Here is a 144,179-nt window from a genome sequence, read left to right as displayed (position 1 = left end):
GACAGGCTCTTACCTGGTTAGGTAGCCAATCCTCCTCTGGGGGCTATTTAGGGTCTCTCCTGTGGGTTCCTCTTCAGATAACGAATGCAAAAGCTCACCAGAGTTCCTCTGCATCTCCCTCTTCGCCTTCTGCCAAGGATCGACCGCTGACTGCTCCAGGACGCCTGCAAAACCGCAACAAAGTAGCAAGAAGACTACCAGCAACATTGTAGCGTCTCATCCTGCCGGCTTTCTCGACTGTTTCCTGGTGGTGCATGCCCTGAGGGCTGTCTGCCTTCACCCTGCACTGGAAGCCAAGAAGAAATCTTCTGTGGGTCAACTGAATCTTCCCCCTGCTAACGCAGGCACCAAACTTCTGCATCACCGGTCCTCTGGGTCCCCTCTCATCTTGACGAGCGTGGTCCCTGGAACACAGGAGCTGGATCCAAATGACCCCGACAGTCCAGTGGTCCTTCTGTCCAAATTTGGTGAAGGTAAGTCCTTGCCAACCCACGCCAGACAGTAATCCTGTGTACTGCGTGATCTGCAGCTGCTAGGGCTTCTGTGCACTATTGCAAGGATTCCTTCATGCACAGCACAGCCCAGGACCCCAGCACTCCATCCTGCATTGCTCAGCTCCCTGAGTTGACCACCGACTTCGTGGGACCCTCTTTTGTTGTGCTGAGACGACCGCTGTGCTCAGATTTCTTGAACGCCTGTTCAAGTGCTTCTGCCGGTGCTGGCTGCTTCTGTGTGGGCTCTCTACGTTGCTGATGGCCCCCTCTGTCTCCTCTTCCAAGTGGTGACATCCTGGTCCTTCCTGGGCCCGGGCAGCACCCTTTTTATTCAACCGTGACTCTTGCAGCTAGCAAGGCTTGTTTGCAGTATTTTGCCAAGGAAACAACTCTGCACGAAGGAGAAGTTCCTAGCATCTTTCGTTGTTGCAGAATCTTCAGCTTCTTCCATCCAGTGGCAGCATTTTTCACCTTCATCTGGGGTTTAGTGGGCTCCTACCCCCCTTGGACACTTTAGCGACTCTTGGACTTGGTCCCCTTCCTTTGCAGGTCCTCAGGTCCAGGAATCCTTCTTCAGTTCTTTGCAGTCTGTTGTGGTCTTTGCAAAATCCTCTAACACGACTTGAGTGTGTTTCTGGGGAAATAGTAGTACTTTATTCCTACTTTCCAGGGTCTTGGGGTGGGGTATCTTGGACACCTTAGTGTTTTCTTACACTCCCAGCGACCCTCTACACACTACACTAGCCTAGGGGTCCATTTGTGGTTCGCATTGCACTTTCTTAGTATATGGTTTGTGTTGCCCCTAGGCCTAATGCATCCTATTGTATTCTAAAGTGTTTGCACTACCTTCTGACTGTTTTACTTACCTGATTTTGGTTTGTGTGTATATTTTGTATATTTTACTTACCTCCTAAAGGAGTATTTCCTCTGAGATACTTTTGCCATATTGTCACTAAAATAAAGTACCTTTATTTTTAGTAACTCTGAGTATTGTGTTTCTTATGATATAGTACCTATATGATATAAGTGGTATAGTAGGAGCTTTGCATGTCTCCTAGTTCAGCCTAAGCTGCTCTGCTATAGCTACCTCTATCAGCCTAAGCTGCTAGAGCACTACAAATCTACTAATAAGGGATAACAGGACCTGGCACAAGGTGTAAGTATCATCAGTTACCCACTATAAGCCAGGCCAGTCTCCTACAAATAGGCAGCAGGCACAGGAGTTCCAGTGAGGCCCACTCAGCACACCTGAAGAGGAGTCACACGTTGCTGGAGCAGCAGGCAGGAGACTGTGCTTTGCAGGAAGGGTTGCTGGGAGCTGGGGCGACAAGCAGCCTAAAGATCCCTTGGAGGAGGAACAAATAAGCCTTGGTAGCTGCAAGAATCACAATACACAGGGGTACTGTCCTGCAAGGAGAGGCAAGGGCTTACCTTCTCCCTAGTTGGACAGCTAGTAGAGAGGACCAAAGGGACCACTCCAGATCACTACCTGTGATGCAGGATCGATCCACACAGCTCTGGAGGAGAGAAGATCCACGCAGCCGGTCGTCGTTGCAGTTAGTACCTGCGAATGCAGGGGAGTAACTCCTTTACTCCAAGGGATATTCCTTCTTGTGCAGGCTGAAGACTCGTCGCCCTCAGAGGATGCACAGCAATGGAAATGTTGCAGTTGCTGGAAGGAGCCGGAGAAACTATGTTGCAATGCAGAGTCGTGGCTGAAGTTGCAGGTTGTCAGTTCCTGGATGGTCCGGTTGCAGTCCAGGTGGCCAGAAGATGATGTAAACGATGAATAGGAGTCATGCTGGTATCATGCATGTCGAATCTGAGGACCCACCCGAGGGGAAGACCCAAATTACCCAGGAAGGGGGATTGGCCACCTAGCAGGGTGATCGCCCACCAGGAGGACGCTGTGACGTCACCTGCCTGACCTGGCCATTCAGATGCTACCAGGGGCCTCTGCCCACCTTGGATTCAAGATGGCAGAAACAAGTGGCCACCTGGAAGAGCTCTGAACATCACCCTTGGGGTGGTGATGGACAGAGGAGTGGTCACTCCCGTTTCCATCGTCCGGATTCATGCCAGAGCAGGGACTTGGGGTCCCTGGACTGCTGCAAACTGTTTTATGCAAGAAGAGCACCAAATGTGCCCTTCAAAGCATACCAGTGGCTTGGGAAGGCTACCCCTGCCAAGCCATTGAACACCTATTTCCAAGAGAGAGGGTGTTACCTCCTTCACTCACAGGAAATCCTTTGTTTTCCCCAGGAAAGCAGAACAAAGAGGAGGACACCATCTCCCTTTGGAAAAAGGTGTTACAGGCTTGGGAAGGGTAGCTTCCCCAAGCCTCTGTAAATGCTTTGAAGGGCACAGATAGTGCCCTCCTTGCATAATCCAGTCTACACCGGTTTAGGGACCCCCAGTCCCTGCTCTGGCGCACAACTGGACAAAGGAAAGGGGAGTGACTACTCCCCTGTCCATCACCACCCCAGTAGTGGTGCTCAGAGTTTCTCCAGAGGGTCCCTAGATTTTGCCATCTTGGATTCCAAGTTGGCAGGGAGCTCTGGGAGCATCTGAATGGCCAGTGCCAGCAGGTGACGTCAGAGCCCTCCCCTGATATGTTCTTACCTGTTTAGCTGACCAATCCCTCTTTCAGGGCTATTTAGGGTCTCTCTCCTGGGTGGGTCTTCAGATTCAGATTGCAAGACTCCAGCAGGAATCTTCTGCATCCTTTACTTCACCTTCTTACCGAACAAACTACATCTGGACTCTCCAGGAACTGTACAAACTGCAACAAAGAATCGTCCGCTCTTGCCAGCAACTGCAACTGTTTCCCAGTTGTGCATCCTCAGAGGGCAGCCTGCACCAGAAGAACAAAGGGATCTCTCTTGAAGTGAATGAGTCACTCCCCTGCCTCAGCAGGCACCTCTCTGCAACTACGGCCGGTTGTGTGGGACCCCTCGCCTGACGAGCTGCGTGGATCCTGCATCACTGGTAGTGTACTGAAGTGGTCCTTACGTCCAACTGTCCAACTTTGGTGGAGATAAGAGTTTACCTCACCACTCAAGATAGTACCCCTGTGCGCAGCGTGGTCTGCATTTGCCAAGGCTTGTTGGCATCCTTCCATGAAGTTCTTTGTGCACCGTGCAGCTCCGGCCCCCAGCACTCCTTCCTGCGACGCACAGCTTCCTGCATGGTTCTCCAGCAGCGTGGGACTCTATGTTGTAGTGCTCCGTGGACCTCCTTTTGCACCTTCTTTGTCCCCATGCTGTGGGACTCCTGTGTGCACTGCCTGGTCTTCTCAGGGCTCCCTGAGTTGCTGAGAACCCCCTCGAACCGCCCCTCCATGGTAGAATCCACCAGGTCCCTCCTGGTCAGCGACATTTTCCACTAACCACAAGATTTGCGCATGCAAAGGCTTGTTGGCTGAATCCAGCAATGCAAACCAGACTGCAATCATCCATCCAGCGTGGGACATCATCTGCACCAACTAGGAACCCGCATCCGTCTTCTTGGGTGCAGTACTGACTGTTGTTCTTCACCTATGATTCTTCTTTTGCACCTTCATCCGGGTTAGCAGGGGCTCCTGTTCTCCCTGGACTCTTCTGTGCTTCTTGGACTTGGTCCCCTTCTTCCACAAGTCTTCGGGTCCTGAAATCCATCTTTGGTGTCTTGCAGTCTCTTCTGGTTCTTACATAATCTTCTTTCTCGTGTTCTTGTGTGTTCTAGGAAAGTTACTGTGATTTACTCCTGCTTCCTGGGCTCTGGGGTGAGTTCTATTACTTACCTTTGGGGTTTTCTAGTACTCCCAGCGCCCCTTTACACACTACACATGCGTAGGTGGGAAACCAACATTCACATTCCACTTTCTTAGTACATGGTTTGTGTTCCCCCAGGCCCATTTCTAACTATTGTGATTTTCACTATTTTCACTATTTTCTAACTGTGTTTACAACTATTTCTGCATACTAGTGTACATAATTAGTGTATTACTTACCTCCTAATGGAATAATAGTCTCTATGGTATTTTTGGCATTTGTGTCACCAAAATAAAGTACCGCTTTTATGTTACACTGAGTATTTTCTTTCATGTGTGTGGGTACTGTGTGACTACAGTGGTATTGCATGAACTTTGCATGTCTCCTAGATAAGCATTGGCTGCTCAGTTACAGCTACCTCTAGAGAGCCTGGCTTCTAGACACTGCCTACATTTTACTATTAAGGGATACCTGGATCTGGTATAAGATGTAAGTACCTTAGGTACCCACTACAAACCAGGCCAGGCTCCTACAAGAGCCTAGTGGGTGTACCCTGCTGCCTGGCCTGATTTAAGGGATTAGCCAAACCTCACACCTGGATACTGTGTCATGATTCGGCCTGTGGTGTAGAGGGCCATTTTCTCAAAAGGCTAGTAGATCAGAGCCTGCCAAGCTGTATGTCACACATCATGCGTCCCAGGATAGTTGTGGCAGGAATGCCCTCTGCACCCTCTGAGTCAGTGCACCGCTTATATAATACAACATAATGTGTTGGAAGTACAGTTCTGATGCACTGGTGTGTCTAGGTGGCACAAGCTGTCTCCTGAATTGGCAACACAACCTAGAATATCATGTACAGTGTTTGTTAGCCTTGGGCAGAAAGTACTGATTGCATGTTGTGCAAAGGCTCACTAAACAAGCAACCTGTTCTCCGTATTCCTAGAATAAAAGCAAGCTGATAAGAATATGTAAAAATCATTGCTAAAAGCAGCCTTACAAAATGAATAAAATATGTCCCGGAAAGCCCATGTTACCTCCTCATCATTAAAATTTAGTCACCTACTGGGCGTCCTTCCAAGGGTCCCGATTCTAAATGTCATATAAAGTGTCTTAGCCACTTTGCTTGAAAACAGAGGCTGAATTTAAAATTCATCGGAAGCCACCATTATGTCATCCAACACAACAGTGGAAAGGGAGTCAAAGGAGGATCCCCCATCTGCAGACGACAGAACCCTTAAAGCCTTGGTGGGGAAATCGAAGAAATAGACATGATCCAGATCCTGAGCGTCTGCCGAGGAAGTAGCATCCTTTGCACTGCCCGTAGTTGTTGAGCTAGAGGGAAACATAATTGGAGTAGTAGAATCCATATCCATGTACGATGGCTCATTAAAAGGCATCTTGAGGCAACCATAGTCTCACAGGACACCTCTAGAAATTAACCCTCAACGGAAACATCACAAAATTCATGTCCGTAGATGGTACCAATTGCTGTGCAAGACACATGTTAGAAATTGGTCTCCACTGTGCAGAGCTATGCAGCCTGTTCAAGTAGGGACCACAATCCTAGTCTAGGTAAGTCAGGTACACAACCTAAATTAACCTATGGGCACCCTCTGGGAGCTTGGCACAGAGCAGGCAGGTTAACTTAGAAGGCACTGCGTAAAGAGTTTGTGCAATACTAATTACAGTAACACAGTGAAAGACTCAACACCAGTTTAGAAAAATAGATAATATTTATGTGAGTAAAACAAGACCAAAACAACCCAAATTCAATAAGTAGATGCTGAGATTTGCAATTTTAAGGATTTAGGTGAAAATAGTGCTTAGAAGCACCAAGCGCCAACTGTAGTTATCTGATCACAGTGGACCGGGCAAAGAGGCAAAGTCACAAGTTCAGACCGACCGCGATGGAGCAAGGGCTGGCTACAGGGTCCCACTTAGGCCCGCTGAACACAGTACCTTAAATTCTGGTTCGCTGTCTGCGCAACTTTGCTTCTCAAGGCTTCACATTGCCTGATGTCAATTCTGAGAAGCTGAGCGCGAGGTTTTGCAGAACTTTGCGTTCCTTCGCAGCCATTCTGATGAAAACCACAGAAGGCAGAGCACTGTAGTCCCACTTCCAAACGTCTGGGATTAGGGTGGCACCGCTTCGCAGGGTAGAGTCAAAGATGACAGATTCCAGGTGCTGTAAAGGTGAGTTACGGCAGTCTTTGTTGTCCTTGAGACTATAATAGAACAGGGCACAAACCAACAAGCCCTTGGAGAGTCTTGTTTGCAAGTATGTAGAGAACAAGCTTAGCCCTTCTGACTGCAGCACAGAATCAGCAGGGAACAGGCCAACACAGCAGAGCGAACAGCAAAGTGGCAGTCTATAACACCAGCAGTAGGTCAACACATCAATGCAGTTCAGAGTGGCAGTCCATCCTGGCAGCACAGCAGTCCTTCCTGGCAGAGTGTCCTTGGTTCCAATAGAATCTGATTTGATGGGGTTTGAGGTCCAGTACTTATAGTTTGGAGCCCTAATTCTAGAAGGTGGGAGAAGCTTCCAGAGGTAGGCCCTTCAAATGTACAGGTGCCCTGACTCCCCTGTTCTGGCTCCAAGCTGACTGAAGTGACAAAACAGGGTTGTTAAGCCCTATTGTCGGTGGACGGGACAAATATATTCAGGTGTAAATGAGGCAGTGCTAATGTCCACCCCCCCCATCGAGCCAGTTAATGCCCTGTTAAGACCCATAAAGTCACACCTGATTTTCCATTGTGTGTGGTTGTCTAGAGGGAATGCACAAAAGCTGTCAGTCAACCGAGGCATGTATTCAGAGGCAGACAGAAGCACAGACTGTGACAACCTTCTAAAAGTGCCAATTTCAGAATTAGAACTTAATATCCAACTTCACCTTAAGTTGTGATTTTAAATAGTGAGTCCAGAAACACCAAACTCCACATTTTTATCTTTTCCCTATTGGGAGTTACACTTAAAAGATGTTTTAAGGGAACCCCAATGGGAGAGCTAGGCATTTCAATAGTGAAAAACAAATTTAGCAGTTTTTCACTGCCTGGAGATGTCAAACTTAAAAGTGTATGTTGTAGGAAAGTAGTCTCTTTTTAGCATGGTTACCCCCACTTTCGGCCTGGTTGTGAGTGTGTGTCAGTGTGTTTTTACTGTGTTTTTACTGTGTCACTGGGATCCTGCTAGCCAGGAACCCAGTGCTCATACATAAATACCTATATTTCAGTGTGTTTTGCCTGTCTCACTGGGATCCTGCTAGCCAGGACCCTAGTGCTCATAGTTTGTGACCTAATGTGTATGCCTGTGTAGTGCCTCTACTGTGCCACTGAGGCTCTGCTAACCAGAACCTCAGTGCTTATGCTCTCTCTGCTTTTACATTTGTCACTCTAGGCCAGTAACTTCATTTACCAATTTCAATTGGCACACTGGACCCCCCTTATAAGTCCCTCGTATATCCCCTTCTGTGCCCAGGACGTAATGGTTACGTCCTGGGCACAGAGCCCAGAGGGAGTGCTAGCGCTCCCTCTGTGGGGTTCTCCCCCCCCCCCCAAGGCACGGATGGAAGGGGAACCCCCGACCCCCCCGTGATGTCAGCGCGCGATCGTGCATGATTATCAGAGGACTCCTCCCATTTCTTTGCATTTCTCTTCCGATCACGTGGAGGAGGCCGGAGAGGCTTCAAAGGGAAGGAAATTAATGTCCTTCCCTTTGAAGTCTCTCTGAGCGTCCGGCTGCTAAACGCCCACTAGACACCAGGGATTTATTTTTTTAACAGGAATTTGGCATGAGGGAGCGACCCCTTGGGCTTAGGCAAGGGTCGTTCCCCTGGGGGGCAAACTTATTTTAGCCCATTTCTGCCCCCCTGGGGGGCAGATCAGCCTATTTTAATTAGGCCGATCTGCCCCCAAGGGGGGCAGAAACCACTAGGCACCAGGGATTTTTTGTTGTTGTTGTTGTTTTACAGATGGGGAGCGACCCCTTAGACAAGGGTCACACCCCCGGAGGGGCAAATTTCATTTAGGTCATTTCTGCCCCTTTTTGGGGCAGATCGGCCGATTTTAGGTCAATCTGCCCCCAAGGGGGGGCAAAAACCACTAGGCACCAGGGATAATTTTTCTTGCGCCAATGTCACGCAAGGGGAGCGACCCCTTAGGAGGTGGGGGGGAATTTGTTTTAGGCCATTTCTGCCCCCCCGGGGGCAGATCGGCCTATTATTATTAGGCCGATCTGCCCCCGGGGGGGCAGAAACTTCTAGGCGCCAGGGCTAATTTTTTTTGTTTGTGCTTTTTTTTTTGTTTGATTGTTTTTTTAGAGATGGGGAGCGACCCATTAGGCAAGGGTCGCTCCCCTGGGGGCAAATTGTATTTAGACCATTTCCGCCCCCCTTGGGGGCAGAAACAACTGGGCACTGGGGATTATTTTTTTTGCGCCAATGTCACGCAAGGGGAGCGACCCCGTAGGCAAGGGTCGCTCCCCGGGGGGGTTGGGGGGTCAAATTTATTTTAGGCCATTTCTGCCCCCCACACAAGTGAGGTACAATTTTTATCAGGAGACTTGGGGGAACGCTGGGTGGAACTTTCCAGAACTTTCTGTCACCGAAATGAGAGGAAAAAGTGTTTTTTTGGTCAAATTTTGAGGTTTGCACAGGATTCTGGGTAACAGAACCTGGTCAGAGCCCCACAAGTCACCCCATCTTGGATTCCCCTAGATGTCTAGTTCTCAAAAATGCATTGGTTTGCTAGGTTTCCTCAGTTGCCGGCTGAGCTAGAGGCCAAAATCCACAGGTAGGCACTTTTTAAAAAACACCTCTGTTTTCTGTGAAAAAATGTGATGTGTCCACGTTGTGTTTTGGGCCATTTCCTTTCGTGGGCGCTAGGCCTACCCACACAAGTGAGGTACCATTTTTATCGGGAGACTTAGGGAAACGCTGGTTGGGAGGAAATTTGTGGCTCCTCTCAGATTCCAGAACTTTCCGTCACCGAAATGAAAGGAAAAAGTGTTTTTTTTTTAGTCAAATTTTGAGGTTTGCAAGGATTCTGGGTAACAGAACCTGTTCAGATCCCCACAAGTCACCCCATCTTGGATTCCCCTAGGTGTCTAGTTTTCAAACATGTGCTGGTTTGCTAGGTTTCACCAGGTGCCGACTGAGCTAGAGGCCAAAATCCACAGGTAGGCACTTTGCAAAAAACACCTCTGTTTTCTGTGAAAAAATGTGATGTGTCCACGTTGTGTTTTGAGCCATTTCCTTTCGTGGGCGCTAGGTCTACCCACACAAGTGAGGTACCATTTTTATTGGGAGACTTGGGGGAATACAGAATAGCAAAACAAGTGTTATTGCCCCTTGTCTTTCTCTACATTTTTTCCTTCCAAATGTAAGGCAGTGTGTGAAAAAGACGTCTATTTGAGAAATGCCCTGTAATTCACATGCTAGTATGGGGACCCCGGAATTCAGAGATATGCAAATAACCACTGATTTTAAACACGTTATCTTGTGCCCATTTTAGAAATATAAAGGTTTCCTTGATACCTATTTTTCAGTCTTTATATTTCAGCAAATGAATTGCTTTATACCCGGTATAGAATAAAAACCCATTGCAAGGTGCAGCTCATTTATTGGCTCTGGGTACCTAGAGTTCTTGATGAACCTACAAGCCCTATATATCCCCACAACCAGAAGAATCAATCTGACGTAACGGTATATTGCTTTCAAAAATCTGACATCGCAGGAAAAAGTTACAGAGTAAAACGTGGAGAAAAATGGCTGTTTTTTTCACCTCAATATCAATGTTGTTTTATATCAGCTGTTATTTTCTGTAGGAAACACTTGTAGGATGTACACAAATGACCCCTAGCTGAATTCAGAATTTTGTCTACTTTTCAGAAATGTTTAGCTTTTGGAGATCCAGAATTGGTTTCTCACCCATTTTGGTCACTAACTGGAAGGAGGCTGAAAGCACAAAAAAATGTAAAAATGGGGTATGTCCCAGTAAAATGTCAAAATTGTATTGAAAAATTGGGTTTTCCAATTCAAGTCTGCCTGTTCCTGAAAGCTGGGAAGATGGTGATCTTGCCACCGCAAACCCTTTGTTGATGCCATTTTCAGGGAAAAAACACGAGCTGCCTTCTGCAGACCTTTTTTCCAATTTTTTTAAAAACAAACAAAATTTTCACTGTATTTTGGCTATTTTCTTGGTCTACTTCAGGGGAACCCACAACGTCTGGGTACGTCTAGAATCCCTAGGATGTTGGAAAAAAAGGACGCAAATCTGGCGTGGGTAGCTTAGCTGAACAAAAGGTTATGAGGGCCTAAGCGCGAACTGCCCCAAATAGCCAAAAAAAGGCTCGGCACAGGAGGGGGAAAAGGCCTGGCAGCGAAGGGGATATGGTACCGAGGTACCCAGGGCATTGGGGTTCCAGGAGATCCCTATGGGCTGCAGCATTTCTCCTGCCAGGCAGGGCCCCAGTGCTCATAAGTATGTGCCCTGTATGTGTTCCCTGTGTGATGACTAACTGTCTCACTGAGGCTCTGCTAACCAGAACCTCAGTGGTTATGCTCTCTCTGCTTTCCAAATTGTCACTAACAGGCTAGTGACCAATTTCACCAATTCACATTGGCATACTGGAACACCCATATAATTCCCTAGTATATGGTACTGAGGTACCCAGGGTATTAGGGTTCCAGGAGATCCCTATGGGCTGCAGCATTTCTTTTGCCACCCATAGGGAGATCTGACAATTCTTACACAGGCCTGCCAGTGCAGCCTGAGTGAAATAACGTCCATGTTATTTCACAGACATTTACCACTGCACTCAAGTAACTTATAAGTCACCTATATGTCTAACCTTCACCTGGTGAAGGTTGGGTGCAAAGTTACTTAGTGTGTGGGCACCCTGGCACTAGCCAAGGTGCCCCCACATCGTTCAGGGCAAATTCCCCGGACTTTGTGAGTGCGGGGACACCATTACACGCATGCTCTATACATAGGTCACTACCCATGTATAGCGTCACAATGGTAACTCCGAACATGGCCATGTAACATGTCTAAGACCATTCTGGCATTGGGGAGGCAATTCCATGATCCCCCGGGTCTCTAGCACAGAACCCGGGTACTTCCAAACTGCCTTTCGGGGGTCTCCACTGCAGCTGCTGCTGCTGCCAACCCCTCAGACAGGTTTCTGCCCTCCTGGGGTCCAGGCAGCCCTGGCCCAGGAAGGCAGAACAAAGGATTTCCTCTGAGAGAGGGTGTTACACCCCCTCCCTTTGGAAATAGGTGGGATGGCTGAGGAGGAGTAGCCTCCCCCAGCCTCTGGAAATGCTTTGATGGGCACAGATGCTGCCCATCTCTGCATAAGCCAGTCTACACCGGTTTAGGGATCCCCCAGCCCTGCTCTGGCGCGAAACTGGACAAAGGAAAGGGGAGTGACCACTCCCCTGACCTGCACCTCTCAGGGGATGTGCCCAGAGCTCCTCCAGTGTGTCCCAGACATCTGCCATCTTGGAAACAGATGTGTCTGTGGCACACTAGACTGCTCTGAGTGGCCAGTGCCAGCAGGTGAAGTCAAAGGCTCCTTCTGATAGGCTGTTACCTCTCTAGGTAGCCAATCCTCCTTCCTTGGTAGCCAAACCTCCTTTTCTGGCTATTTAGGGTCTCTGCTTTGGGGAATTCTTCAGATACCGAATGCAAGAGCTCACCAGAGTTCTTCTGCATCTCCCTCTTCACCTTCTGCCAAAGGATCGACCGCTGACTGCTCAGGACGCCTGCAAAACCGCAACAAAGTAGCCAGATGACTACTAGCAGCCTTGTATCACTTCATCCTGCCGGCTTTCTCAATGGTTTCCTGGTGGTGCATGCTCTGGGGGTAGCCTGCTTCCTTCTTGCACCAGGAGCTCTGAAGAAATCTCCGTGGGTCGATGGAATCTTCCCCCTGCAGCCGCAGGCAACAAAAGACTGCATCACCGGTCCACTGGGTCCCCTCTCAGCACGACGAGCGTGGTCCCTGGCACTCAGCAACTCTGTCCAAGGGACTCCCACAGTCCAGTGACTCTTCAGTCCAAGTTTGGTGGGGGTAAGTCCTTGCCTCCCCACGCTAGACTGCATTGCTGGGTACCGCATGATTTGCAGCTGCTCCGGCTCCTGTGCACTCTTCCAGGATTTCCTTTGTGCTCAGCCAAGCCTGGGTCCCCGACACTCTAACCTGCAGTGCACAACCTTCTCCATCCGGCGTCGTGGGACTCCCTTTTCTGACTTCGGGTGGACTCCGGTTCACTCCTCTTCTAAGTGCCTGGTCCGGTACTTTTGGGGGTGCTGCCTGCTTCTGTGAGGGCTCCCTGACTTGCTGGGCGTCCCCTCTGTCTCCTCACCCAAGTGGCGACATCCTGGTCCCTCCTGGGCCACAGCAGCATCCAAAAACCTTAACCGCGACCCATGCAGCTAGCAAGGCTTGTTTGCGGTCTTTCTGCGTGGGAACACCTCTGCAAGCTTCTTCACGACGTGGGACATCCATCCTCCAAAGGGGAAGTTCCTAGTCCTCTTCGCTCTTGCAAAACACCAAGCTTCTTCCATCCGGTGGCAGTTTCCTTGCACCCTCAGCTGGCATTTCCTGGGCTCCTGCCCACTCTCGACACTGTCGCGACTCTTGGACTTGGTCTCCTTGTCTTACAGGTACTCAGGTCTGGAAATCCACTGTTGTTGCATTGCTGGTGTTGGTTTTCCTTGCAGAATCCCCCTATCACGACTTCTGTGCTCTCTGGGGGTTGTAGGTGTACTTTACACCTACCTTTCAGGGTGGTCTATTTTTCTAACCCTCATTGTTTTCTTACAGTCCCAGCGACCCTCTACAAGCTCACATAGGTTTGGGGTCCATTCGTGGTTCGCATTCCACTTTTGGAGTATATGGTTTGTGTCGCCCCTATACCTATGTGCTCCTATTGCAATCTATTGTAACTTTACACTGCTTGCATTACTTCCTTTTGCTATTACTGCATAATTTTGGTATTGTGTACATATATCTTGTGTATATTTCTCATCCTCATACTGAGGGTACTCACTGAGATACTTTTGGCATATTGTGATAAAAATAAAGTACCTTTATTTTTAGTATATCTGTGTATTGTGTTTTCTTATGATATTGTGCATATGACACCAGTGATATAGTAGAAGCTTTACATGTCTCCTAGTTCAGCCTAAGCTGCTTTGCCATAGCTACCTTCTATCAGCCTTAGCTGCTAGAAACACCTCTTTTACACTAATAAGGGATAACTGGACCTGGCACAAGGTGTAAGTACCTCTGGTACCCACTACAAGCCAGGCCAGCCTCCTACACCTTGTATATGGTAATTAGGTACCCAGGGTATTGGGGTTCCAGGAGATCCCTATGGGCTGCAGCATTTCTTTTGCCACCCATAGGGAGCTCTGACAATTCTTACACAGGCCTGCCACTGCAGCCTGAGTGAAATAACATCCACGTTATTTCAGAGCCATTTTTCACTGCAGATAGGTAACTTATAAGTCACCTATATGTCTAACCATCACTTGGTGAAGGTTGGGTGCCAAGTTACTTAGTGTGTGGGCACCCTGGCACTATCCAAGGTGCCCCCACATCGTTCAGGGCAAATTCCCCGGACTTTGCGAGTGCGGGGACACCATTACACACGTGCACTACACATAGGTCACTACCTATGTGTAGCATTACAATGGTAACTCCGAACATGGCCATGTAACATGTCTAAGATCATGGAATTGTCCCCCAATACCATTCTGGTATCGGGGGGACAATTCCATGATCCCCTGAGTCTTTAGCACAGATCCTGGGTACTGCCAAACTGCCTTTCCGGGGTTTCCACTGCAGCTGCTGCTGCTGCCAACCCCTCAGGCAGGATTCTGCCCTCCTGGAGTCTGGGCAGCCCCGGCCCAGGAAGGCAGAACAAAGGATTTCCTCTGAGAGAGGGTGTTACACCCTCTCCCTTTGGAAATAGGTGTGAAGGGCTGGGGAGGAGTAGCCTCCCCCAGCCTCTGGAAATGCTTTGATGGGCACAGATGGTGCCCATCTCTGCATAAGCCAGTCTACACCAGTTCAGGGATCCCCCAGCCCTGCTCTGGCGTGAAACTGGACAAAGGAAAGGGGAGTGACCACAATGCCATGATCCCCCAGGTCTCTAGCACAGAACCCGGGTACTGCCAAACTGCCTTTCCGGGGTCTCCACTGCAGCTGCTGCCAACCCCTCAGACAGGTTTCTGCCCTCCTGGGGTACAGGCAGCCCTGGCCCAGGAAGGCAGAACAAAGGATTTCCTCTGAGAGAGGGTGTTACACCCTCTCCCTTTGGAAATAGGTGTGAAGGGCTGGGGAGGAGTAGCCTCCCCCAGCCTCTGGAAATGCTTTGATGGGCACAGATGGTGCCAGTCTACACCGGTTCAGGGATCCCCCAGCCCTGCTCTGACGCGAAACTGGACAAAGGAAAGAGGAGTGACCACTCCCCTGACCAGTACCTCCTAGGGGAGGTGCCCAGAGCTCCTCCAGTGTGTCCCAGACCTCTGCCATCTTGGATTCAGAGGTGTTGGGGGCACACTGGACTGCTCTGAGTGGCCAGTGCCAGCAGGTGACGTCAGAGACCCCCTCTGATAGGCTTTTACCTCTCTTGGTAGCCAAACCTCCTTTCTTGGTAGCCAAACCTCCTTTTCTGGCTATTTAGGGTCTCCCCTCTGGGGTATTCTTCAGATAACGAATACAAGAGCTCACCAGAGTTCCTCTGCACTTCCCTCTTCGACTTCTGCCAAGGATCGACCACTGACTGCTCCAGGACGCCTGCAAAACCGCAACAAAGTAGCAAGACGACTACCAGCAACATTGTAGCGCCTAATCCTGATGGCTTTCTCGACTGTTTCCTGGTGGTGCATGCTCTGAGGGCTGTCTGCCTTCACCCTGCACTGGAAGCCAAGAAGAAATCTCCCGTGGGTCGACGGAATCTTCCCCCTGCTAACGCAGGCACCAAAAGTGTCAGGATACTTCAATTCGATTTCCTCAGAAGCAGAAGATAACTCCTCAGTCCCGACCCGAGCTACTCACAACAAATTTTAATCCTTCGTGCTGAGTACCCCGGAGGAGGAAAGGGGAATGGATTGTAGAGAGACTGCCACAGAGATGATGAACGCCAGTACTCAGTCTGCCTCTTCGCATCTAAGATTGGATACAGCACCTGCAAGAGTCACAGTCGCAATTACTAGGGACATACAACATCAGTTTTTCACTTTCTACTCTCAACACTTAATTCTCTTTAATTCTATTATTTCTTCACTCACCCTGAGTTCTCTGTAGCCTTGCTTCTCTCTATGAATGATAAGCTCTTCTTAAAAATGATTATTAATGATTCTGGGAGAACTTCTCAACCTTTGTTAGAGATTGGTTTTATGTTGCTATATATATATATATAGTTGGTGATAATGCGTTCTCCAAATCAGCTGATGATAGTTGGTTTCTACTTTGCATTAGAGAGTTCAATTACGTTTATTGCATTGGTAATTCTTGCTTGTGAAAGTTTGTTTCTCCTGTCTTATTTTTACTTCTGTCAATACTTGTATTTGTAAATGCTTGTTTATTAAAGTTTGTTTCTTCTTTCTTACTTCGACATCTGTTGATAACTTGTATTTGTAAATGCTTGTTTATTAAAGTTTGTTTCTCTTTTAAACTCTACTTTGATTTATTACCGTTGCATTTGCAAATGCTTTCTTGTTAACATTCATTTCTCCATTAAACTCGGCCTTCGTTTATAACCTTGGAATTTGTAAATACTTGTTGTTAAAGTTCGTTTTTCTTTTGACTTTGGTATCTTAAACAGGAACCTTGTAAACGGTCTACTATCAAACTCTTCAATAAACCTTGACAATATTTATCCGTTTTCTGTAATATAATCTTCAAATGTAATTTTACCTCACAGGAGTTTCTGTTCTGAAGCGCGCTCTCTTTCCACACAGCTGATTCCTGTCAGACCTCAGTTGAAGTGCAAGGCTTCCAGCTGGAGAGCTCGTAACCTAGCAACCAACCGATTGCAAGACTAGAACTGTAACTAACCTTCAGGACTCACAGCGGCCATCTTGGATCTTCTCTTCTTGATTCTTCCTTTGAAATAAGCGCAAGATTACTCTGCAAACCTTCTTCCAGTTTGGGCTTTGCTGTCTCCACAGAGGACATCTCTTTGCTTTTCTCATGCACTTCTTTGATTTGATTTGGCAAGTTTGTGTGGTCATGACAAAAACACTGCATCACCGGTCCTCTGGGTCCCCTCTCATCCTGACAAGCGTGGTCCCTGGAACACAGGAGCTAGATCCAAGTGACTCCCACAGTCCAGTGATCCTTCAGTCCAAGTTTGGTGGAGGTTAAGTCCTTGCCTCCCCACACCAGACAGCAAACCTGTGTACTGTGTGATTTGCAGCTGCTCCGGCTTCTGTGTACTTCTCCAAGGATTCCTTTGTGCACAGCCTAGCCTGGGTCCCAGCACTCCATCCTGCAGTGCTCAACCCTCTGAGTTGGACTCCGACGTCGTGGGACCCTCCTTTTGTGACTCCGGTTTCACAAATCTTCTAAGTGCCTGCTCTGGTACTTCTGCAGGTGCTGCCTGCTTCTGTGGGGGCTATCTTAGTTGCTGAGCGCCCCCTCTGTCTCCTCCTCCAAGGGGCGACATCCTGGTCCTTCCTGGTCCCCAGCAGCACCCAAAAACCTCTACCGCGACCCTTGCAGCTAGCAAGGCTTGTTGCGGTATTTCTGTGTGGAAACACTTCTGCAACATCCAGCACGCCGTGGGACATCTTCCATCCAAAGGAAAAGTTCCTAGCCTTTTTCGTTGTTTCAGAATCTTTGGCTTCTTCCACCGGGAGGCCGCCCTTTTGCACCTTCATCCGGGGTTTTCTGGGCTCCTGCCACATATCCCCTCCACCCCCCCCACCCCCACGGACACTATTGAGACTCTTGGACTTGGTCCCCTTGCCTTGCAGGTCCTCACGTCCAGGAATCCGTCTTCAGTGTTTTGCTGGTGCTTGTGGTTCTTGCAGAATCCCCCTATCATGACTATTGTGTCTTTCTGGGGTAGTAGGGTAGTAGGGTAACTACAGTATGGGTGTCCAAAATACCCCACCCAAGACACTGAAAAGTAGAAGTAAAGTTACACTGCTACCCCAGAAAGACAGTAAAGTCGAGATAGGGGATTCTGCAAGGACAACAACTGAGGTTCTGGTTAGCAGAGCCTCAGTGATACAATTGGGCACCACACAGGGAACACATACAGGGCACATACTATGAGCACTGGGGTCCTGCCTAACAGGATCCCAGTGACACAGGCAAAAATAAACATACTTACAGTGAAAATGGGGGTAACATGCCAGGCAAGATGGTACTTTCCTACAGAATCTACCACTCAAACAGTATATGAGGGTAGCCCTAATGTTAGCCTATGAAAGGAGTAGGCCTTACAGTAGTGGAAAAGGAATTTGGGAGTTTTCCACTACCAGGACACATAAAACACATGTCCTGCCTTTAACCTACACCGCACCCTGCCTTATGGGTTACCTAGGGCCTACCTTAGGGGTGCCTTATATGTAGAAAGAGGGGAGTTTAAGGCTTGGCAGGTAATTTTAAATGCCAAGTCGGAAGTGGCAGTGACACCGCACACACAGGCCTTGCAATGGCAGGTACCTGAGACAAGGTTAAGGGGCTACTTATGTGGGTGTCACAACCAGTGCTGCAGGCCCACTAGTAGCATCTAATCCAACAGCCCTGGGCACATGTAGTGCACTTTACTAGGGACTTACAAGTAGATCAAGTATGCTAATCGGGTATGAACTAAGGTTACCATGTTTTAAGGGAAAGATCATATGCGCTTTAGCACTGGGAAAGTTAGCCGAGTCATAAAACCAGCAAAAACAGTGTCAGAAGAGTGGAGGGAGGCAGGCAAAAAGTTGGGGAATGACCACCCTAAGGCTGTCAGGTCTAACATGTGTCCCCCCCAGCTGAAAGTGGGGAGAGTTTCCAACCCCCTGGGAGCCCTCATCGCTAAGGAGGAAGTATCTGGAGAGACCATCAACATTGGCGTGGTCAGCCTCCGGACGATGCTCCACTGTAAAGTCCATCCCCTGTAGCTAAATGGACCAACCCAAGAGTTAAGGATTTTCACCCCTCATCAGCATGAGCCATTTGAGGGTCCTGTGGTCTGTCTGAACCCGGATGTGAGTCACAAACAGGTATGGTCTCAGCTTCTTCAGTGCCCAGACCACAGCAAATGCTTCTCTTTCAATAGCACTCCACCTCTGTTCCCGTGGTAATAGTCCTCTGTTAATAAAGTCTACCAGCTGGCCTAGGCCCCCCCTCATTCAGCTGTGCTAGAACAGCCCCTATGCCATGCTTTGAAGCATCTATCTGCACGATTAATTCTTTAGAGAGGTCAGGGGCCTTGAGCACAGGTGCTGTGCACATGGATTCCTTCAAGGAGTCAAAGGCTTTCTGACAAGCCTCTGTCCAATTCACCAACCTAGGTTGCTTTTTGGATGTGAGTTCTGTTAAGGGGGCCACTAGGGTGTCTTAGCCCTTAACAAATCTGTGGTAATATCCGGTGAGATCCAAGAAGGCCCACACCTCTGTCTGGGTTTTAGGTGGTTACCAGACCTTCATGGTTTCAATCTCGGACTGAAGGGGCTGCACCTTGCCACCACCTTCTAGGAGTCCCAAGTACACCATGGCACCCTGCCCAATCTGGCCCTTTACTGGCTTTGATGGTCAAGCCTGCCTGTTGCAGGGCCTGAAGCACCTCCTTGAGGTGGAGCAGGTGTTCCTCCCAGCTGGAACTATAGATGTCAATGTTGTCTAGATCGGCTGTGCAGAACGCATCCTTGCTAGCTAGGACCCCGTTAACCAATCTTTGGAAGGTAGTGGGGGCATTTTTCAGTTCAAAGGCCATTACTCTGCACTGGTAATGACCCTCTGGAGTAGAAAAATCAGATCTCTCTTTAGCTCCTTCAGTCAAGGCGATCTGCCAGTACCTGGAAGTGAGATGAAAGGTACTGAGGAATTAGGCAGCGCCTAGCATGTCTACGAGCTCATCAGCTCGGGGGATGGGGAGAGCATCTGTCTTTGTGACAGAGTTGAGACCCCGGTAGTCCACGCAGAACCTAAGTTCTGACTTCGCACCGGGAGCAGCATCCTTGGGTGTAGGAGGCTGGCCTGGTTTACAGTGGGCACCTTGGGTACTTACACTGTATACCAGGTCCAGGTATCTCTTATTCGTGAAATAGTAGTGTTCTAGCAGCTTAGGCTGATAGAGGTGGCTATATCAGAGCAGCTTAGGCTGAACTAGGAGACATGCAAAGCTCATGCAATACCTCTTATAGTGACACAGTACTTATACACAAGTAAAGACAATAATCATTGTTACCAAAAATAAAGGTATTTATTTGGGTGAGACAGTACCAAAAATATATTAGAGACAATACTCCTTCTGGCGGTACGTATTATACACAATATATACACTAGACACCAAAATTAGACAAGTAAATAGTCATAGATCAAAACAAATAGTAGGAAATCCTATAGAATGCAATGGGAGAAAATAGGTCTAGGGGCAACACAAACATATACTAAAAAAGTGGAATGTGAGTCACAAATTCCCCCCTAGACAAGTTCAGTATATGCAGAATCGCTGGGAGAGTAAGAATACAGTAAAGGGAAGTAAATTACCCCGCCCCAGAGCCCAGAAAAGCAGGAGTAAAGTACTGCAAGTTTCCTTAGGATACACTACACCTCGTTTTGGGGATTTTTCAGCAGCCAACCAAGTCTGCAAAGAACAACTGCTGGATTCCTGGACCTGAAGACCTGCAAAGGAGGGGACCAAGTCCAGAAGTCAAAAGAAGTTCCAGGAAGGACAGGAGCCCCTGCCAACCCAGAAGAGGGTGCAAAAGAAGAGTCTCCGGTTAGTCGAAGACTGCAGAAATGCACCCTATGAAGATGTCAGCGGGTTCCTACATGATGCATAAGACTTACCACGGCGTGAAGATCATTGCAGATTAGATTTCGTGATGGAAGGCACCAACAAGCCTTGGCTACGGCAAAAGTGCATTGTGCATCAAAATGGCACTGGGTGGACCCAGGAGGGACCTGGGGACCTCAGCTCTGTGTGAGGAGGAAGAGGGGGCTCTCAGCACTTTAGAGAGCCCTCAGGATGCCAGACAGCAACCCAGAAGCCGCAGGATCTGGGTTCAAAGGAGGTGCAGAATGCGATTGATGCAGCACAACAACGGAAGGTCCCACGCCGCTGGAGAACAACTCAGCGAGTTGAGCATCGCAGGATGGAGTGCTGGGGACCTGGCCAGGCTGTGCACAAAAGATTTTTACAAATATTGCATCGACGCCTCAGGAGGCCAAGAAGACACGGTACACAGGGGTACCTTTGTTCTCGGGGAAGGCAAGGTCTTACCTCTTCCAAATTGCATCAGCAGGACCTCAGGACAGTCTATGTCGATGATGTCCACCCTCTGTGTCCTTAGGAGCACGCTTGTCGCTGTGAGAGGAGTCCCAGGATACCCGTTGTAGGAGGCTGGACTGGCTTGTAGTGAGTACCAAGGGGTACTTGCACCGTGCACCAGGCCCAGTTATCCCTTATTAGTGTATAGGGTGTCTAGCAGCTTAGGCTGATAGATAATGGTAGCTTAGCAGAGCAGCTTAGGCTGAACTAGGAGACGTGTGAAGCTACTACAGTACCACTTAGTGTCATATGCACAATATCATAAGAAAACACAATACACAGTTATACTAAAAATAAAGGTACTTTATTTTTATGACAATATGCCAAAGTATCTCAGAGTGTACCCTCAGTGAGAGGATAGGAAATATACACAAGATATATATACCCAATAGCAAAAATATGCAGTATAGTCTTAGAAAACAGTGCAAACAATGTATAGTTACAATAGGATGCAATGGGGAAACATAGGGATAGGGGCAACACAAACCATATACTCCAAAAGTGGAATGCGAACCACGAATGGACCCCAAACCTATGTGACCTTGTAGAGGGTCGCTGGGACTATTAGAAAATAGTGAGAGTTAGCAAAATAACCCTCCCCAAGACCCTGAAAAGTGAGTGCAAAGTGCACTAAAGTTCCCCTAAGGACAAAAGAGTCGTGTTAGAGGAATAATGCAGGAAAGACACAAACCAGCAATGCAACAACTGTGGATTTCCAATCTAGGGTACCTGTGGAACAAGGGGACCAAGTCCAAAAGTCACAAGCAAGTCGGAGATGGGCAGATGCCCAGGAAATGCCAGCTGCGGGTGCAAAGAAGCTTCGACTGGACAGAAGAAGCTGAGGTTTCTGCAGGAACGAAAAGGGCTAGAGACTTCCCCTTTGGTGGACGGATCCCTCTCGCCTTGGACAGTCGTGCAGAAGTGTTTTCCCGCCGGAAGGACGCCAACAAGCCTTGCTACACGCAAATCGTGCGTTTGGCGTTTTTGGACGCTGCTGGGGCCCAGGAGGGACCAGGAGGTCGCAAATTGGACCTGAAGAGAGAGGGGACGTCGAGCAAGACAAAGAGCCCTCACTGAAGCAGGTAGCACCCGGAGAAGTGCCAGAAACAGGCACTACGAGGATGCGTGAAACGGTGCTCGCCGAAGTTGCACAAAGGAGTCCCACGTTGTAGGAGGCTGGACTGGCTTGTAGTGAGTACCAAGGGGTACTTGCACCTTGCACCAGGCCCAGTTATCCCTTATTAGTGTATAGGGTGTCTAGCAGCTTAGGCTGATAGATAATGGTAGCTTAGCAAAGCAGCTCAGGCTGAACTAGGAGACGTGTGAAGCTACTACAGTACCACTTAGTGTCATATGCACAATATCATAAGAAAACACAATACACAGTTATACTAAAAATAAAGGTACTTTATTTTTATGACAATATGCCAAAGTATCTTAGAGTGTACCCTCAGTACGAGGATAGGAAATATACACAAGATATATATACACAATAGCAAAAATATGCAGTATAGTCTTAGAAAACAGTGCAAACAATGTATAATTACAATAGGATGCAATGGGGAAACATAGGGATAGGGGCAACACAAACCATATACTCCAAAAGTGGAATGTGAACCACGAATGGACCCCAAACCTATGTGACCTTGTAGAGGGTCGCTGGGACTATTAGAAAATAGTGAGAGTTAGAAAAATAACCCTCCCCAAGACCCTGAAAAGTGAGTGCAAAGTGCACCAAAGTTCCCCTAAGGACAAAATAGTCGGGTTAGAGGGAGAATGCAAGGAAAACACAAATCAGCAATGCAACAACGATGGATTCCTGTCTGAAGGTACCTGTGGAACAAGGGGACCAAGTCCAAAAGTCACAAGCAGCTCGGAGATGGGCAGATGCCCAAGAAATGCCAGCGGTTGGTGCAAAGAAGCTCTTACTAGGCTGAAGAACTGTGAATACTGCAGGAACGACAAGGGCTAGAGACTTCCCCTTTGGAGGATGGATCCCCCACGCCTTGGAGAGTCGTGCAGAAGTGTTTTCCCGCCGGATGGACGCCAACAAGCCTTGCTACACGCAAATCGTGCGTTTGGCGTTTTTGGACGCTGCTGGGGCCCAGGAGGGACCAGGAGGTCGCAAATTGGACCTGCAGAGAGAGGGGACGTCGAGCAAGACAAGGAGCCCTCACTGAAGCAGGTAGCACCCGGAGAAGTGCCAGAAACAGGCACTACGAGGATGCGTGAAACGGTGCTCGCCGAAGTTGCACAAAGGAGTCCCACGTCGCCGGAGACCAACTTAGAAAGTCGTGCAATGCAGGTTAGAGTGCCGTGGACCCAGGCTTGGCTGTGCACGAAGGATTTCCGCCGGAAGTGCACAGGGGCCGGAGAAGCTTGCAAAGTCGCGGTTCCCAGCAATGCAGCCCAGCGAGGTGAGGCAAGGACTTACCTCCACCAAACTTGGGCTGAAGAGTCACTGGACTGTGGGGGTCACTTGGACGGTGTCGCTGGATTCGAGGGACCTCGCTCGTCGTGCTGAGAGGAGACCCAAGGGACCGGAGATGCAGCTTTTTGGTGCCTGCGGTTGCAGGGGGAAGATTCCGTCGACCCACGGGAGATTTCTTCGGATCTTCTGGTGCAGAGAGGAGGCAGACTACCCCCACAGCATGCACAAGCAGGAAAACAGTCGAGAAGGCGGCAGGATCAGCGTTACAGAGTTGCAGTAGTCGTCTTTGCTACTATGTTGCAGGTTTGCAGGCTTCCAGCGCGGTCAGCGGTCGATTCCTTATCAGAAGGTGAAGAGGGAGATGCAGAGGAACTCGGCTGAGCTCATGCATTCGTTATCTAAAGTTTCCCCAGAGACAGAGACCCTAAATAGCCAGAAAAGAGGGTTTGGCTACCTAGGAGAGAGGAAAGGCTACTAACACCTGAAGGAGCCTATCACAAGGAGTCTCTGACGTCACCTGGTGGCACTGGCCACTCAGAGCAGTCCAGTGTGCCAGCAGCACCTCTGTTTCCAAGATGGCAGAGGTCTGGAGCACACTGGAGGAGCTCTGGACACCTCCCAGGGGAGGTGCAGGTCAGGGGAGTGGTCACTCCCCTTTCCTTTGTCCAGTTTCGCGCCAGAGCAGGGGCTAAGGGGTCCCTGAACCGGTGTAGACTGGCTTATGCAGAATTGGGCACCTCTGTGCCCAACAAAGCATTTCCAGAGGCTGGGGGAGGCTACTCCTCCCCTGCCTTCACACCATTTTCCAAAGGGAGAGGGTGTTACACCCTCTCTCAGAGGAAGTTCTTTGTTCTGCCATCCTGGGCCAGGCCTGGCTGGACCCCAGGAGGGCAGATGCCTGTCTGAGGGGTTGGCAGCAGCAGCAGCTGCAGAGAAACCCCAGGAAGGGCAGTTTGGCAGTACCAGGGTCTGTGCTACAGACCACTGGGATCATGGAATTGTACCAACAATGCCAGGATGGCATAGAGGGGGCAATTCCATGATCATAGACATGTTACATGGCCATATTCGGAGTTACCATGGTGAAGCTACATATAGGTAGTGACCTATATGTAGTGCACGCGTGTAATGGTGTCCCCGCACTCACAAAGTTCAGTGAATTGGCTCTGAACAATGTGGGGGCACCTTGGCTAGTGTCAGGGTGCCCTCACACTAAGTAACTTTGCACCTAACCTTTACCAGGTAAAGGTTAGACATATAGGTGACTTATAAGTTACTTAAGTGCAGTGTAAAATGGCTGTGAAATAACGTGGACGTTATTTCACTCAGGCTGCAGTGGCAGGCCTGTGTAAGAATTGTCAGAGCTCCCTATGGGTGGCAAAAGAAATGCTGCAGCCCATAGGGATCTCCTGGAACCCCAATACCCTGGGTACCTCAGTACCATATACTAGGGGATTATAAGGGTGTTCCAGTAAGCCAATGTAAATTGGTAAAAATGGTCACTAGCCTGTCAGTGACAATTTGGAAAGAAATGAGAGAGCATAACCACTGAGGTTCTGATTAGCAGAGCCTCAGTGAGACAGTTAGTCACTACACAGGTAACACATACAGGCACACTTATGAGCACTGGGGCCCTGGGTTACCAGGGTCCCAGTGACACATACAACTAAAACAACATATATACAGTGAAAAATGGGGGTAACATGCCAGGCAAGATGGTACTTTCCTACACAACCCCCCCCCAAACGAAGGACAATAAGACTAGCCATTACCTGATGAGTCTTCATTGTCTAAGTGGAAATATCTGGAGAGTCCATCTGCATTGGAGTGGCTACTCCCAGGTCTATGTTCCACTGTATAGTCCATTCCCTGTAGGGATATGGACCACCTCAACAATTTAGGATTTTCACCTTTCATTTGTTTTAGCCAAAGTAGAGGTTTGTGGTCTGTCTGAACAATGAAGTGAGTGCCAAACAGGTATGGCCTCAACTTCTTCAGAGCCCAGACCACAGCAAAGGCCTCCCTCTCAATGGCAGACCAACGCTTTTCTCTAGGGGTCAACCTTCTACTAATAAAAGCAACAGGTTGATCCTGGCCCTCAGAATTAAGTTGTGATAGGACTGCCCCTACTCCTAATTCAGATGCATCAGTTTGGACATAGAATTTTTTAGAGTAACAAGGGCTTTTCAGGACAGGTGCAGAGCACATGGCCTGCTTCAGCTCCTCAAAAGCTTTCTGACAGTTTGCTGTCCATAATACCTTTTTAGGCATTTTCTTGGATGTGAGGTCATTAAGAGGGGCTGCAATGGAGCCATAGTTCTTAATGAACCTCCTGTAATACCCAGTGAGGCCTAGGAAGGCTCTCACCTGAGTCTGAGTGGTAGGGGGAATCCAATCAATAATAGTTTGGATTTTCCCCTGAAGTGGTGCAATCTGTTCCCCACCAACAAGGTGTCCCAGATAAACCACTTTACCCTGCCCTATCTGGCACTTTGAAGCCTTGATAGTGAGGCCTGCCTTTTGCAGGGCCTCCAAAACTTTCCAAAGGTGGACCAGGTGATCATCCCAGCTGGAGCTAAAGACAGCTATATCATCCAAATATGCTGCACTGAAAGCTTCCAGCCCTTGCAGGACTGTGTTCACCAACCTCTGAAAAGTGGCAGGTGCATTTTTCAAACCAAAAGGCATTACAGTAAACTGGTAATGTCCTCCAATGGTAGAAAATGCAGTCTTAGGTTTAGCATCTTCTGACATTTTGATCTGCCAATACCCTGCAGTCAAATCAAAAGTGCTTAGATACTTGGCAGATGCCAGTGTATCTATTAGCTCATCTGCCCTGGGTATAGGGTGAGCATCTGTTTTGGTTACCAAGTTGAGACCTCTATAGTCTACACAAAACCTCATTTCCTTCTTTCCATCTTTAGAATTGGGTTTTGGTACCAGTACCACAGGAGAAGCCCATGGACTGTCAGAGTGCTCAACCACTCCTAGTTCCAACATCTTCTGAACTTCTTGCTTTATGCAGTCCCTGACATGGTCAGGCTGCCTATAGATCTTACTTTTGACAGGTAAACTGTCTCCAGTATCTATAGTGTGCTCACACCAAGAAGTGGTGCCTGGCACAATGGAGAAGAGTTCTGAAAATTGTCCTAGGAGATTTATGCAATTATCTTTCTGCTCAGCAGTAAGACAATCAGCCAAAACTACCCCTTCCACAAGAGCATCTTGTTCTGTGGAAGAGAAGAGATCAGGTAGAGGATCACTGTCTTCTTCCTGTCCCTCATCTGTTGCCATGAGCAGGGTGAGATCAGCCCTGTCATAGTAGGGTTTCAGGCGGTTGACATGGAGCACCCTAAGGGGACTCCTGGCAGTGCCTAAGTCAACCAAGTAGGTGACTTCACCCTTCTTTTCAACAATTGTGTGTGGACCACTCCATTTATCTTGGAGTGCTCTTGGGGCCACAGGCTCCAAGACCCACACTTTCTGCCCTGGTTGGTACTGAACCAAAACAGCCTTCTGATCATGCCATTGCTTCTGGAGCTCTTGGCTGGCCTGAAGGTTTTTACTGGCCTTTTTCATGTACTCAGCCATCCTTGATCTGAGGCCAAGTACATAGTCCACAATATCCTGCTTAGGAGCTTTTAAAGGTTGTTCCCAACCCTCCTTTACAAGTGTGAGTGGACCCCTAACAGGGTGTCCAAAAAGAAGTTCAAAGGGGCTGAAGCCCACTCCTTTCTGGGGTACCTCCCTGTAGGCAAAAAGGAGGCATGGTAGAAGGATATCCCATCTCCTGCGGAGTTTTTCAGGGAGTCCCATAATCATGCCTTTGAGAGTTTTATTAAACCTCTCCACCAGTCCATTTGTTTGTGGATGATAGGGTGTTGTGAACTTGTAAGTTACACCACACTCCTTCCACATGGCCTTTAAGTATGCAGACATGAAATTGCTTCCTCTGTCTGATACTACTTCCTTTGGGAAGCCCACCCTGGAAAATATTCCCAGGAGGGCCTTTGCCACTGCAGGAGCTGTAGTGGTCCTTAAAGGAATAGCTTCAGGATATCTTGTGGCATGGTCCACTACCACCAAGATAAACCTATTGCCTGAAGCAGTAGGAGGGTCAAGGGGGCCAACTATGTCAACCCCTACCCTTTCAAAGGGAACCCCAACCACAGGCAGTGGGATAAGGGGTGCCTTTGGAGTGCCACCTGTTTTGCCACTGGCTTGACAGGTTTCACAGGACTTACAAAAATCTTTTGTGTCCTCAGACATCCTAGGCCAATGAAACAGTGGTACCAATCTGTCCCAAGTTTTCATTTGACCCAGGTGCCCAGCTAAGGGAATGTCATGTGCCAGTGTTAGGAGGAACTTTCTGTACTCCTGAGGAATCACTAATCTCCTGGCAGCTCCAGGTTTAGGATCCCTTTGCTCAGTGTACAAGAGGTTGTCCTCCCAGTAAACTCTGTGTGAGTCACTGACATCCCCATTAGCCTGTTTGACAGCTTGCTGTCTGAGACCCTCTAATGTGGGACAGGTTTGCTGTGCCACACTCAGCTCCTCTCTGGCAGGCCCCCCTTCACCCAAAAGCTCAGCAGTGTCTGCTTCCAGCTCCTCTGGTGTAGGTTCTGCACAGGGAGGGAATTCTTCTTCCTCAGAAGTAGAATCCACTGTAGAGGGAGGGATAGTAGGAAGTGGTTTGCTTCTACTAGCCCTAGCTTTAGGGAGCACTTGGTCCATTGTTCCAGGATCCAAGCTTCCCTGTCCTTTTTGCTTTTTGGCCTGAGCCCTTGTCAAAGCAAAAATATGCCCTGGGATGCCCAGCATTGCTGCATGGGCCTCCAACTCCACATCTGACCAAGCTGATGTCTCCAAATCGTTCCCTAATAGACAGTCTACAGGTAAATCTGAAGCTACCACAACTTTCTTTGGACCAGATACCCCCCCCCAGTTGAGATTTACAACAGCCATGGGGTGGCTTTGTGTTATGTTGTGAGCATCGGTTACTTGGTACTGGTGTCCAAGTATGTGTTGTTCAGGGTGCACCAGTTTCTCAATCACCATTGTGATACTGGCACCTGTGTCCCTGTAGGCCTGGACCTCAACACCATTTATTAGGGTTAGTTGCTTGTACTTCTCCAAGTTATGGGGGCAAGCAACCAAAGTGGCTAAGTCAATAGCCCCTTCAGAGACTAAAGTAGCCTCTGTGGTCTCCCTAATCAGACCAACCCCAACTAAATTACCAAAAGTGAGCCCAGCTACTCCCTTGGATTGGCTATTAGTAGGTTTGCTCCCACCACCACTGCTATTAGTAGGGACACTAGGTGTAGCAGTAGGGGTTGTAGTGGTAGGAGCTGTGGTGCCTTTCTTTGGACAACTGGGATCTGTTGTCCAATGGCCTTTTATCTTACATAAATAGCACCATGGTTTCCTTTCCTTGTTCTGATTAGAGGAAGGTTTGGGCCCACCACCCCCACCAGAGTGTTTTTGTGGGCCTGATGAAGACTCATTTTTAGATTTGTCCCCACCCTTGTCAGAAGACTTACCATCCTTCTTTTTGTTGCCATCTTTGTCACCCCCTGTATGAACTTTTCTGTTCACTCTTGTTCTGACCCATTTGTCTGCCTTCTTTCCCAATTCTTGGGGAGAGGTCAGATCAGAGTCCACCAAGTACTGGTGCAACAAATCAGACACACAATTATTAAGAATATGCTCTCTCAGGATTAAGTTATACAGGCTGTCATAATCAGTAACTTTACTGCCATGTAACCACCCCTCCAAGGCCTTCACTGCCTGGTCAATGAAATCAACCCAGTCTTGTGAAGACTCCTTTTTGGTATCTCTGAACTTGATCCTGTACTGTTCAGTGGTTAAGCCATAACCATCCAGGAGTGCATTCTTAAGAACTTGGAAATTGTTAGCATCATTTTCTTTTACAGTAAGGAGCCTATCCCTACCTTTTCCAGTAAATGATAGCCATAGGATAGCAGCCCACTGCCTTTGAGGGACATCCTGTACAGCACAGGCCCTCTCAAGTGCAGCAAACCACTTGTTAATGTCATCCCCCTCCTTGTAAGGGGGAACTATCTTATGCAGATTCCTGGAATCATGCTCTTTTGCAGGATGACTATGGGGAATACTGCTGCTGCCACCATGGGTATCTAAACCCATCTTCTGTCTTTCCCTCTCTATTTCTAAAGACTGTCTATCCAAATCCAGCTGTTGCTTCTTGAGCTTCAGTCTGGTTTGCTCCACTCTCAATCTATTGAGCTCCCTTTCTAACAATCTGTCATCAGGGTGGGTGGGAGGGACATTTCTAGATACAGAGGTATGATGGGAATGAACAGAAGGAGACCTGTCCCTTACAGAGGGCACCCTAACAGCTTGGCTACCAGTATAATGTGAGAGCACATCATCAGTATGATGTGATTCAACCTCTGTACCAACTATGCTAGACTGTCTAGTAATGGGCAGGCTGAGAAGTTTCTTTCCTGAACCTTTTCCTGGGGGAGTCCCTGGATCAGATTGAGAACCATTAGCTACTTTTTCTACAGATTGGGCACTTATGGCCTTATCCTGTACTCTAAGCATATTAATTAACAGTTCTAAGGAAGGATTCTTCCCTACACTCAAACCTCTCTCTATGCAGAGACTCCTTGCTCCTTTCCAGCTAAGGTGATCATATGCAAGTTTGGACAGTTCAACTTTTTGGCCTGTGCCAGACATTTTTTAGAGAGAGTTAAAGTGATAGACAAAGAGAAAAAAGTTTTCAGAACTTTTTGGAAAGACAGAAAAAAACTTTTTAAACTTTTAAGAACTTTTTGAAAGTTTAGAAGTACTTTTCAGCACTTAGAAAAGAGTGAAAAGAGGAAATGCAAAACTTTTTGGCTATGTGTATATACACTGACCTTGTTTTGTATATTTTTCTCTTATGAAAAGTACAATGACAAGAGTGGTAAGTAGTCTCAAAGCACTTATCCCACCACTGCACAACCAATGTAGGAGGCTGGACTGGCTTGTAGTGAGTACCAAGGGGTACTTGCACCTTGCACCAGGCCCAGTTATCCCTTATTAGTGTATAGGGTGTCTAGCAGCTTAGGCTGATAGATAATGGTAGCTTAGCAAAGCAGCTCAGGCTGAACTAGGAGACGTGTGAAGCTACTACAGTACCACTTAGTGTCATATGCACAATATCATAAGAAAACACAATACACAGTTATACTAAAAATAAAGGTACTTTATTTTTATGACAATATGCCAAAGTATCTTAGAGTGTACCCTCAGTACGAGGATAGGAAATATACACAAGATATATATACACAATAGCAAAAATATGCAGTATAGTCTTAGAAAACAGTGCAAACAATGTATAATTACAATAGGATGCAATGGGGAAACATAGGGATAGGGGCAACACAAACCATATACTCCAAAAGTGGAATGTGAACCACGAATGGACCCCAAACCTATGTGACCTTGTAGAGGGTCGCTGGGACTATTAGAAAATAGTGAGAGTTAGAAAAATAACCCTCCCCAAGACCCTGAAAAGTGAGTGCAAAGTGCACCAAAGTTCCCCTAAGGACAAAATAGTCGGGTTAGAGGGAGAATGCAAGGAAAACACAAATCAGCAATGCAACAACGATGGATTCCTGTCTGAAGGTACCTGTGGAACAAGGGGACCAAGTCCAAAAGTCACAAGCAGCTCGGAGATGGGCAGATGCCCAAGAAATGCCAGCGGTTGGTGCAAAGAAGCTCTTACTAGGCTGAAGAACTGTGAATACTGCAGGAACGACAAGGGCTAGAGACTTCCCCTTTGGAGGATGGATCCCCCACGCCTTGGAGAGTCGTGCAGAAGTGTTTTCCCGCCGGATGGACGCCAACAAGCCTTGCTACACGCAAATCGTGCGTTTGGCGTTTTTGGACGCTGCTGGGGCCCAGGAGGGACCAGGAGGTCGCAAATTGGACCTGCAGAGAGAGGGGACGTCGAGCAAGACAAGGAGCCCTCACTGAAGCAGGTAGCACCCGGAGAAGTGCCAGAAACAGGCACTACGAGGATGCGTGAAACGGTGCTCGCCGAAGTTGCACAAAGGAGTCCCACGTCGCCGGAGACCAACTTAGAAAGTCGTGCAATGCAGGTTAGAGTGCCGTGGACCCAGGCTTGGCTGTGCACGAAGGATTTCCGCCGGAAGTGCACAGGGGCCGGAGAAGCTTGCAAAGTCGCGGTTCCCAGCAATGCAGCCCAGCGAGGTGAGGCAAGGACTTACCTCCACCAAACTTGGGCTGAAGAGTCACTGGACTGTGGGGGTCACTTGGACGGTGTCGCTGGATTCGAGGGACCTCGCTCGTCGTGCTGAGAGGAGACCCAAGGGACCGGAGATGCAGCTTTTTGGTGCCTGCGGTTGCAGGGGGAAGATTCCGTCGACCCACGGGAGATTTCTTCGGATCTTCTGGTGCAGAGAGGAGGCAGACTACCCCCACAGCATGCACAAGCAGGAAAACAGTCGAGAAGGCGGCAGGATCAGCGTTACAGAGTTGCAGTAGTCGTCTTTGCTACTATGTTGCAGGTTTGCAGGCTTCCAGCGCGGTCAGCGGTCGATTCCTTATCAGAAGGTGAAGAGGGAGATGCAGAGGAACTCGGCTGAGCTCATGCATTCGTTATCTAAAGTTTCCCCAGAGACAGAGACCCTAAATAGCCAGAAAAGAGGGTTTGGCTACCTAGGAGAGAGGAAAGGCTACTAACACCTGAAGGAGCCTATCACAAGGAGTCTCTGACGTCACCTGGTGGCACTGGCCACTCAGAGCAGTCCAGTGTGCCAGCAGCACCTCTGTTTCCAAGATGGCAGAGGTCTGGAGCACACTGGAGGAGCTCTGGACACCTCCCAGGGGAGGTGCAGGTCAGGGGAGTGGTCACTCCCCTTTCCTTTGTCCAGTTTCGCGCCAGAGCAGGGGCTAAGGGGTCCCTGAACCGGTGTAGACTGGCTTATGCAGAATTGGGCACCTCTGTGCCCAACAAAGCATTTCCAGAGGCTGGGGGAGGCTACTCCTCCCCTGCCTTCACACCATTTTCCAAAGGGAGAGGGTGTTACACCCTCTCTCAGAGGAAGTTCTTTGTTCTGCCATCCTGGGCCAGGCCTGGCTGGACCCCAGGAGGGCAGATGCCTGTCTGAGGGGTTGGCAGCAGCAGCAGCTGCAGAGAAACCCCAGGAAGGGCAGTTTGGCAGTACCAGGGTCTGTGCTACAGACCACTGGGATCATGGAATTGTACCAACAATGCCAGGATGGCATAGAGGGGGCAATTCCATGATCATAGACATGTTACATGGCCATATTCGGAGTTACCATGGTGAAGCTACATATAGGTAGTGACCTATATGTAGTGCACGCGTGTAATGGTGTCCCCGCACTCACAAAGTTCAGTGAATTGGCTCTGAACAATGTGGGGGCACCTTGGCTAGTGTCAGGGTGCCCTCACACTAAGTAACTTTGCACCTAACCTTTACCAGGTAAAGGTTAGACATATAGGTGACTTATAAGTTACTTAAGTGCAGTGTAAAATGGCTGTGAAATAACGTGGACGTTATTTCACTCAGGCTGCAGTGGCAGGCCTGTGTAAGAATTGTCAGAGCTCCCTATGGGTGGCAAAAGAAATGCTGCAGCCCATAGGGATCTCCTGGAACCCCAATACCCTGGGTACCTCAGTACCATATACTAGGGGATTATAAGGGTGTTCCAGTAAGCCAATGTAAATTGGTAAAAATGGTCACTAGCCTGTCAGTGACAATTTGGAAAGAAATGAGAGAGCATAACCACTGAGGTTCTGATTAGCAGAGCCTCAGTGAGACAGTTAGTCACTACACAGGTAACACATACAGGCACACTTATGAGCACTGGGGCCCTGGGTTACCAGGGTCCCAGTGACACATACAACTAAAACAACATATATACAGTGAAAAATGGGGGTAACATGCCAGGCAAGATGGTACTTTCCTACACACGTCGCCGGAGACCAACTTAGAAAGTCGTGCAATGCAGGTTAGAGTGCCGTGGACCCAGGCTTGGCTGTGCACAAAGGATTTCCACCGGAAGTGCACAGGGGCCGGAGTAGCTGCAAAGTCGCGGTTCCCAGCAATGCAGCCCAGCGAGGTGAGGCAAGGACTTACCTCCACCAAACTTGGGCTGAAGAGTCACTGGACTGTGGGGGTCACTTGGACAGCGTCGCTGGATTCGAGGGACCTCGCTCGTCGTGCTGAGAGGAGACCCAAGGGACCGGTAATGCAGCTTTTTGGTGCCTGCGGTTGCAGGGGGAAGATTCCGTCGACCCACTGGAGATTTCTTCGGAGCTTCTGGTGCAGAGAGGAGGCAGGCTACCCCCACAGCATGCACAAGCAGGAAAACAGTCGAGAAGGCGGCAGGATCAGCGTTACAGAGTTGCAGTAGTCGTCTTTGCTACTATGTTGCAGGTTTGCAGGCTTCCAGCGCGGTCAGCGGTCGTTTCCTTATCAGAAGGTGAAGAGGGAGATGCAGAGGAACTCGGCTGAGCTCATGCATTCGTTATCTAAAGTTTCCCCAGAGACAGAGACCCTAAATAGCCAGAAAAGAGGGTTTGGCTACCTAGGAGAGAGGAAAGGCTACTAACACCTGAAGGAGCCTATCAGCAGGAGTCTCTGACGTCACCTGGTGGCACTGGCCACTCAGAGCAGTCCAGTGTGCCAGCAGCACCTCTGTTTCCAAGATGGCAGAGGTCTGGAGCACACTGGAGGAGCTCTGGACACCTCCCAGGGGAGGTGCAGGTCAGGGGAGTGGTCACTCCCCTTTCCTTTGTCCAGTTTCGCGCCAGAGCAGGGGCTAAGGGGTCCCTGAACCGGTGTAGACTGGCTTATGCAGAATTGGGCACATCTGTGCCCAACAAAGCATTTCCAGAGGCTGGGGGAGGCTACTCCTCCCCTGCCTTAACACCATTTTCCAAAGGGAGAGGGTGTCACACCCTCTCTCAGAGGAAGTTCTTTGTTCTGCCATCCTGGGCCAGGCCTGGCTGGACCCCAGGAGGGCAGCTGCCTGTCTGAGGGGTTGGCAGCAGCAGCAGCTGCAGTGAAACCCCAGGAAGGGCAGTTTGGCAGTACCAGGGTCTGTGCTACAGACCACTGGGATCATGGGATTGTGCCAACTATGCCAGGATGGTATAGAGGGGGCAATTCCATGATCATAGACATGTTACATGGCCATATTCGGAGTTACCATGGTGAAGCTACATATAGGTAGTGACCTATATGTAGTGCACGCGTGTAATGGTGTCCCCGCACTCACAAAGTTCAGGGAATTGGCTCTGAACAATGTGGGGGCACCTTGGCTAGTGCCAGGGTGCCCTCACACTAAGTAACTTTGCACCTAACCTTTACCAGGTAAAGGTTAGACATATAGGTGACTTATAAGTTACTTAAGTGCAGTGTAAAATGGCTGTGAAATAACGTGGACGTTATTTCACTCAGGCTGCAGTGGCAGGCCTGTGTAAGAATTGTCAGAGCTCCCTATGGGTGGCAAAAGAAATGCTGCAGCCCATAGGGATCTCCTGGAACCCCAATACCCTGGGTACCTCAGTACCATATACTAGGGAATTATAAGGGTGTTCCAGTAAGCCAATGTAAATTGGTAAAAATGGTCACTAGCCTGTTAGTGACAATTTGGAAAGAAATGAGAGAGCATAACCACTGAGGTTCTGATTAGCAGAGCCTCAGTGAGACAGTTAGTCACTACACAGGTAACACATTCAGGCACACTTATGAGCACTGGGGCCCTGGGTTACCAGGGTCCCAGTGACACATACAACTAAAACAACATATATACAGTGAAAAATGGGGGTAACATGCCAGGCAAGATGGTACTTTCCTACACAACCCCCCCCCCAAATGAAGGACAATAAGACTAGCCATAACCTGATGAGTCTTCATTGTCTAAGTGGAAATATCTGGAGAGTCCATCTGCATTGGAGTGGCTACTCCCAGGTCTATGTTCCACTGTATAGTCCATTCCCTGTAGGGATATGGACCACCTCAACAATTTAGGATTTTCACCTTTCATTTGTTTTAGCCAAAGTAGAGGTTTGTGGTCTGTCTGAACAATGAAGTGAGTGCCAAACAGGTATGGCCTCAACTTCTTCAGAGCCCAGACCACAGCAAAGGCCTCCCTCTCTATGGCAGACCAACGCTTTTCTCTAGGGGTCAACCTCCTACTAATAAAAGCAACAGGTTGATCCTGGCCCTCAGAATTAAGTTGTGATAGGACTGCCCCTACTCCTAATTCAGATGCATCAGTTTGGACATAGAATTTTTTAGAGTAACAAGGGCTTTTCAGGACAGGTGCAGAGCACATGGCCTGCTTCAGCTCCTCAAAAGCTTTCTGACAGTTTGCTGTCCATAATACCTTTTTAGGCATTTTCTTGGATGTGAGGTCATTAAGAGGGGCTGCAATGGAGCCATAGTTCTTAATGAACCTCCTGTAATACCCAGTGAGGCCTAGGAAGGCTCTCACCTGAGTCTGAGTGGTAGGGGGAACCCAATCAATAATAGTTTGGATTTTCCCCTGAAGTGGTGCAATCTGTTCCCCACCAACAAGGTGTCCCAGATAAACCACCTTACCCTGCCCTATCTGGCACTTTGAAGCCTTGATAGTGAGGCCTGCCTTTTGCAGGGCCTCCAAAACTTTCCATAGGTGGACCAGGTGATCATCCCAGCTGGAGCTAAAGACAGCTATATCGTCCAAATATGCTGCACTGAAAGCTTCCAGCCCTTGCAGGACTGTGTTCACCAACCTCTGAAAAGTGGCAGGTGCATTTTTCAAACCAAAAGGCATTACAGTAAACTGGTAATGTCCTCCAATGGTAGAAAATGCAGTCTTAGGTTTAGCATCTTCTGACAATTTGATCTGCCAATACCCTGCAGTCAAATCAAAAGTGCTTAGATACTTGGCAGATGCCAGTGTATCTATGAGCTCATCTGCCCTGGGTATAGGGTGAGCATCAGTTTTGGTTACCAAGTTGAGACCTCTATAGTCTACACAAAACCGCATTTCTTTCTTTCCATCTTTAGAATTGGGTTTTGGTACCAGTACCACAGGAGAAGCCCATGGACTGTCAGAGTGCTCAACCACTCCTAGTTCCAACATTTTCTGAACTTCTTGCTTTATGCAGTCCCTGACATGGTCAGGCTGCCTATAGATCTTACTTTTGACAGGTAAACTGTCTCCAGTATCTATAGTGTGCTCACACCAAGAAGTGGTGCCTGGCACAGTAGAGAAGAGTTCTGAAAATTGTCCTAGGAGATTTATGCAATTGTCTTTCTGCTCAGCAGTAAGACAATCAGCCAAAACTACACCTTCCACAAGAGCATCTTGATCTGTGGAAGAGAAGAGATCAGGTAGAGGATCACTGTCTTCTTCCTGTCCCTCATCTGTTGCCATGAGCAGGGTGAGATCAGCCCTGTCATAGTAGGGTTTCAGGCGGTTGACATGGAGCACCCTAAGGGGACTCCTGGCAGTGCCTAAGTCAACCAAGTAGGTGACTTCACCCTTCTTTTCAACAATTGTGTGGGGACCACTCCATTTATCTTGGAGTGCTCTTGGGGCCACAGGCTCCAAGACCCACACTTTCTGCCCTGGTTGGTACTGAACCAAAACAGCCTTCTGATCATGCCATTGCTTCTGGAGCTCTTGGCTGGCCTGAAGGTTTTTACTGGCCTTTTTCATGTACTCAGCCATCCTTGATCTGAGGCCAAGTACATAATCCACAATATCCTGCTTAGGAGCTTTTAAAGGTTGTTCCCAACCCTCCTTTACAAGTGTGAGTGGACCCCTAACAGGGTGTCCAAAAAGAAGTTCAAAGGGGCTGAAGCCCACTCCTTTCTGGGGTACCTCCCTGTAGGCAAAAAGGAGGCATGGTAGAAGGATATCCCATCTCCTGCGGAGTTTTTCAGGGAGACCCATAATCATGCCTTTGAGAGTTTTATTAAATCTCTCCACCAGTCCATTTGTTTGTGGATGATAGGGTGTTGTGAACTTGTACGTTACACCACACTCCTTCCACATGGCCTTTAAGTATGCAGACGTGAAATTGCTTCCTCTGTCTGATACTACTTCCTTTGGGAAGCCCACCCTGGAAAATATTCCCAGGAGGGCCTTTGCCACTGCAGGTGCTGTAGTGGTCCTTAAAGGAATTGCTTCAGGATATCTTGTGGCATGGTCCACTACCACTAAGATAAACCTATTGCCTGAAGCAGTAGGAGGGTCAAGGGGGCCAACTATGTCAACCCCTACCCTTTCAAAGGGAACCCCAACCACAGGCAGTGGGATAAGGGGTGCCTTTGGGGTGCCACCTGTCTTGCCACTGGCTTGACAGGTTTCACAGGACTTACAAAATTCCTTTGTGTCCTCAGACATCCTAGGCCAATGAAACAGGGGAACAAGCCTGTCCCAAGTTTTCATTTGTCCTAGATGCCCAGCTAAGGGAATGTCATGTGCCAGTGTTAGGAGGAACTTTCTGTACTCCTGAGGAATCACTAATCTCCTGGCAGCTCCAGGTTTAGGATCCCTATGCTCAGTGTACAAGAGGTTGTCCTCCCAGTAAACTCTGTGAGAGTCACTGACATCCCCATTAGCCTGTTTGACAGCTTGCTGTCTGAGACCCTCTAATGTGGGACAGGTTTGCTGTGCCACACTCAGCTCCTCTCTGGCAGGCCCCCCTTCACCCAAAAGCTCAGCAGTGTCTGCTTCCAGCTCCTCTGGTGTAGGTTCTGCACAGGGAGGGAATTCTTCTTCCTCAGAAGTAGAATCCACTGTAGAGGGAGGGATAGTAGGAAGTGGTTTGCTTCTACTAGCCCTAGCTTTAGGGAGCACTTGGTCCATTGTTCCAGGATCCAAGCTTCCCTGTCCTTTTTGCTTTTTGGCCTGAGCCCTTGTCAAAGCAAAAATATGCCCTGGAAAGCCCAGCATTGCTGCATGGGCCTCCAACTCCACATCTGACCAAGCTGATGTCTCCAAATCATTCCCTAATAGACAGTCTACAGGTAAATCTGAAGCTACCACAACTTTCTTTGGACCAGTTACCCCCCCCCAGTTGAGATTTACAACAGCCATGGGGTGGCTTTGTGTTATGTTGTGAGCATCGGTTACTTGGTACTGGTGTCCAAGTATGTGTTGTTCAGGGTGCACCAGTTTCTCAATCACCATTGTGACACTGGCACCTGTGTCCCTGTAGGCCTGGACCTCAACACCATTTATTAGGGTTAGTTGCTTGTACTTCTCCAAGTTATGGGGGCAAGCAACCAAAGTGGCTAAATCAATAGCCCCTTCAGAGACTAAAGTAGCCTCTGTGGTCTCCCTAATCAGACCAACCCCAACTAAATTACCAAAAGTGAGCCCAGCTACTCCCTTGGATTGGCTATTAGTAGGTTTGCTCCCACCACCACTGCTATTAGTAGGGACACTAGGTGTAGCAGTAGGGGTTGTAGTGGTAGGAGCTGTGGTGCCTTTCTTTGGACAACTGGGATCTGTTGTCCAATGGCCTTTTATTTTACATAAATAGCACCATGGTTTCTTTTCCTTGTTCTGATTAAAGGAGGATTTGGACCCACCACCCCCACCAGAGTGTTTTTGTGGGCCTGATGAAGACTCATTTTTAGATTTGTCCCCACCCTTGTCAGAAGACTTACCATCCTTCTTTTTGTTGCCATCTTTGTCACCCCCTGTATGAACCTTTCTGTTCACTCTTGTTCTGACCCATTTGTCTGCCTTCTTTCCCAATTCTTGGGGAGAGGTCAGATCAGAGTCCACCAAGTACTGGTGCAACAAATCAGACACACAATTATTAAGAATATGCTCTCTCAGGATTAAGTTATACAGGCTGTCATAATCAGTAACTTTACTGCCATGTAACCACCCCTCCAAGGCCTTCACTGAATGGTCAATGAAATCAACCCAGTCTTGTGAAAACTCCTTTTTGGTCTCTCTGAACTTTATCCTGTACTGTTCAGTGGTTAAGCCATAACCATCCAGGAGTGCATTCTTAAGAACTGTAAAATAATTGGCATCACTTTCTTTCACAGTAAGGAGTCTATCCCTACCCTTTCCACTAAATGATAGCCATAGGATAGCAGCCCACTGCCTTTGAGGGACATCCTGTACAACACAGGCCCTCTCAAGTGCAGCAAACCACTTGTTAATGTCATCCCCCTCCTTATAAGGGGGAACTATCTTGTGCAGATTCCTGGAATCATGCTCTTTTGCAGGATGACTATGGGGAATACTGCTGCTGCCACCATGGGTATCTAAACCCAACTTCTGTCTTTCCTTCTCTAATTCAAAAGACTGTCTATCCAAATCCAGCTGTTGCTTTTTAAGCTTCAGTCTGGTTTGTTCCACCCTCAACTTATTGAGTTCCCTCTCTAACATTCTGTCATCAGGGTTGGTGGGAGGGACATTTCTAGAAACAGAGCTATGATGGGAATGAACAGAAGGAGACCTGTCCCTTACAGAAGCCAACTTAACAGCTTGGTTTACAGAAACATTACTACCAGTATGGTGAGAATAAATGCTTTTGCTATGATGTGAGACAACACTATTTCTATGGTGTGGCTCATCATCATTACCATCTATGCTAGATTGTCTAGTAATGGGCAGGCTAGGAAGTTTCTTTCCTGAATCTTTTCCTGGGGGAGTCCCTGAATCTGATTGGGAACTATTAGGTACTTTTTCAACAGATGGGGCACCTATGGCCTTATCCTGTTCTCTAAGCATGTTAATTAATAGTTCTAAGGCAGGATTCTTCCCTACACTCAAACCTCTCTCTATACAGAGACTCCTTGCTCTTTTCCAGCTAAGGTTGTCATATGCAAGTTTGGACAGATCAACACTTTGGCCTGTGCCAGACATTTTTTTAGAGAGAGTTAAAGTGATAGAAAAAGAGAAAAAAGTTTTCAGAACTTTTTGGAAAGACAGAAAAAAAACTTTTTAAACTTTTAAGAACTTTTTGAAAGTTTAGGAGTACTTTTCAGCACTTAGAAAAGAGTGAAAAGAGGAAATGCAAAACTTTTTGGCTATGTGTATATACACTGACCTTGTTTTGTATATTTTTCTCTTATGAAAAGTACAATGACAAGAGTGGTAAGTAGTCTCAAGCACTTATCCCACCACTGCACAACCAATGTAGGAGGCTGGACTGGCTTGTAGTGAGTACCAAGGGGTACTTGCACCTTGCACCAGGCCCAGTTATCCCTTATTAGTGTATAGGGTGTCTAGCAGCTTAGGCTGATAGATAATGGTAGCTTAGCAGAGCAGCTTAGGCTGAACTAGGAGACGTGTGAAGCTACTACAGTACCACTTAGTGTCATATGCACAATATCATAAGAAAACACAATACACAGTTATACTAAAAATAAAGGTACTTTATTTTTATGACAATATGCCAAAGTATCTTAGAGTGTACCCTCAGTGAGAGGATAGGAAATATACACAAGATATATATACCCAATAGCAAAAATATGCAGTATAGTCTTAGAAAACAGTGCAAACAATGTATAGTTACAATAGGATGCAATGGGGAAACATAGGGATAGAGGCAACACAAACCATATACTCCAAAAGTGGAATGCGAACCACGAATGGACCCCAAACCTATGTGACCTTGTAGAGGGTCGCTGGGACTATTAGAAAATAGTGAGAGTTAGCAAAATAACCCTCCCCAAGACCCTGAAAAGTGAGTGCAAAGTGCACTAAAGTTCCCCTAAGGACAAAAGAGTCGTGTTAGAGGAATAATGCAGGAAAGACACAAACCAGCAATGCAACAACTGTGGATTTCCAATCTAGGGTACCTGTGGAACAAGGGGACCAAGTCCAAAAGTCACAAGCAAGTCGGAGATGGGCAGATGCCCAGGAAATGCCAGCTGCGGGTGCAAAGAAGCTTCGACTGGACAGAAGAAGCTGAGGTTTCTGCAGGAACGAAAAGGGCTAGAGACTTCCCCTTTGGTGGACGGATCCCTCTCGCCTTGGAGAGTCGTGCAGAAGTGTTTTCCCGCCGGAAGGACGCCAACAAGCCTTGCTACACGCAAATCGTGCGTTTGGCGTTTTTGGACGTTGCTGGGGCCCAGGAGGGACCAGGAGGTCGCAAATTGGACCTGAAGAGAGAGGGGACGTCGAGCAAGACAAAGAGCCCTCACTGAAGCAGGTAGCACCCGGAGAAGTGCCAGAAACAGGCACTACGAGGATGCGTGAAACGGTGCTCGCCGAAGTTGCACAAAGGAGTCCCACGTCGCCGGAGACCAACTTAGAAAGTCGTGCAATGCAGGTTAGAGTGCCGTGGACCCAGGCTTGGCTGTGCACAAAGGATTTCCGCCGGAAGTGCACAGGGGCCGGAGTAGCTGCAAAGTCGCGGTTCCCAGCAATGCAGCCCAGCGAGGTGAGGCAAGGACTTATCTCCACCAAACTTGGGCTGAAGAGTCACTGGACTGTGGGGGTCACTTGGACAGCGTCGCTGGATTCGAGGGACCTCGCTCGTCGTGCTGAGAGGAGACCCAAGGGACCGGTAATGCAGCTTTTTGGTGCCTGCGGTTGCAGGGGGAAGATTCCGTCGACCCACGGGAGATTTCTTCGGAGCTTCTGGTGCAGAGAGGAGGCAGGCTACCCCCACAGCATGCACAAGCAGGAAAACAGTCGAGAAGGCGGCAGGATCAGCGTTACAGAGTTGCAGTAGTCGTCTTTGCTACTATGTTGCAGGTTTTCAGGCTTCCAGCGCGGTCAGCGGTCGTTTCCTTATCAGAAGGTGAAGAGGGAGATGCAGAGGAACTCGGCTGAGCTCATGCATTCGTTATCTAAAGTTTCCCCAGAGACAGAGACCCTAAATAGCCAGAAAAGAGGGTTTGGCTACCTAGGAGAGAGGAAAGGCTACTAACACCTGAAGGAGCCTATCAGCAGGAGTCTCTGACGTCACCTGGTGGCACTGGCCACTCAGAGCAGTCCAGTATGCCAGCAGCACCTCTGTTTCCAAGATGGCAGAGGTCTGGAGCACACTGGAGGAGCTCTGGACACCTCCCAGGGGAGGTGCAGGTCAGGGGAGTGGTCACTCCCCTTTCCTTTGTCCAGTTTCGCGCCAGAGCAGGGGTTAAGGGGTCCCTGAACCGGTGTAGACTGGCTTATGCAGAATTGGGCACATCTGTGCCCAACAAAGCATTTCCAGAGGCTGGGGGAGGCTACTCCTCCCCTGCCTTCACACCATTTTCCAAAGGGAGAGGGTGTCACACCCTCTCTCAGAGGAAGTTCTTTGTTCTGCCATCCTGGGCCAGGCCTGGCTGGACCCCAGGAGGGCAGCTGCCTGTCTGAGGGGTTGGCAGCAGCAGCAGCTGCAGTGAAACCCCAGGAAGGGCAGTTTGGCAGTACCAGGGTCTGTGCTACAGACCACTGGGATCATGGGATTGTGCCAACTATGCCAGGATGGTATAGAGGGGGCAATTCCATGATCATAGACATGTTACATGGCCATATTCGGAGTTACCATGGTGAAGCTACATATAGGTAGTGACCTATATGTAGTGCACGCGTGTAATGGTGTCCCCGCACTCACAAAGTTCAGGGAATGGGCTCTGAACAATGTGGGGGCACCTTGGCTAGTGCCAGGGTGCCCTCACACTAAGTAACTTTGCACCTAACCTTTACCAGGTAAAGGTTAGACATATAGGTGACTTATAAGTTACTTAAGTGCAGTGTAAAATGGCTGTGAAATAACGTGGACGTTATTTCACTCAGGCTGCAGTGGCAGGCCTGTGTAAGAATTGTCAGAGCTCCCTATGGGTGGCAAAAGAAATGCTGCAGCCCATAGGGATCTCCTGGAACCCCAATACCCTGGGTACCTCAGTACCATATGCTAGGGAATTATAAGGGTGTTCCAGTAAGCCAATGTAAATTGGTAAAAATGGTCACTAGCCTGTTAGTGACAATTTGGAAAGAAATGAGAGAGCATAACCACTGAGGTTCTGATTAGCAGAGCCTCAGTGAGACAGTTAGTCACTACACAGGTAACACATTCAGGCACACTTATGAGCACTGGGGCCCTGGGTTACCAGGGTCCCAGTGACACATACAACTAAAACAACATATATACAGTGAAAAATGGGGGTAACATGCCAGGCAAGATGGTACTTTCCTACACCCGTCATCGTCTTGGGAGGTGCCAGCTTGGAGCAGGGAAGTGACTCCATCAATCCACTGGAGATTTCTTTGGCTCTTCTGGTGCAGGATGAAGGCGGGGAGTCCCCAGAGCGTGCACACCGTGGAAACTGTTGCAGTTGCTGACGAAAAGTCTCTTGTAGAAACTTTGTTGCAGTTACAGCGTTTCTTGGAGCAGACTGCGGTTGATCCGAGGTCAGAGGAGTCTGAAGTTGTTGCAGAGGATTCTTGAAAGAAACTTGCAAGCAGAATCTGAGAGGATTGGCTACCATATCAGCTAAGGACCTATCAGGAGGTGTCTCTGACATCACCTGCTGACACTGGACACTCTGAGTGTCCCCACACCTTGCAAAGCAAGATTGATGAAGTCTGGGACACACTGGAGGAGCTCTGGGCACCACCCTTAGAGTGGTGATGGACAGGGGGGTGGTCACCCCCCTTTCCTTTGTCCAGTTTCCCACCAGAGCAGGGAAGAAGAGGTCCCTGAACAGGTGTAGACTGGTTTATGCAAGGAGGGCACCATCTGTGCCCTCCAAAGCATTTCCATAGGCTGGGGGAGGCTAAGCCTCCCCAGCCTGTAACACCTATTTCCAAAAGGAGAGGGTGTAACACCCTGCTCTCAGAGGAAATGCTTTGTTCTGCCTTCCTGGGACTGGGCTGCCCAGACCACAGGAGGGCAGAAAACTCTCGGTGAGGTGGCAGCAGCTGTAGCTGCAGTGCAAGCCTCAGAGAGCTGGTTTGGCAGTACTGAGGGTCCATGGTGGAGCCCCCAGGATGCATGGAATTGGCTCCCTAATACCAGATTTTGGAATAGGGGGACAATCCCATGATCTTAGACATGTTACATGGCGATATTCGGAGTTACCATTGTGAAGCTACATATAAGTATTGACCTATATGTAGTGCACGCGTGTATTGGTATCCCTGCACTAACAAGGTCCGGGGAAATGGCCCTGAACTATGTGGGGGCACATTTGCTAGTGCAAGGGTGCCCTCACGCTTAGTAACTTTGCACCTAACCTTCAGCAAGTGAAGGTTAGACATATAGGTGACTTATAACTTACTTAAGTGCAGGTGCAGTTCACGCAGTACACAGGATTACTGTCCGGCGTGGGGAAGCAAGGACTTACCTCCACCAAATTTGGACAGATGGACCACTGGACTGTGGGAGACACTTGGACCCAGCTCCTGTGTTCCAGGGACCACGCTCGTCAGGATGAGAGGGGACCCAGAGGACCGGTAATGCAGAAGTTTGGTGCCTACGTTGGCAGGGGGAAGATTCCGTCGTCCCACCGGAGACTTATTCTTGGCTTCCACTGCAGGGTGAAGGCAGACAGCCCTCAGAGCATGCACCACCAGGAAACAGTTGAGAAAGCCGGCAGGATGAGGCACTACAATGTTGCTGATAGTCATCTTGCTACTTTGTTGCAGTTTTGCAGGCGTCCTGGAGCAGTCAGCGGTCGATCCTTGGCAGAAGTCGAAGAGGGAAGTGCAGAGGAACTCTGGTGACCTCTTGCATTGGTTATCTGAGGAATAGCCCAGAGGAGAGACCCTAAATAGCCAGAAACTGAGGTTTGGCTACTAAGAAATGAGGCTTGGCTACTGAAAGAGGTAAGCACCTATCAGGAGGGGTCTCTGACGTCACCTGCTGGCACTGGCCACTCAGAGCAGTCCATTGTGCCCCAACACCTCTGACTCAAAGATGGCAGAGGTCTGGGACACACTGGAGGAGCTCAGGGCACCTCTCCTGGGAGGTACTGGTCAGGGGAGTAGTCACTCCCCTTTCCTTTGTCCAGTTTTGCGCCAGAGCAGGGCTGGGGGATCCCTGAACCGGTGTAGACTGGCTTATGCAGAGATGGGCACCATCTGTGCCCATCAAAGCATTACCAGAGGCTGGGGGAGGCTACTCCTCCCCAGCACTTCACACCTATTTCCAAACGGAGAGGGTGTAACACCCTCTCTCAGAGGAAATCCTTTGTTCTGCCTTCTTGGGACTGGGCTGCCTAGACCCCAGGGGGGCAGAAACCTGTCTGAGGGGTTGGCAGCAGCTCCAGTGGAGACCCCGGAAAGGCAGTTTGGCAGTACCCGGGTTCTGTGCTAGAGACCCGGGGATGCATGGAATTGTCACCCCAATACCAGAATGGTATTGGGGTGACAATTCCATGATCCTAGACATGTTACTTGGCCATGTTTGGAGTTACTATTGTGACGCTGTACATAGGTAGTGACCTATGTACAGTGCACGCGTGTAATGTTGTCCCCACACTCAAAAAGTCTGGGGAATTTGCCCTGAACAATGTGGGGGCACCTTGGCTAGTGCCAGGGTGCCCTCACACTAAGTAACTTTGCACCTAACCTTCACCAGGTGAAGGGTAGACATATAGGTGACTTATAAGTTACTTATGTGCAGTGGTAAATGGCTGTGAAATAACATGGACGTTATTTCACTCAGGCTGCAGTGGCAGGCCTGTGTAAGAATTGTCAGAGCTCCCTATGGGTGGCAAAAGAAATGCTGCAGCCCATAGGGATCTCCTGAAACCCCAATACCCTGGGTACCTCAGTACCATATACTAGGGAATTATATGGGTGTACCAGTGTGCCAATGTTAATTGGTGAAATTGGTCACTAGCCTGTGAAAAGATCTTAAAGGTGAAGTCCCCTGGAACTTGATACATTTTTGTAAGTTTGCACCACAAATGCGGCACAAAAAATCTATAAATACGGGCCTTTGTTTTTATTCGCCTGCTGAAGAATAATTTCTTCGATATGAATATCGCCAAAGCTCACCAATATCGTTCGAGGATATCGTAAGAGGCTGTACGGCAAGCACTCGATGAGCAAGCATTATAGAAAAGTCTTGATTCAGCTAATTCTGGGAGAACATATTGCGTAAGAATATCTATAATAAGGTTTGTAACTGTTCGCCCATTTTCGCTTCCTTCTGGAACCCCAGTAAATCTTAAATTAGATCTGTGAGGGCTTAATTTGGAAATAGTTAAGAAATGGGAAGCCACCGGATTTAGGAAAATGGGGGATTTCTTAAGTGGAGATGGTTGGGAAACGCTTGCGAATATTGAGGTTGCCGTCCAAAGTGACTTTCTGCTTCTGGGGTCTTATAGTAATTTGCTCAGCAACTTCGCTGACTTGGACTGTGGTCAGATACGTGATACTCAAAAGATAGTGAAAGAGCTGGTTGACCCATCCGGGGGCAGACGAGCGGGGGAATGGAGAAGGATACTGTTTGAATGGAAAAGTCCCAACCTTTATAATAAAGTCACTAGGAAATGACAGCGGGATGAAGGGTTAAAATTGACTAAGGGTATCTGGGAGAAAATCAATGAATTAAACTTTGGTGCATTGAGAGGTGCAAATTGGCATAGAATGCTATTTTTTAATACATGGCTGCTTTATCGCACTCTGCAATTTCTGGCCCGGATCATTCCCAGCTGTCCCAATCATTGCTTTCGCTGTCAACGGGATGGAATAGCAAATTAGACTCATATTATAGGCACTTGCCGGGTTATTCATGAGTTTTGGGGTGAGGTACTTAATTCTTTGCAGCGATACAGGCAAAAATCGACCCTTCGGTGTGGCTATTGGTCCTGGGCTATGAACCTGAGGTAAAGCTTGCACCTAGATGGGTGAAATTGTTCTTTATCAGTACATCAGTGGCCAGATCCCTCCTATTAAAAAAATTGGTGCACCACGCAGACTCCAACTATTGGTGAATGGTTAAATAAAATGGTACAAGTAAGAACCCGGGAATGGAAGTATGCTGCGAAGTCAGGGGGGCTCAAGAGATTCTTTCAAACTTGGGGTAGGATGTTTGAGATGATTTAGACAGCCCCGCCTAACTAGCTATTCCTAATGTGTGACTAATGAGGTTGTTAATGCTACCTGGATGGTAAGGCCCGTTTGAACGTATTCTGGAATTGAAAATGTTGATGTTATGATGGTCGGATTTCTTTATAAAAATATATTTTTTTTTTAAAACAGCCTCTTGAGTAGCAAAGGAGGACTCTGAGAGCAGAGTATTGTGCACTGAGGCCAGTCCACTCTGCAGTAACTCCAACAGGCCCTACACAGTCACCGGTAAGAAGTTCCCAAGGAATCTGCAGGATTTCTTAAGAATCTCTGTGACCACCCGAAAGGTAATCCATGTCAGCGATGCAGCCATGTCTACATTTCACATGTTTAACTTCATGTTACAATCCTAAAGGCTATTTCCTTTTGCCAGCTGTTGTATTTCTGTATATTTTTAAGTAGCATACACTGGTTGTGTGAACCAGGTCTTTGTTGGATGTGTAGTGAGTTCTGGCTGATGGTTGGTGGTAACGACAGGCATGATTGCTACCTCCAGGCAGTTCCAGTGGGTCAGGATGGTGTTCAGACCACCTGCTCGTCCCATCCTTTCAGATGTGGTAATTGTAGCTACCATTTTATATGGAGGTGTGGGAAGGAGGGAGGCAGCTGTTGAAATACTGACAGGTGCAAAGGAAAATGTGCTTACCAGTGAGGAGAGAGTGGGTCGTGTGTGTGAGCGAGAGAATGGTGAAGGTGGGGGGGACACAAGGAGGTACCTGCAGGAGGGCAGAGCATAAAGACAGTGATGAAGAGGAAGGAGACGACCTGCACCTACGCAGGTGGACAGTTTCAGGAGATGTGGAGAGAGAAAGAAGTGGCAAGAGGGTGAAGAGCTGCAGAGAACAGTCCCTGAAGCCACTCCCCTGCAACTGGCCTTGGTAATGTTTAAATCACAGGCCTGGCTTGTTTTAGGGGAGTATCGGTTATTGTGTTTTTTGTCGGGATACAATGATAGAAAACTCACAAGAAGCAGTCATTGCTCTGATTCACTCATACATGTCACTTATGGTGTCACATATGCAGCAGTAAAATGTCACTCATTCACACTAAAACTATCAAAATGTCACACATAAAGAATTCAATATCTTGGCAGCTATGGATGATTTAGTCTATTTCTACAAGATTATTCAGTTTAATTCTACAAACTCAACAGAAGGTGCTGACAGACTCCTCCCTGTGCAGACACTTCCAGACTCTCTCCTATTGGGGCAGGTGCAGATCCGGTGCCTGAAAATGAAGATACTATACAGAGAGGAGCTCATCTCCCCTCTACAGAGACAGACAGACAGACTCACAGGGGCTCATTCTTTCTCTAGACAGACGTACAAAGCTTCCATCCTCCTCTGCACAGACACAGGGGTCCTCTCTCCCCTGCAGAGGGCTGGACACGAGGAGGAGGAGGCTGCCAGATATTATTCTACTTACAGGCTGGAGAGGAGCTCATCAGCATCTGGTACTGGCACTGACACGGAGTATGAATCTGGAGCTTAAAGGGAGGAGATGTCCAGTCTCCCACTACAAACGTATCATTCATCCCTACACATAGCGCTATGATGTCCAGTCTCACTACAAACCGTATCATTCATCCCTACACATAGCGCTATGATGTCCAGTCTCACTACAAACCGTATCATTCATCCCTACACATAGCGCTATGATGTCCAGTCTCACTACAAACCGTATCATTCATCCCTACACATAGCGCTATGATGTCCAGTCTCACTACAAACGTATCATTCATCCCTACACATAGCGCTATGATGTTCATTCTCACTACAAACGTATCATTCATCCCTACACATAGCGCTATGATGTCCAGTCTCACTACAAACCGTATCATTCATCCCTACACATAGCGCTATGATGTCCAGTCTCACTACAAACCGTATCATTCATCCCTACACATAGCGCTATGATGTTCAGTCTCACTACAAACCGTATCATCCCTTCACATAGCGCTATGATGTAAGTCTCTCACTACAAACCGTATCATTCATCCCTACACATAGCGCTATGATGTCCAGTCTCACTACAAACCGTATCATTCATCCCTACACATAGCGCTATGATGTCCAGTCTCACTACAAACGTATCATTCATCCCTACACATAGCGCTATGATGTTCAGTCTCACTACAAACGTATCATTCATCCCTACACATAGCGCTATGATGTCCAGTCTCACTACAAACCGTATCATTCATCCCTACACATAGCGCTATGATGTCCAGTCTCACTACAAACCGTATCATTCATCCCTACACATAGCGCTATGATGTTCAGTCTCACTACAAACCGTATCATTCATCCCTACACATAGCGCTATGATGTCCAGTCTCACTACAAACCGTATCATTCATCCCTACACATAGCGCTATGATGTCCAGTCTCACTACAAACCGTATCATTCATCCCTACACATAGCGCTATGATGTCCAGTCTCACTACAAACCGTATCATTCATCCCTACACATAGCGCTATGATGTAAGTCTCTCACTACAAACCGTATCATTCATCCCTACACATAGCGCTATGATGTCCAGTCTCACTACAAACGTATCATTCAAACCCAGCATGTAGCGCTATGATGTCCAGTCTCACTACAAACCGTATCATTCATCCCTACACATAGCGCTATGATGTCCAGTCTCACTACAAACCGTATCATTCATCCCTACACATAGCGCTATGATGTCCAGTCTCACTACAAACCGTATCATTCATCCCTACACATAGCGCTATGATGTAAGTCTCACTACAAACCGTATCATTCATCCCTACACATAGCGCTATGATGTCCAGTCCCACTACAAACCGTATCATTCATCCCTACACATAGCGCTATGATGTCCAGTCCCACTACAAACCGTATCATTCATCCCTACACATAGCGCTATGATGTCCAGTCCCACTACAAACCGTATCATTCATCCCTACACATAGCGCTATGATGTCCAGTCCCACTACAAACCGTATCATTCATCCCTTCACATAGCACTATGATGTAAGTCTCTCACTACAAACCGTATCATTCATCCCTACACATAGCGCTATGATGTAAGTCTCTCACTACAAACCGTATCATTCATCCCTACACATAGCGCTATGATGTAAGTCTCCCACTACAAACCGTATCATCCCTTCACATAGCGCTATGATGTAAGTCTCTCACTACAAACCGTATCATCCCTTCACATAGCGCTATGATGTAAGTCTCTCACTACAAACCGTATCATCCCTTCACATAGCGCTATGATGTAAGTCTCTCACTACAAACCGTATCATCCCTACACATAGCGCTATGATGTCCAGTCTCACTACAAACCGTATCATTCATCCCTACACATAGCGCTATGATGTCCAGTCTCACTACAAACCGTATCATTCATCCCTACACATAGCGCTATGATGTCCAGTCTCACTACAAACCGTATCATTCATCCCTACACATAGCGCTATGATGTAAGTCTCACTACAAACCGTATCATTCATCCCTACACATAGCGCTATGATGTAAGTCTCTCACTACAAACCGTATCATTCATCCCTACACATAGCGCTATGATGTCCAGTCTCACTACAAACGTATCATTCAAACCCAGCATGTAGCGCTATGATGTCCAGTCTCACTACAAACCGTATCATTCATCCCTACACATAGCGCTATGATGTCCAGTCTCACTACAAACCGTATCATTCATCCCTACACATAGCGCTATGATGTCCAGTCTCACTACAAACCGTATCATTCATCCCTACACATAGCGCTATGATGCAAGTCTCACTACAAACCGTATCATTCATCCCTACACATAGCGCTATGATGTCCAGTCCCACTACAAACCGTATCATTCATCCCTACACATAGCGCTATGATGTCCAGTCCCACTACAAACCGTATCATTCATCCCTACACATAGCGCTATGATGTCCAGTCCCACTACAAACCGTATCATTCATCCCTACACATAGCGCTATGATGTCCAGTCCCACTACAAACCGTATCATTCATCCCTTCACATAGCACTATGATGTAAGTCTCTCACTACAAACCGTATCATTCATCCCTACACATAGCGCTATGATGTAAGTCTCTCACTACAAACCGTATCATTCATCCCTACACATAGCGCTATGATGTCCAGTCCCACTACAAACCGTATCATTCATCCCTACACATAGCGCTATGATGTCCAGTCTCACTACAAACTGTATCATTCATCCCTACACATAGCGCTATGATGTAAGTCTCTCACTACAAACCGTATCATCCCTACACATAGCGCTATGATGTAAGTCTCTCACTACAAACCGTATCATTCATCCCTACACATAGCGCTATGATGTCCAGTCTCACTACAAACCGTATCATTCATCCCTACACATAGCGCTATGATGTCCAGTCTCACTACAAACCGTATCATTCATCCCTACACATAGCGCTATGATGTCCAGTCTCACTACAAACCGTATCATTCATCCCTACACATAGCGCTATGATGTCCAGTCTCACTACAAACCGTATCATTCATCCCTACACATAGCGCTATGATGTTCAGTCTCACTACAAACCGTATCATTCATCCCTACACATAGCGCTATGATGTCCAGTCCCACTACAAACCGTATCATTCATCCCTACACATAGCGCTATGATGTCCAGTCTCACTACAAACGTATCATTCATCCCTACACATAGCGCTATGATGTCCAGTCTCACTACAAACCGTATCATTCATCCCTACACATAGCGCTATGATGTCCAGTCTCACTACAAACCGTATCATTCATCCCTACACATAGCGCTATGATGTCCAGTCTCACTACAAACCGTATCATTCATCCCTACACATAGCGCTATGATGTCCAGTCTCACTACAAACCGTATCATTCATCCCTACACATAGCGCTATGATGTCCAGTCTCACTACAAACCGTATCATTCATCCCTACACATAGCGCTATGATGTCCAGTCTCACTACAAACCGTATCATTCATCCCTACACATAGCGCTATGATGTCCAGTCCCACTACAAACCGTATCATTCATCCCTACACATAGCGCTATGATGTCCAGTCCCACTACAAACCGTATCATTCATCCCTACACAGAGCTCTATGATGTTCAGTCTCACTACAAACGTATCATTCATCCCTACACATAGCGCTATGATGTCCAGTCTCACTACAAACCGTATCATTCATCCCTACACATAGCGCTATGATGTCCAGTCTCACTACAAACCGTATCATTCATCCCTACACATAGCGCTATGATGTTCAGTCTCACTACAAACGTATCATTCATCCCTTCACATAGCACTATGATGTAAGTCTCTCACTACAAACCGTATCATTCATCCCTACACATAGCGCTATGATGTAAGTCTCTCACTACAAACCGTATCATTCATCCCTACACATAGCGTTATGATGTCCAGTCCCACTACAAACCGTATCATTCATCCCTACACATAGCGCTATGATACAAGTCTCACTACAAACCGTATCATTCATCCCTACACATAGCGCTATGATGTCCAGTCCCACTACAAACCGTATCATTCATCCCTACACATAGCGCTATGATGTCCAGTCCCACTACAAACCGTATCATTCATCCCTACACATAGCGCTATGATGTCCAGTCCCACTACAAACCGTATCATTCATCCCTACACATAGCGCTATGATGTCCAGTCTCACTACAAACGTATCATTCATCCCTACACATAGCGCTATGATGTCCAGTCTCACTACAAACCGTATCATCCCTACACATAGCGCTATGATGTAAGTCTCTCACTACAAACCGTATCATTCATCCCTACACATAGCGCTATGATGTCCAGTCTCACTACAAACCGTATCATTCATCCCTACACATAGCGCTATGATGTCCAGTCTCACTACAAACCGTATCATTCATCCCTACACATAGCGCTATGATGTCCAGTCTCACTACAAACCGTATCATTCATCCCTACACATAGCGCTATGATGTCCAGTCTCACTACAAACCGTATCATTCATCCCTACACATAGCGCTATGATGTTCAGTCTCACTACAAACCGTATCATTCATCCCTACACATAGCGCTATGATGTCCAGTCCCACTACAAACTGTATCATTCATCCCTACACATAGCGCTATGATGTTCAGTCTCACTACAAACGTATCATTCATCCCTACACATAGCGCTATGATGTCCAGTCTCACTACAAACCGTATCATTCATCCCTACACATAGCGCTATGATGTCCAGTCTCACTACAAACCGTATCATTCATCCCTACACATAGCGCTATGATGTCCAGTCTCACTACAAACCGTATCATTCATCCCTACACATAGCGCTATGATGTCCAGTCTCACTACAAACCGTATCATTCATCCCTACACATAGCGCTATGATGTCCAGTCTCACTACAAACCGTATCATTCATCCCTACACATAGCGCTATGATGTCCAGTCTCACTACAAACCGTATCATTCATCCCTACACATAGCGCTATGATGTCCAGTCTCACTACAAACCGTATCATTCATCCCTACACATAGCGCTATGATGTTCAGTCTCACTACAAACCGTATCATTCATCCCTACACATAGCGCTATGATGTCCAGTCCCACTACAAACCGTATCATTCATCCCTACACATAGCGCTATGATGTCCAGTCCCACTACAAACCGTATCATTCATCCCTACACATAGCGCTATGATGTTCAGTCTCACTACAAACGTATCATTCATCCCTACACATAGCGCTATGATGTCCAGTCTCACTACAAACCGTATCATTCATCCCTACACATAGCGCTATGATGTCCAGTCTCACTACAAACCGTATCATTCATCCCTACACATAGCGCTATGATGTTCAGTCTCACTACAAACGTATCATTCATCCCTTCACATAGCACTATGATGTAAGTCTCTCACTACAAACCGTATCATTCATCCCTACACATAGCGCTATGATGTAAGTCTCTCACTACAAACCGTATCATTCATCCCTACACATAGCGCTATGATGTCCAGTCCCACTACAAACCGTATCATTCATCCCTACACATAGCGCTATGATGCAAGTCTCACTACAAACCGTATCATTCATCCCTACACATAGCGCTATGATGTCCAGTCCCACTACAAACCGTATCATTCATCCCTACACATAGCGCTATGATGTCCAGTCCCACTACAAACCGTATCATTCATCCCTACACATAGCGCTATGATGTCCAGTCCCACTACAAACCGTATCATTCATCCCTACACATAGCGCTATGATGTCCAGTCTCACTACACACGTATCATTCATCCCTACACATAGCGCTATGATGTTCATTCTCACTACAAACGTATCATTCATCCCTACACATAGCGCTATGATGTCCAGTCTCACTACAAACCGTATCATTCATCCCTACACATAGCGCTATGATGTCCAGTCTCACTACAAACCGTATCATTCATCCCTACACATAGCGCTATGATGTTCAGTCTCACTACAAACCGTATCATTCATCCCTACACATAGCGCTATGATGTCCAGTCCCACTACAAACCGTATCATTCATCCCTACACATAGCGCTATGATGTTCAGTCTCACTACAAACGTATCATTCATCCCTACACATAGCGCTATGATGTCCAGTCTCACTACAAACCGTATCATTCATCCCTACACATAGCGCTATGATGTCCAGTCTCACTACAAACCGTATCATTCATCCCTACACATAGCGCTATGATGTCCAGTCTCACTACAAACCGTATCATTCATCCCTACACATAGCGCTATGATGTCCAGTCTCACTACAAACCGTATCATTCATCCCTACACATAGCGCTATGATGTCCAGTCTCACTACAAACCGTATCATTCATCCCTACACATAGCGCTATGATGTCCAGTCTCACTACAAACCGTATCATTCATCCCTACACATAGCGCTATGATGTCCAGTCTCACTACAAACCGTATCATTCATCCCTACACATAGCGCTATGATGTCCAGTCCCACTACAAACCGTATCATTCATCCCTACACATAGCGCTATGATGTCCAGTCCCACTACAAACCGTATCATTCATCCCTACACATAGCGCTATGATGTCCAGTCCCACTACAAACCGTATCATTCATCCCTACACATAGCGCTATGATGTCCAGTCTCACTACAAACGTATCATTCATCCCTACACATAGCGCTATGATGTCCAGTCTCACTACAAACCGTATCATTCATCCCTACACATAGCGCTATGATGTCCAGTCTCACTACAAACCGTATCATTCATCCCTACACATAGCGCTATGATGTTCAGTCTCACTACAAACGTATCATTCATCCCTACACATAGCGCTATGATGTCCAGTCTCACTACAAACCGTATCATTCATCCCTACACATAGCGCTATGATGTCCAGTCTCACTACAAACCGTATCATTCATCCCTACACATAGCGCTATGATGTCCAGTCTCACTACAAACCGTATCATTCATCCCTACACATAGCGCTATGATGTTCAGTCTCACTACAAACGTATCATTCATCCCTACACATAGCGCTATGATGTCCAGTCTCACTACAAACTGTATCATTCATCCCTACACATAGCGCTATGATGTTCAGTCTCACTACAAACCGTATCATTCATCCCTACACATAGCGCTATGATGTCCAGTCTCACTACAAACCGTATCATTCATCCCTACACATAGCGCTATGATGTAAGTCTCACTACAAACCGTATCATTCATCCCTACACATAGCGCTATGATGTCCAGTCTCACTACAAACCGTATCATTCATCCCTACACATAGCGCTATGATGTCCAGTCTCACTACAAACCGTATCATTCATCCCTACACATAGCGCTATGATGTTCAGTCTCACTACAAACCGTATCATTCATCCCTACACATAGCGCTATGATGTCCAGTCCCACTACAAACCGTATCATTCATCCCTACACATAGCGCTATGATGTTCAGTCTCACTACAAACGCATCATTCATCCCTACACATAGCGCTATGATGTCCAGTCTCACTACAAACCGTATCATTCATCCCTACACATAGCGCTATGATGTCCAGTCTCACTACAAACCGTATCATTCATCCCTACACATAGCGCTATGATGTCCAGTCTCACTACAAACCGTATCATTCATCCCTACACATAGCGCTATGATGTCCAGTCTCACTACAAACCGTATCATTCATCCCTACACATAGCGCTATGATGTTCAGTCTCACTACAAACGTATCATTCATCCCTACACATAGCGCTATGATGTCCAGTCTCACTACAAACCGTATCATTCATCCCTACACATAGCGCTATGATGTCCAGTCTCACTACAAACCGTATCATTCATCCCTACACATAGCGCTATGATGTCCAGTCTCACTACAAACCGTATCATTCATCCCTACACATAGCGCTATGATGTTCAGTCTCACTACAAACGTATCATTCATCCCTACACATAGCGCTATGATGTCCAGTCTCACTACAAACTGTATCATTCATCCCTACACATAGCGCTATGATGTTCAGTCTCACTACAAACCGTATCATTCATCCCTACACATAGCGCTATGATGTCCAGTCTCACTACAAACCGTATCATTCATCCCTACACATAGCGCTATGATGTCCAGTCTCACTACAAACCGTATCATTCATCCCTACACATAGCGCTATGATGTAAGTCTCACTACAAACCGTATCATTCATCCCTACACATAGCGCTATGATGTCCAGTCCCACTACAAACCGTATCATTCATCCCTACACATAGCGCTATGATGTCCAGTCTCACTACAAACCGTATCATTCATCCCTACACATAGCGCTATGATGTTCAGTCTCACTACAAACCGTATCATTCATCCCTACACATAGCGCTATGATGTCCAGTCCCACTACAAACCGTATCATTCATCCCTACACATAGCGCTATGATGTTCAGTCTCACTACAAACGTATCATTCATCCCTACACATAGCGCTATGATGTCCAGTCTCACTACAAACCGTATCATTCATCCCTACACATAGCGCTATGATGTCCAGTCTCACTACAAACCGTATCATTCATCCCTACACATAGCGCTATGATGTTCAGTCTCACTACAAACGTATCATTCATCCCTACACATAGCGCTATGATGTCCAGTCTCACTACAAACCGTATCATTCATCCCTACACATAGCGCTATGATGTCCAGTCTCACTACAAACCGTATCATTCATCCCTACACATAGCGCTATGATGTTCAGTCTCACTACAAACGTATCATTCATCCCTACACATAGCGCTATGATGTCCAGTCTCACTACAAACTGTATCATTCATCCCTACACATAGCGCTATGATGTTCAGTCTCACTACAAACCGTATCATTCATCCCTACACATAGCGCTATGATGTCCAGTCTCACTACAAACCGTATCATTCATCCCTACACATAGCGCTATGATGTCCAGTCTCACTACAAACCGTATCATTCATCCCTACACATAGCGCTATGATGTCCAGTCTCACTACAAACCGTATCATTCATCCCTACACATAGCGCTATGATGTAAGTCTCACTACAAACCGTATCATTCATCCCTACACATAGCGCTATGATGTCCAGTCTCACTACAAACCGTATCATTCATCCCTACACATAGCGCTATGATGTCCAGTCCCACTACAAACCGTATCATTCATCCCTACACATAGCGCTATGATGTTCAGTCTCACTACAAACGTATCATTCATCCCTACACATAGCGCTATGATGTCCAGTCTCACTACAAACCGTATCATTCATCCCTACACATAGCGCTATGATGTCCAGTCTCACTACAAACCGTATCATTCATCCCTACACATAGCGCTATGATGTCCAGTCTCACTACAAACGTATCATTCATCCCTACACATAGCGCTATGATGTCCAGTCTCACTACAAACCGTATCATTCATCCCTACACATAGCGCTATGATGTCCAGTCTTACTACAAACCGTATCATTCATCCCTACACATAGCGCTATGATGTCCAGTCTCACTACAAACCGTATCATTCATCCCTACACATAGCGCTATGATGTTCAGTCTCACTACAAACGTATCATTCATCCCTACACATAGCGCTATGATGTCCAGTCCCACTACAAACCGTATCATTCATCCCTACACATAGCGCTATGATGTCCAGTCTCACTACAAACCGTATCATTCATCCCTACACATAGCGCTATGATGTAAGTCTCACTACAAACCGTATCATTCATCCCTACACATAGCGCTATGATGTCCAGTCCCACTACAAACCGTATCATTCATCCCTACACATAGCGCTATGATGTCCAGTCTCACTACAAACCGTATCATTCATCCCTACACATAGCGCTATGATGTCCAGTCCCACTACAAACCGTATCATTCATCCCTACACATAGCGCTATGATGTCCAGTCTCACTACAAACCGTATCATTCATCCCTACACATAGCGCTATGATGTAAGTCTCACTACAAACCGTATCATTCATCCCTACACATAGCGCTATGATGTCCAGTCTCACTACAAACCGTATCATTCATCCCTACACATAGCGCTATGATGTCCAGTCCCACTACAAACCGTATCATTCATCCCTACACATAGCGCTATGATGTTCAGTCTCACTACAAACGTATCATTCATCCCTACACATAGCGCTATGATGTCCAGTCTCACTACAAACCGTATCATTCATCCCTACACATAGCGCTATGATGTCCAGTCTCACTACAAACCGTATCATTCATCCCTACACATAGCGCTATGATGTCCAGTCTCACTACAAACGTATCATTCATCCCTACACATAGCGCTATGATGTCCAGTCTCACTACAAACCGTATCATTCATCCCTACACATAGCGCTATGATGTCCAGTCTTACTACAAACCGTATCATTCATCCCTACACATAGCGCTATGATGTCCAGTCTCACTACAAACCGTATCATTCATCCCTACACATAGCGCTATGATGTTCAGTCTCACTACAAACGTATCATTCATCCCTACACATAGCGCTATGATGTCCAGTCCCACTACAAACCGTATCATTCATCCCTACACATAGCGCTATGATGTCCAGTCTCACTACAAACCGTATCATTCATCCCTACACATAGCGCTATGATGTAAGTCTCACTACAAACCGTATCATTCATCCCTACACATAGCGGTATGATGTCCAGTCCCACTACAAACCGTATCATTCATCCCTACACATAGCGCTATGATGTCCAGTCTCACTACAAACCGTATCATTCATCCCTACACATAGCGCTATGATGTCCAGTCCCACTACAAACCGTATCATTCATCCCTACACATAGCGCTATGATGTCCAGTCTCACTACAAACCGTATCATTCATCCCTACACATAGCGCTATGATGTCCAGTCTTACTACAAACCGTATCATTCATCCCTACACATAGCGCTATGATGTCCAGTCTCACTACAAACCGTATCATTCATCCCTACACATAGCGCTATGATGTTCAGTCTCACTACAAACGTATCATTCATCCCTACACATAGCGCTATGATGTCCAGTCCCACTACAAACCGTATCATTCATCCCTACACATAGCGCTATGATGTCCAGTCTCACTACAAACCGTATCATTCATCCCTACACATAGCGCTATGATGTAAGTCTCACTACAAACCGTATCATTCATCCCTACACATAGCGCTATGATGTCCAGTCCCACTACAAACCGTATCATTCATCCCTACACATAGCGCTATGATGTCCAGTCCCACTACAAACCGTATCATTCATCCCTACACATAGCGCTATGATGTCCAGTCTCACTACAAACCGTATCATTCATCCCTACACATAGCGCTATGATGTCCAGTCTCACTACAAACCGTATCATTCATCCCTACACATAGCGCTATGATGTAAGTCTCACTACAAACCGTATCATTCATCCCTACACATAGCGCTATGATGTCCAGTCTCACTACAAACCGTATCATTCATCCCTACACATAGCGCTATGATGTTCAGTCTCACTACAAACGTATCATTCATCCCTACACATAGCGCTATGATGTCCAGTCTCACTACAAACCGTATCATTCATCCCTACACATAGCGCTATGATGTTCAGTCTCACTACAAACGTATCATTCATCCCTACACATAGCGCTATGATGTCCAGTCCCACTACAAACCGTATCATTCATCCCTACACATAGCGCTATGATGTCCAGTCTCACTACAAACCGTATCATTCATCCCTACACATAGCGCTATGATGTCCAGTCTCACTACAAACCGTATCATTCATCCCTACACATAGCGCTATGATGTTCAGTCTCACTACAAACGTATCATTCATCCCTACACATAGCGCTATGATGTCCAGTCCCACTACAAACCGTATCATTCATCCCTACACATAGCGCTATGATGTCCAGTCTCACTACAAACCGTATCATTCATCCCTACACATAGCGCTATGATGTAAGTCTCACTACAAACCGTATCATTCATCCCTACACATAGCGCTATGATGTCCAGTCCCACTACAAACCGTATCATTCATCCCTACACATAGCGCTATGATGTCCAGTCCCACTACAAACCGTATCATTCATCCCTACACATAGCGCTATGATGTCCAGTCTCACTACAAACCGTATCATTCATCCCTACACATAGCGCTATGCCTTCCAGCATTTAGCGGGTCCGAGGCCCGTGAGGGTCTGAGGAGGAGGTGAGACCGGACAGGACGTACTGCAGGTGCTGCCTCTGCCGCCGCTGACCCGGAAGTGATGCACCCGACAGGCCTGAGGGGCGGGTCCAAGGCCTGTGAGGGTCTAGAGGGAGGTGAGACAGGACCTTCTGCTGCCTCTGCCGCCTCTGACCCGGAAGTGAAACTATTTTATTCTCTTCCTCGCGGAGCAGGACCTTCGACTTGAGCGGGAGGTGAGTCTGAGGAGCGCAGAGGGAGGGGGCAGGACCCGGTGCACTTTAAGGGGGGGTGAGCCTGAGGAGGGCAGAGGGAGGGGGCAGGACCCGGTGCACTTTAAGGGGAGGTGAGTCTGAGGAGGGCAGAGGGAGGGGGCAGGACCCGGTGCACTTTAAGGGGGGAGGTGAGTCTGAGGAGGCCAGAGGGAGGGGGCAGGACCCGGTGCACTTTAAGGGGGGGTGAGCCTGAGGAGGGCAGAGGGAGGGGGCAGGACCCGGTGCACTTTAAGGGGGGGCGGTGAGTCCGAGGAGGGCAGAGGGAGGGGGCAGGACCCGGTGCACTTTAAGGGGAGGAGGTGAGTCTGAGGAGGGCAGAGGGGGGGGCAGGACCCGGTGCACTTTAAGGGGAGGAGGTGAGTCTGAGGAGGGCAGAGGGAGGGGGCAGGGCCCGGTGCCTTTAAGGGGAGGTGAGTCTGAGGAGGTCAGAGGGAGGGGGCAGGACCCGGTGCACTTTAAGGGGGGAGGTGAGTCTGAGGAGGGCAGAGGGAGGGGGCAGGACCCGGTGCACTTTAAGGGGGGGCGGTGAGTCTGAGGAGGGGAGAGGGAGGGGGCAGGACCCGGTGCACTTTAAGGGGGGGTGAGTCTGAGGAGGGCAGAGGGAGGGGCAGGACCCGGTGCACTTTAAGGGCGCAGTGAAGTCACAGATCCCAGACTCTCCCTTTTGTTTATATTTTTAGATCTAATCTCCAAGTCTGCATCTTGTACAATATCTGCCCCTGTGCAGGATCCTGGGCTCCACATCCCGCACCGGCCCATCCTCTGCATCTGCCTTGTTTTGGGGCTGGAAGGAAATGGACAGTTTGCACCACTTGGGTCTTGATTACATGAATTACTGCCCTTTTCCCCAGAGCCCAGGGGTGGCAGACAGAGCATATTGTGAGTGGAGGACTCCAGTCGTCTTCTGCCACTCACACGGTTGTGGAATGTTTAATAATTGTCAGACTACAGGGCCCACTGGTATATATGACCCCTTCAGCCAGCCTCGGCTCATTCAAGAGCAGCACATTGCATCATGATATGTTTGCACCCATACTACCGGTCTTTAAATCTAAACTACATGTCCCAGAATGCTATGCATGCTTGATACAATGCAGGACTTCAGGTGTACCGTGCAATGGGGTCACTTGGTAACCTTGTTATATACATCAGAGATTCAATGTGACCTCAGTGTGTGGTCTTTAACTGCTTTATATCTGGAAGGTCCAGAAAGGGTCCGTTTGGAGTTCTTACTTGTTTTCACAAATACCTGCTCAGAACTTGTACTTCGATATTTGTATTTGGGTGAAGATTGTCTCTCTAGTGGATTAACGGTTGTGCTAGAAGAAAACAAGCATATACATTTGTTTAAAGCTTAAAATTAACAGATCCTCAGTACTTTAACAATGCACTGTTGAAGTGTTGAACATTATTACATATTTCCACGTGTTCCTAGTATAATGACGTATTACGTGTCTATGGTGGTGATAGAAAGAAGCAGGGTCGGCTACTCCATGTAAGCGGAGGAGAGTCGCCCCACCAAAGAAATGCCCCCATAACAGAAAAATAAAATGGTAATAAACCTTGTTTATTGCCATTTTATTTTTCAGCGCCCCGTCCTGAACCAATCGTAAAGACGGAGTGGGGCAATTGCTGCTGAGTGGCAGCAGGGAGCTGTGCACTTGTTTAAAGTCTGCATGTCCCTTTGGTTGGCCGTCTTGTGATGGCCAACCAGACATGCACACTTTAAACATCTCTGGGTTTGAGAAAGCACAGGCCACCATCGCTCTTGTGAGCACTGAGAGAGCCCACTCCCACCATCCTAACACTGCTTTTATGCTGATTACCAGTATGAAAGCAGCATCAGGGTTGATTAGTGGCATTTCCTGGTCCTGCTGGAGCTTCCAGGAGCAGGAGGACACCCCAAGGAACACAGCTGAAGGTAAGTGCCTTTTTAACAAAAAATATTATTTTTATTGTCTCCCACCCGCATTACCCTGCCCCCCTGCCATAAGCATAAGCCAGCTGCCACTGGAAAGAAGTCGTTTATTTCCTTACAAAATGCTCCAAACACAGACAGTTGTGCTTCCTCCTCTGATACTGATATCTCTAAACTCCCTCAACACAATTTCACATTCAATGTTGCCTTCGAGAATCTAGAATGATTATAGAGGCCGCAAAAACTTTCTGTTAAAAAAAAATAAGTGAACTAACATTATTTGGGGTGTTTCATGTGATTGTTAACATCAGTGCCCACCCTGTGATTAGGTCTATGGGGATAAGTAATGCCTGTGAAAGGCTTGGATGAGCCCTAATCTTCCTCTACCAAATGTATGTAGGCGATCTGTGTGTGAGACAATATGTATGTGCTTGTTTGTGATTTGGGCCTCTTGGGTAGATACATTATATATCAGTGTCTAAACGATTGATCAGTTTGATGAAAAAAAATCTTATTTCCAGTGTGTAGGTCTTTGTTCCTAGGGGACAATCGGAGTATGTGTGTGCGCAGAGCAGAATGCCTGTGTAATTGTGTGTCTCTGTGCAGCATTGTGTCGTAAGGACGCTCGTGTCTCTACTGGACTGCTGGAGTATGTGAGTGAGTGACTCCTACACCAGCTGACAGCTGTCGGCCCAGTCCTTCCAGCTCTCTAGCAGCGCCTCTGCTGGAGTATGTGAGCGAGTGACTCCTACACCAGCTGACAGCTGTCGGCCCAGTCCTTCCAGCTCTCTAGCAGCGCCTCTGCTGGAGTATGTGAGCGAGTGACTCCTACACCAGCTGACAGCTGTCGGCCCAGTCCTTCCAGCTCTCTAGCAGCGCCTCTGCTGGAGTATGTGAGCGAGTCACTCCTACACCAGCTGACAGCTGTCGGCCCAGTCCTTCCAGCTCTCTACCAGCGCCTCTGCTGGAGTATGTGAGCGAGTCACTCCTACACCAGCTGACAGCTGTCGGCCCAGTCCTTCCAGCTCTCTACCAGCGCCTCTGCTGGAGTATGTGAGCGAGTCACTCCTACACCAGCTGACAGCTGTCGGCCCAGTCCTTCCAGCTCTCTACCAGCGCCTCTGCTGGAGTATGTGAGCGAGTCACTCCTACACCAGCTGACAGCTGTCGGCCCAGTCCTTCCAGCTCTCTAGCAGCGCCTCTGCTGGAGTATGTGAGCGAGTCACTCCTACACCAGCTGACAGCTGTCGGCCCAGTCCTTCCAGCTCTCTAGCAGCGCCTCTGCTGGAGTATGTGAGCGAGTGACTCCTACACCAGCTGACAGCTGTCGGCCCAGTCCTTCCAGCTCTCTAGCAGCGCCTCTGCTGGAGTATGTGAGCGAGTGACTCCTACACCAGCTGACAGCTGTCGGCCCAGTCCTTCCAGCTCTCTAGCAGCGCCTCTGCTGGAGTATGTGAGCGAGTGACTCCTACACCAGCTGACAGCTGTCGGCCCAGTCCTTCCAGCTCTCTAGCAGCGCCTCTGCTGGAGTATGTGAGCGAGTGACTCCTACACCAGCTGACAGCTGTCGGCCCAGTCCTTCCAGCTCTCTAGCAGCGCCTCTGCTGGAGTATGTGAGCGAGTGACTCCTACACCAGCTGACAGCTGTCGGCCCAGTCCTTCCAGCTCTCTAGCAGCGCCTCTGCTGGAGTATGTGAGCGAGTGACTCCTACACCAGCTGTCGGCCCAGTCCTTCCAGCTCTCTAGCAGCGCCTCTGCTGGAGTATGTGAGCGAGTGACTCCTACACCAGCTGACAGCTGTCGGCCCAGTCCTTCCAGCTCTCTAGCAGCGCCTCTGCTGGAGTATGTGAGCGAGTGACTCCTACACCAGCTGACAGCTGTCGGCCCAGTCCTTCCAGCTCTCTAGCAGCGCCTCTGCTGGAGTATGTGAGCGAGTGACTCCTACACCAGCTGACAGCTGTCGGCCCAGTCCTTCCAGCTCTCTAGCAGCACCTCTGCTGGAGTATGTGAGCGAGTGACTCCTACACCAGCTGACAGCTGTCGGCCCAGTCCTTCCAGCTCTCTAGCAGCACCTCTGCTGGAGTATGTGAGCGAGTGACTCCTACACCAGCTGACAGCTGTCGGCCCAGTCCTTCCAGCTCTCTAGCAGCACCTCTGCTGGAGTATGTGAGCGAGTGACTCCTACACCAGCTGACAGCTGTCGGCCCAGTCCTTCCAGCTCTCTAGCAGCACCTCTGCTGGAGTATGTGAGCGAGTGACTCCTACACCAGCTGACAGCTGTCGGCCCAGTCCTTCCAGCTCTCTAGCAGCACCTCTGCTGGAGTATGTGAGCGAGTGACTCCTACACCAGCTGACAGCTGTCGGCCCAGTCCTTCCAGCTCTCTAGCAGCACCTCTGCTGGAGTATGTGAGCGAGTGACTCCTACACCAGCTGACAGCTGTCGGCCCAGTCCTTCCAGCTCTCTAGCAGCACCTCTGCTGGAGTATGTGAGCGAGTGACTCCTACACCAGCTGACAGCTGTCGGCCCAGTCCTTCCAGCTCTCTAGCAGCACCTCTGCTGGAGTATGTGAGCGAGTGACTCCTACACCAGCTGACAGCTGTCGGCCCAGTCCTTCCAGCTCTCTAGCAGCACCTCTGCTGGAGTATGTGAGCGAGTGACTCCTACACCAGCTGACAGCTGTCGGCCCAGTCCTTCCAGCTCTCTAGCAGCACCTCTGCTGGAGTATGTGAGCGAGTGACTCCTACACCAGCTGACAGCTGTCGGCCCAGTCCTTCCAGCTCTCTAGCAGCACCTCTGCTGGAGTATGTGAGCGAGTCACTCCTACACCAGCTGACAGCTGTCGGCCCAGTCCTTCCAGCTCTCTAGCAGCACCTCTGCTGGAGTATGTGAGCGAGTCACTCCTACACCAGCTGACAGCTGTCGGCCCAGTCCTTCCAGCTCTCTAGCAGCACCTCTGCTGGAGTATGTGAGCGAGTGACTCCTACACCAGCTGACAGCTGTCGGCCCAGTCCTTCCAGCTCTCTACCAGCACCTCAGCTGGAGTATGTGAGCGAGTGACTCCTACACCAGCTGACAGCTGTCGGCCCAGTCCTTCCAGCTCTCTAGCAGCACCTCAGCTGGAGTATGTGAGCGAGTGACTCCTACACCAGCTGACAGCTGTCGGCCCAGTCCTTCCAGCTCTCTAGCAGCACCTCTGCTGGAGTATGTGAGCGAGTCACTCCTACACCAGCTGACAGCTGTCGGCCCAGTCCTTCCAGCTCTCTAGCAGCACCTCTGCTGGAGTATGTGAGCGAGTCACTCCTACACCAGCTGACAGCTGTCGGCCCAGTCCTTCCAGCTCTCTAGCAGCACCTCTGCTGGAGTATGTGAGCGAGTCACTCCTACACCAGCTGACAGCTGTCGGCCCAGTCCTTCCAGCTCTCTAGCAGCACCTCTGCTGGAGTATGTGAGCGAGTGACTCCTACACCAGCTGACAGCTGTCGGCCCAGTCCTTCCAGCTCTCTAGCAGCACCTCAGCTGGAGTATGTGAGCGAGTGACTCCTACACCAGCTGACAGCTGTCGGCCCAGTCCTTCCAGCTCTCTAGCAGCACCTCTGCTGGAGTATGTGAGCGAGTGACTCCTACACCAGCTGACAGCTGTCGGCCCATTCCTTCCAGCTCTCTAGCAGCACCTCTGCTGGAGTATGTGAGCGAGTGACTCCTACACCAGCTGACAGCTGTCGGCCCAGTCCTTCCAGCTCTCTAGCAGCACCTCTGCTGGAGTATGTGAGCGAGTCACTCCTACACCAGCTGACAGCTGTCGGCCCAGTCCTTCCAGCTCTCTAGCAGCACCTCTGCTGGAGTATGTGAGCGAGTCACTCCTACACCAGCTGACAGCTGTCGGCCCAGTCCTTCCAGCTCTCTAGCAGCACCTCAGCTGGAGTATGTGAGCGAGTCACTCCTACACCAGCTGACAGCTGTCGGCCCAGTCCCGCACTGATTAAGATAATGATGAATAACAAGACCCGGATTGTGTAAACAAGTGATGTAAATGTAAACAACAGCAACATATTTGCAATAAACCTGAAAATGCAAATTCCTCCCTAACGCAGATTTTCTGCCCTTAAGAGAGCAAGTCATGATGAACCTGATCCGCTCACGCCATGTCCCTGAGAAGCGCCGCGACCCCTGTTATGTTAGGACAAGGCCGGCCTCCCGTCATGTTCCGTAGACACACAAAGGCTGAGGTCTGCTGCAAAGTGAGGTGCAGTATAGATGGAATATCCTGAGTGAACCCCCTCTTATGGCCTTGACTCAGTGTGTTTTTATAGGGCGCGTGTTATTGTTCGTGCAGACATCCCGACATGGGTAGCACCTGCAGGAGGCTGGCCTGGCTCATACTGGGTACCTGATGGTACTTACACCTTGTGCCAGGTCCAGCTATCCTAGATTAATAGTGTTCTAGCAGCTGAGGCTGATAGAGGTAGCTATAGCAGAGCAGCTTAGACTGAACTAGGAGACATGCAAAGCTCCTACTATACCACTTATATCATAAAGCACTATATCATAAGAAACACAATACTCAGTCTTACTAAAAATAAAGGTACTTTATTTTAGTGACAATGTGCCAAAAATATCTCAGAGGATATACTCCCTTAGGAGGTAAGTAAAATAAACAAAATATACACACAAACCAAATTCAGGTAAGTAAAACATTCAGAAAGTAGTGCAAACACTGTAGATTACAATAGGATGCAATAGGCCTAGGGGCAACACAAACCATATACTAAGAAAGTGGAATGTGAACCAGAAATGGACCCCTAGACGAGGGTCGATGGGAGTGTAAGAAAACACTAAGGGTGTCCAAGATACCCCACCCCAAGACCCTGAAAAGTAGGAGTAAAGTACTACTATTTCCCCAGAAACACACTAGAGTTGTGCTAGAGGATTTTGCGAAGACCACAGCAGACTGCAAAGCACTGAAGATGGATTCCTGGACCTGAGGATCTGCAAAGGAAGGGGACCAAGTCCAAGAGTCACAAAAGTGTCCAGGGGGCAGGAGCCCACTAAATCCCGGATGAAGGTGCAAAATGGCTGCCTCTGGATGGAAGAAGCTGAAGATTCTGCAACAACGAAAGGTGCTAGGAACTTCTCCTTCGTGCAGAAGATGTCCCACGGAGTGCTGGAGGATGCAGAGTTCTTTCCTTGGCAAAAAAAACACAAACAAGCCTTGCTAGCTCCAAGAGTCACAACTGAAGAAAAAGGGTGCTGCCCGGGCCCAGGAAGGACCAGGATGTCACCACTTGGGAGAGGAGACAGAGGAGACCCTCAGCAACATAGAGAGCCCTCGCACAAGAAGGTAGCACCCGCAGAAGTACTTGAACACGGGTTCAAGAAGTCTGAACACGGCGGTCGTCTCAACTTTGCGAAAGAGGGTCCCACGAAGCCGGAGATCAACTCAGGGAGCTGAGCATCGCAGGACAGAGTGCTGGGGACCTAGGCTTGGCTGTGCATGAAGAATTTCATGGAAATGTGCACAGAAGCCCTGGTAGCTGCAGTTCACGCGGTGCACAGGATTACTGTCTGGAGAGGGGAGGCAAGGACATACTTCTTCCAATTGTGGACAATTGGACCACTGGACAGTCTGGGTCACTTGGGTCCACCACCTGTGTTCCAGGGGCCACGCTCGTCAAGATGAGGGGTCCCAGAGTACCCGTGACGCTGAAGTTTGGTGCCTGCTGAAGCAGGTAGAAGATTCCGTCGACCCACGGAGATTTCTTCGTGGCTTCCAGTGCAGAAAAGAACTCTACCACTCTATGCTTGCTTCAAGCAATAAGCAAGCTCTATGAAGTTATGCTCAAGGTTAGATCTGGGTCACCATCTGACCCTTGCCCTCCAGCAGTCACAGAATCTCAGCATCCCTCGCAGAGCATTTTAAACAAATAAGTATATCAAGCTACAGTTCCACCTGCATTTCAATATACTGTAGTTATTCCGTTACTGAACAAGCAGGGAGGTGACCCAAATGTACTCAAGAATTATAGTCTAATATCACTACTCCCTTAACCTGAAAAAATCTTATACTCTCACGTCGCTCAAGAGGATTGTGATCACCTTCAGTCCACAAACTTTCTACACCTCCTCCTAGCAGGCATTTGTCCGATGCACAGAACCAATTTTCCTAGCTGTAGTTGATAATTTAAGATAGGATGATATTCTAGGCCAGATCTCTGCTCTGGTGCTTTTAGATTTGTCGGCCGCCTTTGAGAAGATTGAACATCACATATTCCTCGGCCACTTAGAAGAAGCCTTCTTTCTGGGCCCTCCCCTGGAATGGGTTAAATCCTTCCTAACCGATCGCTATTGGGCAGTTCATTTGATAAACTGTACTGTAGGTGCAACAACAGTGGAGTGTGGGGTACCCCAGGGATTATCATTATTCACGCCCATCTGTGTCTTAATTTTAAGCTATTGGTCAAAGAACTGTCTTCAAGGAGTTGCAGGGGTTATAATTACACCGACTCACAATTGTTAATTTGTTTGGATGGAATGTCAGCGTCACAACTCCAGTTTCAAAATGTGATGTAATTTAATAATTACTTGATGAGGTCGAATCAGCAAAAACTGAATATGGAACAAAAACTGAGATTGTAATTCTAAAGAATGAGACCGATCTTTGGAACCGACATTACTCGCCAACAGAAAATAAGATTGTTACCAGAGCCTAAACCCTCGGCTAAAAGCCTGGGAGTGATAACATATAATAATCTTAGCAAGAACTAGCAGGCCGGAGCAGTGGGATCTAAATACATATTTATACTGAAACTACTTAAGAAAATAACCCCACTTCTCCCACTTTAGCCAAGAAAAGCAGTAGTGGTGGCAGTAGTTGCATCTCGATCGCATGATACCAAACCACTATATTTAAGTTTATCCAATAACACCATTCATGGGCTACAAGTAATTCACAGCGAGGCTCCTTGTTTAATATATGATCTCCCAAGGTGGGCACTTGTCACACATATATTAAAATAACTTTACTGGCTTCCCACCAAGCAACAGTTTCCTCTTTAAGACCTGTTGCCTCACCTTTGAAGCGTTGAGAGGTCTAGCCCCTCATTCCATTGTAAATAAAGTGCAAATGCATACAACCATAGTGTCAGGCGTGATTGTGGCTTGTTCTATGAGGTGCGCTGTGGTGCTGCAGCGAGACAAGCTTGTCGTACGCATCTCACAGCTAGATTCAGACGTGGCAGGAAGCTGCACCTACACTTACTTGAAAATGGAGGCTCTGTTGTTAGGGGGTTCTCCGGGATGCTGTCTGGCTAGGGGAGTTCGGGGGTGATCTCTAGAGGACAGTTGCCATGCTTCCTGGCTGGCATATCCCACTCAGCCACAGGGTGCAAGGCTTCTTATAGTCTGCCAATCTATCATGACTGGTGTAGGAATTTGGCTCTGTATGCACTATTTCAAAGTAAGATATAGTATGCACAGAGTCCAAGGGTTCCTGTAGGAGGCTGGACTGGCTTGTAGTGAGTACCAAGGGGTACTTGCACCTTGCACCAGGCCCAGTTATCCCTTATTAGTGTATAGGGTGTCTAGCAGCTTAGGCTGATAGATAATGGTAGCTTAGCAGAGCAGCTTAGGCTGAACTAGGAGACGTGTGAAGCTACTACAGTACCACTTAGTGTCATATGCACAATATCATAAGAAAACACAATACACAGTTATACTAAAAATAAAGGTACTTTATTTTTATGACAATATGCCAAAGTATCTCAGAGTGTACCCTCAGTGAGAGGATAGGAAATATACACAAGATATATGTACACAATACCAAAAATATGCAGTATAGTCTTAGAAAACAGTGCAAACAATGTATAGTTACAATAGGATGCAATGGGGAAACATAGGGATAGGGGCAACACAAACCATATACTCCAAAAGTGGAATGCGAACCACAAATGGACCCCAAACCTATGTGACCTTGTAGAGGGTCGCTGGGACTAGTAGAAAATAGTGAGAGTTAGAAAAATAACCCTCCCCAAGACCCTGAAAAGTGAGTGCAAAGTGCACTAAAGTTCCCCTGAGGACAAAGAAGTCGTGTTAGAGGAATAATGCAGGAAAGACCCAAACCAACAATGCAACAACGCTGGATTTCCAATCTGGGGTACCTGTGGAACAAGGGGACCAGGTCCAAAAGTCACAAGCAAGTCGGAGATGGGCAGATGCCCAGGAAATGCCAGCTGCGGGTGCAAAGAAGCTTCTACTGGACAGAAGAAGCTGCAGTTTCTGCAGGAACGCAAAGGGCTAGAGACTTCCCCTTTGGAGGACGGATCCCTCTCGCCTTGTAGAGTCGTGCAGAAGTGTTTTCCCGCCGAAAGAACGCCAACAAGCCTTGCTAGCTGCAAATCGTGCGGTTAGCGTTTTTGGACGCTGCTGTGGCCCAGGAGGGACCAGGAGGTCGCAAATTGGATTGGACCAGGAGAGAGAGGGGACGTCGAGCAAGACGAGGAGCCCTCTCAGCAGCAGGTAGCACCCGGAGAAGTGCCAGAAACAGGCACTACGAGGATGCGTGAAACGGTGCTCACCCGAAGTTACACAAAGGAGTCCCACGACGCCGGAGACCAACTTAGAAAGTCGTGCAATGCAGGTTAGAGTGCCGTGGACCCAGGCTTGGCTGTGCACAAAGGATTACCGCCGGAAGTGCACAGGGGCCAGAGTAGCTGCAAAAGTCGGGGTTCCCAGCAATGCAGTCTAGCGAGGTGAGGCAAGGACTTACCTCCACCAAACTTGGACTGAAGAGTCACTGGACTGTGGGGGTCACTTGGACAGAGTTGCTGGATTCGAGGGACCTCGCTCGTCGTGCTGAGAGGAGACCCAAGGGACCGGTAATGCAGCTTTTTGGTGCCTGCGGTTGCAGGGGGAAGATTCCGTCGACCCACGGGAGATTTCTTCGGAGCTTCTAGTGCAGAGAGGAGGCAGACTACCCCCACAGCATGCACCACCAGGAAAACAGTCGAGAAGGCGGCAGGATCAGCGTTACAGAGTTGCAGTAGTCGTCTTTGCTACTATGTTGCAGGTTTGCAGGCTTCCAGCGCGGTCAGCAGTCGATTCCTTGGCAGAAGGTGAAGAGAGAGATGCAGAGGAACTCGGATGAGCTCTTGCATTCGTTATCTAAAGTTTCCCCAGAGACAGAGACCCTAAATAGCCAGAAAAGAGGGTTTGGCTACTTAGGAGAGAGGATAGGCTACTAACACCTGAAGGAGCCTATCAGAAGGAGTCTCTGACGTCACCTGGTGGCACTGGCCACTCAGAGCAGTCCAGTGTGCCAGCAGCACCTCTGTTTCCAAGATGACAGAGGTCTGGAGCACACTGGAGGAGCTCTGGACACCTCCCAGGGGAGGTGCAGGTCAGGGGAGTGGTCACTCCCCTTTCCTTTGTCCAGTTTCGCACCAGAGCAGGGCTAAGGGGTCCCCTGAACCGGTGTAGACTGGCTTATGCAGAATTGGGCACATCTGTGCCCAAGAAAGCATTTCCAGAGGCTGGGGGAGGCTACTCCTCCCCTGCCTTCACACCATTTTCCAAAGGGAGAGGGTGTAACACCCTCTCTCAGAGGAAGTCCTTTGTTCTGCCATCCTGGGCCAGGCCTGGCTGGACCCCAGGAGGGCAGATGCCTGTCTGATGGGTTGGCAGCAGCAGCAGCTGCAGTGAAACCCCAGGAAGGGCAGTTTGGCAGTACCAGGGTCTGTGCTACAGACCACTGGGATCATGGGATTGTGCCAACTATGCCAGGATGACATAGAGGGGGCAATTCCATGATCATAGACATGTTACATGGCCATATTCGGAGTTACCATTGTGAAGCTACATATAGGTAGTGACCTATATGTAGTGCACGCGTGTAATGGTGTCCCCGCACTCACAAAGTCCGGGGAATTGGCCCTGAACAATGTGGGGGCACCTTGGCTAGTGCCAGGGTGCCCTCACACTAAGTAACTTTGCACCTAACCTTTACCAGGTAAAGGTTAGACATATAGGTGACTTATAAGTTACTTAAGTGCAGTGTAAAATGGCTGTGAAATAACGTGGACGTTATTTCACTCAGGCTGCAGTGGCAAGCCTGTGTAAGAATTGTCAGAGCTCCCTATGGGCGGCAAAAGAAATGCTGCAGCCCATAGGGATCTCCTGGAACGCCAATACCCTGGGTACCTCAGTACCATATACTAGGGAATTATAAGGGTGTTCCAGTAAGCCAATGTAAATTGGTAAAAATAGTCACTAGCCTGTTAGTGACAATTTGGAAAGAATGAGAGCATAACCACTGAGGTTCTGATTAGCAGAGCCTCAGTGAGACAGTTAGTCACTATACAGGTAACACATTCAGGCACACTTATGAGCACTGGGGCCCTGGTGAACAGGGTCCCAGTGACACATACAACTAAAACAACATATATACAGTGAAAAATGGGGGTAACATGCCAGGCAAGATGGTACTTTCCTACAGTTCCCCTTAGAGGGAAGATAGTGGCACAAAGAGATAATACTAATGCTCTATTTTGTGGTAGTGTGGTCGAGCAGTAGGCTTATCAAAGGAGTAGCGTTAAGCATTTGTTGTACATACACAAGCAATAAATGAGGAACACACACTCAGACAATTCCAGGCCAATAGGTTTTTGTATAGAAAAATATATTTTCTTAGTTTATTTTAAGAACCACAGGTTCAAGATTTACATACAATATTTCAAATGAAAGGTATTGCAGGTAGGTACTTTAGGAACTTTGAATTAGCAAAATAGCATATACAGTTTTCACATAAATCACATATAGCTATTTTAAAACTAGACAGTGCAATTTTCAGCAGTTCCTGGGGGGAATAAGAGTTTGTTAGTTTTTGCAGGTAAGTAAACCACCTACGGGGTTCAAGTTTGGGTCCAAGGTAGCCCTTTGTTGGGGGTTCAGAGCAACCCCAAAGTTACCACACCAGCATCTCAGGGCCGGTCAGGTGCAGAGGTCAAAGTGGTGCCCAAAACGCATAGGCTTCAATGGAAAAGGGGGTGCCCCGGTTCCAGTCTGCGAGCAGGTAAGTACCCGCGTCTTCGGAGGGCAGACCAGGGGGGCTTTGTAGGGCACTGGGGGGGGGTGGACACAAGTCCACACAGAAAGTACACCCTCAGCAGCACTGGGGCGGCCGGGTGCAGTGTGCAAACAAGCGTCAGGTTTGTGATAGAAATCAATGGGAGACCAAGGGGTCTCTTCAGCGATGCAGGCAAGGGGGGGGGGCTCCTCGTGGTAGCCACCACCTGGGCAAAGGGAGAGGGCCACCTGGGGGTCGCTCCTGCACTGGAGGTCGGATCCTTCAGGCCCTGGGGGCTGCGGGTGCAGAGTCTTTACCAGGCGTCTGATCTTAGAAGCAGGCAGTCGCGGTCATCGCCGTGGGGGCTCACAGGGGGTCAACTGTGGCTACTCACGGTCTTGCAGTCGCCGGGGAGTCCTCCCTGAAGTGATTGTTCTCCACAAGTCGAGCCGGGGGCGTCGGGTGCAGAGTGTCAAGTCTCACGCTTCCGGCGGGAAACACAAGTTGTTCCAAAGTTGCTTCTTTGTTGCAAAGTTGCAGTCTTTGGTGAACAGAGCCGCTGTCCTCTGGAGTTCTTGGTCCTTCTAGATGCAGGGCAGTCCTCTGAGGCTTCAGAGGTCGCTGGTCCCTGTGGAAAGCGTCGCTGGAGCAGTGTCTTTAGAAGTGGGGAGACAGGCCGGTAGAGCTGGGGCCAAAGCAGTTGGTGTCTCCGTCTTCTCTGCAGGGTTTTTCAGTTCATCAGTCCTCTTCTTAGGTTGCAGGAATCTGAGTTCCTAGGTTCTGGGGAGCCCCTAAATACTAAATTCAAGGGCGTGTTTAGGTCTGGGGGGTTAGTAGCCAATGGCTACTAGCCCTGAGGGTGGGTACACTCTCTTTGTACCTCCTCCCTGAGGGGAGGGGGGCGCATCCCAAATCCTATTGGGGGAATCCTCCATCTGCAAGATGGAGGATTTCTAAAAGTTAGAGTCACCTCAGCCCAGGACACCTTAGGGGCTGTCCTGACTGGCCAGTGACTCCTCCTTGTTTTTCTCATTATCTCCTCCGGCCTTGCCGCCAAAAGTGGGGCAGTGGCCGGAGGGGGCGGGCAACTCCACTAGCTGGAGTGCCCTGTGGTGCTGTAACAAAGGGGGTGAGCCTCTGAGGCTCACCGCCAGGTGTTACAGTTCCTGCAGGGGGAGGTATGAAGCACCTCCACCCAGTACAGGCTTTGTTACTAGCCACAGAGTGACAAAGGCACTCTCCCCATGTGGCCAGCAACATGTCTGGTGTGTGGCAGGCTGCTAGAACTAGCCAGCCTACACAGATAGTCGGTTAAGGTTTCAGGGGGCACCTCTAAGGTGCCCTCTGGGGTGTATGTTACAATAAAATGTACACTGGCATCAGTGTGCATTTATTGTGCTGAGAAGTTTGATACCAAACTTCACAGTTTTCAGTGTAGCCATTATGGTGCTGTGGAGTTCGTGCATGACAGACTCCCAGACCATATACTCTTATGGCTACCCTGCACTTACAATGTCTAAGGTTTTGCTTAGACACTGTAGGGGCACAGTGCTCATGCACTTGTGCCCTGACCTATGGTATAGTGCACCCTGCCTTAGGGCTATAAGGCCTGCTAGAGGGGTGACTTATCTATACTGCATAGGCAGTGTGAGATTAGCATGGCACCCTGAGGGGATTGCCATGTCGACTTACTCGTTTTGTCCTCACTAGCACACACAAGCTGGCAAGCAGTGTGTCTGTGCTGAGTGAGTGGTCCCCAGGGTGGCATAAGACATGCTGCATCCCTTAGAGACCTTCCCTGGCATCAGGGCCCTTGGTACCAGGGGTACCAGTTACAAGGGACTTACCTGGATGCCAGGGTGTGCCAATTGTGGAAACAAAAGTACAGGTTAGGGAAAGAACACTGGTTTGTTTTTATTTTCTCTTTGCACTAATTGCTTCCTGGTCTTTTCTTCCTATTTAAAGGCTTTGAAAGGGTTGCAATGCTACCAGATTCCTGGTTTCTGATTTGGTTTTTTCCCTTCTTCGTTCACGTCGTCTCAACATTGCAAAAGAGGGTCCCTCAAAGCCGGAGATCAACTCGGGGAGCTGAGCCTCACAGGACAGAGTGCTGGGGACCTAGGTTTGGCTCTGCATGAAGAATTTCATGGAAATGTGCACAGAAACCCTGGTAGCTGCAGTTTACGCTGTGCACAGGATTACTGTCTGGAAAGGGGAGGCAAGGACATACCTCTTCCAATTGTGGACAGTTGGACCACTGGACAGTCTGGGTCACTTGGGTCCACCACCTGTGTTCCAGGGGCCACGCTTGTCAAGATGAGAGGGGTCCCAGAGTACCGGTGAAGCTGAAGTGTGGTGCCTGCTGAAGCAGGTGGAAGATTCCGTCAACCCACGGATATTTCTTCGTGGCTTCCAGTGCAGGATGAAGGCAGGCAGCCCTAAGAGCATTTACCACCAGAAAACAGTGGAGAAAGCTGGCAGTCACTGGTAGTTTTCTTGCTACTTTGATGCAGTTTTGCAGGCGTCCTGGAGCAATCAGCGGTTGATCCTAGACAGAAGTCGAAGAGAGAGGTGCAGAGGAACTCTGGTGAATTCTTGCAAGTCGTTATCTGAGGAAAAGCCCACAGGAGAGACCATAAATAGCCCTCAGAGGAGGATTGGCCACCTAGTGAGGTAAGCACCTGTCAGGAGGGGTCTCTGACGTCACCTGCTGGTACTGGCCACTCAGAGGCCTCAAGAGTGCCCTCACACCTCTGGATCCAAGATGGCAGAGGTCTGGGACACACTGGAGGAGCTCTGGACACCACCCCTGGGGTGGTGATGGACAGGGGAGTGGTCACTCCCATTTCCTTTGTCCAGTTTCGTGCCAGAGCAGGGACTGGTGGTTCCCTGAACCGGTGTAGACTGGCTTATGCAAGGAGGGCACCATCTGTGCCCTTCAAAGCATTTCCAGAGGCTGGGAGAGGGTACCCCACCTCAACCTTTAACACCTATTTCCAAAGGGAGAGGGTGAAACAACCTCTCTTAGAGGAAATTATTTTTTCTGCCTTCCTGGGACTGGACTGCCGAGACCCCAGGAGGGCAGAACCTTGTCTGTAGGGTGGCAGCAGCGGTAGCTGCAGAGGAAGCCCCAGAGAGCTGGTTTGGCAGTACCCGGGGTCCATACTGGAGCCCCAGAGATGCATGGAATTGGCTCACCAATACCAGAGTTGGCAAGGGGGGGACAATTCCATGATCTTAGACATGTTACATGGCCATATTCGGAGTTACCATTGTGAAGCTACATATAGGTATTGATCTATATGTAGTGCGCATGTGTAATGGCGTCTCTGCACTCACAAAGTCCGGGGAAATGGCTGTGAACTATGTGGGGGCACCTTTGCTATTGGAAGGGTGCCCTCACACTTAGTAACTTTGCACCTAACCTTCAGCAAGTGAAGTCTAGACATATAGGTGACTCATAAGTTACGTAAGTGCAGTGAAAATGGCTGTGAAATAAAATGTGCGTTATTTCACTCAGGCTGCAGTGGCAGGCCTGTGTAAGGGTTTGGCTGAGCTCCCTATGGGTGGCAAAATAAATGCTGCAGCCCATAGGGATCTCCTGGAACCCCAATACCCTGGGTACCTAGGTACCATATACTAGGGAATTATAAGGGTGTTCCAGTGTGCCAATAGAAATTGATAAAAGTGGTCACTAGCCTATAGTGACAAATTTAAAGGCAGAGAGAGCATAAGCACTGATTTTCTGGTTAGCAGAGCCTCAGTGACACAGTTAGTCACTACACAAGTGTACATATTAAGGTCACAAACTATGAGCACTGGGGTCCTGGCTAGCAGGATCCCAGTGAGACCGGCAAAAACAAACTGACACACAAGTAAAAATGGGGGTAACAAGCCAGGCAAGATGATACTTTCCTACAGCACCTAAACGTTATATTGTGTGCGCAGTATCATAATAAATGCCTGACATGTTCACATTCTGCTCTTGTCCAGCGTAAAGCAAAGAACATGATGATAATCTAATGCCTACATTATTGATAATGACGCTTTCACGGAATGGCAACTGATTATGAAATAAAAACATTTCTTGTAAAATGCAAGCAGTGCTAATTTGAATAAACACAAATAATAAAAACAGAGCATGTTATCTAGGTAAAAGGGCTCAGGCCTGCAAGCCGACGCCATGCTGAACTCCTGTACCCAGGCAAACTAAAATGGACCCACGGCAATTGTGTGGAACTGAAGATGTTTGACTTGGTGAGTTGGAGTTTGTGTTTGTGTCACACCTTTGACTATACAATAGTATGGAGTTTTGAAAGAAAGATGTTTTTGTGTGTGCATGTGTGGGAACATTTTACGTGTGTGTCGCAAGTATTTTGCCAAAGACAAGCCTGTCTGCACCCAGCCATACCTGGCCATGTCCAGTGGGACTAGGAGCTCTGCAGTAAGCCCAAAACTTTACATATTCAGCATAAGATCGATTGTCTTTTATGTTTACAGGTTTTAGTTTCTCTCTCATGCTTGCCTCGACTGTAGAAGCAAATAGCATGTATGTTAGCCACACCATATTGAGTAATCGGGAACTCGACAGCCCTCACACCTGACGAACAAACAATACGTGTCTTCTCCATCCTCAGATTGAGGGATCATTAAAAGCAGCTCGACTTATCACACCCTCCGTAGTCAAACATAAAGTGGAAATACTCAATCATTATAATCGTCTAAGCTTGATATCCTATGTTTAACTGAAAAGTAGTTGACAGAGGAATCTACTCCAGATCTCCAGAAGCAAAACTGGAAGATAACTATTTTAAATAAAACTAGGAGACCTCAAAGAAAGGAGGTGGGGTAGCAGCAGTTATTCACCAGTGTATCCATTCATCTCTTTTACAAATTACCTAAACCGAAGGTGTGGATTTCATTCCCTTTTTCAATTTTTGAATTGATGACCTGAACTCGGACTCTAAAGATAGTGAATTTGCCGGGTTAATGGCATTGTTGAATTTACACCAACACATTACCAACTCAAACAAAAAGAAATCCATTACATCTGATCTCGACATATAATTTAAATCGACCCAAATAGTCATCTATCCTTGCATAGTGTCTGATCATTATTTAATGAAAGTTTGTATTCCGGTAAATCTTTCTAAATTGACCTACAAGCAGGATATTAAAAGCATATGCAAATGGTGGCACATTAATACAGAGCCAATGTTATCAACACTCTCACACCCCCTCTCCTTTTTCCATTAATTCAAGACATTCTCTCCAAAGAAGAAGAATTCCCTTTCTGGCTCAGACATGCTAGTGACCTACACCCCACAAATCCAAAAGCGTTGTTAACCGCCCCAAGCCAGTACCTTGGTTCAACCCAGAGGTAAAGGAGGCGAAACTTGCATTGTATCGATTTGAACGGCACTGACAGAAAAGTGATGATGAGGAGAGCAAAATCAAATTTAAAACTGAGCTTGCAGAATATAAAGGCAAAACCTCTACATGCAGAGTCGTCTTACTAGGCTAATAAAATCTTAGAAGCAGATAATGAAGAAAAATATTTTTTTGATATCCTGATTCATTTGTTGTCCCCATATTTAATCATAACTACTCTGTTTTCAACCTAGGCATTAAGTGACAATCTAAATACTTTTTTTATTAACAAAAAAGTTGATTAGAGATAGTATAAACAATTACAGCAGCAGTGATTTGGAGGTTGTCAGAAAGGAACTCTACCACTCTATGCTCATTTCCAGCAATAAGCAAGCTCCATGAAGTTATGCTCAAGGTTAGATCTGGGTCACCATCTGACCCTTGCCCTCCAGCAGTCACAGAGTCTCAGCATCCCTCGCAGAGCATTTTAAACAAATAAGTATCTCAAGCTACAGTTCCAACTGCGTTTCAATATACTGTAGTTATTCCGTTACTGAACAAGCAGGGAGGGGACCCAGATGTACTCAAGAATTATAGTCTAATATCACTACTCCCTTAACCTGAAAAAATCTTATACTCTCACGTCGCTCAAGAGGATTGTGATCACCTTCAGTCCACAAACTTTCTACACCTCCTCCTAGCAGGCATTTGTCCGATGCACAGAACCAATTTTCCTAGTTGTAGTTGATAATTTAAGATAGGATGATATTCTAGGCCAGATCTCTGCTCTGGTGCTTTTAGATTTGTCGGCCGCCTTTGAGAAGATTGAACATCACATATTCCTCGGCCACTTAGAAGAAGCCTTCTTTCTGGGCCCTCCCCTGGAATGGGTTAAATCCTTCCTAACCGATTGCTATTGGGCAGTTCATTTGATAAACTGTACTGTAGGTGCAACAACAGTGGAGTGTGGGGTACCCAGGGATTATCATTATTCACGCCCATCTGTGTCTTAATTTTAAGCTATTGGTCAAAGAACTGTCTTCAAGGAGTTGCAGGGGTTATAATTACACCGACTCACAATTGTTAATTTGTTTGGATGGAATGTCAGCGTCACAACTCCAGTTTCAAAATGTGATGTAATTTAATAATTACTTGATGAGGTCGAATCAGCAAAAACTGAATATGGAACAAAAACTGAGATTGTAATTCTAAAGAATGAGACCGATCTTTGGAACCGACATTACTCGCCAACAGAAAATAAGATTGTTACCAGAGCCTAAACCCTCGGCTAAAAGCCTGGGAGTGATAACATATAATAATCTTAGCAAGAACTAGCAGGCCGGAGCAGTGGGATCTAAATACATATTTATACTGAAACTACTTAAGAAAATAACCCCACTTCTCCCACTTTAGCCAAGAAAAGCAGTAGTGGTGACAGTAGTTCTATCTCGATCGCATGATACCAAACCACTATATTTAAGTTTATCCAATAACACCATTCATGGGCTACAAGTAATTCACAGCGAGGCTCCTTGTTTAATATATGATCTCCCAAGGTGGGCACTTGTCACACATATATTAAAATAACTTTACTGGCTTCCCACCAAGCAACAGTTTCCTCTTTAAGACCTGTTGCCTCACCTTTGAAGCGCTGAGAGGTCTAGCCCCTCATTCCATTGTAAACAAGGTGCAAATGCATACAACCATAGTGTCAGGCGTGATTGTGGCTTGTTCTGTGGGGTGCGCTGTGGTGCTGCAGCGAGACGAGCTTGTCGTACGCATCTCGCAGCTAGATTCAGACGTGGCAGGAAGCTGCACCTACACTTACTTGAAAATGGAGGCTCTGTTGGTGGGGGGTTCTCCAGGATGCTGTCTGGCTAGGGGAGTTCGGGGTGATCTCTAGAGGCCAGTTGCCATGCTTCCTGGCTGGCATATCCCACTCAGCCACAGGGTGCAAGGCTTCTTATAGTCTGCCAATCTATCATGACTGCCATCCAGTGTTTTCCTAGGGAACTCTCCCAACCTAAGATGAAGGGGTTTGTTTTTATTTTCTCTTTGCACTAATTGCTTCCTGGTCTTTTCTTCCTATTCAAAGGCCTTGAAAGGGTTGCAATGCTACCGGATTCCTGGTTTCTGATTTGTTTTTTTCCCTTCTTCGTTCACGGCCTGCTGTTGTTGTTTGAGTGAATTCTAGAGACTATTTTCCTGCCTTGTCATTTTTTTCTCCTGGTGTTTCCTTGGAGGCTGCATTCCATCTTTATGTACCTTCACTGGCTGGCTGAATGGCTTCCAAAGGCAATCATTCCAGCTTTAGTCATCGTACCATCTAGTCCAGACAGTCTGTCTTGCGTCCAGCACATGAGACATCCAAAACATGAGAACTCCTCACTTGAACTTCCTTGCTATCCCGAAATTTCAGAAGATCAGATCAGGTGGATACAGCTTTGCGTTACAAGCATCTTCCATTTGGAACTCACTGCTGGCAGACATCCATTTTAAATCTAACTATATTTTTTCTCTCTCCTAAAATCTAAAAACGTACTAGCCTACTCATACTAGGTTCTTCCCTGATCTGATTCTTTGTCTCCTCTGTTACGTATTTCTGTTTCCTTTCCAAGAAACCTCAGGTTGAACATGCGACCAATATATGCAATGAACATGCAAGCATTCTGCAGATCCTGTGGAGGTGTGGTATGTTGAGGTGTGCTTCAGTCACATAATCGAATATTGTAAAAGAGAGCTGTCCAGTGCAAGTGAGAATGATAGTGCAGTCTTGTCTGCTAGGGTAACATAATCCTGTGGTAGCTGCAAACCAAGGAAAAGACATAGGCCCTCCTTACAACTTTGGCAGACGGAAAAGCCCGTCTGCAGAAGTTCCTGACAGGGAGGTTGCCGCCATGGTGGTTGACTCCCTGCCGGGGCCATTACGAGTTTCCCGCTGGCTCAGCAGGCAGAAGCTCAGTTTCCAACCGCTGGCCCAGTGAGAAATGACCTAAAACATTGTCACTGGCTCGTAATAGAGCTGGTGGCAATGCTATAGTGCATAGGGTGCACCAGCACCTGTTGCAGTGTTCTCTGTCTGCTAAACAGACAGTGAACACTGCAACAGGTGCTGGCCGGGGGGGGGCCTGTACTGCCCATGCCAAGTACAGTGGCACCCTGCACCCCGTCTCTGCCATCCATTTCATGGCCATGAAACCGATGGCGGAGAAGGGGGTCGTAATCCATACGGTGGCGCTGTCGAAATGTGGCTGTCTGACCGCCATTGCGACCCTGGCGGTCATTACACCGACCGTGTCATAATGAGGCCCACAATGTTGGAAACACATTTCAAAATAGCGCCTTTCATAATATGTTATGAGTCTTGTGCAATTTTAATGTTTCATTTTTCTCTGGATTTTAGAAATAAGCACTTTTCTCTGATCACACCAGACTTAGTAAGACAGGAAGGAGTATTTTGATCTAATTGTTCTATCATAACATGTTATATCTCTTTTCCATCCTTCTGCAGAATCTTGAGATCGGAATGGAGAGAAGACAGGCTCCAGGAAAGAGAGTGAGAGCGCAGTGTCCATCTGAAGTTGTGAAGGCCACACTCCCATCTTCTCCCGTCCATGACGTCTCAGCTTCAAGATCCCAAAATAATGCTCAGATGGACCTTAAGCTGGAGTCCCTTTCGGAGAACCTGTCCCACATTATCCTCTTATCCATGCTGGAGCAGCTGGAAGACAAATTGTATAACTTGCAGAATACCCTAGAGGACATACCGTCTAGAGTCGCTGGGCTTATGGAGCAGATCTGGATTGCAAAGAGTCAATATCACCCTCAAAATGGTGGGGTGTCTTTGGAGATGGTCAGTCCAGTGAGCATTAGAGATTGTACTGTTACCCACTCTCCTTCAACACCTCAACTGGACAGGCCAGGTGAAGTTAGCTTTTGTCGTCAGCCAGTGTTTGCTGATAGGCATGCACCAAAGCAGGACTGTACGCTCTCCTCTCCAACCGATGTTCAGGTGCGCCCAGATGAACCACGCCTTTGTCTACAGCCAGTGTTGTCAGAGCTACATGACCCACAGCAGGACCAGTGCATGCAGCCTGGGTTGCCAGATGTACACATGTTGCAGCAGGACCAGTGCATGCAACCTGGGTTTCCGGATGTACATGAGTCGCAGCAGGACCAGTGCATGCAACATGGGTTTCTAGATGTACACAAGTCACACTCGCACCAGTGCATGCAGCCTGAGTTTCCACATGTACATGAGTCACAGCAGGACCAGTGCGTGCAACCTAGGTTTCCAGGTATACACAAGTTGCACCCAGACCAGTGCATGCAACCTGTGCTTCCAGATATACACAAGTCACAGCAGGACTGGTGCAAGCAACCTGGGTTTCCAGATGTACACGAGTCACACCCTGACCAGCGCATGCAGCCTGGATTACCAGATATAAATGAACTACAACAGGATTCTATTGTATCCAGGTGCTCTCAGATAGATCCTCCAGTCAGATCACTGGAGGAAAAAATGCGTCTTCAGCCAGAATTCGGTGATGGGCAGGCACCACAGCAACCCCAAAGCATAAAACCAGTGTTCCCTGAAGAGAAGGAAGCAGATGAGCACCTGAAGCAGGAACCATCTCCTTTGTCTGCTAATAATTGGGACCAGCAGCAAAACTTCTGCCTGCGCCCACTATTTCCTGCTGGAGATGAACCACCACCAAACCACTGTAAACAACCCGCATTACCAAATGGAACGGAACCAGAACAAGTGGAGGGAGAGTTGATGTGTTTTGATTGCCAAGATCCCCAGGAGAACCAGTGCCTACAACCTGTGTCACCTGATGGAAAGGCACCAAGTGAAGACTTACAGTCTGGGTTATTGTCTCTTGATGTCTTTGGGTCACAACAAACCCATTGCCTACAGTTAGCATTTCAAGGTACTCAGAGTCAAGAGCAACACCTGTGCTTGAAGCAGGAATTTCCTTACGCACAGGATCCAAATGTGGACTTCGAGCTAGAGTCTCTGCATCCTAACATGCAGTGTCCAGATCAGAAGTACAAGGTGGAACCACTGCACATTGCGGCACGTAATCGAGCGTTAAGACCAATGCGCCCTGAACCACAGGAACCAGATCAGAACTACAAGCTGGAACTACCCTGTACTGATGCACAAGGTTCGGATCAGAACTACAAGCTAGAACCAACCTATACTGATGCACGAGGCTCAGATCGGAGCTACAAGCTAGAACCACCCTGTACAGATGTGCAAGGTTTATATCAGAACGACAAGCTACAGCCACCCTGTAGTGATGCACAAAGTTCAGACTGGAACTCCGTTCTCGAACCACTGCATCCTGAATCACAGGATCAGCAGCAAAACTACAAGCTAGAACTGCTCTGTTCTGATGAGCGGGGTCCTTCTGGGCCCCCATCATGCCTAGAAGTGGATGCAAGTACTGGAGATCAGGATGCCCTCACAGACTCAATGGAGAGAGGAAATACAAAATCACATTTATTGCTGTTCAAAGCCACCTCAGGTATGTGTTTTGCTATAAATATGCACCCGGAGTGCATACTAACATGTAACCACCTCAAAATGCATATTGGCAGATTTCAGTAAGTCTCCGAAGGGATGATAATGGTTTGTTAAAACCCCCTGAGCGATACTGACCCCCAGATTATGAGTACACTGGGTTCAGATGTGTCCCTGCATTCTCCCCATTTCTACACAGCACTGCAGCCTTCCTGTGTAGAAACAGGCCTGGTATGGTACATTGCATGGCATGAGACAAGTAGGACAGTAGCTCTCATCTCTTATTGTTCGTCCCCTTTCCAAGCTGAAGAACTGGGAATAGCGCTATTCATGGGAGGAATTACTGGCGGGAGTCAAACATGATTGTCAGATGCAAGTGATGTGGTGTTCATTGCGAATAGACAATTACAGCCCTGGGGACTGCCACCCCCCTGGGTCCCAGTTGACCATGAAAACTGGGAGAGGGCAGAGCAGACCCCCTTCTCGGGCCATTTCTGGCCCCCGGAATGCCAACTCCTGGGGAACTGGCTGTGCACTTTGAAAAGGAGGGGCCAGGGCTAGGAATGTCTCTGGGGATACCAGAGCCGGCTCAGCTATATTCTGGGGTGCCCCTCCCGCCGGGACATAGCAGTTTCCTTGCCCATAGTGGTGCAGGCAGGGAAACCTTTGGTTGTTCTTGCTTAGCAGGAGCAATTTCAAAGCTCCTGCCAAGCAAGAGCAAATACTAAGGGCCTCGTTATGACAGTGGTGGTAAAAACACCTACTGCCACGACGACAGCCGCCAAAAGACAGTCGTCGTGACTACGAGCTGACCGCCATATTATGGCCGTAGCCGAAAGTCCGCCAGAAGGATGGCGGCATTGCGGCTACGGTCATGGCGGTGGGCGGTGGTAAGGCCGCCGCAGACCATATCATGACCTGTGATACGGCCTGGCGGTGTTCTGCTGGCGGATGCTGCTGCTGGCACCAGCGCCCCGTCCCGTCTCCTGCCGGAGGGCCCCCTTGAATCAGGTAAGTCGGGGCTCCGACAGGGGAGGGAGTTGGGGGGTGTTGTGTGGGTGTGTGTGTATGTTTGTGTGAATGTGGGTGTGCTTTGCGTGTGGTATATGTGTGGATGTGTGAGTGCGTGTATTGTGTGTTGTGTGAATGCGTGTGTGCTTGTATGTATGTCAGTGTGTGTGGATGTGTGTGTGAATGGATGTATGCATGCGTGGGTAAATGTAGGTATGAGTGTGTGTGTGCATGTGTATGATGGTGCGTGAATGTGTGTGTATGTCGGGGGGTCTGGAGTGGGAGGGTGTGGGAGGGCTCTGGGGAGGGGGAGGGAGCGGGGAAGACCCCTATCAGTAACACGGAAGGGATTCCCTGTCACTGATAGTGCCTAAGCCATGGTTTTCGTGGCAGTAAGGAAGCCACGAAAACCATGGCGGTAGGCGGGGTCATAATCCCGCAGGTGGGACACTGACGGCCGCCAGGCTGTTCCTGCCCTAGTGGACGGAGTGGAACATTGGAGGTTTGGCTTGAGCCAAACCGCCATTGTCATATTTTGGGGAAAGGTACCGCCAACCTGTTGGCAGTACCTTTCTCCAAAATACTGCCGTCCGCCAGGGTCATAATGAGGGCCTAAGTCTGCACCCAGTGGGCGGGAGCATAAAAAATGCTCCCACCCACTAGGAGCAGACTTTTCATCTATTTACTTGCGTGCTGTGAAGCAGGCATAGTAACAGATGACAAAAATTCTCCCACCCTCAGGGAGCAGCATTTTTTGCTGCTTCCTGTGGGCAGGATCAATTCCGGCTCCCGTTGGAGACCGGGAGCTAGCAGGGGCCAGGGGGACATTGGGGCTCACTCCACAGATCCCAGCAAAGATGAGATGGGTGCCCTGGGTGGGCTCCAGGGGTGGGCTCCAGGGCACCCACCCTTTAGTGGCAGGGCCCCAGGGGATGGGGTCCCGGGGGCAATTTTGGCCCAGGGAGGGGGAATGTGTGCCCCCCCCCTTGTTATTATAGCCAGGCCCCAGGAGGTGGGGTCCCTGGGGCCAGAAATCGGCCCTGGGAAAGGACAGCGTGGTCCCCTCTCCAAGTATTAAGTGCCCACGTCCCGGGTATTGGGTTCCTGGGGCAAATATTGGCCCAGGGAGGGGGACTGCGTGCCCCCTTCCCTTGTTATTATGGCCAGGCCCCATGAAATAGTGTCCATGCGGCCCAGAAATTGGTCTTGGTAATGGGGCTTCATAAATAGATATATTCACGAAAAAACAATTGTTAGAGGGACGTTATAGTTAGGTTCCGATTTTACATGCACAAAACTGTAGAAATTCAGTTGTTATAGTTAGAGTTCTTTCAAGTAACTATAACTCGTGCCCAAAGGTAACCTATCTCCCTTGTCTGTGTGTATGCCATTATAGTCTCACTGTTGCCCTCCATGGTGTGTTGTGCTTCCAGTGCCCATCCCGTCTGCCCTCCATGGTCAGCTTGCTGCTCCAATCCTGCCCTCTTACCCCCTGCCCTCTGTTTTACATTTGCAGGCCCGTGTCCATCCTCCTGCCTTGTCTGGTCCATTGTCGTGCCCCTGCCCTCTCCCTCCTCTCCTTTATGCCTTTATGGTCCATCATGCTGCAACTGTCCCTCCTGTCTGTTCGGTTTGGTCAGCTTGCTGCTATTGCCTCTTTTCCTCTGTGCTCTGTTTTCTATGTGGAGGGCCCTGTCCCCTCCCTATTGCCTTCCATGGTCTGCTGTGCTGCACTGCCGTCCAACTTGCCGTGTGTGCTGTATTGTGCTGCTGCAACCCCTGACGCCTGCCCTGCAAGGTCAGTCTGCTGCTCCTGCCCATCACCCTCCTGCCCTCTGTTATCTGAGCCCATGTCCCTACCCCATTCCTCCTGCCCTCAGTGATCCAATGTACCATACTTGCCAACATTTTGAACTTAGTAAGAGGGAGATTTTGAAAAAACCTGGGTAATTGATTTTCCCCATTAACTTACATTGAAAAAGAGGACATTTTAGGCAGATAATATAAAGCCAATTTGGGCTTCAAAACTTCAGGAGTCTCCTGGATCTGTTGGCATGTATGGTTGTACTGCCACAGCCTTTCCCTTTAGCACTCTGACATCCACCTCCCCACAGCATTCTAACGAAGAACTAGATTGTTAACATTCTATATTTATTACAAACGTGTGGCATGTGTGAAGTCATCTTGATGTAATCAAAACTTAAATACCTAAAGCATTTCCTTTTTAAATTAAAAAAATGATAGGGTCTTAGTCCATAGAAATTATGGTTAATGCTCTAAAAAATGAAAATGAGGACATATTTTCTGAGTTCTCAAATAGCGACAAAGCCGTTTTAAATTATTTGCTATCTTGATGTTTTTAATCCAGTTGACCACTTCATTATCACCAGCTGACACCCACGGACCCCTCAGCTGCCTCTGCTGCCACCAAACCCACTCCTCCACCAAGACCTTGGACGCAGCACAACCCATCTGCAACAACACACCGTCCAAAAACTCTGAAGTGCATTCTCCTCAACATCCGCTCCCTCCATAAACACGCTACCGAAATTTGGGACCTCCTTGAGCACACCACCCCAGACGTCACGTTCCTCACCAAGACCTGGACCAACACTACCTCAGGCCCAGGCATAGCCATTGCCATTGCCAAAGGATACAAGCTCAACCGGAAAGACCACCCCAGCCGCCCCGGGAGGACAATCACCGTCGTCCACAGGTCCAACCTGTCTGAGCATACACTCCGAAGACTCCACAACCCTGATGGAACACGTCACTTCAAACTACAGACCAGCCCTACATCCACCCTCAGGGTAACCCTCATCTACTGCCCACCTGGACCCGCGCACCCTTCACCGACACCATCACTGACTACATCGCTGCACAAGTCATCGCAGCCACCAAGTACACCCTGCTGGGAGACCTCAACTTTCACCTTGACAACCTTCAAGATTCCAACACCACATCCCTCCTAGACAACCTCCACAACATAGGGCTTTGACAGATCGTGATGGAACCAACACACTCAGCAGGACACACCCTGAACTCCATCTTCACAACAGGAACCTCCATCACTTTCAGCCACACCTCCTAGCTCCCATGGACAGACTATTGATGCATCTATTTCACCTTCACCTCACCCACCGTCATCAGACCCGAGCGCCAACCATCACATAGAGGCTGGACAAAAATCACCGACGACCAACTCACTGTCGTCCTAGGCAACTCCGCCCCCACCATCGCACACAACGACAACCCGAACACCGGAGCACACACCTTTTAAAAATGGATCACCAACTGTGCCGCCACCATAGCCCACCTCAAAACAGCACCCACGCCAAGAAAGCCAGCTGGTTCACCCCAGAACTCCGAGAATCCAGACGTACTAGTTGTCGCCTCGAGAAAATCTGGAGAAACTGCAAATCAACAGACATCCCAACCTCACAAGACCTGTGCGACAAACTCAACACCTACTTCCACCACAAAATGAAGACCATCAATGACAGCTTCAGCGAGGACAGCTCACGCGCAGAACCCCTCTACCAAAACCCAACACAACAAACCAGCAATCAGCAGCTGGACCCCCCTCCTCACTACCGAAGACACACTGAAGACAATGAAATCCATACACTCCAGGCCCCCCAATGCCCCGCCTCCTCATCAACCGCTCCCTAGCTGACACCTCCATCCCCGATGACTGGAAACATGCTGAGATCAACCTCCTCCTCAAGAAACCCTTGGCAGACCCCACCGACCTCAAAAACCTCAGGCCCCTTCTCCCTACTCCCATTCCCTATGATAGTCATCAAAAAATCTGTCAACAGCCAATTCGCCACCTTCATCGAAGACCACAACATCCTCGACATCTCCCAATCAGGATTCAAGAAAAACCACAGTAACGAAACAGCCCTCCTGGCCGCAACAGACCACATCCACTCCCTGCTGGACAAGGGAGAGACAGCTGCACTCATCCTGCTAGACCTCTCGGCGGCCTTCTACACAGTCTCCTACCACACCCTGATACGCAGACTTCACGAAGCCAGCATCAGAGACAAGGCCCTCGACTGGATCCAATCCTTCCACTCTGGCAGAACTCAATGAGTAAGTCTCTTCCCCCTTCCTCACGAACCCCACACCTACCACCTTCAGAGTTCCCCAGGAATCCTCCCTCAGCCCCACGCTGTTCAACGGCTACATGGCCCCGCTGTCGTCGGAAGCTACGGAATCAACATCGTCTCCTACACCGACGACACCCAACACATCCTCTCCCTATCCAACAAACTCAACACAGCAGGACACAACTTCCATGAAGGCATGGAGGCAATCACCAACTGGATGAGAAACAGCTGGCTTCAACTCAGTGCAAACAAGACAGAAGTACTTATTTTGGGCCCTCAACCCAACGCTTGGAACGACTTCTGGTGGCCAGCCACCCTCGGAAACCCGCTCACCCTCAAATACCAAGCCTGCAACCTCAGAATCATCCTAGACTCCAAACCTCACATGAACCACCAAATCAACTCTGTCATCTCTTCCTGCTTCAAATGGATCCCCCTTGAACTCAGAAAGACCGTCACATACGCCCTCATCACCAGCAGACTGGACTACGGCAACGCACTCTACGCTGGAATCAACAAGAATCTCACCCGCAAACTACAGAATATCCAGAACTCCGCCTCCAGACTCGTCCTCAACCTGCCTCGACACTGCTACATCTCTCAACACCTGCGCTCACTACACTGGTTTCCCGTAAAGAAAATAATCACCTTCAAGATCCTCACCCAGGCACACAAAGCCCTCCACAACATCAGACCAGCCTACCTAACCAGGCGACTCCACTCCACTTCCACGCACCCCACAGGGCCCTACGCTCAGCCCAGCTCTCTCTCGCCAAAGTACCCCACATCAGGAAAACCAGAACAGGGGGACGCTCCTTTTCCTACCTCACAGCCACCTCCTAGAACGCCCTCCCACTCCACATCAGACAAACCACCCCCCCATTTCACTTTTTTAAGAACAACCTCTCCGGTGGATGCTACACACCTCCACACCTAGGCAACCCCCTCCCCCCACCCCCACCCAGCGCCTTGAGACCCTTACGGGTGAGTAGCTGCACTTCAAAAACACTGATTGATTGCTTGATTATATGTTGCACTTAGGGGAGAGGTGTTACGGCCAGAGCTGCAGACTTTGCAACTGGGGAGCTAGTTTTGAGTTTCAGCGTCAGCTCAACATCCTGTGATTTTTTGGAAATCACATAGTCCCCCCATGCCTAATCCCAAAAGGAACCTGTTCTTGTGTAATGTAACCGATGCCCATGTAAAGTAATCCAATACCTTCAGGTCAAGTCTGTGGTGTATAAACTGAAAAAAAAAAAAACATTAAGGCGGTCATTATGGCATTGGTGGTGACTGTTAATGTGGAGGTAATACTGCCAACAGGCTGGCGGTAATTACCGCCAAATTAAGACCATCGCGGTGATAACTCCCATAGACAGCCAATGTACCACACCATCTGCCAGGCGTTAACACCACGCACCACTGTAGTAGCCATCAACAGGCAGGCGGAAGACAAGGTACCACCCACCATATCATGACCCTGCGAACCGCCACGATTTCCGGGGTGGTACCAGCGCCATCAAAAGCCTGGCGGAAACACATCACAGAAGACCAAAGAGTCACCAACAGAGACACAGAGAAGATCAACACTGCCATGGAACCGGAAATTCAAGTCCTCCGATGCTCTTCTACGCCATGCTCCACCTGGCACACCAACGCCGACGACGACGGTGAGTACAGCCGTACAGCCGCCTACCACACAAGGGAGGGAGGAAAAAGAGAGTGACACACACCATTCACACAAACACACACACCATACACACAACCAGCTGCAGACGTAAACCAATGGTACAGGACACACAGCATAATAATACAAGGACTAGAGGTCGGCAGTACTGAAATTGTAATTGCAAGGCAAAAGCCACCATAGGAACCAATTTATAACAGAGATACATAAACAATTGTCCAGAAAGGGCCAATGCCCAATCCAAAGTCCATAAGGCCCACATGGCCACAGGGCATAGTCCAAGCCCCAACCTGATCCTGGCTACGCACAAAACTGTGCAGGGGCAACATCACAGAAGTGGACAGGCACCTGAGGGAGACGGGAGGTTGGGGCACCTTAGCTGAAGTCGGGAACTTGCCCACTGGTTCTGGAGGGGGCTCCATGCCCATTTCCCAATGCTGGGGAGTGCAAGGTCAGTCTCTGAGGTGAGGAAGTTGCCCACTGATCCTTGAGGGGGCTTCATGCCCATTTCTCAATGCTGGGGAGTGCAAGGTCACAGTCTCTGAGGTGGGGAACTTGCCCACTGATCCTGGAGGGGGCTCCTTGTACATCAGTCTCTGGGGGTGGCCTACATGCCCTCTGCTGGAGGTGAAGGCTGCTGTGTCTCAGCTGGAGGTAAGGGCTCCGTGACCACTGGTGGTGGTACTCTGCCAGCCTCTGCTGGAGGTGAGGACTGCTGTGTCTCAGCTGGGAAAGGTGCCTCCTGGGCAGCTTCTGCTGGAAGTGAGGGCTGCTGTGTCTCAGCTGGGGAAGTTGCCTCCTGGGCAGCCTCTGCTGGAGGTGAGGGCTGCATTGACTCTGCTGGGGGAGGTGTCTCCTGGGCAGCCTCTGCTGGAGGTGAGGGCTTCTTGCCTGTCATTGGTGGTTGAGTGGGAACCTTACCCCTCCTGGCTGGTGTAGTGGGATCCTTCACTGCCTTGCCTCCATTGTCCCTGTGGACTGTTTGGCTGAGGTGCTGGGCTGGGTCATTGGGACCCTGCTTTTACAGGGAGGAGGGGGGGGAAGAGGTCAAGTTGGGCAAGGAAAAGCTTCTTAGGGACGGTGGGGCGGGAGGAGGGATGGGATTGGTTGTTGGAGGAGTACATCTGCTGGACTTGGGTGCAGGTGCATGGGCAGTGTGCTGATGCGAGATGGATGGCTGTTGGGTGTCTCTGAGGGCCGGCGTTTGCATCCTTTAGGAGGAGGGGACAGACAATGTGGGAGAGGACACGGGGGACACGTGGATGGATGTTGTGGAGGTGTGTGCTGCTTGGTGTGGTGATGCTGGTGGTGGCTGTTGAAGCAGTGCATGCAGGTGTGAGTGTGGACGTGACTGTGAGGGAGATGGAGGAGGAGGGGAGACAGTGGAGGCAGGGGATGTGGATGTGTGTGCAACTGTTTGGTATTTGTGTGAGTGCCTGTGGACTAAAGTGTGGTGCTTGTGTTTGACTATGCCACTCTTGTGTGATGTCTTGTGTGCATACTCGCCGCCTGTGTGCTTGGGATGGGTTGGGGTTGAGGAGAATGGGATTGGGAAGTGGAAGTTGAAGGGAGGATGGTAGAAACAGGGGTAGCCTCCCCCAGCCTCTGGAAATGCTTTGAAGGGCACAGATGGTGCCCTCCTTGCATAAGCCAGTCTACACCGGTTCAGGGACCCCCAGTCCCTGCTCTGATTTGAAACTGGAGAAAGGAAAGGGGAGTGACCACTCCCCTGTCCATCACCACCCTAGGGGTGGTGCCCAGAGCTCCTCCAGTGTGTCACAGACTTTAGCCATCTTACTTTGCAAAGTGTGCTGACCCTTAGAGGCCTCTGAGTGGCCAGTGCCAGCAGGTGACGTCAGAGACCCCTCCTGATAGGTCCATACCTGATAAGGTAGTCAATCCCCCTCTCAGGGCTATTAAGGGTCTCTCCTGTGGGTTCTCTTAAGATTCTACTTGCAAGTTTCCAGGAGGAATCTTCTGCAACTACTACTTCATCCTCTGACCTCGGATCAACCGCAGACTGCTCCAGGAACCGCTGTAACAGCAACAAAATATCCAGAAGGGCTACTTTTACTCTGCAACTTCAGCTCCAGCCAGCAACTGCAACAGTTTCCACGGTGTGCACGCTCTCGGGACTCCCTGTCTTCTCCCTTCACCAGACGGACCGAAGAAATCTCCCGTGGAGTGACGGAGTCACTCCCCTGCGGAAGCAGGCACCTTCTAAGTCATCGACCGGTTCTCTCGGACGCCTCTTCGGGCAACGAGCATGCTCCTTGGAACACAGAGGGTGGACCCCATCGACACAGACTGTCTTGAGGTCCTGCTGTCCCAATTTGGAGGAGGTAAGCCCTTGCCTTCCCCAAGAATGACAGTACCCCTGTGCACCGCGTCTTCTTCACCTCCTGAGGCCTCTATACACTATTTACAAAATTCCTTTGTGCACAGCCTGGCCCAGATCCCCAGCACTCTATCCTTCGAGGCTCAACTCGCTGAGTTGTTCTTCGGCGGCGTGGGACCTTACTTTGTAGTGCTGCACCAACTGCAGTTTGCACTTCCTTTGTCCCCATGTCCTGGGACTCCTGTGGTTGCTATCTGGTGTCCTGTGGGCTCTGTCTAGTGCTGAGAGCCCCCTCTTCCTCCTCACACAGAGTTGAGGCCCCCAGGTCCCTCCTGGGTCCAAATAGCTCCAACGACGCAAAATGCAACTTTGCCGGAACCAAGACTTGTTGGAGAATTCCAGTGCCAAAACTCACTTGCATCCAGCTTCTCTTCGTGGGACATCCAGTGCATCACACAGGAACCCGCTGACATCTTCCATGGGTGCATTTCTGCAGTCTTCGTCCAACTGGGGACTCTTCTTTTGCACCCTCTTCTGGGTTGGCAGGGGCTCCTGTCCTTCCTGGAACTTCTTCCAACTTCTGGACTTGGTCTCCTTCCTTTGCAGGTCTTCAGGTCCAGGAATCCACCATTTGTTGTTTGCAGTCTTGCTTGATTTGTGCAGTAACTCTAATCACGACTTGTAGTGGGTCCTAAGGAAACTTGCAGTACTTTACTCCTACTTTTATGGGCTCTGGGGTGGGGTAATATATGTACCTTTACTGTATTCTTACTGTCCCAGCGATTCTGCACAGACTACTCTTATCTAGGGGGAATTTGTGTAGGAAAGTACCATCTTGCCTGGCATGTTACTGTAGGAGGCTGGACTGGCTTGTAGTGAGTACCAAGGGGTACTTGCACCTTGCACCAGGCCCAGTTATCCCTTATTAGTGTATAGGGTGTCTAGCAGCTTAGGCTGATAGATAATGGTAGCTTAGCAGAGCAGCTCAGGCTGAACTAGGAGACGTGTGAAGCTACTACAGTACCACTTAGTGTCATATGCACAATATCATAAGAAAACACAATACACAGTTATACTAAAAATAAAGGTACTTTATTTTTATGACAATATGCCAAAGTATCTTAGAGTGTACCCTCAGTGAGAGGATAGGAAATATACACAAGATATATATACACAATAGCAAAAATATGCAGTATAGTCTTAGAAAACAGTGCAAACAATGTATAGTTACAATAGGATGCAATGGGGAAACATAGGGATAGGGGCAACACAAACCATATACTCCAGAAGTGGAATGCGAACCACGAATGGACCCCAAACCTATGTGACCTTGTAGAGGGTCGCTGGGACTATTAGAAAATAGTGAGAGTTAGAAAAATAACCCTCCCCAAGACCCTGAAAAGTGAGTGCAAAGTGCACTAAAGTTCCCCTAAGGACAAAATAGTCGTGTTAGAGGGAAAATGCAAGGAAAACACAAATCAGCAATGCAACAACGATGGATTCCTGACTGAGGGTACCTGTGGAACAAGGGGACCAAGTCCAAAAGTCACAAGCAACTCGGAGATGGGCAGATGCCCAAGAAATGCCAGCGGTTGGTGCAAAGAAGCTCTTACTAGGCTGAAGAACTGTGAATACTGCAGGAATGACAAGGGCTAGAGACTTCCCCTTTGGAGGATGGATCCCCCACGCCTTGGAGAGTCGTGCAGAAGTGTTTTCCCGCCGGATGGACGCCAACAAGCCTTGCTACACGCAAATCGTGCGTTTGGCGTTTTTGGACGCTGCTGGGGCCCAGGAGGGACCAGGAGGTCGCAAATTGGACCTGCAGAGAGAGGGGACGTCGAGCAAGACAAAGAGCCCTCACTGAAGCAGGTAGCACCCGGAGAAGTGCCAGAAACAGGCACTACGAGGATGCGTGAAACGGTGCTCGCCGAAGTTGCACAAAGGAGTCCCACGTCGCCGGAGACCAACTTAGAAAGTCGTGCAATGCAGGTTAGAGTGCCGTGGACCCAGGCTTGGCTGTGCACGAAGGATTTCCGCCGGAAGTGCACAGGGGCCGGAGTAGCTTGCAAAGTCGCGGTTCCCAGCAATGCAGCCCAGCGAGGTGAGGCAAGGACTTACCTCCACCAAACTTGGGCTGAAGAGTCACTGGACTGTGGGGGTCACTTGGACGGTGTCGCTGGATTCGAGGGACCTCGCTCGTCGTGCTGAGAGGAGACCCAAGGGACCGGTAATGCAGCTTTTTGGTGCCTGCGGTTGCAGGGGGAAGATTCCGTCGACCCACGGGAGATTTCTTCGGAGCTTCTGGTGCAGAGAGGAGGCAGGCTACCCCCACAGCATGCACAAGCAGGAAAACAGTCGAGAAGGCGGCAGGATCAGCGTTACAGAGTTGCAGTAGTCGTCTTTGCTACTATGTTGCAGGTTTGCAGGCTTCCAGCGCGGTCAGCGGTCGTTTCCTTATCAGAAGGTGAAGAGGGAGATGCAGAGGAACTCGGCTGAGCTCATGCATTCGTTATCTAAAGTTTCCCCAGAGACAGAGACCCTAAATAGCCAGAAAAGAGGGTTTGGCTACCTAGGAGAGAGGAAAGGCTACTAACACCTGAAGGAGCCTATCACAAGGAGTCTCTGACGTCACCTGGTGGCACTGGCCACTCAGAGCAGTCCAGTGTGCCAGCAGCACCTCTGTTTCCAAGATGGCAGAGGTCTGGAGCACACTGGAGGAGCTCTGGACACCTCCCAGGGGAGGTGCAGGTCAGGGGGAGTGGTCACTCCCCTTTCCTTTGTCCAGTTTCGCGCCAGAGCAGGGGCTAAGGGGTCCCTGAACCGGTGTAGACTGGCTTATGCAGAATTGGGCACATCTGTGCCCAACAAAGCATTTCCAGAGGCTGGGGGAGGCTACTCCTCCCCTGCCTTCACACCATTTTCCAAAGGGAGAGGGTGTCACACCCTCTCTCAGAGGAAGTTCTTTGTTCTGCCATCCTGGGCCAGGCCTGGCTGGACCCCAGGAGGGCAGCTGCCTGTCTGAGGGGTTGGCAGCAGCAGCAGCTGCAGTGAAACCCCAGGAAGGGCAGTCTGGCAGTACCAGGGTCTGTGCTACAGACCACTGGGATCATGGAATTGTACCAACAATGCCAGGATGGCATAGAGGGGGCAATTCCATGATCATAGACATGTTACATGGCTATATTCGGAGTTACCATGGTGAAGCTACATATAGGTAGTGACCTATATGTAGTGCACGCGTGTAATGGTGTCCCCGCACTCACAAAGTTCAGTGAATTGGCTCTGAACAATGTGGGGGCACCTTGGCTAGTGCCAGGGTGCCCTCACACTAAGTAACTTTGCACCTAACCTTTATCAGGTAAAGGTTAGACATATAGGTGACTTATAAGTTACTTAAGTGCAGTGTAAAATGGCTGTGAAATAACGTGGACGTTATTTCACTCAGGCTGCAGTGGCAGGCCTGTGTAAGAATTGTCAGAGCTCCCTATGGGTGGCAAAAGAAATGCTGCAGCCCATAGGGATCTCCTGGAACCCCAATACCCTGGGTACCTCAGTACCATATACTAGGGAATTATAAGGGTGTTCCAGTAAGCCAATGTAAATTGGTAACAATGGTCACTAGCCTGTCAGTGACAATTTGGAAAGAAATGAGAGAGCATAACCACTGAGGTTCTGATTAGCAGAGCCTCAGTGAGACAGTTAGTCATAACACAGGTAACACATTCAGGCACACTTATGAGCACTGGGGCCCTGGGTTACCAGGGTCCCAGTGACACATACAACTAAAACAACATATATACAGTGAAAAATGGGGGTAACATGCCAGGCAAGATGGTACTTTCCTACAGTTACCCCCATTTTCACTGTATGTGTGTTTGTTTTTGCCCATGTGTCACTGGGACCCTGCTAGGCAGGACCCCAGTGCTCATAATGTATGCCCTGTATGTGTTCCCTGTGTGGTGCCTGTTAGAAATGGGGTTTCTGGTTGGCTAGGGTATGCACCTCAGCCAGGCATAACCTACCCACTCTAGTCAGGGCTTGGGAGTTACACGTCCAAGATAACCCCTGCTCACCCCCTTGGTAGCTTGGCACGAGCAGTCAGGCTTAACCTGGAGGCAATGTGTAAAGCGTTCGCACAACACACAACACACATGATGCAAAATGTACACCACAAAGTAAACACAACACTGAGCTATGTAAAAATAATCTGTATTGCACAAAACATAATTAGACCAACATTACAGGTAACTAATACCCTGCTACCTTAGCAGTTGTCAAACTGTTACACAAGTTACTAATACTCTGCAGGAATATGCAGTTGTCATATTAGAACACGTAAGTACTCAGGATTCTGCAACATAAGCAGTAGTCAGGAATTAGAGTAAAAGATATATGCACTTGTCATGAACAATTCCTAAATACCCCTAAGAGGAACATTAGTGAATATCTCCATATAAATACATATCAGCTAAACATGCCCATAAAAAGAACATAAGCACATATATGTAGAATCAATAAGCAGGTAGGAAATAACAAGCATCTACAAATCTGTATTAGGCTCCTAGAGCCTAGATTTCCTAAAGAGTACCTGTGTTTTGGTAGGAGAAGGCACTTCCAGTGCCTAGAGACGAACACGGGGGCTCCCGGCGCTCCTGTGTGCAACACGGGGGCCACGCAGTGTCTGTGGGGGAGAGGGGTGATCAGCACCCTCTCTCTCTCTCTCTCTCTCTCTCTCTCTCTCTCTCTCTCTCTCTCTCTCTCTCTCTCTCTCTCTCTCTCTCTCTCTCTCATTTAGTACAGGCCCCTCCGGGCAGTGCTCGGCTGCACCAAAGACAGCGCGATCCTCGCGTTTCAGACACCATGCGGCGCCCGGGTTGCGGCGGTGAATTGGGGTCATACAAAAAACCCAGGCAGATCACTTTAGGGAAGCACGTCGGCCCTGTAATAAACCCGGGCTGCGTGGTGATTCTGAGTAGAAATAACGCGCTTTTCAGAGCGCTAGGGCACCTTTAAAGCCCGGGCTGCGGCAGTTTTAAGAGAGGAGCGCTTTTCCAAAGCGCTTAAGCAAAGGCTGGAGAGATCAGTGCAGGAGTCAGGGGCCCCTTGGAGCAATCAGGATTCAAAGGAAGCACAGGGCTGGAGGGCCCAGCTACAGACCAGCACAAGGGATGCAGATGGTGGCAGTTCCTCCTAGTGACCGGGCAGGTCACAGGTCCGCACTACAGCATCAGCATTCTGTGTCCAGTTTCCAGTTCCAAGAATGTTGAAATTGTGGGGAAAATTCCCCTGTACTTATAGTCAGTTTTTACAGGGTTTCACAATGGTATGGAGAGGAGGTTCCAGCCAGTTACAACTGGTTCTGGGAGTGCCCCTTCTCTCCTTTCAGCACAGGCTCCAAACATCAGTGGGGGGTTAACGACCCTATTGTGTGAGGCCAGGGCACAGTCTTTACAAATGCAGATGTGCCCCGCCTCTCCCTTCTCTCAGCCCAGGAAGACTTGCCATTCTGGTATTGGGAGGACAATTCCATGATCTCCCGGGTCTCTAGCACAGAACCCGGGTACTGCCAAACTGTCTTTTTGGGGTTTTCACTGCAGCTACTGCTGCTGCCAACCCCTCAGACAGGATTCTGCCCTCCTAGGGTCCAGACAGCCCTGGCCCAGGAAGGCAGAACAAAGGATTTTCTCTGAGAGAGGGAGTTACACCCTCTCCCTTTGGAAATCGGTGTGAAGGGCTGGGGAGGAGTAGCCTCCCCCAGCCTCTGGAAATGCTTTGATGGGCACAGATGGTGCCCATCTCTGCATAAGCCAGTCTACACCGGTTCAGGGATCCCCCAGCCCTTTCCTGGACCGAAACTGGACAAAGAAAAGGGGAGTGACCACTCCCCTGACCAGTACGTCCCAGGGGGGGTGCCCAGAGCTCCTCCAATGTGTCCCAGACCTCTGCCATCTTGGAAACAGAGGTGTTGGGGGCACACTGGACTGCTCTGAGTGGCCAGTGCCAGCATGTGACGTCAGAGACCCCCTCTGATAGGCTCTTACCTCTCTTGGTAGCCAATCCTCCTTTCTTGGTAGCCAAACCTCCTTTTCTGGCTATTTAGGGTCTCTCCTCTGGGGTATTCTTCAGATAACGAATGCAAGAGCTTACCAGAGTTCCTCTGCTCTTCCATCTTTGACTTCTGCCAAGGATCGACCGCTGACTGCTCCAGGACGCCTGCAAACCACAACAAAGTAGCAAGACGACTACCAGCAACATTGTAGCGCCTCATCCTGCCAGCTTTCTCGACTGTTGCCTGATGGTGCATGCTCTGGGGGGTCATCTGCCTTCACCCTGCATTGGAAGGCAAGAAGAAATCTCCTGTGGGTCGACAGAATCTTCCCCCTGCTAACGTAGGCACCAAAAGACTGCATCACCGGTCCTCTGGGTCCCCGCTAATCCTGACGGGCATGGTCCCTGGAACACAGGAACTCTATCCAAGTGACTCCCACAGTCTAGTGACTCTTCAGTCCAAGTTTGGTGGAGGTAAGTCCTTGCCTCCCCACGCTAGACTGCAAACCTGTGTACTGCGTGATTTGCAGCTGCTCCGGCTCCTGTGCACTCTTCCAGGATTTCCTTCGTGCACAGCCTAGCCTGGGTCCCCAGCACTCCGTCCTGCAGTGCTCAACCCTCTGAGTTGGCCTCCGACGTCGTGGGACCCTCCTTTGTGACTCTGAGCCAGCTCCGGTTCACAAATCTTCTAAGTGCCTGCTCCGGTACTTCTGCATGTGCTGCCTGCTTCTGTGGGGGCTCTGAGTTGCTGAGCAACCCCCTGTCTCCTCCAAGGGGCGACATCCTGGTCCTTCCTGGTCTCCAGCAGCACCCAAAAACCTCTACCGGACCCTTGCAGCTAGCAAGGCTTGTTTGCGGTATTTATGCGTGGGATCACTTCTGCAACCTTCAGCACGCCGTGGGACAGCTTCCATCCAAAGGAGAAGTTCCTAGCTCTCTTCGTTGTTGCAGAATCCTAAGCTTCTTCCATCCGGAGGCAGCTTCCTTGCACCTTCATCCGGGGTTTCCTGGGCTCCTGCCCCCCCCCCCCCCCCCCTCCCGGCCACTATCGCGACTCTTGGACTTGGCCCCCTTGCCTTGCAGGTCTTCAGGTCCAGGAATCCGTCTTCAGTGCTTTGCTGGTGTTTGTGGCTCTTGCAGAATCCCCCTATCACAACTATTGTGTCCTTTTGGGGGTAGTAGGTGTACTTTACTCCTACTTTTCAGGGTCTTGGGGTGGGGTATCTTGGACACCCTGACTGTTTTCTTACAGTCCCAGAGACCCTCTACAAGCTCCCATAGGTCTGGGGTCCATTTGTGATTCGCATTCCACTTTTGGAGTATATGGTTTGTGTTGCCCCTAGACCTATGTTCACCTATTGCCTCCTATTGTAATTCTACACTGTTTGCATTACTTTTCTTACTATTACTTACCTGTTTTGGGTTGTGTACATATAACTTGTGTATATTACTTACCTTCTTACTGAGGGTACTCACTGAGATACTTCTGGCATATTGTCATAAAAATAAAGTACCTTTATTTTGAGTACTTCTGTGTATTGTGTTTTCTTATGATATTGTGCTATATGATATAAGTGGTATAGTAGGAGCTTTGCATGTCTCCTAGTTCAGCCTAAGCTGCTTTGCCATAGCTACCTTCTATCAGCCTAAGCTGCTAGAAACACCTCTTCTACACTAATAAGGGATAACTGGACCTGGCACAAGGTGTAAGTACCACAAGGTACCCACTACAAGCCAGGCCAGTCTCCTACACTAGCCACCATTTGTGTCTCAATGTGAACTGTGACTCTTCTTGTTGGAATGTACATATTTTCCTGAATTGTATCTGTCCACTCTTCCATATTATAACTGCAGCTTTTTCAGGAAATATTTCCCATGTGTAATTTTCTGTATTCTTTTAATTCTGCAGTTCAACAATCACACTTAAAAAGTATGGATGGGGAAGAGAAACATAAAGGTTCCGTAAGCAAGATGAATTTTACTCAAAATATCTACTTAAGAAAACGCCACAGAATGCACATGAGGGGGAGACACTTTGCTTGCAATGTGTGTGAAAAAGGATTTATCAGTAAAACACTTCTTGTGAGGCACAAAAAAGTACACACCAGCCTCAGGCCATATCCCTGCACCAAGTGTAAAAAGTGTTTTACTCAAAAGGCAACTTTTTTACAGCATCAAAGAACACACACAGGAGAGAGGCCTTATAACTGCACTGTGTGTGAGAAGAGCTTCACTCGAAAGAAAAGTCTTCATGAGCACCAACTCATACACACAGGAGAAAAACCTTATAGCTGCACTGTGTGTGAGAAGAGCTTTACTCATAAGAGAACCCTTGTACAGCATCAAAACATACACACAGGAGAGAGACCTTATCACTGCACTGTGTGTGCCAAGAGCTTCAATCAAAAGTCAACTCTTCGACAGCACCAAATTATACACACTGGAGAGAGACCCTATCACTGCACTGTGTGTGCCAAGAGCTTCACTCGAAAGACAATTCTTCATCAGCATCAAAGCATACACACAGAAGAAAAACCTTATAGCTGCATTGTGTGTGAGAAGAGCTTTACTCGAAAGGCACATTTTCTACGTCACCAAATAATACACACAGGAGAGAGGCCTTATCACTGTACTGTGTGTGAGAAGAACTTTACTCGAAAGGCACATTTTCTAAGTCACCAAATAATACACACAGGAGAGGGGCCGTATCACTGCACTGTGTGTTCCAAGCACTTTACTCAAAAGGGCACCCTTATACAGCATCAAAGCATACACACAGGCGAGAGGCCTTATCGCTGCACTGTGTGTTCCAAGCACTTTGCTCAGAAGAGAACCCTTCTACGGCATCAAAGCGTACACACAGGCGAGAGGCCTTACCACTGTGCCAAGTGTAAGAAGAGCTTTACTCGAAAGGCACATCTTAAACTACATCAATGTTAACGCACCGGAGAGAGGACTTATCGCTGCACTGAGTGTAAGAAGAGCTTTACTCGAAAGGCAGATCTTCTGCGGCACCGAACAATGCACACTGAGTACGTTATCATTGCACAGTATATGCCAAGAGCTTTACTCTAAAGGAAATTTTCTAAACCACCAAGTAGTACAAACAAGATAGATTCATTTTCACTGTAACCATTGTTTGTTCTGTCTACCATAAAAAATCACTGCAACTCTGTATTTTGTACTTTTGACCTTCCTAATAATTCACTGTAACTCTATATTTTGACCTGTTAGTTCCATTAACCAAAAGAACTCTAGATTGTATACTGTTGATCCTGTAATGCACAGTTTTACTGGTATGTTGTAGCCAAGCCGGGGCTTATAGTGAAACATTCTTAATGGGTAGTTCAGCTGTTGGATTAATATTTAATGAGTCACACATGTTTTTCTGTGTCCATAGCAGATTAGCAGGTTCCACGTGTCCGCCACCTTACCAGAGCAGGCAGTTGGAAGCTTCCATTTATTAAAGGCGATTTCTGAAATATCATAAAAGGCTGTATAGTCCAGAATAATCTTGAACACTCTCAAGAGTTTCTTTTCTTTTCATGCAGAACTCCCTCCCTGCTGTATCTTTCCTAAACCCCTTCTCCTGGCCCTGCCGATACTCTACCGCTGCAGTCAGAGGTGCCTGGAGGTGGGCCCTGTTGAACATCTCCCACTCCTGAGGACAACGACTATTCCTGATAAATAACAAGCCTGAGTATTGATCCCTCTTTTGTGGTACAAACTCTTTAGATGGTGTGTTGAAGGTCATTCCATGGTTTAACAAGACCTTGCTGTGCCTTGATTAGAGGCAGCAGCTTTTCCTACAAGGGTCACTCAAATGCTACGAAGGAGCTCATTCCGATCATGAATCCTTCATTTCCAAAGTACAGAGATGCAGCTTCCTCCAAGTCCCCCTGTAGCCCACATTGTAGCTCCTAATATATCTGTAATAGTACCTTGGGTAGTCCAGCCATCTGCTTAGAGATTTAGTGGAGTCAGAAAAGTCCAAACCTACTTAACCCAGGTGCAGTTGCAATGTGTGAGTTTTCCAGTCCGGGTAGAATGATTCATTTCCTATTTGGGAGGCAGCACTGCTCAATGGACAGAGCCATTAGAGAGAGAGAGGATAATTCCATAGTATAACTGGGATAACTCTAGATCTGAATATGAGAAGATTTGTGATTGATGAGGCATCTGTATCTACAGCTGCCTCAACATTACGGAAGGGTAAGCGGGACAACAGTCCACAAAGATACTTCTCACACCCAGTATGTATTCCACGCGCTTTTGAAACTTTGAAAGTACAAACTTCCACTTAGCAATGCGTGGCATAGCATCACAAGCACCCCTGGTGGTAAGCAGGCTGACTAAGGGTTTGTGGTGTACCCCAATAGTGAATTGTACACCCCCTAGATAGTTCTTGAAATGGTTGATCCCCCACAAACAGGCCAAGGCTTCACATTCAATGACAAGGGTATGTACTTTCTACCCCCCGTCAAGGCACAAGAAGCGAAGGCCACCACTTCATCATTTCCCTCCTGTGTTTGCAACAATACAGCCCCTCGCCAATATTGACTGGCATCAGTGACCTCGCTCGAGGGGTAACGCTTGTCAAATTGTTTTAAATGAATCGCATTAGCAACTTTCTTCTTGATCACTTCAAATTCCCTGTCTGCTCCCTCACTCCATATAAACTTCTCATTCTTCCTGAGCAAATTTCTCAGATTTCAGGTCCTCTCAGCACATTTGGGGATAAAACGGGAATAGAATGCAGTTTACCAAAAAATTAACAAACTTGATGCTTGTTGGTGGGAGCAGTACATTTGGATATTGCTGTCACTAAACTTTCTTTTGGATCCACCCCTTTTATTGAAATGTTATAGCCCGAACAGTCAACACATTTAACAGCAAATTTACACTTGTATGCCCTCAACGTCTGTAGGAGGCTGGCCTGGTTTGTAGTGGGTACCGTGGGTACTTACACCAGGTCCAGTTACCCCTTGTTAGGGAATGTAGTAGTGTTCTAGCATCTTAGGCTGATAGAGGTAACTATAGCAGGGCAGCTTAGGCTGACCTAGGAGACATGCAAAGCTTATGCAATACCACTTATAGTTACACAGCACTTACACACAAGTAAAGACAATACTCAGTGTTACCAAAAACAAAGGTATTTATTTGGGTGACACAGTACCAAAAATATCTTAGAGGCAATACTCCTTCTGGAGGTAGTGTATTATACACAACATATACACCAGACACCACAGTTAGACAAGTAAATAGTCATAGAACAATGCAAACAATAGGAAATGCTATAGAATGCAATGGGAGAAAATAGATCTAGGGGCAACACAAACCACATACCAAGAAAGTGGAATGTGTATCACAAATTCCTCCCTAGACAAGTGTAGTGTGTGCAGAATCGCTGGGAGAGTAAGAATACAGTAAACGTAAGTAAATTACCCCACCCCAGAGCGCAGAAAAGCAGGAGTAAAGTACTGCAAGTTTCCTTAGGACACACTACACCTTGTGATTGGGATTTTGCATTAACCAACCAAGTCTGCAGACAACTGCTGGATTCCTGGACCTGAAGACCTGCAAAAGAAGGGGATCAAGTCCAGAAGTCGAAAGAAGTTCCAGGAAGGACAGGAGCCCATGGCAACCCAGAAGAAGGTGCAAAAGAAGAGTCCCTAGTTAGTTGAAGACTGCAGGAATGCAGCCTAGGAAAATGCCAGCGGGTTCCTGCGTGATGCAAAGGATGTCCCATGACGTGGTTGCAGATGTGATTTTGTGTTGGAAGTCGCCAACAAGCTTTGGTTACGACAAAAGTGCATTTTGCGTCAAAATGGCGCTGGCTGGACCCGGAAGGGACCTGGGGGCCTCAACTGTGTGTGAGGGGAAAGAGGGGGCTCTCATCACTTTAGAGAGCCCTCAGGATGCCAGACAGCACCCACGGGAGTCCCAGGACATGGGGACAAAGGAGGTGCAAAACGTGGTTGGTGCAGCACAACAAAGGAAGGTCCCACACCGAGGCTTCCCAGACCCTAGGAGGACAGAACCCGGTCTGTGAGGTGGCAGCAGCTGTAGCTGCAGAGAAAACCCCAGAGAGCTGGTTTGGCAGTACCCGGGGTCCATGGTGAAGCCCCGGGGATGCATGGGATTGGCACCCCAGTACCAGATTTGGAATGGGAGGACAATTCCATGATCTTAGACATGTGACATGGCCATATTCAGAATTATCATTGTGAAGCTACATATATGTATTGACCTATATGTTGTACACTCGTGTAATAGCATCCCTGCACTCACAAAGTCCCGGGAAATGGCCCTGAACTATGTGGGGGCACCTTTGCTAGTGCAAGGGTGCCCTCATACCTACTAACTTTGCCCCTAACCTTTAGCAAGTGAAGGTCAGACATATAAGTGACTTGTAAGTTATTAAGTGCAGTGAAAATGGCTGTGAAATAGTGTGTGCACTATTTCACACAGGCTGCAATGGCAGTCCTGTGTAATGGTTTTTTTGAGCTCCTTATGGGTGGCAAAAGAAATGCTGCAGCCCATATGGATCTCCTGAACCCCAATGCCCTGGGCACCTAGGTACTATATACTAGGGACTTAAAAGGTGGGGTCCAGTGGGCCAATTGAAATTGGTAAATGAAGTCACTAGCCTGTAGTGACAAATTTAAAAGCAGAGAGAGCATAAGCACTGAGGTTCTGATTAACAGAGCCTCAGTGACACAGTCAAGCACTATACAGACACACACATTAGGCCATTAACTATGAGCACCGGGGTCCTGACCAGCAGGATCCCAGTGAGACAGGCACAAACATACTGACATACTGGTAAAATTAGGGGTAACATGCCAAGGAAGATGGCGGTTTCCTACAACGTCATACCTTTTTTCCATATCAAACAAAACCATAGTCAAAAACTTGTTATGAGAGGACACGCCTTGACTAAAAATCCAAATATCACCCTGAAATCGCTGTGTGTTAGGTATGCCCATACACCACGCCTTCCCAACTCCCTGGAAGAAGAGACCAAAACCAAACCAAATGGCATGCTTTTAAACCTAAACACACCCTCCGGCATGATACATGATAAATGACGTTAAATATCTTGATTCATGCTTCCAAGAAATCCTCTGCTAGGCAGCAGTCATGTCTAGCATTGTGAACACTGTGGCAGCCTTTACGGAGGCAACCATCTCTGTAATATGTGGTAGAGGGTGCCTGTCTATACAAATTCTTTCATTGAGGTTCCTTAAGCTGATGCACTTTTTCAATTACCCATTAGCCTTCCTTGCTAGTACACTTGGAGATCTCTGGAACTTTCAGTGAGCTCGATGATACCCTGATCACACAAATTTTATAACTGTTTCCTGAGTTCCTCCCTCTTTGTTAGAGGCACACGTCATACCTTGTGCACCACCGGAACAGGCCCAGATTTTAATACAATCTGATGTGAAAACCCTTGTGGTTTCCTAATTCTTCATGGAAAACCTCTGGAAAAGCTTTCACCCATGTGCACTCACTCACAGCTGCCACACACTCTTCCTTCAACAATGCCTGCTTCAGACTATAGGAAGGTAGCCTCTTTCTAGCTTGGTTACCCCCACTTTTTGCCTGTTTGTCAGTGTTTTTGACTGTGTTTACTGGGATCCTGCTAAGCAGGACCCCAGCGATTACGCTCTCTCATTTTAAACTTGGTTGCTGGAACCTTGCGGAGGACCCCATTGAGGTTGACCTGTGGATCTCTCAAATAGAGGGTGATGTCGACTGCATATAGTGAGACTAGGATGTGTCTCGAGAGGTATTGGATTGCATATTCTCAGTAGAATTGTCATAGTTTGGCAGCTAGGGGCTCCACAGCATGGGCAAAAAGTACAGAGAGAGTGGGCAGCCCTGCTGTGTGCCTCTAGTGGTGATTAGTGTAGCGGAGTCTAAACTGTTAATCCTGTCCTTTGCCACTGGTTGTGAGTAGAGTAGGTCAATCCAGGTCAGAAAGGAGTGGGGGATCTCCATCCGGTAGAATACAGACATTAGGAAGTCCCACTCAAGGGAATCAAAGACCTTGGTGGCGTTTACTAAGGCCGCCACTGCAGCAAGGTCTGGGTTTACATCTTGCATCATAGCAAATAATATACATAAACTGTGGAACGCAGATCTCCCAGGTATAAGACCTGATTGGTCAGTAGAGGCATTCTTTCACAGCCATCTCCTGAAAATGGGAGAGGGTATTACTGATTTGTTTAGCCAGATTGGAGTCATCTGTATCTCCTAGTCAAGCCTGTAGGCTTTTTAGATAGCTTTCTAATTTGCTCAGTTGGACCTGCAGGGGATGTAGTAATCCTCCACTTTTAGCAATATAAGTTCCTCTAATTGTAACTTTGAAGGCCTCCCAAACTGTGCCCAATGTGGGCACTGAATCAGGGTTTCTAGAGAAGAAGTCATCAATCTCCTAATGTAGCTCCTCACGGAATGGAGTATCTAGTAGCAACGAAGGAGACACTCACCATGCCACATATGTTGAAGCGGGGACCGGGATGCACATCTCCATTAGAACAGGGGAGTGGTCTGAATATGTTTGTGCAAGGTGTGAAACTACATGTATCCATGACCCCATTCCTTTGGAGACAATCCAGTAGTCTAGGTGGGACCAGCTGTTGTGTACCCCAGAGTAGAAAGTGTCCCCCTTGTCAGATGAGTGAAATATTCTCCAAGCATCGAGATCATGGTCATCTATAATATCATGCATGTGGCAAGCAGAAACATTATTGTATTTGGAGGGAGTGTGTTAACAGTCAAGGGGTGCATTCAGGGCAATGTTAAAGAATGAGGGATGGGCCTACATCTGCAATCTGCCTCCAAAGTCAGTCAAAGAAAGTGGGGTCATTGACTTCTGGTCCATAACCGTTCACTAGAACAATAGCAAATGAAGCCAATCTACCCTACATCAGTGGTTACTTGGCATAAGCAGTCCGGCTTATCTCAAAGGCAATGTGTAAAGTATTTGCACCAAAACACACAGTAATACAGTGGAAACACTACAAAATGAACACATTAGTTTAGAAAAACAGGCAACATTTATCTAAATCAAACAAGACCAAAATTACAAAAATCTAACATACACAATTAAAGTTAAGCATTTTTAAAATAATAGAATCTTACTCCATCAAAAAAATGGAAACGTTGTTGTTACACAAAGTACCTGTTTCGCGTCAAAAATAAAGCCTCATGGGCGAGCGTGTGTCGGAAAAGTCAGCGATGTGCTGATTTCTTACTCGCAAGTGAGGCCGTGCGTTGTTTCTTCTACGGTCAAGTAGGTTATGCATCATTTTTCTCTCCCTAAAGAGAGGGATGCGTCGATTTCTGGGCAGAGCACCTCAGATCCATGCAGGTTCACGTTGATTTTGACACCCAGCGATGATGCGTGTGAAATCTAGCCGCATGGTGATGGAAAACTGCGCTGCCTAGGGTTGCATTGCTTTCAGCAGCCGCAAGCGGATGTTGTGTCATTTCTCTAGCTGTGATGCAGGTGATGTGTCGATTTCCCAGCAGCAATGCAGGGGGTGCGTCGATTTCTCAGCCGTGATGTAGGTGGTGTGTCATTTTTACAGCCTTGTTGCAGGTGGTGCTTCGAAATTTTCCCCGCACAGCTCCTGTGCGTGGATTTCCACCTTGGCTGTATCAACTTCACCTTTCAAGGACCCAGGGACTGGATAGGGCACCACTTGGCAGGGCAGGAGTTTCAGCAGAGAGTTCAAGTGCTGGCAGAGGAAGTCTTTGATGGCCCTGAGACTTCAAAACAGGAGGCAACCTTAGTTCAAGCCCTTGGAGACACTTCAGAAACAGGATTATACCACAAAGGCTAGTCTTTGGCAGAGGTTCCTCTGGAGTCGAGAAATAATCTGAAACTCTGGGGTTTTGGGTCCACTACCTATACCCCTTTCTGCCTTTGAAGTAGGAAAACTTTAAAGGAAAATCTCTGTTGTTCACAAGATCCTGCCTTGCCTAGGCCTGGCCCCAGACACACACCAGGGGTTGGAGACTGCACTGTGTGAGGGCAGGTGTAGGAAGGTAGCCTCTTTCTAGCCTTGTTACACCCTCTTTTGGCCTGTTGTGAGTATATGTCAGGGTGTTTTTACTGTCTCACTGGGATCCTGCTAGCCAGGACCCCAGTGCTCATAGTGAAAACCCTATTTGTCAGTGTGTTTTATATGTCTCACTAGAACCCTGCTAGCCAGGACCTCAGTGCTCATAGGTTGTGGCCTGTATGTGTATCCCTGTGTAGTGCCTAACTGTGTCACTGAGGCTCTGCTAATCAGAACCTCAGTGCTTATGCTCTCTCTGCCTTTAAAATTGTCACTACAGGCTAGTGACCATTTTTACCAATTCTAATTGGCACACTGGAACACCCTTGTAATTCCCTGGTATATGGCACCCAGGGTATTGGGGTTCCAGGAGATCCCTATTGGCTGCAGCATTTCTTTTGCCGCCCATAGGGAGCTCAGACCAATACCCAGAACTGCCACTGCAGCCTGAGTTAGGGTCCATTAGGGTCTCTACTGTGGGTTTCTCATCAGATAACAAATGCAAGAGCTCACCAGAGTTGCTCTGCATCTCCCTTTTCGACTTCTGCCAAGGATCGACCACTGACTGCTCCAGGACGCCTGCAAAACCGCGACAAAGTAGCAAGACGACTACCAGCAACATTGTAGCACCTAATCCTGCAGGCTTTTTTGGCTGTTTCCTGGTTGTGCATGCTCTTAGGGCTGTCTGCCTTCACCCTGCACTGGAAGCCAAGAAGAAATCTCCTGTGGGTCGACGGAATCTTTCCCCTGCTAACGCAGGCACCAAACTTCTGCTTCACTGGTCCTCTGGGTCCCCTCTCATCTTGACGAGTGTGGTCCCTGGAACACAGGAGCTGGATCTAAGTGACCCCAACGGTCCAGTGGTCTATCTGTCCAAATTTGGTGGAGGTAAGTCCTTGCCTCCCCACTGCAGACAGTAATCCTGTGGCAGCCGCATGAACTGCAGCTGCTAGGGCTTCTGTGCACTTTTGCAAGGAATCCTTCGTGCACAGCATAGCCCAGGTCCCCAGCACTCCGTCCTGCATTGCTCAACTCGCTGAGTAGACCACCGGCTTCATGGGACCCTCCTTTGTAGTGTTGAGATGACCGCCATGCTCAGTTCCCTTGAACCCGTGTTCAAGTGCTTCTGCGGGTGCTGCCTGCTTCTGCTTGGGCTCTCTGTGTTGCTGAGCGCCCCCTCTGTCTCCTCCTCCAAGGGGCGACCTCCTGGTCCTTCCTTGGCCCGGGCAGCACCCATTTTCTTAAACTGTTACGTTTGCAGCTAGCAAGGCTTGTTTGTGGTCTTTCTGCGTGGAAACAACTCTGCATCCTCCAGCACACCGTGGGACATCTTCTGTGCAAAGGAGAAGTTCCTGGCATCTTTCGTTGTTGCAGAATCTTCAGCTTTTTCCACCCGGAGGCAGCCATTTTGCACCTTCATCCAGGGTTTAGTGGGCTTCTGCCCCCCCCCGGACACTTTCATGACTCTTGGACTTGGATCCCTTCCTTCACAGGTCCTCAGGTCCAGGAATCCGTCTTTAGTGCTTTGCAGTCAGTTGTGGTCTTTGCAGAATCCCCTATCAAGACTTTAGTGTGTTTCTGGGCAAGTAGGGTAACTTAACTTCTACTTTTCAGGGTCTTGGGGTGGGGTATCTTGGACACCCTTAGTGTTTTCTCACACTCCCAGTGACCTTCTTCACACTGCACTAGGCCTGGGGTCCCTAAGTGGTTCGCATTCCACTTTCTTAGTATATGGTTTGGGTTGCCCCTTGGCCTATTGCATCATATTGTATTCTACAGTGTTTGCACTACTTTTCTAACTGTTTACTTACCTGATTTTGGTTTGTGTGTATATTTTGTGTATTTTACTTACCTCCTAAGGGAGTATATCCTCTGAGATATTTTTGGCACATTGTCACTAAAATATATAGTGCTGTATGACATAATTAGTATAGTAGGAGCTTTGCATGGCTCCTAGTTCAGCCCTGAGCTGCTCTGCTATAGCTGCCTCTATCAGCCTAAGCTGCTAGAACACTACTAATCTACTAATAAGGGATAACTGGACCTGGCACAAGGTGTAAGTACCATCAGGTGCCCACTATAAGCCAGGCCAGCCTCCTACAGCAGGCATAGCCCATTCAGGCGTAAGTGTCAGCTCCTCCTTCCACTCTAGCCCAGGTGACCCATCAGAATATGCAGGCTACACCCCAACTCCCTTTGTGTCACTGTCTAGTGGAGATTCACAAACAGCCCAACTATAAGTCTGACCCAGACAGGGAATACACAAGCAGGCAGAGTGACAGAATGGATTAAGCAAGAAAATGCCCGCTTTCTAAAAGTGGCATTTTCAAACTGACAATTAAAAAAACAACTTTACCAAAAGATGTATTTTTAGATTGTGAGTTCAGAGACCCCAAACTCCAAATCTCTATCTGCTCCTAAAGGGAAACTGCACTTAAATGTTATTATAAGGCAGTACCCATGTTAACCTATGAGAGAGATAGTCCTTGCAACAGTGAAAACGAATTTGGCAGTATTTCACTGTCAGGACATGTAAAACACATCAGTAAATTTCCTACCTTTAACATATACTGCACCCTACCTGCGGGCTACCTAGGGCCTGTCTTAGGGGTGCCTTCCATGTATAAAAAGGGAAGGTTTGGGCCTGACAAGTGGGTACACTTACCAAGTTGAATTGGCAGTTTAAAACTGCGCACACAGACACTGCAGTGGCACACCTGAGCCATGTTTACCCATGTGGGTGGCACAATGAGTGCTGCAGGCCACTAGTAGCATTTGATTTACTGGCCCTGGGCACCTCTACTGCCTTTTTACTAGGGACCTATTAGTAAATCAAATATGCCAATCATGAAAAAGCCAGTTACACATACAATTTACACAGGGAGCACTTGCACTTTAGCACTGGTCAGCAGTGGTAAAGTGCCCAGAGTACCAGAACCAGCAAAAACAAAGTCCAGTACACACACAAAACATAGGCAGGAAAGGAGACTACGCTAAGGATGCCAGGTCTAACACCCACCCTCTCAAGCTTATGAAAATGTACAACCCTTTTAGAAAACATGGCAGGACTCTGCTAGGAGTGTCACCAACATGCTTTGAAAAGGGGATGAGTTAAAGGAGAAGAGCAGGAAAACAGTTTGGAGCAGAAGAAAGAAAGGATAGTGGGGGGTAAGACAAGCAAAAGGGGTCACAGAGTTATAGAGAGTTTGTCAGCTTTTTGAATTAGGGGTAACCTGTAGAGCTCCTCCAGAGAGCCAAAGTTGTCATCCTTATGTGTACTAGTGTGGGACTTGTCTCAGCCCGCTCCTTGTGTAGAGGTATACAAATAACAATATCTAATTGTGGATCAAAGGTGCGTATGAATCAATCTTGAAAAGCATTGCACCTGCCAGCACCCCACGTCCACTGTTTGGGTGAACAGAGGAAGCTGCATAGGTGTCTGTCACAGTTCATGGGTGTTGCTGAAGAAGGCGGCTTATTTGCTGTCTTGGTAGGGACACCGGGGTCAGCTCAGTACTGACACTGGGGAAGAGGATCTGGAGAGTGTGGCATACTCTTTTATCAGAGAAACTTGTATTGAATGTAGATGTACGAATTTGGTGACCATTTATATGTTTGCAAAAATATGGCCAATACTATCTATATCTAACTTCACCCAAGGTTTGCTAGTAAAATTTATTGTCGCCAAAGGAGGTTGTCTCACCACTTTGTTTTTTTCACTATTCGCACAGGCTACACAGTTTCTTACTATCTCCTCTATTTCCCGATCCATACCCGGCCACCAGAATGATTGCCTCACCTTGTTTTTCATCATTCCACTGCCTAAGTGCCCTTCATGAGTGATATAAATTATGCACTTACGAACCCCTCATGAGGAACTAGTTGTTTCCTTCTCATCAGTTTTCCATCTTGTGTACTCAGCTGATCTCTAATCTTAAAATAATTATATATATCATCATTTAGCCCATCTTCGTTCTTCCATCTACACACAACCTTTTCCTCAAACTTCTCCATGGTTAGGTCTCCTCTTTTTGCAAGCTCCCATTCCTCTACATTTATTGCTACACCTTCCAGAACACTTTCTCCTTCTCTCACAATTATATCTGCATCAACTTCTTCCACCTCAGTTGGCGGCCTTGACAAATAATCTGCTACCAAATTTCTATTATCTCATAGAAAATCTACCTCAAAATTGTAATCCATTACTGTCAACAACCATCTAGAAATACGTGGTGTAACACTCCCTTGCAAACCCCTTTCTCCCTTAAAGATGTACGTCAGGGGTTTATGATCTGTCCTTAACTTGAAAGGTATACCCCAGACATAAAATCTGAAATTATTAATTCCCCAGCAACATGCCAATGCCTCCCTCTCTATACCCGAATACGACACCTTGCAATCTTCTGGACACAAATCCAACCACATACCCTTCATTGTCTTTAACTTGTGTCAAAATTGCAAACTAGCGTCAGTAGTAATGTATGTTTTCGCTGTTAGTGTTCTAATGTAAGTGCTCATGTAATTCACTTTTTTATTTTCTCAAAAGCCCCCTTATAATGTTCATTCCTTATATATTCTAGTCTTTTTCTCAAAGGCTCAACTACTTCTGTACATTTTTTCACAAACTTTAAGCAATACTCTGCAAGACCAAGGAACAATTGTAATTCCTCATTCTTACAAGCCACAGGAGCATTCTCTATATCTGTCACTATACTTTTCTTCGGTCTGATCCCACTACTGTTTACAACATGCCCAAAATATGGTACTTCTTGTTTCTTAATCTGACATTTCTCTTTCTTAATGGTTAATCCATGTTTTTCCAATCTTTTCATTACTTCTTCGAATAACAGGTCATTTTCATTTTCACTTTTTCCAACAATAAGTATGTCATCCTGAAAACATAACACGTGTCATATCCTCAAAAATATACATCATTATCCTTTGAAAAACAGCAGACGCCGAAGCAAGCCCAAAAGCAATTGTTTTGTAACAGAAAGCTCCCAATGGTGTAAAAAAGACGTCAAGTGTTTGGATAGTCATGTAAATTTACCTGATGTTATGCGGATAACATGTAAAGAACACTAAACACCACCCCCTTTCCTTCCCTTGTTAACATTTCAGAAATGTTAGGAAGTAGCAGCCTATCAACCGATATATTCTTGTTTAAGTCTCTAAGATCTATGCATAAGCTAATTTTTCCTCCCTCTTTTGGTGCCACCACATTTGGTGCTAGGCACTCAGAAGCTTTAATAGGTTCAATAATATCTTCCTGTAATAAGTTGTCCAATTCTTGTTTTAAAGGTTCTTTCTTCATGTGAGGAATCTTTCATACCCTGTGAACTACTGGTTTTGCATTTTTTTCAATATTATTTTATGAGAGAAGCCCTTTAACAAGCCGAATTCAGTCGAAAATCCCTTAGGATTCTTTTCAACCTAATTATGTTGAAATTCCACATCAGTTTCTCCTATTCCGTCCTTCTCTGTGAGCATCACTGGTTCCTTCACATTGGGATTTAGCATTATGCCCAAGTCTTTCTGATGACACCATTCCAGTAAATCCGATCTGTAGCCTGTAATGTATATTCTCCCATAAGCAGCCCTATCTTTAAAGCAATTGTCATCCATTGCAATCCTAACATTTCTGTTCTTTTTCCTGCATAACCAGCTGCTTTTATGTCTAGTTTGTTGAGTTGGCAATTCTGTATACATGTCCACCGAGATTCGTACGTTTCGTTAGATATGAGAGTGAATAAGCTTCCTGAGTCTATTGGGACTTTGATGGGCACATTGGTTAGGATTACTTGACCATGCGGTTTTTCCAAGACATCAGTATTTTCCATCTTTATTTGTTGTTCCTCTATTACCAGCTTGGCTGGGCATTGAACATCCTTCATAACATTTTCTGAATCCTCATCCACTATTAAAACTACCTCTCGCACATTCTCACAAACATCTTAGATTTCAATCACTTGAATCTTCCTGTTGCTTCCTGTCTCAATCTTGAACCTGCACACTTTTTCAAAGTGTCCTCTTCTCCCACAGTTGCTACAAATCGAATTTTTTCCCTACACACATCCTACTAGATGCAATATGCCCTGGAGTGTCGAAACGATAATACTTAATTTCTCTCCATCCAAGTCTTTTCTACTTTTCTCCGCCCTCGTTCCTCATTTTTACTTTTTCTACATCGTCTATTAAGTTTTTACTTTTTCCTACATTCCTGTCTGACCTGCTCCTGTTTTTAATCTCATTAATGGCGCTATGTTTTATTTCATTACTTGGTTTATCAAACTCCTGCAATGAAACTACTGTGTGCTCCATTCTTTTAGCTATTTGTATAGCTTCTTCCAAACTGGGGTCCTTCATTACCAATTTCCCTTTTCAATGATTCAGTTAATTTTTCAACCCGACAATATTGTGCATGCCCGTTAATGCCGCCACATACGATGCAATATCCTCATCCACTCTTTGTGCTCTCGAGAAAAACTTGAGGCGTTTCAAAAATTACATTAGTTTTTGGGGTAAGCTGGATGTCTAGCATCTGTATGGACATATCAAAAACATTTTTAGGTTGTCTGTCTCCCATTCCTAAAGACACTTCTGGTAGATTTCCACAAATTCTCCTTCCTTTGATTCCCAAATGCTGCAGAAGAATGGCTTGTCTTTTAGGTGGACAATAGCGATCACCCCCAATCGCCAATATGTAGGTCAGAAATATTTTTTTCCATTGTTTCCAGGGTATAGGAGGTTCCCCTGGTGTGGCTTGAAAAGGTGGTGATGATATCATACTTTGGTCCCGCATATCATTTACTTCTTCTTTCACAATCTGAATTTTAAAATAACAATCTAATATAATAGATTAGTGCAATGAATTAAGATAATAAACTAACCAACTATAATAAACTATAAAATTACTAAAATGATAACACTCCAATATATCCTTTTTTTCTTGCCTACAACGGATATTCTGCTAAGTCCTGTTTCTGTTGCTCACTTGCAGCCTTGAAATGTTTAGTCCTTCTTCTATTTCCACATCCAATACTCCTCTTTCAGCACAGCACAACCGAAGATAAGACGCTTTGTTCGAGGTAAGGATTGCCTTCACAATTATGGAATTTACAATTTATGCCGCCACTCATCCAATAAATGCTCTGTTACACACATTGTAGTGTGCTAGCGTTACGATCATTGCATGACTCACTCCTTTTTGAGGTACCTCCCTGTAAGCAAAAAGGAGGCAAGGTAACAGGACATCCCATCTCCTCAGGGAGTCCCATTATCATACCTTTGAGCGTTTTATTAAACCTCTCTACCAGTCCATTAGTCTGTGAATGATAAGGAGTGGTGAATTTGTAGGTTACACCACATTCCTTCCACATACCTTTTAAGTATGCAGACATAAAGTTGCTACCCCTATCTGATACAACCTCTTTTGGAAAACCCACCCTGGAAAAGATTCCCAGGAGGGCTTTTGCCACTGCAGGTGCTATAGTGGCCCTTAGAGGAATTGCTTCAGGATATCTTGTGGCATGGTCCAAAACCACCAAGATAAACCTATTGCCTGAAGCAGTAGGAGGGTCAAGGGGGCCAACTATGTCAACCCCTACCCTTTCACAGGGGACCCCAACCACAGGTAGTGGAATAAGGGGAGCCTTTGGTGTGCCACCAGTCTTGCCACTGGCTTGGCAGGTCACACAAGACTTGCAAAAATCTTTTGTGTCCTTTGACATCCTAGGCCAGTGAAACAGGTGGACAAGCCTTTCCCATGTTTTGATCTGGCCCAAATGCCCAGCCAAAGGAATGTCATGTGCAAGAGTTAGGAGGAACTCTCTGTACTGCAGGCGAATGACCAATCTCCTGGCTGCTCCAGGTTTTGGGTCCCTTGCCTCAGTGTACAAAAGGTTGTCCTCCCAGTAAACTCTATGTGAGTCACTGACATCCCCATTTTGCTGTTTGACAGCTTGCTGTCTGAGACCCTCTAATGTGGGACAGGTTTGCTGTGCCACACTCAGCTCCTCTCTGGCAGGCCCCCCTCCACCCAAAAGCTCAGTAGTGTATACTGCCAGCTCATCTGGTGAAGGTTCTGCACAGGGAGAACATTCTTCTTCCTCAGAAGGGGAATCATCTGTAGAGGGAGGGATAGTGGGTAGGGATTTACCCTTGCTACCCCTAGCTTTAGGGAGCACTTGGTCCATTGTTCCAGGATCCAAGTTACCCTGTCCTTTTTGCTTTTTGGCCTGAGCCCTTGTCAAAGCAAAAATATGCCCAGGAATGCCCAGCATTGCTGCATGAGCCTCCAACTCCACTTCTGCCCAAGCTGATGTCTCTAAATCGTTCCCTAGTAGACAATCTATAGGTAAATCTGAGGCAACCACAACTTTCTTTGGACCAGTAACCCCCCCCCCCCAGTTGAGATTCACAACAGCCATGGGGTGGCTAAGAGTGTTGTTATGAGCGACTGTCACTTGGTACTGGTGACCAAGTAGGTGTTGTTCAGGGTGCACCAGTTTCTCTATCACCATGGTAACACTGGCACCTGTGTTCCTGTAGGCCTGAACCTCAACACCATTTATTAGGGGAAGTTGCTTGTACATATCCATATTAAGGGGACAAGCAACCAAGGTGGCCAAATCAATGGCACCTTCAGAGACTAACAAGACCAACCCCAACTAAATAACCAAAAGTGAGCCCAGCTACTCCCTTGGATTGGCTATTAGTAGGTTTGCTCCCACCACCACTGCTATTACTAGGGGCACTAGAATTGGCAGTAGGGGTTGTGGTAGTGGGAGGTTTGGTGTTTTTCTTTGGACAACTGGCATCAGTTGTCCAATGGCCTTTGACTTTACATAAATAACACCAAGGCTTTATAGGTTGATTATTGGAAGAGGATTTGTACCCACCACCCCACCAGAGGATTTTTGTGGGCCTGATGAAGACTCAGTTTTACTTTTGTCCCCACCCTTGTCAGAAGACTTACCATCCTTCTTCTTGCCATCTTTGTCACCCCGTGGATGAACTTTTCTGTTCACTGTTGTTCTGACCCATTTGTCTGCCTTCTTTCCCACTTCTTGGGGAGAGGTCAGATCTTAGTCCACTAGATATTGGTGTAATAAGTCAGACACACAGTTATTCAGAATATGCTCTCTCAGAATAAGATTATACAGGCTTTCATTGTCAGAAACTTTACTGCCCTGTAACCACCCTTCCAAGGCCTTCACCGAACAGTCAACAAAGTCTATCCAGTCTTGTGAGGACTCTTTTCTGGTGTCTCTGAACTTAATCCTGTATTGTTCAGTGGTTAAGTCAAATCCATCCAAGAGTGCATCCTTCAAAACTGCAAAATTGTTAGCATCACTTTCTCTAACAGTAAGGAGCCTATCCTTACCCTTTCCTTTGAAAGATAACCACAATATAGCAGCCCACTGCCTTTGTGGGACCCCCTGTACCATACAGGCCCTCTCAAGGACTATCTTGTGCAGATTCCTGGAATCATGCTCTTTAACAGGATTACTATCAGGAATACTGTTGCTGCCACCATGGGGTCCTAACCCCAATCTCTGTCTCTCCTTCTCCAGGTCTGGGGATTCCCTATCTAAGGCCAGCTGTTGCTGTTTAAGCTTCAGTCTGGTCTCTTCAACCCTCAACTTTTTGAGTTCCCTTTCTAACATGTTGTCTTCAGGGTGGGTGGGTTGAAATGCTTGGACACAGAAGATAAATTGGAAACAACAGAGGGGGATCTGTCCCTAACTGACTGAACCCTAATAACTTTGCCTCCAGGAATAAAGACTCCCCTACTATGATGGGAACCTCCATTACTACCAACATTACTAGGTGTCCTGCTAGGGGACAGATCTGGTACAGAACCCTCCTCACCTCCCTCAAGGAGATCCCCTGAGTCAGAATGGGAACCTTCTATTAACCTCTCATTTGAAGTGCCAGTTTGGGACTCATCAGTCACAATAAGCATGTTAAATAGAAACTCTTTTGTAGGGTTCCTATCACTAAACCTCTATCTAAGCAGAGACTCCTTAGGCTCTTGTAATTCAAATTGTCATAAGTAGTATTGACCATTTTAAGAGTAGAGTCTTCTACAGACATGATAGTAAAAGGTTTAGAGACAGTGAGAAGGACTCTAAACTGCTCCAGGGCGCCTGCAAAACCGCAACAAAGTAGCAAGACAACTACCAGCAACATTGTAGCGCCTAATCCTGCTGGCTTTCTCGACTGTTTCCAGGTGGTGCATGCTCTGGGGGTAGCCTGCTTTCACCCTGCACCAGAAGCTCCGAAGAAATCTCCCATGGGTCGACGGAATCTTCCCCCTGCTAACGCAGGCACCAAAAGACTGCATCACTGGTCCTCTGGGTCCCCTCTCATCCTGACGAGCGTGGTCCCTGAAACACAGCAACTCTGTCCAAGTGACTCCCACAGTCCAGTGACTCTTCAGTCCAAGTTTGGTGGAGGTATGTCCTTGCCTCTCCACGCTAGACTGCAAAGCTGTGTACCGCGTGATTTGCAGCTGCTCCGGCTCCTGTGCACTCTTCCAGGATTTCCTTTGTGCACAGCCTAGCCTGGGTCACCAGCAGTCTGTCCTGCAGTTCATAACCTTCTGAGTTGTCCTCCGACGTCGTCGGACCACCTTTTGTGACTTCGCGTGGACTCTGATTCACTCTTCTTCTAAGTGCCTGTTGGAGTACTTCTAAGGGTGCTGCCTGCTTCTGTTAGGGCTCTCTGAGTTGCTGAGTGCCCCCTCTGTGTCCTCCTCCAAAAGGTGACATCCTGGTCCTTCCTGGTCCTCAGCAGCACCCAAAAACCTCTACCGTGACCCTTGCAGCTAGCAAGGCTTGTTTGCGGTATTTCTGCGTGGGAACACCTCTGCAAGCTTCATCGCGACGTGGGACATCTGTCTTCCAAAGGAGAAGTTCCTAGTCCTCTTCTTTCTTGCAGAACTCCAAGCTTCTTCCAACCGGAGGCAGCTTCCTTGCACCTTCATCCGGGGTTTCCTGGGCTCCTGCTCCCATGAACACTGTCGCGACTATTGGACTTGGTCCCCTTGTCTTACAGGTACTCAGGTCCGGAAATCCGTTGTCAGTGCACTGCTGGTCTTTGTTTTTCCTGCAGAATCCCCCTATCACGACTATTGTGCTCTCTTGGGGTAGTAGGTGCACTTTACTCCTACTTTTCAGGGTCTTGGGGTGGGGTATTTTTCTAACCCTTACTGTTTTCTTACAGTCCCAGCGACCCTCTACTAGCTCACATAGGTCTGGGGTCCATTCGTGGTTCGCATTCCACTTTTGGAGTATATGGTTTGTATTGCCTCTATACCTATGTGCTCCTATTGCAATATATTGTAATTCTACACTGTTTGCATTACTTTTCTTGCTATTACTTACCTAACTTTGGTTTGTGTACATTTACTTGTGTATATTACTTACCTTCTTACTGAGGGTGCTCACTGAGATACGTTTGGCATATTGTCATAAAAATAAAGTACTTTTATTTTTAGTACTTCTGTGTATTGTGTTTTCTTATGATATTGTGCATATGACACCAGTGGTATAGTGGGAGCTTTGCATGTCTCCTAGTTCAGCCTAAGCTGCTCTGCTATAGCTACCTTCTATCAGCTTAAGCTGCTAGAAACAGCTCTTCTTCACTAATAAGGGATAACTGGACCTGGTACAGAGTGTAAGTACCCCTTGGTACCCACTACAAGCCAGGCCAGCCTCCTACAATGCAGCTCCCAGGATAGCTGCTGTGATCGAGTTTATTCTCCTTTCTCGAAGAATTGAAAGATTAAACTGGATATCCAAGACTTGGGAATTACATAGTCAAGAACTAGATTTTGTAGCTGTTGTTAAGTCACCAGTTAAATGAATGGGGTCCAGCATTTCCAGACCCATTCGTAGCTGCCACGGAAGCTGTGGCCTGAGGTTTCATTGGCCATAGGAGGGTAGCGGTGTGATATGCCAACACACTGGCACCCGCGTACTTCTGAGGCATAATCTGGTTCAGCAGAGCTCCCTGAGTCCCCTGCTGCTGCTAGCAATCTTTTGAAGGAACGAACGTCCATCCTTATAATATGACATTTTATTGGTTCCTAGTCAAGGAGCAACATTTGATATTTTTACAAATGCTTTCAATTTTAACACAATCCTTCCTATAAGCTTAACTTTATCTATAAACAACTGGGGTGACTGCACCAAGCAGAGGTGAGCAAACATCCTTGAGTTTGACTGATTTAAGATTCAGAGTGAGGTGGCCACAATAATTCAGCAGTGCGTCTGTCCTGCCAAGCTCACAGGTAACCCTGCTCTCTTGAGGGTAGAGGCATGTCAGGTCATAGTGCCTGAGTCCGGTCCTGTTTAGGGAGGGGGCACCCCCAATAGTTCTCCTTGGCTGGCACTGCAATCCCTGTTGGTCTCAGATAGGGAAACCACCCTCACACGCAGGATGAAAACTCCCTGCATGTTGGGGCTTGCTCTGATTACTCCATCCTCTGGGTCAGCCAAGAAGGTGTGAGTGGGGTTTGGAAGCCATCAAAGCCTGAAAGGATGAGTTTGATATTTTCATACAGAAAGAGTAAATGTTCGATCTGTCAGCCTTTGGTGTGGTTTTTCCCTAAGCGTTTTGCCTTCTCCCCTCCTGTGTGCTGACATTTGTTTTTGTTGGCCTTAGGACTCTGTGCACGTTCCCACTTCTGCCAAGTGCTAAAGTGCTTGTGCTCTTTCTAAATGACAAACATTACCTTACATCCAGTGCAATTTTAAACTGCCAATTCGACCTAGCAATATAAACCTTTTGCCAGGCCTAAACTTTCCACATCTCTTTGGGTGGGGTACAGTGTGTTTATAAAGTTGGGCAGGTAGTTTTAACTTTTACATGTCCTGGTAGTGAGAAACATTTAAATAAGTGTTTCACTGCTCCAAGGCTTACCTCTCCCGTAGGATAACATTGGGTTACCTGTTAGAAACAGGATCCCTAGCTGGTAGTGGGTTTGCACCTTGTCCTAGTAGGGACCCTCACTCTAGTCAGGATAAGATAGATACCCGCTCAGATAACCCCTGCTCACCCCATTGGTAGCTTGGCATGAGCAGTCAGGCTTATCTCAGATCAATGTGTAAAGCATTTGTACATAACACACAGTAACAAGTGAAAACACTACAAGAGGACATCACATCAGTTTTAGAACAATACCCAATATTTATCTGTGTAAAACAAGACCAAAATAATAAAAATCCAACTTACAGTGCTAAAGATATGAATTTTGTAGGATTTTTGGTAAAATTACAGTTCCTTGAAGTCAATAGCTCTACCTGGGACTATCATGGCATCGTGATCATCAAAACCAATAGTTCAGGCCTGCCGCAGCGTTGCGGGCCAGCTACGGTGTTGGGAAGACCCGCAAACAGTACCTTGGATTTGCAGGGCGTTGTGATCCTCGCAGCGAGCTCCAGAGAGCAGCGTTGCGGTGTTGGTTCGGGAGTCGGTGCGGGAGTCATCAGGCCCTTGAGGTCACACGCGTTGTGGATCGAACTCCGGGCAGATGAAGTCAGGAGCTCTAATGTGGATGCCGTCGGGTTTGTGGTGCGATGTGCGATGCCCACAGGTCATGGTGCAGGCAGCGGCTCGGTGACGGCGTCCAGCTGCGTCGGTGAGACCAGGGCTGCGGTGTGAAGCGGGGCAGAGCGACGTGCGGTGTCCACAGGTCATGATGCAGGCAGCGGCATCGTCGTTGCTGAAGTGATGTTGTCGGTAGGCCCAAGCCAGCGGTGCAGGACGGGACGGTGCTTCGTGAACTCATGAGTGGTGTCCGCAGGCCACGGTGCAGGCAGGGATGCCTGGTGACGACACTGGAGTCGATGGTGCTGGAGTCGGTGGACCAGGGCTGTGGTGCGGGACAGAAGGATGCTTTGTGTACCTCACGAGCGGTGTCCACAGGCCACAGTGCAGGAAGCGGCGCCGGTGTCAGCAGGAGCGGTGGCATTGGGGAGGCCCGGGCTGCGATGTGAGCAGGCGACACCGGAGTGCGGACGGACAGGTCACGGTGCGAGCAACGGCTCTGTGAAGTCATCTGATGACAGCATCGGTGAGACCAGGGTCGCGGTGCGAAGCGAGGCATTGCAACTTCGTGCAGCTTTGGCAGGTCACGGTGCAGGCCAGTGGCGTCGTTGACAGTGTTGCAGTGGTTTCTCCTCTTGAACAGCACAAAACACACAGTTCCCAGTGCTGCAGGTCAAGGAAACTGAAGTCTTTTGTGTCCCTGAGACTTTCAACAGGAGGCAAGCTCTACTCCAAGCCCTTGGAGAACTTTCTCAAGCAGGACAAACAGCAAAGTTCACCCTTTGCACTCTTTTCAGGCAGAAGCAGCAACTGTAGGCCAGTCCAGCAAAGCAGCACAGCAAAGGGACAGTACTCCTCCTTCAGCTCTTTAGGTCTTCTCATTGGCAGAGGTTCCTCTTGATTCCAGAAAGATTCTAAAAGTCTGGGGTTTTGGGTCTTCCTCTTATACCCCTTTCTGCCTTTGAAGTTGGCAAACTTCAAAGCAAAGTCTCAAGTGTTTGCAAGATCCTTCCTTGTCCATGCCAGGCCCCGGACACACACCAGGGGGGTCGGAGACTGCATTGTGTGAGGGCAGGCACAGCCCTTTCAGGTGTGAATGACAACTCCTCGCTCCCCTGTAGCTCAGATGGCTCATCAGGATATGCAGGCTACACCCCAGCCCCCTTTGTGTCACTGTCTAGAGAGGTGCAGAACAGCCCAACTGTCAAACTGACCCAGACGGGGAATCCACAAACAGGGACAGTCACAGAATGGTTTAAGCACGAAAATGCCTACTTTCAAAAAGGGGCATTTTCAAACAGACAATTTAAAAATCAACTTCAATACAAGATGTATTTTTAAATTGTGAATTCAGAGACCCTAAACTACACATTTTTATCTGCTGCGAAGGGGAATCTGTGCTTTAAGGATATTTAGAGGCAGTCCCTATGTTAACCTATGAGAGGGATAGGCCTTGCACTGTGAAAGCCGAATTTGGCAGTATTTCACTGTTAGGACATGTAACAACACACTAGTGTTTGTCCTACCTTAAACATACACTGCACCCTGCCCCTGGGGATACCCAGGGCTTACCTTAGGGGTGCCTTATATGTAGTAAAAAGGAAGGTTTAGACCTGGCAAGTGGGTACACTTGCCAAGTCTAATTGGCAGTTTAAAACTGCACACACAGACGTGGCAGGTCTGAGCCATGTTTACAGGGCTACTAATGTGGGTGGCACAACCAGTGCTGCAGGCCCACTAGTAGCATTTGATTTACAGGCCCTTGGCGCCTCTGGTGCACTTTACTAGGGACTTACCAGTAAATCAAATATGCCAATTATGGATAAACCAACAATAGTACAATTTACACACAGAGCACATGCACTTTAGCACTGATTAGCAGTGGTAAAGTGCCCAGAGTCCTAAAGCCAACAAAAACTGGTCAGAAAAATTAGGAGGAAGAAGGCAAAAAGATTGGGGATGACCTTGCAAAAAGGGCCAGGTGCAACATTACCTTATTACATATAGGGGGTCATTCCGACCCTGGCGGTCCATGACCGCCAGGGCCGGGGACCACGGAAGCACCGCCAACAGGCTGGCGGTGCTTCCTGGGCAATTCTGACCGCGGCGGTAAAGCCGCGGTCAGAAAAGGGGAACCGGCGGTTTCCCGCCAGTTTTCCCCTGGCCCAGGGAATCCTCCATGGCGGTGCTGCATGCAGCGCCGCCATGGGGATTCCGACCCCCTTCCCGCCAGCCTGTTCCTTTCGGTTTACACCACCAGGAAGAGGCTGGCGGGAACGGGTGTTGTGGGGCCCCTGGGGGCCCCTGCACTGTCCATGCCACTGGCATGGGCAGTGCAGGGGCCCCCTAACAGGGCCCCATAACGATTTTCAGTGTCTGCTTTGCAGACACTGAAAATCGCGACGGGTGCCACTGCACCCGTCGCACCCCAGCAACTCCGCCGGCTCCATTCGGAGCCGGCTTCATCGTTGCTGGGTCTTTCCCGCTGGGCTGGCGGGCGGCCTTTTGGCAGTCGCCCGCCGGCCCAGTGGGAAAGCCAGAATGGCATCCGCGGACTTCTGACCGCGGAGCGGCCATTTGGCGGTTCCCGCTAGGCGGGCGGCTCCCACCGCCCACCAGGGTCAGAATGACCCTCATAATGTGTTAACGTGTGATTCGGAACAGGTGGAAAACTTATATTTAGTTTCTAATGAATTGTAATTTAAATCAAATTTAGTGACAAAGGGCCTGATTACAACTTTGGAGGAGGTGTTAATCTGTCCCAAAAGTGACGGTAAAGTGACGGATATACCACCAGCCGTATTACGAGTCCATTATATCCTATGGAACTCGTAATACGGTTGGTGGTATATCTGTCACTTTACCGTCACTTTTGGGACGGATTAACACCTCCTCCAAAGTTGTAATAACCCCCAAAGTCTGATTTTAAGTCACAATTCTTAAAAGCCCACTTTTAGAAGGTTGACATTTTCCTGTCCTGTTTGGTGCATGCAGCCCATGTCCCGGTCACAAGATTAGCTGTAGTTGGCAGTTGACCTTTGTGTATTCCTCCCAAACAGTGAGACAAAGAAGGACAAGATGTTGGCAGAATGGAAAGGGCGGAGCCTCTCCCTGTCTCACTTACATTTGAAAGGTCCTGCCTCCAACACACTCACAAATAACGACACCAATCTTTTATCCCCCTAGGGCTCGCGGAGCCTGGGCAGAGGAAGGGGGAATTTCCAAAATCAGATTCAAAAGCTGGCACCAGGTATAAATACTGTACCCTGAGACCAGCCCTTCAGTTCACTCCTGGCCCTGTGGAGGCCACTGAGGACTGCCTTGCTACTTGATGCCTACTGTGAGAAGATGGCTATCTGTGGGGTGTGCCAATGTAGGGGTTCACTATGCAGATAGTCCAGGGCGACCCTTATTGGCTGACAAAGGTTAAAATAATAACTCTAAAAGCTCTTTAATGTGGTAGTCTGGGCAAGCAGTTAGGCTTATCATCAGATAGTGTTAAACATTTATTGCTCATAGAGCCAGTAAGCGAGGCACACACTCAATATAGAAATCCAAAACCAATTTATAAAAATAACACTTATTTTTATATGAATTTAGACAAAAACGTCATCAGTACTTTTCAAGATATGAATTTTTATACATTTCAAAAAGATGACACTGCAATTTCTGGAGCTGTAATGTTATCCTGTGGGAGAAACGTATTGCATTTGGGCACTTGTCAGAGACTTTCAGGACTGTTTTTCAGGACATAGGGTAAGTATGGGGCAAGGTCTAAGGCCACACCAACATGCAACAGGCCATCTCGGGGCAGGGAGGGTATGTCGGACTTCTGGGTTCAGACGTTCAGATGGGCGTCGGCTGTCCCATTCACTTCTCCTCAGTCTGGGAGGCTCAGGTGCAGTTAGGTCTTTCAGCGTCGGGTTTGCATGCTGCAGTTACTCATGGTTGGAGGGGACCTGCAGAAAGAGGCTGCAGGCAGTGACTGGAAGTCCAGTCTGGCCAGAACCAAGAGTGGACTCGGCAATTGTGTGTATCAGGACCCTGTGGGCACCATCACCTCTCTTGGACTCGGGCTGTTGAGCGCAGGTGCAGCGGCACTTTGAAGTGTCAGGTGGCAGTAGTGGGGTCTCACTCTTTGTCTTGGGGTCTGCAGAATGGGGGCAAACAGGACAGCTGGGCAACTCTTGATGTGGGTCTCACTGTCTCTGAAGTCCCTCTTTGTGAAGGTTGGTTTTCCTCTTCGTTGGTGTTTGGACTGGACACAAGAAGCCTCTTTTTTGAGCAATTTTTGAGAATCAGGAGGAATTGTACAGAAAAAACTGATTATTTTGACAATGCGGAAGAATTGACTAGGAAACTTATTGAGAGAGGGTACCCCAAAAAATTGGTTAAGAATGCAGCGAAAAGGGCATGGTTTACTCCTAGGGAAACATTATTGGTCCCAAAAGAAAAGACAAAAGATGTACCTTTAACATGTGTGATCACATTTAGCCCTAAGGCAAACAAAATACGATCTATTATTGAACGTAATTGGAAAATAATCAGTGAATTGAATATAGACAAACCACTTTTTTCGTTTAAGAAGGCACGAAGTCTGAAAGATCAATTGGTTAAGGCAGTGCAAAAACAACCAGAAAAAAGGAAAAAAGATTTGAGATCCCTGTTACAACTACCAGCAATCCAAGGGCACTTTAGATGTGGCAAATGTCTGGCATGTAAATACACGCAAGATACCAAAGAGGTTAAAATAAATGGCAGAGTGCATGTGCAAAATGACTTTACTAATTGTAACACTAAAAATGTGATCTATTGCATTTTGTGTCCTTGTGGAAAAGCGTATATTGGACAGACTTCGCAACCAATAAAAACCAGGATCCTGCAGCACCGTTCACGAATTAAATGTGGAGTGAAAGGAGCACCATTAGTCGAACATTTTGTGGATTACACACACACAGAAGAAGACATCTGGTGGACAGTATTATTGGTAATACAAACTAAATCTGATGGACCAACAACGACAAAGAAATTACTAAAAATGGAAGCAAGATTTATTGAGAAATTCCAAACAGCAAAAACTGGTCTGAATGATGATGATGAAATGTGGGCTTTAATTAAATGAGTTCCTGAATTTTTGAGTTACCTACTCTTGAAGTGAGGCTTGGCTCCTTTGGGATTACAATAGACTGTGTGGTATAGTTTATAGTACCAGCTAATATTGATTGCCCTTGGACTGATATGTATAGTCACTATTGTGATGGCAATACCGAAGAAAGAGTGGATACTGTGACGATGGGAGATATAGGGCCTGATTCCAACTTTGGAGGACGGTGTTAAACCGTCCCAAAAGTGACGGATATACCACCTACCGTATTACGAGTTCCATAGGATATAATGGACTCGTAATACGGTAGGTGGTATATCCGCCACTTTTGGGCCGGTTTAACACCGTCCTCCAAAGTTGGAATCAGGCCCATAGTGTCTGTGGTGAAATGTTTAATTTTTAAAAAAAAGTCCTGAGAATTTAGTGATACACTTCTCTTTTTGGGTAATAATAACAAAAATCATCCTGGGCAGGAAGTCCTTGTTTCTTTTAAAATGAGGGACAGTAAAGATGGCCGACATAATTACTCTGAGAGTCTTTTTAATATTTAGAGGCCTCTATTTAAATGAATATAGGGGGCCCTCGCTAGTTTGACTCCATCCTATTATTTCCACCGCTTTTCAAGTTCACTAACGCATGGTGTTCACATAGAGATTGAGAGCTCTCCAGTTACAGTAACATTTATGCTTGTAGCAAGCAATTAACATAAGACGGTGCTGTCCGTCCTAAGATGGCCACCAATATTGACTCACGTTAATGTGAATAAGGATCCACATAGTTGAATAACACGGGGATCGGAGGGCTATTTCAGCCCTTAACGTTATGACGTTATTCGTAACGCCATTACGTTTAAATGAGTGCAACGTTGCCACGTTGCTTAGCAACCAGATTGACGCAGAGACGCGACCTGAATCAACGTGGTTGAAGAATGATACGCGATTAGTAAACGCTGTAGCCGGTAAGACTAGCGGTTTAATGTGATTCCTGTTCAACAACTTGTAGAACAACTGCATCTCAAACATAAACCTTAGTTTTTACGAGGTTTTTGTTCGCCCCACTGACAGGAGAGTTTGGAGCCTTGACGGCTTCGATATATTCAATAACCGGCCCGAAATGTGAGATGACTAAAGGGCTTGACCGATTGTCGTTCTCCACAAAGTAAGTCTATATAATGATGGTTTTTCATTTAAGCTAATTCATAATAGGATAAACACGGGTAAATTAGGTTGTATGGGGTTGTACAAAAGCATTAGATGTTTGAGATTCAAGTTAGATTCACCATTATATATATTTGTTATATATTTTTTATCTTTTTCTTGCTTCTGGTATGAGCTAATATGTTCACAAATGAAAGGTTGTAAATACCAAATAGTCTGTTGTCAGTGAGACCATATACTTTCTAGACCTGATTAATATGTGTAGGATATTGTATGTATAGTTGAAAGAATTGTTTTTTGTCTGTTTAATTGTTTTTTAGAATCACTTGTGCCCTTATCCAGTCCTGATGAGGCCTTAATCTACAGGCCGAAACGCGTTGACTTCTCCTTACAAGTACATTGGGCTTACCGAATTAATGGACTATATAGTAAAAAATATTTCAAAATGCACCAATACACGCTTGTGTGAAAGAAATACACAAGTGAGTGATAGTCAAGTGCATTAAAAGCCCACTGGCTGAGTTAATAGAAGTAGATCACCTTGGCAGTTGTGTTATGGTGACCACTGTTTAAATGTGTAGGGTATGATGTTTTGTTAGTTTTGTTACTGTACTTTGTGCAATGTGTGGCTCATTGTGGTTTATATATGAGTTTTGTAAATAATAGTGCAGCAATTTATGTTATGTGTATTAGACTTTGGATTACACTACCATAGCTTCCTTTTTTACTATTTAATTTTTTGAAATAAATCTGAGAAAGAAATTAAATCTAGGATTAACAGAATTAATGACTGTTTATTTAATTTAGGATTTAATTTGTCCCTACCTGTCATTTTCTTTTTTGTGACGTTGTATTAACCCTAGATAGGGTAGGGTGATAGGGTTCCCCCCGTGGATTTGCAGATTTGTATTACACCTTGTTAGGTGTGAGGGTTTTATTAAGATATATGAGTGATATCTGACCCCCACTATGTGGAGGTCCAAATAGGTATTATATAGTTCTAAAAAGGATGCAATTGGTGGTGTATGAGATAGAGTGCCACTAACAGCCTAGAAAGTGTAAAAGAGTGTATTTCACATACTAAATAGATAATATGTCAGATCATCAAACAGTTAGCTATACAGATGAACAAATATCAAAACTTTTGGAATTACCTTCACTTCTTAGTGGGGAATCTCCATTAAGTGAGACACCGAAACTAGATAAAATAGAGAGATTAAAACAGCTGAAAAAGAAAAATACACAAACCCAATTACATGCGCAGGTCTTACTTGAACATCTAAAAAATAATACAATTCCGTTAGGTCTACAGGTTAAAAATATTCCTGTGATCTTTATTGGTGACCCTAAATATTTGTCACAATTTAGTGGAGTAGGCACCAAATGCTCCCGTGATTGGTTAGCTTTGTCGGTTGAAACAGCTCTAAGGATCAGTGAATGTGAGTTAAAAGAAATAGCAGATTTGGAACAAGAGATTTCAGCAGATAACACCATACAGAATGCCCAACAATTGTTGGAAGTAGTGAATAAAACTATTTCAGACTTTAAAACCAATACAATCCATCAAAAGATAACTAAACTAGCACGAGATATAAAGAATTTTGATATTCTAAATACTTATCCATATTTAAGAGAAGACTTCTATAGAAACAACAACCCTAATAATCTTAACCTTCAGTTGCAGACAAGATCACGCAAAAAATTCATTACTTTTTCAGATACTTCGTCTGAATCTGAACCAGAGATACAAGGTGCTTACTCTACGGCACAACCTTTTTTAGGCAGAGGCAGCCGCAGAGGGTGGAGAGGGGGAGGCAACTCCAGAGGACAATTTCAAGAGCAAAATTTGTTTCGAACCAGGAGGAGAGCCTACAGACGACAGTAATGCAATCTGAGGATTCAATTCCTATTTACAATTTGTCTTCACACTCTCTTACACAAATAGAAAAACATGTGCTAAGTAAAGGATTGTCTTTTGTCCCTATTAAGAACCAAGACTCGGTTGAAAGTAAAATAGAAATACTGCAATTTCTACGTAAGGTTAGATTGAGAGCTTTTTTTAGTATAACTCCTATACAGGATGGAATTGAAGACAGTGGCTTTAGACCAAAATCGAGTTTTTTACCAGAGAGAAATGAGTTACCTGAAGAAATTAGAGTATTTGAAAATGTGGTTCTGAAGGAACTAGATTTACTTAACTCTAAAAGAATTCATTTCAATGATAATTGCTCTAAAATAGAAAAAGAAGCCATAAAAGAGTTGGCTGACAACCAAGAAATAATCATAAAACCGGCAGATAAAGGAGGTGGGATCATAATTTGGGATAAAGAACAGTACAACTTGGAAGCCATGAGACAATTGAGTAACCCTCTTCATTATCGGGAAATACAAGATGATACACCTAAACAGGTTGGGAGACAAATTGATTTACTTCTGGTTAAAGCGGAAGAACAAGGTTGGATTGGTAAAAAAGAGTTTAACTTTTTGAGCCAATCTGACGCAAGAACCCCTTGTTTTTATATGCTCCCTAAGATCCATAAAAATGCTGAGCATCCACCAGGGAGACCAATAGTATCAGCGTGTGGCTCCATCCTAGAACCTCTTGCTCAATTTGTTGATGCATTCATAAAACCTGCTGTGATTAAGACATCAGCTTATTTAAGGGATTCCATGGATATTATCAACAAGTTGGAAAATTTAACATTTGAGGAGAACAGTCAGCTGTTGGTTACGTTTGACATTGAGTCATTGTATACTAACATTCCGCAAGACGAAGCTATTGAAATTATCAGAAAGACTTTGAACAATAACATTATGCCTCACACTCCGCCCACGGAATTCCTAGTAGAGTTAGCGACTCTTTGCTTAAAAAACAACTTTTTTATATATAACGATCAGTTATATCGCCAAGTTAAAGGCGTAGCGATGGGCTGTAGCTTTGCCCCAGAGGTCGCTAACCTAGTGATGGATTATTTCGAACACAAATGGGTTTATCCTCAAACTAACCCTTTTAGGGAGCATATTAACCACTGGTTTCGATACATCGATGACATCCTGATGGTATGGCAAGGATCAGAGGAAACTTTAAAAGCTTTCCATGACTGGCTAAACCACCGCACAGTCGATTTCAATTTTACTATGAGTAAGGACAAAACCAAAATTAATTTCCTTGATCTATGGATATGGAACAAAAATGGTAAACTAGCAGTCAGTTTATATAAAAAAACTACTGACCGTAACACTTTGTTACATTTCTCCAGTGGACATCCACGGACACTCAAAGAAAATTTACCTTATGGGCAATTTTTGAGAATCAGGAGGAATTGTACAGAAAAAACTGATTATTTTGACAATGCGGAAGAATTGACTAGGAAACTTATTGAGAGAGGGTACCCCAAAAAATTGGTTAAGAATGCAGCGAAAAGGGCATGGTTTACTCCTAGGGAAACATTATTGGTCCCAAAAGAAAAGACAAAAGATGTACCTTTAACATGTGTGATCACATTTAGCCCTAAGGCAAATAAAATACGATCTATTATTGAACGTAATTGGAAAATAATCAGTGAATTGAATATAGACAAACCACTTTTTTCGTTTAAGAAGGCACGAAGTCTGAAAGATCAATTGGTTAAGGCAGTGCAAAAACAACCAGAAAAAAAGAAAAAAGATTTGAGATCCCTGTTACAACTACCAGCAATCCAAGGGCACTTTAGATGTGGCAAATGTCTGGCATGTAAATACACGCAAGATACCAAAGAGGTTAAAATAAATGGCAGAGTGCATGTGCAAAATGACTCTACTAATTGTAACACTAAAAATGTGATCTATTGCATTTTGTGTCCTTGTGGAAAAGCGTATATTGGACAGACTTCGCAACCAATAAAAACCAGGATCCTGCAGCACCGTTCACGAATTAAATGTGGAGTGAAAGGAGCACCATTAGTCGAACATTTTGTGGATTACACACACACAGAAGAAGACATCTGGTGGACAGTATTATTGGTAATACAAACTAAATCTGATGGACCAACAACGACAAAGAAATTACTAAAAATGGAAGCAAGATTTATTGAGAAATTCCAAACAGCAAAAACTGGTCTGAATGATGATGATGAAATGTGGGCTTTAATTAAATGAGTTCCTGAATTTTTGAGTTACCTACTCTTGAAGTGAGGCTTGGCTCCTTTGGGATTACAATAGACTGTGTGGTATAGTTTATAGTACCAGCTAATATTGATTGCCCTTGGACTGATATGTATAGTCACTATTGTGATGGCAATACCGAAGAAAGAGTGGATACTGTGACGATGGGAGATATAGTGTCTGTGGTGAAATGTTTAATTTTTAAAAAAAAGTCCTGAGAATTTAGTGATACACTTCTCTTTTTGGGTAATAATAACAAAAATCATCCTGGGCAGGAAGTCCTTGTTTCTTTTAAAATGAGGGACAGTAAAGATGGCCGACATAATTACTCTGAGAGTCTTTTTAATATTTAGAGGCCTCTATTTAAATGAATATAGGGGGCCCTCGCTAGTTTGACTCCATCCTATTATTTCCACCGCTTTTCAAGTTCACTAACGCATGGTGTTCACATAGAGATTGAGAGCTCTCCAGTTACAGTAACATTTATGCTTGTAGCAAGCAATTAACATAAGACGGTGCTGTCCGTCCTAAGATGGCCACCGATATTGACTCACGTTAATGTGAATAAGGATCCACATAGTTGAATAACACGGGGATCGGAGGGTTATTTCAGCCCTTAACGTTATGACGTTATTCGTAACGCCATTACGTTTAAATGAGTGCAACGTTGCCACGTTGCTTAGCAACCAGATTGACGCAGAGACGCGACCTGAATCAACGTGGTTGAAGAATGATACGCGATTAGTAAACGCTGTAGCCGGTAAGACTAGCGGTTTAATGTGATTCCTGTTCAACAACTTGTAGAACAACTGCATCTCAAACATAAACCTTAGTTTTTACGAGGTTTTTGTTCGCCCCACTGACAGGAGAGTTTGGAGCCTTGACGGCTTCGATATATTCAATAACCGGCCCGAAATGTGAGATGACTAAAGGGCTTGACCGATTGTCGTTCTCCACAAAGTAAGTCTATATAATGATGGTTTTTCATTTAAGCTAATTCATAATAGGATAAACACGGGTAAATTAGGTTGTATGGGGTTGTACAAAAGCATTAGATGTTTGAGATTCAAGTTAGATTCACCATTATATATATTTGTTATATATTTTTTATCTTTTTCTTGCTTCTGGTATGAGCTAATATGTTCACAAATGAAAGGTTGTAAATACCAAATAGTCTGTTGTCAGTGAGACCATATACTTTCTAGACCTGATTAATATGTGTAGGATATTGTATGTATAGTTGAAAGAATTGTTTTTTGTCTGTTTAATTGTTTTTTAGAATCACTTGTGCCCTTATCCAGTCCTGATGAGGCCTTAATCTACAGGCCGAAACGCGTTGACTTCTCCTTACAAGTACATTGGGCTTACCGAATTAATGGACTATATAGTAAAAAATATTTCAAAATGCACCAATACACGCTTGTGTGAAAGAAATACACAAGTGAGTGATAGTCAAGTGCATTAAAAGCCCACTGGCTGAGTTAATAGAAGTGGATCACCTTGGCAGTTGTGTTATGGTGACCACTGTTTAAATGTGTAGGGTATGATGTTTTGTTAGTTTTGTTACTGTACTTTGTGCAATGTGTGGCTCATTGTGGTTTATATATGAGTTTTGTAAATAATAGTGCAGCAATTTATGTTATGTGTATTAGACTTTGGATTACACTACCATAGCTTCCTTTTTTACTATTTAATTTTTTGAAATAAATCTGAGAAAGAAATTAAATCTAGGATTAACAGAATTAATGACTGTTTATTTAATTTAGGATTTAATTTGTCCCTACCTGTCATTTTCTTTTTTGTGACTTCTGTTCTTGGGTCAGCACTTGTCCACTCCTTCTCCTTGTCCATCAAACTCTGAGGTCCTGGTATCGGGGGTCGCCTAGATCCTCAATTTAGGGGCATTAAGGGGAGTGAAGGGTAGTAGCCAATGGGCTAATTACCCCTGGGGCCACTACACCCCCCTATATGACCGCTTCGTTTGTGGAGTGGGCATCACCCTGTCCCAGAATTCCTAATTGCACCACACACAAGATGGTGGAATTCCTAATTTTGTGTACCCATCAGGCTGGTTACCCTAGAGTTATGTTCAGTCTGGCAGTGCAACACTCCTCCTACATAGGTAACTTCCCACCTGTCCTGTTGCCAGATGGGCCTCAGGGCAGGGCAGGGCCCAGGTCAAGGGGAAGTTGGGGTCGTGTAGGAGACTGGCCTGGCTTGTAGTGGGTACCAGAGGTACTTACACCTTGTGCCAGGTCCAGTTATCCCTCATTAGTGTAGAAGAGGTGTTTCTAGCAGCTTAGGCTGATAGAAGGTAGCTATGGCAAAGCAGCTTAGGCTGAACTAGGAGACATGTAAAGCTCCTACTATACCACTGGTGTCATATGCACAATATCATAAGAAAACACAATACACAGAAGTACTAAAAATAAAGGTACTTTCTTTTTGTGACAATATGCCAAAAGTAACTCAGTGAGTACCCTCAGTATGAGGATAAGAAATATACACAAGATATATGTACACAAACCAAAATTATGCAGGTAATAGCAAGAAAAGTAATGCAAGCAGTGTAAAGTTATAATAGATTGCAATAGGAGCACATAGGTATAGGAGCAACACAAACCATATACTCCAAAAGTGGAATGCGAACCACGAATGGACCCCAAACCTATGTGAGCTTGTAAAGGGTCGCTGGGGCTGTAAGAAAACAGTGAGGGTTAGAAAAATAGCCCACCCCAAGACCCTAAAAGTTAGATGAAAACTGCACCTACTACCCCCAGAGAGCACAGAAGTCGTGATAGGGGGATTCTGTAGGAAGAACAAACACCAGCAATGCAACAACAGTGGATTTCCGGACCTGAGTACCTGTAAGACAAGGGGACCAAGTTCAATAGTCGCAACAGTGTCGAGAGTGGGCAAGAGCCCAGGAAATGCCAGCTGAGGGTGCAAGGAAGCTGCCACCTGTTGGAAGAAGAGGACTAGGAACTTCCCCTTTGGAAGATGGATGTCCCACGTCGTCAAGAAGCTTGCAGAGGTATTCCCATCCAGAAAGACCGCAAACAAGCCTTGCTAGGTGCAGGGGTCGCGGTTAGGGTGTTTGGGTGCTGCTGTGGCCCAGGAGGGACCAGGATGTCGCCACTTGGAGGAGGAGACAGAGGGGGCGCCCAGCAACTCAGGGAGCCCTCACAGAAGCAGGCAGCACCCACAGAAGTACCTGAACAGGCACTTGGAAGAAGAGTGAACCTGAGTCCACGCAAAGTTACAAAAGTGAGTCCCACGACGCCGGAGGACAACTCAGAAGGTTGTGCACTGCCGGAAGGAGTGTCGGGACCCAGGCTTGGCTGTGCACGAAGGAAATCCTGGAAGAGTTTACAGGAGCCGGAGCAGCTGCAAATCACGCGGTACCCAGCAATGCAGTCTAGTGTGGGGAGGCAAGGACTTACCTCCATCAAACTTGGACTGAAGAGTCACTGGACTGTGGGAGTCACTTGGACAGAGTTGCTGAGTTCCAGGTACCATGCTCGTCGGACTGAGAGAGGACCCAGAGGACCAGTGATGCAGTCTTTTGGTGCCTGCGGTTGCAGGGGGAAGATTCCGTCTACCCACGGGAGATTTCTTCAGAGCTCCTGGTGCAGGGAGGAGGCAGGCCATCCCCAGAGCATGCAGCACCTGGACACAGTCGAGAAACCCGTCAGGATGAGGCGATACAAGGTTGCTAGTAGTCGTCTTGCTACTTTGTTGCGGGTTTGCAGGCGTCCTGAGCAGTCAGCGGTCGATCCTTTGGTAGAAGGTGAAGAGGGAGATGCAGAGGAACTCTGGTGAGCTCTTGCATTCATTATCTAAAGAATTCCCCAAAGCAGAGACCCTAAATAGCCAGAAAAGGAGGTTTGGCTACCAAGGAAGGAGGACTTGCTACCAAGAGAGGTAAGAGCCTATCAGAAGGAGCCTCTGACGTCACCTGTTGGCACTGGCCACTCAGAGCAGTCCAGTGTGCCCCCAACACCTCTGTTTCCAAGATGGCAGAGGTCTCGGACACACAGGAGGAGCTCTGGGCACCTTCCCTGGGAGGTGCAGGTCAGGGGAGTGGTCACTCCCCTTTCCTTTGTCCAGTTTTGCGCCAGAGCAGGGCTGGGGGATCCTTGAACCAGTATAGACGGGCTTATGCAGAGATGGGCACCATCTGTGCCCATCAAAGCATTTCCAGAGGCTGGGGGAGGCTACTCCTCCCCAGCCCTGACACCTATTTCCAAAGGGAGAGGGTGTAACACCCTCTCTCAGGGGAAATCCTTTGTTCTGCCTTCCTGGGCCAGGGCTGCCTGGACCCCAGGAGGGCAGAAACCTGTCTGAGGGGTTGACAGCAGCAGCAGCTGCAGTGGAGACCCCGGAAAGGCAGTTTGGCAGTACCCAGGTACTATGCTAGAGACCCGGGGGATCATGGAATTGTCACCCCAATGGCAGAATGGCATTGGGGTGACAATTCCATGATCTTAGACATGTTACAAGGCCATTTTCGGAGTTACCATTGTGACGCTGTACATAGGTAGTGACCTATGTACAGTGTACGCGTGTAATGGTGTCCCCGCACTCACAATGTCTGGGGAATTTGCCCTGAACGATATGGGGGCACCCTGGCTAGTGCCAGGGTGCCCACACACTAAGTAACTTTGCACCCAACCTTCACCAGGTGAAGGTTAGACATATAGGTGACTTATAAATTACTTAAGTGCAGTGGTAAATGGCTGTGAAATAACGTGGACGTTATTTCACTCAGGCTGCACTGATAGGCCTGTGTAAGAATTGTCAGATCTCCCTATGGGTGGCAAAAGAAATGCTGCAGCCCATAGGGATCTCCTGGAACCCCAATACCCTTGGTACCTCAGTACCATATACTAGGGAATTATATGGGTGTACCAGTGAGAAAATGTACATAAACTTAATCATACACCATAGCTGCAAGGCATCTGTTTATCTTTATTATGTTGCCATGTGCTCGACAAACCTCCTGAACTTTGATGATTGATCTTGTGCTCGCAGCCTTGGGCTGCAATCTGCTTATTGCTGTAATTTACTTGTTCTAACCGTAGTTCCGAGAATTTTTGTGCTTAATCAGTAACTGCTAGAACAGGTTCATACAGGTCGTTTCCACCTCCTGCCAGCTGCATCTGGACCTTCTCCCACCACACGTGTATCCCTGAAATATTCTGAAGGCCTCAGAGGACCTTGAATACGCTAGGGGTGGAGTTGTCCTCTGACTAAGCAGTTTTGTGTGTATATAAGGTTGGGTGCCCCAGAGTGAAGGGGCAACCTCCATAGGATAGTCACTTGACTGTCCTTGACTCTGTATTAGCTCAAGCTATAATCCATGTAATAAACTTCTCTTTATTCCTCCAGTTGGTGACTCCGCTTGATTTGTGTACTCTCTGCTAAACGGACCCTGAGGACTAGGGTGTCCCTCCACCACTGGGAAGAAGACCCTGGGTGGGGATTCTATCTTTCCTGGTTCCTCAGTTGGCACCTGAGTCAGGCATCCAGGGGACCGACCAGGTGACGGAGGACTCACAATTGGACTTCCAAGGGAGGCGCCCCACACCAGATTCTGAGCTTCGTTCTCTGTCGTGGACCTGCGGATCTCCACTGTGTGTCTTCCAACCGGCTCAACTTCTCCTTGCACTGTCTGAATTCGTGTCTCTGTTTTTTGTGAACTACTGGTGTCCCCAACTGTCGGACTATAACAGAAGTGTCCGGTAAGGACGGGAGTTGAAAGATTCCTGTCTAAAAATAGGTCTGTGAGTATTGTACGGTTTCTATCGCTCTTTGCAAAGATCGACATCAGTGGTAAGACTGACCTTAGTTGTCATTTAAGTATATAGGAAGCAAAGGGCATATTTGCCACTCATTTGGTGTATTCAAACCACTGGTGTAAGAATTAAAAAAAAAAAAAAAATACTGGAAGAATGCCAGCGTTCAGTTGTTTTAGGAAATTGTGTTCTTGTCTTTGCAGTACGGACTCCCGCCTGGAGGAAACATGCCCCGCTCCTCCGGCCGGGACTCCGAATCATGATATATATGTTAAATATGGCATAGGTCCGATTATCTGGTCTGATATATGGAGAAAAAGAACCAAAGGTAGTTCTGATTTACAATGGCCTATTCACAGGACATTTGATAAAGATAAATTAGACTATTTACAGGAACGTATGTTTGTGACAAAAAGTAGACCAGGGATGTTTGATTCACTACGGACTTGGCGGAAAGAAGCAGACCAAAGACGTAGGAAGGCAGAGAAAGAATTACAGAGACATAAGACCAGGACGGTGACTGAAAAGGTATATGACTCTGACGTAGCTGAACATCAATAGAAAATTTTAGAACATGACCTAAGGCTTCACTTACAAACTAAGTGTTACCCTTCCAGGACAGTAGTGGATAAGCCACAAGAGGAAGATCCCCTTTTAAACGATATGTTAGATAAACCCTCGTTATATTCTCCACCAATATATCCTACACTACATCCTAAACCAGCACCAGGTGACCCTATTGTGCCACCCCCGTTGGATCTCAGGCGAGTGCTCCGCCACCCACCACCACCCCTCCTGTCACCAGACCTATAGAGGATACACCCAGCCCGACGGTACCCACCCCTCGACTGGCCCCCGTTTGGCCCACCCCTGACTCCTCTTTAGACACCACACATACCCCCGGTCCCATGACCCCGCAAAAGCGCACCCTCCGCGGACACTTGTTCTCTAATTCACAAGAGGAAGATGTCATTGAAGAAATGACACGGAGGTGGATGACTAATTGGAATGACTATGGGGTCAGGGACATTGTCCACACTATGAAACAATGGGATATTTTAGTTCAGTTACATGCAGCTACCCTTATGTGCAACATTATAATACAAGAATATGAGGATGATGGTTCCTCAGCTCCAGCGGGACTGGTGGACCTCCGAAAACACGCCTCTATTGGACTGCCGTTTGGTTCTGGTCTACATGATTATGTTGTTACTCTTCTCGTATATAGGGCCAGCCTGTGGACATGTAGACCTTCTATAAGGGCATCCATGTTTCCCATGACAGAGGTTCCGCCGGTTTGGCGAGAGCCGGTGATGGATAACGCTGGCCAAGTTATTACCACAGGGCATTTTCAACAAATGTGGGTACACACCCCATGGAAAAGATCTGAAACATATACCCTAAAAGCCGCCTTACCTGACCCCCGTAAGAATCCTGCAGGATATTATAAAGAACTGCAACAAATTCTTGAATCCTGTACTATGACGTTGTCCGATATTGACACGTTAATGGCAGCAGTAGTCCCGCAGGAAGTATGGTCAAAAGTACGGAGTCACAACCATGCTGATCTAGGGGGCACGTGGGACCAATTGCAAGCAGCAGAAAGGGACAGGGTTGGGGGAGCGAAACCAGACCCACTTATATTGGCTCTACCACTGCGTATTTTGGATTTAATGAAGACCATACTTGCACCACACAGGATAAATTGGGATAAATTGGCCGCCTGTAAACAGAAAAAGGACGAAGGTGTTTCAGACTTTTAAACAAGGTTTGAGGGTGTCTTTTCTGATTGCAGCGGCCAAGACATGACTACTGAAGGGGGCATAAGACTCTTTGTTGACAAATTCGTGGACAATTTATTACCAGACATAAAGGGAAATTGAAATTGTGTGAAAGTACATGGCCAGTCTCTACTGCCACTGGAATACTGACAAGGGCCCACTATTATGAGAACAGGGAGATAGAAGAACAAGAAAAGAACGAGAAAAAAACGAAGGAGTTGAAAACGAAGGTGTTATTTCAGCAGGCCTACCCTCAGCCCCGTCAACAGCAGTCCAGATCAAGGTCACAAGGACCTCCCAATGACAGAAGGCAGTCCCAACGCCCTCCCCGTTCTTCCCTCTCCTACAATCAGTGCACCTATTGCAAGCAGGAGGGCCACTGGAAGAATATCTGCCCCAATAAGGACAACTCCACAGGCCACCCCATGCCCCCACCGCAACAGGACTACAGACCACGCGGTAGGTCTGGTCCTGCAGACAGACCCCGCCAGCAGGCCCCTTCACGGTCCCACAGTACCCCCCGCCCGAATTATTTTGATGCTTCATCCCAGCGTTAATATTTTAATGACGACTATGATGCGTATGAAGGTCAGGGGTCCTCCTTTGACTAGGACAGCCTTTGACAGAGGGGGGTGGGACCAGTTTCTATTCCTGTTAGGCAGAATGGCCCTCACGTTGAGGTACAATTAGACGGTAATCCACATGATTTTTTGGTAGATACTGGGGCCACCAAAAGTTCTGTTAAACAGGAAGAGGTCCAAGGGGTCCCTCTGTCTGGCAATATTAACGTCTGTAAGGAAATGCCTCCTTGGCATGGTTACCCCCTGACTTTTTGCCTTTGCTGATGCTAAGTTTTGATTTGAAAGTGTGCTGAGGCCTGCTAACCAGGCCCCAGCACCAGTGTTCCTTCCCTAACCTGTACTTTTGTTTCCACAATTGGCACACCCTGTCATCCAGGTAAGTCCCTTGTAACTGGTACCCCTGGTACCAAAGGCCCTGATGCCAGGGAAGGTCTCTAAGGGCTGCAGCATATCTTATGCCACCCTGGGGACCCCTCACTCAGCACAGACACACTGCTTGCCAGCTTGTGTGTGCTGGTGAGGATAAAACGAGTAAGTCGACATGGCACTCCCCTCAGGGTGCCATGCCAACCTCACACTGCCTATGCAGTATAGATAAGTCACCCCTCTAGCAGGCCTAACAGCCCTAAGGCAGGGTGCCCTATACCATAGGTGAGGGCATAAGTGCATGAGCACTATGCCCCTACAGTGTCTAAGCAAAACCTAAGACATTGTAAGTGCAGGGTAGCCATAAGAGTATATGGTCTGGGAGTCTGTCATGCACAAACTCCACAGCACCATAATGGCTACACTGAAAACTGTGAAGTTTGGTATCAAACTTCTCAGCACAATAAATGCACACTGATGCCAGTGTACATTTTATTGTAACATACACCCCAGAGGGCACCTTAGAGGTGCCCCCTGAAACCTTAACCGACTATCCGTGTAGGCTGACTGGTTTTAGCAGCCTGCCACACTAGAGACATGTTGTTGGCCACATGGGGAGAGTGCCTTTGTCACTCTGTGGCTAGTAACAAAGCCTGTACTGGGTGGAGGTGCTTCATACCTCCCCCTGCAGGAACTGTAACACCTGGCAGTGAGCCTCAAAGGCTCACCCCCTTTGTTACAGCACCACAGGGCACTCCAGCTAGTGGAGTTGCCTGCCCCCTCCGTCCACAGCCCCACTTTTGGCGGCAAGGCCGGAGGAGATAATGAGAAAAACAAGGAGGAGTCACTGGCCAGTCAGGACAGCCCCTAAGGTGTCCTGAGCTGTGGTGACTCTGACTTTTAGAAATCCTCCATCTTGCTGATGGAGGATTCCCCCATTAGGGATAGGAATGTGCCCCCCTCCCCTTGGGAGGAGGCACAAAGAGTGTGTACCCACCCTCAGGGCTAGTAGCCATTGGCTACTAACCCCCCAGACCTAAACACACCCTTAAATTTAGTATTTAAGGGCTCCCCAGAACCTAGGAACTCAGATTCCTGCAACCTAAGAAGAAGAGGACTGCTAAGCTGAAAAACCCTGCAGAGAAGACGGAGACACCAACTGCTTTGGCCCCAGCTCTACCGGCCTGTCTCCCCACTCCTAAAGACACTGCTCCAGCGACGCTTTCCCCA

General features: G+C 47.6%; 1 protein-coding gene across 1 annotated transcript; it reads left to right on the top strand.

Moving 5' to 3' along the window:
• Nucleotides 1–61,212: 61,212 nt before the first annotated feature.
• On the top strand, nt 61,213–104,057 carry LOC138293766 (uncharacterized). Its single transcript, XM_069233108.1, has 3 exons — nt 61,213–61,273; nt 83,169–85,191; nt 102,296–104,057. Exons 2-3 carry the CDS (start codon nt 83,184–83,186, stop codon nt 103,324–103,326), a joined length of 3,039 nt encoding a protein of 1,012 aa, XP_069089209.1. The 5' UTR covers nt 61,213–61,273; nt 83,169–83,183; the 3' UTR covers nt 103,327–104,057.
• The last annotated feature ends 40,122 nt before the right edge of the window (nt 104,058–144,179 follow it).

This window comes from Pleurodeles waltl, chromosome 4_2 (genome assembly GCF_031143425.1).
Source record: "Pleurodeles waltl isolate 20211129_DDA chromosome 4_2, aPleWal1.hap1.20221129, whole genome shotgun sequence".
In the NCBI taxonomy this organism is placed as follows: domain Eukaryota; kingdom Metazoa; phylum Chordata; class Amphibia; order Caudata; family Salamandridae; genus Pleurodeles; species Pleurodeles waltl.
This window is presented reverse-complemented; position numbering and strand designations above follow the sequence as displayed.

Coding starts and splice junctions, on each gene's coding strand:
- LOC138293766 (XM_069233108.1), top strand. CDS start 83,184: ATGGAGAGAAGACAGGCTCCAGGAAAGAGAGTGAGAGCGCAGTGTCCA. Junction 85,192..102,295: donor GCTGTTCAAAGCCACCTCAG/GTATGTGTTTTG, acceptor TTAATTCTGCAG/TTCAACAATCACACTTAAAA.